Source organism: Tachyglossus aculeatus, chromosome X1 (assembly GCF_015852505.1).
Source record: "Tachyglossus aculeatus isolate mTacAcu1 chromosome X1, mTacAcu1.pri, whole genome shotgun sequence".
Classification (NCBI taxonomy): domain Eukaryota; kingdom Metazoa; phylum Chordata; class Mammalia; order Monotremata; family Tachyglossidae; genus Tachyglossus; species Tachyglossus aculeatus.
The window spans coordinates 15,753,132-15,897,310 of NC_052101.1; the positions used below are offsets into that span (position 1 = coordinate 15,753,132).

General features: G+C 44.7%; 3 protein-coding genes across 6 annotated transcripts in view; 1 reads left to right on the plus strand and 2 right to left on the minus strand.

The window, feature by feature from the left end:
* Positions 1-763: 763 nt before the first annotated feature.
* SLC30A6 (solute carrier family 30 member 6) lies at positions 764-41,670 on the minus strand. The gene is made up of 14 exons (XM_038740259.1): positions 41,600-41,670; positions 37,902-37,988; positions 35,573-35,657; positions 24,493-24,535; positions 24,167-24,232; positions 21,756-21,836; positions 19,674-19,709; positions 17,492-17,586; positions 14,972-15,020; positions 13,058-13,177; positions 10,741-10,843; positions 10,384-10,431; positions 7,711-7,779; positions 764-1,973 (listed from the first exon to the last, which is right to left on the minus strand). Exons 1-14 carry the CDS (start codon positions 41,600-41,602, stop codon positions 1,482-1,484), a joined length of 1,377 nt encoding a protein of 458 aa, XP_038596187.1. The 5' UTR covers positions 41,603-41,670; the 3' UTR covers positions 764-1,481.
* Positions 41,671-51,781: 10,111 nt separating this feature from the next.
* On the minus strand, positions 51,782-117,947 carry SPAST (spastin). 4 transcript variants are annotated; one of them, XM_038772420.1, is made up of 17 exons: positions 117,469-117,947; positions 93,861-93,944; positions 86,856-86,939; positions 81,099-81,194; positions 73,602-73,789; positions 71,999-72,132; positions 71,618-71,711; positions 68,936-69,010; positions 66,766-66,837; positions 64,583-64,658; positions 63,844-63,935; positions 63,564-63,643; positions 61,293-61,335; positions 59,627-59,706; positions 54,498-54,568; positions 52,874-52,914; positions 51,782-52,451 (listed from the first exon to the last, which is right to left on the minus strand). In XM_038772420.1, exons 1-17 carry the CDS (start codon positions 117,893-117,895, stop codon positions 52,329-52,331), a joined length of 1,860 nt encoding a protein of 619 aa, XP_038628348.1. In that variant the 5' UTR covers positions 117,896-117,947; the 3' UTR covers positions 51,782-52,328. The 4 variants fall into 4 exon arrangements, with proteins under 4 accessions (XP_038628348.1, XP_038628347.1, XP_038628350.1 ...); XM_038772419.1 differs by having other exon boundaries at positions 93,861-93,947; XM_038772422.1 differs by lacking the exon at positions 81,099-81,194.
* A 14,117-nt stretch (positions 117,948-132,064) lies between these two features.
* DPY30 (dpy-30 histone methyltransferase complex regulatory subunit) overlaps positions 132,065-144,179 on the plus strand; it is a 21,943-nt gene continuing 9,828 nt past the window's right edge. The window contains exons 1-3 of the mRNA XM_038739816.1: positions 132,065-132,083; positions 136,543-136,614; positions 138,948-138,995. Of these exons, the coding sequence (XP_038595744.1) occupies positions 136,579-136,614; positions 138,948-138,995 (84 nt within the window). The 5' untranslated portion in view covers positions 132,065-132,083; positions 136,543-136,578. The remainder of the gene's footprint in view (positions 132,084-136,542; positions 136,615-138,947; positions 138,996-144,179) is intronic.

Below are 144,179 nucleotides of genomic sequence, written 5' to 3' on the forward strand. Positions count from 1 at the left end.
CAGCTGGGAAGGCCACATAATAATAATAATAATGGTATTTTTTAAGCGCTTACTATGTACAAAGCACCGTTCTAAGCGCTGGGGAGGTTACAAGGTGATCAGGTTGTCCCACGGGGGGCTCACAGTTTTAATCCCCATTTTCCAGATGAGGTAACTGAGGCTCAGAGAAGTGAAGTGACTTGCCCAAAGTCACACAGCGGACAAGAGGGCGAGCCGGGATTTGAACCCGTGACCTCTGACTCCAAAGCCCGGGCTCTTTCCACTGAGCCACGCTGCTTCTCTATATACACATAAAGTGTATATACCTGACAGGGGACTGGGGATGGAACTTGCTATACCCTGAATATGGGATGATGGGCCACCATGGAAAGTGTTCCTAAATTTACCCATGGAAATTCATCAAAATAATCATCATCATCATCATCATCATCATCAATTGTATTTATTGAGCGCTTACTATGTGCAGAGCACTGTACTAAAATCCTCCATCTTTCCCCCAGCTTGGACAGTTCATTATTCTAGACAAAGTAGAGAAATCAGATTAGATTCTGCTTACAATGGACCTGAAAATAATGTACTCAGATCTCAAAATATTTATTTAAACTGGCGAATATTACAGAGTCCATGTGAGGAGGGTAATTTCCATAAGTAACTGTTCTGCAATATAAAAAAACCCGCCAAATTGAAGGACTTTAAATGACTGATACCACTGGGCAATATTTTGCCCTTTCTTTCCTTCACAAAAAAACCAAAAACTACAGTATAGAAAGTCCGTATTTTATTGCACTAGGAATTTTATAATTACCTAACAAAAAATATAACGAAGAGAGGGTAATACAGTAGCTACAAATACTGGTTACCGAAACCTCTAGTTGATATATGAATTTAAAAAACAAACAAAAAAAACCCGGTCTCAATTTCAGAATTTGAAGTCTTGCTGGGCAGTAAGACATGGAAACGTTTGGGAATAGAACAAAACACTTTTACTTCTTTAGGAAAAAAACGAACACTAAACTTTCAAACCCAAGGGCAGTCCCCACTCAATAAAATCATTCATTTGAGAAGTGCGGCTGAAGAGACTTTCTCGTCTCGGGAGGTTTCTCTCCTCCCTTGAAATGCTGCTCATTACTCAGAGACGGCAGATCAGAATACTCAACCGCTGTGGAAGAAACAAAAGGGATCCAAAGGGATTTCTCTCCTGGAACAGTCGCGCGATCGCAGAGTCGAACGCAAAAACCAAAGAGGAGAAGAAACATCTAGCGGAAACCTGTCTGGAGCTCCCAAGTTGGGGAAGAGTTTGGGAAAATGTAAATCTCACCGACTTGATTAAACTGGGGGCGGGGGGATGCAACACCATCGATCTCTAACCCTGACTGGTCTTCTGGTGATTCTTTTTCTTAAAAAGAAATGCCGTTCGGGAAAATAAACCAGCCGAGGAGGCGGAACGCCGACGACAATAAATAAAACGCAACGGGAGACTATCACGGTCTGGGCTGGCCTCTGGCGTGAGTTCCGAATCTGTTGGGAAGATTTGTAAAACCGGTCCTGGATCCCTGGGCGGCCCCCACTCCCGGTATTCCGAATCCCGGACTGAAGCCACCACCGTACGGTGCGGCTCCGTGGTTACCGCCCAGACCGTACGGCCTGCTTTGGGTGTTGAGGAGGACGACGGGGTTCACGTTTTTCCCCGGGGTGTTGAAAGAAAATTCCGGAGGAGGGCTACCGGGCTTCGCCGGAGTGGACGTGGCAGGGCTCGGCTCGTCGGTGACCCTCACGGGGGGCATCGGGATGATGTGATGATCGGAGAGCACGTTGGCCGCAACGGGCCCGGACACCAGGGCGGGCCTGATCCAGTCATCCTTGAAAATCTGAACGGTCAGCGTGGACACCAGAGTGTACAGTCGGTTGGTGACGTGAGCGAGGACCATCTGCTCGTTGGCATCTCTTCGAATCCGCACGTGCACCGATCCAGCCTGAAAGGGAACAACCGCTTGAGGAGCCCGGCAGAGGGACGGACTTCGCCTCGCTGCTTCGGGGAAGCAGCGGGCCCAGCGGACCCAGCCCGGGCCCGGGAGTCAGAAATAATGATAATAATAATAATGATGATGGCATTTATTAAGCGCTTACTATGTGCAAAGCACTGTTCGGATAATAATAATAATGATGGCATTTATTAAGCGCTTACTATGTGCAAGGCACTGTTCTAAGCGCTGGGGAGGTTACAAGGGCTCACAGTCTTCATCCCCATTTGACAGATGAGGGAACTGAGGCCCAGAGAAGTGAAGTGACTTGCCCAAAGTCACGCAGCTGACAAGTGGCGGGGCCGGGATTTGAACCCATGACCTCTGACTCCAAAGTCTGTGCTCTTTCCATTGAGCCACGCTGTTCTAAGCGCTAATAATAATAATAATGATGGCATTTATTAAGCACTTACTATGTGCAAGGCACTGTTCTAAGTGCTGGGGAGGTTACAAGGCGATCAAGTGGTCCCAAGGGGGCTCACAGTCTTCATCCCCGTTTTACAGATGAGGGAACTGAGGCCCAGAGAAGTGAAGTGATATGCCCAAAGTCATGCAGCTGACAAGTGGTGGAGCCGGGATTTGAACCCATGACCTCTGACTCCAAAGCCTGGGCTCTTTCCATTGAGCCACGCTGTTCTAAGCGCCGGGGAGGTTACAAGGTGATCAGGTTGTCCCACGCGGGGCTCACGGCCCCCATTTTCCAGAGGAGGTCACTGAGGCCCAGAGAAGTGAAGTGACTTGCCCGAAGTCACCCAGCTGACAAGTGGCGGGGCCGGGATTTGAACCCATGACCTCTGACTCCAAAGCCCGGGCTCTTTCCACTGAGCCACGCTGCTTCGAGAGACCTGGGTTCTCATCCCGGCTCTGCCACTGGGTTGCTGTGTGACCCTGTGCAAGTCATTTCCCTTCTGTGTGCTTCGGTTACCTCATCTGTGAAAGGGGGATTAAGACTGTGAGCCCCACGTGGGGCAGGGGATTATTGTGCCCACCCTGATCGGCTTCTATCTACCCCAGCACTTGGAAAAGTGCTTGACACCTAGTAAATGCCTAACAGATACCGTCGTTATTATTATTACTACTACTAATATTATTATTTATATTATATTAGTCATAATATAAGTTAATAATAATAATAATCATATTTATATTATATTAGTCATACGTTATGACCCTGGGCAAGGCTGGGAGTCCCCTGTGGGACAGGGAGTGTGTCCAATCCAATTTGCTTGTATCCACCCCAGAGCATAGTAATAATAATAATAATAATGGCATTTATTAAGCGCTTACTATGTGCAAAGCACTGTTCTAAGCGCTGGGGAGGTTACCAGGTGATCAGGTTGTCCCACGGGGGGCTCACAGTCTTCCTCTCCATTTTACAGATGAGGGAACTGAGGCCCAGAAAAGTGAAGTGACTTGCCCAAAGTCACACAGCTGACAATTGGTGGAGCCGGGATTTGAAACCATGACCTCTGACTCCAAAGCCCAGCTGTGTGACTTTGGGCAAGTCACTTAACTTCTCTGAGCCTCAGTTCCCTCATCTGTAAAATGGGGATTGAGACTGTGAGCCCCACATGGGACAACCTGATCACCTTGTACCCCCCCCCCAGCGCTTAGAACAGTGCTTTGCACATAGTAAGCGCTGAACAAATACCATCATTATTATCATTATTATTATTTCCACTGAGCCACGCCGCTTCTCTAGTACAGTGCCTGGCACATAATAAGCACTTCAATACTATTATTATTATTATTATTATTAATGAAGCTGAACATTTTAGAGAAGCAGCGTGGCTCAGTGGAAAGAGCCCGGGCTTTGGAGTCAGAGGTCGTGGATTCAAATCCGGACTCCGCCAATTGTCAGCTGTGTGACTTTGGGCAAGTCACTTCACTTCTCTGGGCCTCAGTTCCCTCTTCTGTAAAATGGGGATTAGGACTGGGAGCCCCCTGTGGAACAACCTGATCACCTTGTAACCTCCCCAGCGCTTAGAACAGTGCTTTGCACATGGTAAGCACTTAACAAATACCATCATTATTATTATTATTATTTCCACTGAGCCACGCCGCTCTCTAGTACAGTGCCTGGCACATAATAAGCACTTAATGCCATTATTATTATTATTATTATTAATGAAGCTGAACACTTTAGAGAAGCAGCATGGCTCAGTGGAAAGAGCATGGGCTTTGGAGTCAGAGGTCGTGGATTCAAATCCGGACTCCGCCAATTGTCAGCTGTGTGACTTTGGGCAAGTCACTTCACTTCTCTGGGCCTCAGTTCCCTCTTCTGTAAAATGGGGATTAGGACTGGGAGCCCCCTGTGGAACAACCTGATCACCTTGTAACCTCCCCAGCGCTTAGAACAGTGCTTTGCACATGGTAAGCACTTAACAAATACCATCATTATTATTATTATTATTTCCACTGCGCCACGCCGCTTCTCTAGTACAGTGCCTGGCACATAATAAGCACTTAACAAATACCATTATTATTATTATTATTAATGAAGCCGAACACTTTCTCAGCCTAGGCTGGAGAGCTCCTGAAGCCGTTTAGCAAAGCTCATCCCAAATCCGCGAGGGTGGAAATCGGGCAAGGTCCCCACTGTCTCTGAGAGCGAGTCCGACTTCCTCGGAAGAGGAAACCGAATGAAGGGCACCACCGGTTCTAGTCCGGTTCCAGAGCACGTGTGAATACAAAGAGGCGCTTCTGGATCGGTCGGGGGGTGTTGCTACCAGAAGCCGGACAGCAGCAGGGCGTCTACAGTCAGCTATAATAATGGTGGGACCTGTTAAGCGCTTACTACGTGCCAGGCACTGCACTAAGCACAGGTGTAGACACAGGCTAGTTCATTCATTCATTCAATCATATTTATTGAACACTTACCGTGTGCAGAGCACTGGACTAAGCGCTTGGGAAATACAAGTTGGCAACATCTAGAGCATCATCTAGAGCAACATCCCCACAGCACCTGTATATATGTATATATGGTTGTACATATTTATTACTCTATTTATTTATTTATTTGTTTTCCTTGTACATATCTATCCTATTTATTTTATTTTGTTGGTATGTCTGGTTTTGTTCTCTGTCTCCCCCTTTTAGACTGTGAGCCCACTGTTGGGTAGGGACTGTCTCTATGTGTTGCCAATTTGTACTTCCCAAGCGCTTAGTACAGTGCTCTGCACATAGTAAGCGCTCAATAAATACGAGTGATTGATTGATTGATTGATTGATTGAACTAGAGATGGGCCCTACCCAACAGTGGGCTCAGTCTAGAAGGGGGAGACAGAGAACAAAACCAAACATATTAACAAAAATAAAATAATAGAATAAATATGTACAAATAAAATAGAGTAAAAAATATGTACAAACATATATACAGGTGCTGTGGGGAGGGGAAGGAGGAAAGGCGGAGGGGATGGGGAGGGAGAGGAAGGGGAGAGGAAGGAGGGGGCTCAGTCTGGGAATGAATGAATGAATGAATATACACCAGACATAATAATAATAATAATAATAATGATGGTATTTGTTAAGCACTTACTATGTGCAAAGCACTGTTCTAAGCGCTGGGGAGATACAAGGTGATCAGGTTGTCCCACAGGGGGCTCACAGTCTTAATCCCCATTTTACAGATGAGGGAACTGAGGCCCAGAGAAGTGAAGTGACTTGCCCAAAGTCACCCAGCTGACAAGTGGCGGGGCCGGGATTTGAACCCATGACCTCTGACTCCAAAGCCCGGGCTCTTTCCACTGAGCCACGCCGCTTCTCATCATCTAATACTCAATGCATACTTGTAACTCCCTTGCTTAGCCTTTCGCCCCGGTTGAATTTCATCCTGTGTTTAATGGTTCATTTATCAAACTTGCAGATGAAGAAAGCACAGAGTCACACTCCACCCGAAACCTAAATCGAGGCAAATTTGCCCCTCACTGCTTCCAAGAAACTATTCACGTTGGATACAGTCCCTGCCCCGCATGGCGCTAACAGCCTCAATCCCCGTATTACGGATGAGGTGCCTCAGGCACAGAGAAGTGAACCCACTTGCCCAAGGTCACACAGCAGACAAGAACGCGTGGCTTCCTTATTCCCAGACCCGTGCTCTAGCCACTATTCCGTGTTGCTTCTCGGCGGGATGGCTCATCTGCTTGGATTTGACATCTGCTCTTGATGTAGAGAAGCACTGTGGCTCGGTGGAAATCAATCAATCGATCAATCAATCGTATTTATTGAGCGCTTACCGTGTGCAGAGCACTGTACTAAGCGCTTGGGAAGTACAAGTCGGCAACACATAGAGGCAGTCCCTACCCAACAGTGGGCTCACAGTCTAGAAGGGGGAGACAGAGAACAAAACCAAACATACCAACAAAATAAAATAGATAGGATAGATATGTACAAGTAAAACAAATAAATAAATAGAGTAATAAATATGTACAACCATATATACATCAATCAATCAATCGTATTTATTGAGCGCTTACTGTGTGCAGAGCACTGTACTAAGCGCTTGGGAAGTACAAGTCGGCAACACATAGAGACAGTCCCTACCCAACAGTGAGCTCACAGTCTAGAAGGGGGAGACAGAGAACAAAACCAAACATACTAACAAAATAAAATAAATAGAATAGATATGTAGATGTAAGATAAATAGAGTAATAAATATGTACAAACATATATACATACATACAGGTGCTGTGGGGAAGGGAAGGAGGTAAGATGGGGGGAAAAGAGCCTGGGCTTTGGAGTCAGAGGTCATGGGTTCAAATCCTGGCTCCGCCAACTGTCAGCTGTGTGGCTTGGGCAAGTCACTTCACTTCTCTGGGCCTCAGTTCCCTCATCTGTAAAACGGGGATTAAGACTGTGAGCCCTACGTGGGACAAACTGATCACCTTGTAACCTCCCCAGCGCTTAGAACAGTGCTCTGCCTATAGTAAGTGCTTAATAAATGCCGTTATTATTATTATTATTAGGCCCTAGATCAGGAGGGGATGTGGGCGGGTGAGAGACGGGAAGGGGAGAGAGTGAAAGCGTGTGCGTGTTTGTGAGTGAGTGGGTGAGAGAAAGAGAGAGACGAAGGGAGACAGAGAGAGACGGGCCTATCGCCATCCAAATTTCTACAAACGGCCCCCAGTTTGTATGCGCACCAACCCCGGCAAACGTATTTTTAGCCAATGTGGGTAGCTCTGGGATTCCTCTGCTCCTGGACTGACTTCACTAGCAGCAGGCCCATTTAGTAGCCAAACCATCCATCTCATTTCATATAGCTTTCGACAACACCACAGCACCTGTATATATGTATATATGGTTGTACATATTTATTACTCCATTTATTTTACTTGTACATATCTATCCTATTTATTTTATTTTGTTAGTATGTTTGGTTTTGTTCTCTGTCTCCCCCTTTTAGACTGTGAGCCCACTGTTGGGTAGGGACTGTCTCTATACGTTGCCAATTTGTACTTCCCAAGCGCTTAGTACAGTGCTCTGCACATAGTAAGCGCTCAATAAATACGATTGATGATGATGATGACAATAACTGTTTCCTACGAGTTCTCGGGTAAGAAAACCCCGACCGATTAGGTTGCCTAGGTAGAACCACAGGTCAGAAATGTTAAAAAACATGGTTTGAAAGAAGGTGGCAAAATCTTATTGAGGATGCAACGAAAGGCAAAGACAGTGGGCTAAAATTACCTACCAGCGAACCAAAACCCAGCGTCCAAAAGTGCTCATTTCGGACTTCCAAGACTCCATCCAAGGTTGAAACCTAATACAGATCCCCAAAATAGTTAATGAGCCATACGTTTCAATATCGTTATGTAGTTCTGAACTACTGACTCTATTTCACTGCATCCCCGATATTTTATTTTTAACGACTTTGGACCCATTTCTCCATTCAACAGCATCATGACACTTCTACCCCTTCAAGACGAGTTGTCCAGAAGCTGATTTCAGGCCTTGGCCTGAGGGGGTGGCTGACATAGAGCTCGGAGTGACTTTTGGCTTCATCACATTGCTGGGCAAGAACACGATAATAAATCATTCCAGGGGAGAGGAAGTCTCGGTAAGTGAAGATTCCTTTGCAATCATCATCTTTACTTATTTTTCTTATACTGCACTCTCCACTACTGTTTTAGGTGAATTCAATGTTTTCCTTCTGACATGCTGCGCTTTACTAATATGCAGTCAATCAATGGTATTCACTGAGTGCTTACTATGTGCTCAGCGCTGTACTAAGTGCTTAGGAGAATACAGTACAAAGAATTAGCAGATATGTTCCCTGCACATAAATGGGCTTACATCTAGAGAGGAAAATCGACATTATTATAATTTCCTGACTGAGCTCGCCTCTCCTCTTCTCCTACGCCCTTCTGCGCTGCTCATACTTGCTCCTTCATTCATCCTCTCTCCCTTCCCCACAGCATGTGTGTACATATCTATCTGTTATATTTATTTATTTATATTTAATGTCTGGCTCCTCCCCTAGACTGTTAGCTCACTGTGGGCAGGGAAAGTGTTTGATGTTATATTGTACTCTTCCAAGTGCTTGGCACAGTGCTTTACGTACAGTAAGTGCTCAATAAATGAGATTATTATTAATAATAATTATAATAAGTATTTATAATATTTATTGAACACTTCTGCGTGCAGAGCACTGTACTAAGTGCTTGCGAAAGCACAATATAACAATATCCAGCGCTTAGAACAGTGTACACAGTAGTGCACATAGTAAGCGTTTAACAAATGCCATCATCATCACCATCAATATAACAGAGTTGGTAGACACATTTCCTGCACACAATGAGCTTACGGATGAGGTTTTCTAACCTTTGCCTGGTCCCTTTTGTACACTATCTTTGTAAGCTGCTAAGTGCGATGCCATTATCACCACTGCCCCGGCTTCTGCACGCTTCATTCCCCTGGAACCGCCCTTGCAAAGGTTACTAATGATGTCCTTCTTGCCCTACCCAATGGCCTCTCCCATCCTAATCCTCCTTGACCTCTCAGTCGTCTTTGACACGTCTAACGTGTTGTTGGGTAGGGACCGTCTCTATCTGTTGCCGATCTGTACTTCTCAAGTACAGTGCTCTGCACACAGAAAGAGCTCAATAAATACGATTGAATGAATGACCACGGCCTTCTCCTGGAAACATTATCCAACCTCAGATTCGCGGACACTGTTCTCTCTTCGTTCTCCTCCTATCTCTCCGGCCACTCATTCTCAGACTCTTTTGCGGGCTCCTCCTCTGCCTCCCACCTCCTAACCGTGGGAGTCCCTCAAATCTCACTTCAGGGTCTCATTCTGTTCTCCTTCTCCATCCACTCCCTCAAATAATTCATTTGCGCCTGTGGCTTCAACTACCATCTCTACGCTGCTCTAATGCCGGCCCTACTCACCGGACCTCAATCTCGTCCATCTCGCCACCGACTTCTCGCCCACATCCTGCGATCTCTCTCTCTTCGGACGGTGACTCTTCCCACCTTCAAAGCCTTCCTGCAGGCACATCTCCTCCAAGAGGGCTTCCACGACTATGCTCTCGTTTCCTCTTTGCCCACTCCCTTTTGCGTTGTCCCTGTGCTTGGATCAGGCGATCCATCAGTCCCACGACACTGATGAACGTATTGGCAATTTATTTACTTATACTAATGTCTGCCTCTCCCTCTAGACTAAGCTTGTTGTGGGGAGGAAATATGTGTACCTACTCTTTTGTACTGTAGGCTCCCAAGTGCTTAGTACAGTGATCTGCATACAGTAAGTCTTCAACTGATACAACTGATCGATTGATTAGTTAAGCAATCGCATCTTCTAGACCGTCAGCCCACTGTTGGGTAGGGACCGTCTCTATATGTTGCCAACTTGTACTTCCCAAGCGCTTTGTACAGTTCTCTGCACACAGTAAGCGCTCAATAAATATGATTGATTGATTGAGCACCATACTGAGGGCTTGGGAGAGAACACTACGACCGAGTGGAAGTCTTCAACTGATTGACTGATTAGTTAAACAATCGTATTTTCTAGACTGTGAGCCCACTGTTGGGTAGGGACCATCTCTATATGTTATCTTACAGTGCTTACAGTGCTTATCTTACAGTGCTCTGCACATAGTAAGTGCTCAATAAATACGACTGATGATGTTGCCAACTTGTACTTCCCAAACTCTTAGTACAGTGCTCTGCACACAGTAAGTGCTCAATAAATACGATTCATTGATTGATTGATTGAGCACCATACTGAGGGCTTGGGAGAGACACGGTCCCTGCCCACAATGAGCTCACAGTCTAGCGGGGCGAGACACACGTCGATATAAATGCCTACAGGGCTTTAAGCGATTCCAAGATGCGGCTGATTTTCTGAGCGGTGCCCTCTTACCTCTCTGATGAGCTTATCCAGTTGACCGATTACGTGAGGTGGAGTGGTCTGGAAAAAAAACATTTGATGACGTTAACCTGAGGTCACACTACAACCGGGCAAACCTAAGAGGAAAGGACGGGGTGGTTAGAGACCGATGGACACGGCACTCGGGGCAACTGGGTTCTAGGACAAGCTGAGCTTTACCTCATGATTCTGGGGGCGGCAGCAATGCTGAATGTCCCCCGTAAGTGGCCGGGCAGGAAAGTTGCCCTGATTCACCCAGCAGGAATCAGCGTGGGAGCGCGTCCCGGCTCCCGAGGTAGTAGCTGACCCTGACAGCTCTCAAGACGTGGTGTTTAAGCTCCCCTCACTCACCTGGAGTAATACTTTTCCACTGTACACACTCATGGGGTACATAGTACCAAATGTCATCAGAGCAATAGCTATGGCTGAGGCGGTGTCTACAGCAAAGTAATTACTGAAACAAGAAGAAGATCATTCCAAGTGTAAATATTTGTCTCTCAGAACCTGCAGCCAAATCATCTTGGGCTATGATCGCATCAACTCTCAAGAAGAAAAATGGCATTCTGAAGACTGGCCAGTGTCTGGATGGGAGAGCGAAAGAGATCACAATGTTTTTTCCCCCCGAATAGGCCACTGGTCGAAGTGCACAACGCAAAACCAGATTCGTAAAAGACCGATTTGGAAGCCAATGCATTAATATGGACAGTCTTTCTGGCTACCCACTAAGCAACAAGAAATTGGGATAACTAGAGACATTTGCCTGGGCAGTCGCAAAACATTTGTTGCATCAAGCAAGAGTCAAAGCAGGGAGAGGGAGGGAAACAGAGAGGGACAGAGAAGAGAAAAAGAGAGCGCTAGAGCGAGCACTGCTATCTCCACATATTTAACCCTACTCAATCTCTTGGTTTTATTTTTACATATATTAAAATAAATATATTTATTTTTCATAAATATATTATACATCATATATTATATATATGCATATATACATATATGTATATATGTGTGTATACATATATGCATATATGTGTGTATATATACATATATGCATATGTGTGTATATATACATATATATACACACATATGCATATATATGTGTATATATACACACACATATATATACGTGCTTACTTTGTGCCAAGCACTGCACTAAGCAATGAAATAGATACAAGATCACCAGGATGTACACAGTCTATGTTCCACGTGGGGTTCAGTCTTAATCCCCATTTTACAGATGAGGTCACTGAGGCCCAGAGAAGCGAAGTGACTTGCCCAAGGTCACGCAGCAGACAAGTGGAGGAGCCGGGACTAGAATTTTTCTAGAAACAAGAATGCTTCTTGTGCTTAGAAACACACACCCATTTGTTCCTTAAAATAAAGTCCGATTTAAGTAGCTACTTGGTGGGGGGGTAAAGTAAGTTGGTCATATGAGAGTGTGGCTCAGTGGAAAGAGCCCAGGCTTTGGAGTCAGAGGTCATGGGTTCAAATCCCAGCTCTGCCAATTGTCAGCTGTGTGACTTTGGGCAAGGCACTTCACTTCTCCGGGCCTCAGTGACCTCATCTGTAAAATGGGGATTAAGACTGTGAGCCCCCCGTGGGACAACCTGATCAACTTGTAACCTCCCCAGCGCTTAGAACGGTGCTTGGCACATAGTAAGCACTTAATAAATGTCATTATTCATTAAAAATTTATAATTTAAAATGTAAAAATAAAAATTATCTATAAAAATGTCATTATTATTATATAAGGGCTGATGAAACTGACCGATGAATCTGTTAATCTGCTAGCAGACTAGCCATGTTTTCTTGGCCCTTTTGGCACATTCAGACCCCGCCTCCCACCCCCACCCAAGGGAATTTCCTCAGGACCTTCCTGGGGAAGATGGAGAAATGGCGTTTCTGTGGGAGCCCAAAATCCCACCTGTAGTTTGGGCCATTCAGAAAGCCCCGCTGGTCGGATCCATCAGAGCTGCAGAAGTACCATCCCCAGGATGCTTTTCCACTGGTCGGGGAACAGTCTATAATTGATCTCCGCCTGCTCCCACCTTGGGCTCACCCTTAATCCCTCCGCTGTGGAAGGGCCCTTTGGCCAAAAAAACCCAAAAACCCAGCCTGACTCAGGAACCGTCCAAGTGTAGAAACGGCATCAGTGTCACTGATCTCCCCCATCTAGATCGTGAACCCGTTGTTAGTTAGGGACTGTATATGTTGCCGACTGGTACTTCCCAAGCGTTTAGTCCAGTGCTCTGCACACAGTAAGCGCCCAATAAATACAACTGAATGGACGAATTCAGTCGAAACAGTCCATAAGCAACTGGTTTCCCTTCCACGTCACTGCCGCCTCCAGTCACTCACGTCTATATCACGTGGGGCTTTGGCAATCGGTGACCGAGGGTTTCAAAGCCAAACCCGACAGAGACACCCTTGTTTTCTTTGTCAGGGACTTAGCGCGGAAAGGACGCCTCTCGCCCTTGTGAGTAGGGCTGTTCGTCGTCATCATCATCATCATCAATCGTATTTATTGAGCGCTTACTGTGTGCAGAGCACTGTACTAAGCGCTTGGGAAGTACAGGTTTGCAACATATAGAGACAGTCCCTACCCAACAGTGGGCTCACAGTTGTCCCATCGTGGGGAAGGGGTGGAGCGTTCAACAAGAACGGTACTTACTTAATTTCGATTAGCATGTACGTAATGCAGAGGGCAAGCGCCCCGGCGAGATCAATCAAGACAAAGGGGTTCATTCGGGGCAGGAAGATACTGCTGAGCCCAGGAATGATGCCACATACGCTGGGAGAAAAGAAAGGCGAGGTTTCACTGGCACATGTCGGACATTCTCCTGACAGCCTACTTCATAAAAGCTGCATTTTAGCCATCCTCATCATCATCAATCGTATTTATTGAGCGCTTACTATGTGCAGAGCACTGTACTAAGCGCTTGGGAAGTACAAATTGGCAACATGTAGAGGCAGTCCCTACCCAACAGTGGGCTCACAGTCTACAAGGGGGAGACAGAGAACAAAACCAAACATACTAACAAAATAAAATAAATACAATAGATATGTACAAATAAAATAAATAAATAAATAGCCGGCACTGTCCCCCCGGCCCCGCCTCCAGCTATTCCACCATCAGCAGCTAGCCCGGTCCAAAGGGCAACTCCACCCACCCACGGGACCAGTGGCCACTCAGCTCTTCCTAGCTCGCCCCCCAAGTGGGAAAAATAATGATAATAATAAAAACTGTGGTATGTGTTAAGCGCTTAATATGCGCCAAGCACTGTACCAGAAGCATGAGAAGCAGCATGGCTCAGTGGAAGGAGCCCAGGCTTTGGAGTCAGAGGTCACGGGTTCAAATCCCGGCTTGCCCTCTTGTCAGCTGTGTGACTTTGGGTAAGTCACTTCACTTCTCTGCGCCTCAGTTCCCTCATCTGTAAAATGGGGATTAAGACTGTGAGCCCCCCATGGGCCAACCTGATCACCGTGTAACCTCCCCAGTGCTTTGCACTTAGTAAGCGCTTAATAAATGCTAATAATTATTATTAATAATAAATATGACTGACTGACCAACTTGCAGCTCTCCCAGCCCTGAAAGTTCCTGTATCACTCCGGCCCTGGGAGAAGTTCCGGGCCTTTTCATACTAGCCTCTCTCCCGATTCTATCGTTCCCGTTCCCTCATCCATCCTACCCCAGCTGTCTGATCACATTGGAAACGACCTCCTCGTGCCTAGAGAGTTTGTCTTCTGTCTCATTTGCAGTCTCCCATTCGCTCAGTACAGTGCCCTGCACACGGTAGGCGTTCAATAGACACCATCTAGAAGGGGAGGATGGAAAACTGCTCCACTGCTGGGTGTCAGTGCTGGAAGCAATGTAGCACTCGATCCCCAAATTTGCACTCATTTCCCGAAGCCGGGTAAGGGACACCTCCGAGCAACTGTACACTTTGGAGGTGTTGACTTCTGCTCGAAGGTAGACACACACTGAGGCCTACAAGTCGTCCATCAAGAGGAATGCCCCTCTCCATCCCCCCATCTTCCCTCCTTCCCTTCCCCACAGCACCTGTATATATGTATATATGGTTGTACATATTTATTACTCTATTTATTTATTTATTTATTTATTTTACTTGTACATTTCTATCCTATTTATTTTATTTTGTTGGTATGTCTGGTTCTGTTCTCTGTCTCCCCCTTTTAGACTGGGAGCCCACTGTTGGGTCGGGACTGTCTCTATGTGTTGCCAATTTGTACTTCCCAAGCGCTTAGTACAGTGCTCTGCACATAGTAAGCGCTCAATAAATACGATTGATTGATTGATTGATTGATTGAATGCGAATTCTTCGACTGGGGAGTGCGGGGCGTTGCGAGGGCCGGGGGACACCTGTCTTTCCAATCTCATCATGAGAACAGGTTATTCCTACAAACTCAACGAGGACAGGAAAGTTGGAATAAGACGTTCCTGTCCCTTCTGGCCCACTTAGTGACCCGCGGAATGACCCGATCAATGATTAAACTTAAGCTGCCGGGGACTCTCGAAGCGTTTCCTTTTCCAAGCTACGAGTCATTAAAGCTCAAAAAACCGTACCTCCTACTGAGATCCGCGACATGCTCTTGAAGCCAACTTGTACTAGCAGCTGCGGAAAAAAGATCCAGAGTTATTCAGCACCGACAGTCAGAGAGGAAAAAGAAGCCCCCGACGCTTTTCAAATGACTTAACTCTCCAATTTGCCGCCTCTCCTCCCGGGCAAATTATTCAGTGTGTGAGCTGAGAAAAGTCTGAAGACAGACGGGCTTACGACCGCCGCCTCAGCCGCCCTAAATGATAAACCGATGAGCTGAAAGAATTAAGCAAACTTCCTGAAACAGGAAACTAACTTCTGTGGTCTAGAGTTCCGCAGCCCCGAGGATCCTTGGAGGAACAAGAGATGGAAAAACCCACTGAACTGGGCACTGACTGGCAGGAAGGAACTGTGCCAAATATAGATCACGATAGAACTATCATCGTGGAAATTATTTTGATTAAACAATTAGTTACTGGACCTTTTGAAATGATCCCCGTCCAAGGAATAGTGAGATATTAACCGTATTTATTCTATTGTGAATATGGCTTATTTTGGTAAACGGAAATTGTCAAAAATAATTTATAAAAATAATTTGGCGAGAGCCAAACCCATCTGTGGTCAGGCCAGGCTCGGATAGCACCCACCTTCCTCCTGCTGCCCAAACTGCAGAGGAAGACACGAGGAGGAAAGGGAGGAAGTGAGACGGATGCCCATTTAAACGCGCTCCGGAGCCGGCTCGAAGGAGCGTGATGAAGTTGCCTTTTCTGCCGTGGGGCTCTGAAGACATTGGCGGCTGCTTAGTACAGTGCTCTGCACACAGTAAGCGCTCAATAAATACGATTGATGATGCTTAGGCAGTCTGTCGATCGCTGAAAGGGCAAACCTTTGAACGGCTTGCAGAGATGGAGGCCGTTTTCAGGCTTGGGCTCACCAGGGAAAGGGCCGAGTGGAGTCGGGCCCTGAAAATCCACCGTTATATAGATCTACCGTGATCTATATTTGGCCCAGTTCCGTCCTGCCAGTCAGTGCCCGGTTCAATGGGTTTTCCATCTCTTGTTCCTCCAAGGTTTCCAGAACATTAATAATAATGATGATGGCATTTGTTAAGCGCGCTTACTATGTGCATAGCATCATCATCAATCGCATTTATTGAGTGCTTACTGTGTGCAGAGCACTGTACTAAGCACTTGGGAAGTACAAGTTGGCAACATATAGAGACAGTCCCTACCCAACAGTGGGCTCACAGTCTAAAAGCACAGTCTAAAAGAACATAGCACTGTTCTAAGCGCTGGGGAGGATACAAGGTGATCAGGTTGTCCCACGGGGGGCTCACAGTCTTCATCCCCATTTGACAGATGAGGGAACTGAGGCCCAGAGAAGTGAAGTGACTTGCCCAAAGTCACACAGTTGACAAGTGGCGGAGCCGGGATTAGAACCCACGACCTCTCACTCCCAAGCCCGGGCTCTCGCCACTGAGCCACACTGCATCTCTACTTCCCAAGCGCTTACTGCAGTGCTCTGCACACGGTAAGCGCTCAGTAAATACGATGGAATGAATGAATTTTACAGGCTGAACATGAAGTGGTTCATCCATCTGGAATTTCATCTCTGTATTTCTATTGCGCTAGTTAGAACAGTGCTTTGCACATAGTGAGCGCTTAATAAATGCCATTATTATAGTTCCTCTCCTGAAGCTCCTGAGTAATTTAAGAAACATTCCAAGTGAGCCGTCAGATCCCTCAGCCCCTGCTCCCTCCTGCCTGCCCCTTTCTGGGCAGAATCAGCTCTTCCAGGAAAGGCTCTGCCTCCTGGCTCTTCCGCCTCTTCCGCTATTAATAATCATAATAGTAATTGTGGATTTATTAAGCGCTTACTATGTGCCCAGCGCTGTTCTAAGACTTGTGGTGGATTCAAGGTAATCAGGTTGGACACAGTCCCTGTCCCACACGGGGCTCCCAGTCTTCATCCCCATTTTACAGGTGGGGGAACTGAGGCACGCAGACATTAAGGGACGTGCTGAAAGTCACACAGCAGACACGTGGCAGAGCGGGATTAGAACCCACGTCATTTGACTCTCAGGCCCGTGCTCTTTCCACTAGGCCACACTGCTTCTCCTTCCACTGCCTCTACAGTGACATCGACTTTGGAGCCGGATAGTTCCAAAGTGTTTCTACGGCTCATTACTTATTGTGAAATCATAACGAAGCTCGGTGAAAAAATTGGTGACTCCCGCTCTAGGGCTTTCTCCACATTTCTAGACTGTGAGCCCGTTGTTGGGCAGGGACCGTCCCTATATGTTGCCAACTTGTACTTCCCAAGCGCTTTGTCCAGTGCTCTGCACACAGGAAGCGCTCAATAAACACGACTGGATGAATGAATGAATTAAAATCCCCTTTAGGCAAGACTGCCGGGGTGACTAGAAAGAATACTGGATTTCCTGTATTTTTCTCAAAGGAGCTAAATAGATCTGGATGACAACAGTTACTGTCTTCCTTGAATTTCCTTAGGTCTTTCGGTAGTTAAAAGTAAAAATAAATAAATACCTTCAGAGACATAAGCAAAGGGTTTATTCCGAACGGAAAGCATTGTAAACAAGTTGAAGGAGAGAGCCACAAAAGTACCGACTAACAATCGACCCCTGGAGAAAAGACAAAAAAGAAAACTTATCGGTATTTTCCCCTGACATCAATATATAATTTCACAGGACATGGAGAACTAGGGCCAAATAACAGGACTAAATGACAGAGCTCTACATGAATCACGACGGAAACAAATAGCCTACAGAGTCTCCCTTGTACAAAATCTACATATACAAATACATATACATATGTATACATATACATATGTATGTATACATATGTATACATGTATGTATATATGTATGCATGTATATATGTATACATATGTATACATATACATGTACAAAATCTACAAGAGCATTCGGTCATAAGCCACAAACTCGAGCCTGATTTTGCAGCAAGGTGATGTTACTTGGTCACGCGTAAATGCTGCCTGAAAACCTGTCTGATGGAAGAGTCCGAACGGGCTTATCTCTGTGAGATTCTAGTTTGATTTATTAAAACGTTTTATATTTTTATATTGCCTTCCTTCCAAGGAATTCATATCACTTGACAAATATCAACAACTCGCTAATCTTTGCTTTCCTCCGATACAGGTTAAGGGCGGGTAAGTGAAACTCGTTCCACAGAAGGGGGAACTGGGTCAGATAGGGAATGATTTGGATCAAGGTCATAGAGCGAGTTGCCAAGTCTGTAAACAGGTCATCTACCTCCATCCACAAAGCTCCTAGGTTTTTCCTTTCCAATTTTGTACCCTGAATTTACGGCCGGGAGTTCTTCAATCTATCAATCAATCAATCGTATTTATTGAGCGCTTACTATGTGCAGAGCACTGTACTAAGTGCTTGGGAAGTACAAATTGGCAACACATAGAGACAGTCCCTACCCAACAGTGGGCTCACAGTCTAAAAGGGGGAGACAGAGAACAGAACCAAACATACCAACAAAATAAAATAAATAGGATAGAAATGTACAAGTAAAATAAATAAATAAATAAATAAATAAAAATCCTTCTTCAGAAGGAAAACACCTGGAAGTGCGGGACTGGAAGATACTTTTGAAAATCTGTCGCCCCGATCTAAACACGTGTCCAAGATGCAACGGACGCTGCAGTCCCTAATATCATCAATCGTATTTATTGAGCGCTTACTGTGTGCAGAGCACTGTACTAAGCGCTTGGGAAGTCACTAATACCAAGCGGACGTCTCATTTCGTCACAAAATGAGACGAAAAGTAAACTGCCGGTTTCTGCAGTTATCAAAATTCAAGTCTTACGTGCGCGTTTCAGGCTGCTCCGCCAAAACAATCTCAAGTCTCACAGGCTATAACCCCGTTTCCAAATTATCCGCCAGTGGGGTTGCCCCACAATCGTAGATGGTGAATGCTGAATGGGGCAGCAATGGTTCCTCTCATCTCTCAGGCGATCAGGGTGGCTAGCAACCTCTTACAGCTTAGAGAAGCGCAGGACGGGGGAAATGGAATGACTTGTCCCCGAGCCCGAATCTGAACTCAGTTTCCAATTCCCGACACCGTGCTTTGACCACACTACAAACAGGAGCTTTCCAGAGCCGGCAGGGAAGAGAGGCAGGAGATGAGACTAAAACATCTCAGCGGGCACTAAAGATATTTCCCTAAGAGTGAATTTTGGCATCGCTTTTATCCCGCGTTTTTACGCTATTTACGACTGAGTAAATACACAAGTCAGGCTGGGTCACCCTGCCCTTCTTTCAGTAGGTGAGAGCACGGATCCAGCCGAAACGGTCAGCAGTTGCCTGGTGAGATTTACAGGCGCGATATTAAAAACACGATACTATTTTAAATTTTTCACGAGGTCATTTGGGTCTGGTAGCAGAGACTCGAGGGGCCAAGCAAGCTGAGCTGCTGGGAACTGGAATGTCTAGAAACGGGCTTTCTCTTGCAGCAGTGGGGAAAGAGGGGCTAGTCCACTCTGGTGGTCCTCTTTCCCCACTTTTGGAATCGTGCGCTTGAAGGGCCCTAGGAGTCAAGGAAAAATACATTTCGACACCTGAGAACTTTTAACAACAGCCACTGCGGTCGTTAACTCCAAGCAGATGTCTCATTAAGCCACAAAATGAGAAGGAAAATGAAATGCCAGATTCACCGGTTATCAAAATTCAAGACTTACGTATGTATCTCGGGCTGCTCCAAAAAGCGTTCGGCGCTAGAGAAATAAACGAGAAGTGTTTCGGTAAATAACTTTGAATTTCAAAGTTGATGGTGATGATGATGATGGCATTTAATAAGCACCTACTATGTGCAAAGCACTGTTCTAAGCGCTGGGGAGGTTATGAGGTGATCAGGTTGTCCCACGGGGGGCTCACAGTCTTCATCCCCATTTGACAGATGAGGTCACTGAGGCACAGAGAAGTGAAGTGACTTGCCCGAAGTCACACAGCTGACCGTTGGCAGAGCCGTGACTTGAACCACTGACCTCTGACTCCAAAGCCCGGGCTCTTTCCACTGAGCCACGCTGCTTCTTATTGTTGAAAAGAATTGTATTAAATACAGATATTCACTCAATCGTATTTATTGAGCACTTACTGTGTGCAAAGCATTGTAGTGAGCGCTTGGGAGAGTACAGTTCGACAACAAACAGACACAGTCCCTGCTCAGAACGAGCCTATGTGCACAGCACCGTACTGATTGGGAGAATTAGCAGAAATTAGCAAAAAACGTTCCTTACCCGCAACGAGCTTACATAACCATGAATTATAAATGCCTGGCTGCCTCTCCCAGCTCCCTTTCCCTACCCCTTTTCCTTCTCTGCCCCAAGGATGACAGGAGGGAATCAGAGAAAGCAATTTATAATAATAATAACGACGGCATTTATTAAGCGCTTACTATGTGCGAAGCACCATTCTAAGCGCTGGGGAGGTTACAAGGAGATCAGGTTGTCCCACGGGGGGCTCACAATCTTAATCCCCATTTTCCAGATGAGGGAACTGAGGCCCAGAGAAGTGAAGTGACTTGCCCAAAGTCCCACAGCTGACAATTGGCAGAGCTGGGATTCGAACCCATGACCCCTGACTCCAAAGCCCGGGCTGTTTCCACTTAGCCACGCTGCTCCTCTGGGGGAACACTGATTTTTATGAATTAATGTGGCCATGCACAGAGAAGCAACGTGGCCCAGTGGAAAGAGTCTGGGCTTGGGAGTCAGAGTCATGGGTTCTAATCCCGGCTCCGCCACTTATCGACTGTGTGACTTTGGGCAAGTCACTTCACTTCTCTGTGCCTCAGTTACCTCATCTGTAAAATAGGGATTAAAATTTGGGCCCCACGTGGGACAACCTGATCACCTTGTATCCCCCCAGCGTTTAGAACAGTGCTTGGCACATAGTAAGCGCTTAACAAATGCCATCATTATTATCATTATTAACATTGCTCTGAATGATTGAGTTACTCATTTAGAACCACTCTCTAAGATCAAGTTAATTCCCATAATTTTCAAAGGTTAGCTGCAGTCATGAAGCAGCGACGTCTTAAATTGTCTGTGCCTCAGTTCCCTCATCTGAAAAATGGGGATTAAGATTGTGGGCCCCAAGTGGGACAACCTGATCACCTTGTATCCCCCCAGCACTTAGAACAGTGCTTTGCACATAGTAAGCGCCTAATAAATGCCATCATTATTATAGGGCACAGGCTGGGACTCAGAAGGACCTGGGTCCTAATGCCGGCTCCACGACTAGTCTGTTGTGTGACCTTGGGCATGTCACTTCACTTCTCTGGGCCTCAGTTACCTCATCTATAAAATGAGGATTAAAACCGTGAATTCCACGGGGGACACGGCCTCTGTCCAACCTGACAACCTTTTACCTACCCTCGTGCTTAATTCAGTGCTTACCTGGCTCGTAGCCAGCGCTTAATACCATAAATCAATCAATCAATCAATCGCATTTATTGAGCGCTGTGTGCAGAGCACTGTACTAAGTGCTTCGGAAGTACAAGTTGGCAACATATAGAGACAGTCCCTACCCAACAGTGGGCTCATAAAAAGAGACGTGGTTATTGTAAAAAGAACAAGCATTAAATTCACAACAGCCTCCACAGATTCAGGATGGGTGATAACACAATTCCAGTCTTGGGTCATTTTGAAAACTCTCTCCCTGAAAGTTTAGGAAAAACGGATTTAGCTTCTCAAACAAGAAGAACCGTGCCCGCTAACTGGCCGGGAGAAAATGTGTGAAAAAGGACTCTGGTAAACTCTTACCTTTCTTTTAATATAAAGAGAGCTCCCAGCTGGGCCAGAACGGTAGAAGCAAATACTGCTAGGACTTCTAATCTCTCAAACCTGAAGTTAAAAAAAATTACACAGATTGCTCAATTCGTGATAATTTCTGTTTACCAAAATGAGCCACATTCATAGCAGAATAAATACGGTTAATATGTCACTATTCCTTGGACGGTGATCATTTCAACAGGTCCAGTAACTAATTATTCAATCAAAATAATTTCCTACCTGTCTTTGTTCGGTCTTTATTTTGCTATGATAAGAACAGGTCACTAAAATCAATGTCAAAGAACACAGCACTTGAGCACAAAACTTTATTCTGTTCTAAGGTGTATATCGTCCACAAATTAACACCATGTTTCCAGGCCATCCGGGCTTTGATACTAGGGAACGCCGGTATTAGTTAGTTCTGATTCAAATGACCAAAAGATATTAAGGTTAAATGGGAGAGGGAGAATGGCGATGAGAGAAGAAGGGACAGTTCACACGTCTCAAGGGCTCCTCTTTCCATCATCATCATCATCAATCGTATTTATTGAGCGCTTACCGTGTGCAGAGCACTGTACTAAGCGCTCGGGAGGTACAAATTGGCAACATATAGAGACAGTCCCTACCCAACAGTGGGCTCACAGTCTAAAAGGGGGAGACAGAGAACAAAACCAAACATACTAGGCCTTCAGGAACAAAATCCATCCTTTGACACTCTCCTCTCCCAGTGGCTCACGTCACTCATTTTCTCCCCTAAATCAGATTCCTCATTCTCAGTGCCTGGCTCCCTCAAAGAAATGTTCAGATTGTACGACAGAGAATTTCGTTGTCGCAACTTTTTAATTCTCAAGACCCGGGAATGCAAGAATCCCGTCACACGGTGCTGTCTGACTAGAAAGGTTCCAGGTACCATCTTGGAGGATATTCATTGGCCATAATAATAATAATGTTGGTATTTATTAAGTGCTTACTATGTGCCAAGCACTGTTCTAAGCGCTGGGGGGGGATACAAGGCAATCAAGGTTGTCCCACGTGGGGCTCACAGTCTTAATCCCCATTTTACAGATGAGGGAACTGAGGCACAGAGAAGTTAGGTGACTTGCCCAAAGTCACACAGCTGACAAGCGGCGGAAACGAGATTAGAACCCATGAATGAATTACTGTCACTAGATGAATTACTGTCACTAAAAGACGCAGCTACAAAGAGCATACGGAATGTGCATACATAGTGTGCACAATGTTATTACTGTGCTAAACTTTACTGTACAAGTAAATTTTTTTAAGCCATTTCTGGAGAATATTTTTCTATAAATCCACCCTGCTTCTCATCCTAGGATCCTCTGCACATTTCTTCTAGTTTTCAATACTATTTCACTATTCTGCATGTAGAAGCAGCCCGGCTCAGTGAATAGAGCCCGGGCCTGGGAGTCGGAAGGCCCTGAGTTCTAATCGCGCCTCCGCCGCAGCTCTGCTGTGTGACCTTGGGCAAATCACGTCACTTCTCTGTGCTTCAGTGACCTCATCTGTAAAAGAGCAAATGAAGACTGCGAGCCCCAGGAGGGACAGGGACTGTGCCCACCCTGATTAGCTTCTATAATGACAGCATTTACTAAGCGCTTACTATGTGCAAAGCACTGTTCTAAGCGCTAGCGAGGTTACAAGGTGATCAGGTTGTCCGATGGAGGGGCTCACAGTCATCATCCCCGTTTTACAGATGAGGGAACTGAGGCTCAGAGAAGTGAAGTGACTTGCCCAGAGTCACACAGCTGACAAGTGGTGGAGCTGGGATTCGAACCCATGACCTCTGACTCCAAAGCCCGGGCTGCTTCTCCACGCTGCTTCTTCTATCTACCCCAGCGCTTACAACAGTGCTTGACACATAGTAAGCACTTAACGTAAGTAAGCACTTGAGAAGCAGCGTGGCTCAGTGGAAAGAGCGCAGGCTTTGGAGTCTGAGGTCATGGGTTCAAATCCCGGCTCTGCCAACTGTCAGCTGTGTGACTTTGGGCAAATCACTTCACTTCTCTGGGCCTCAGTGACCTCATCTGGAAAATGGGGATGAAGACTGTGAGCCCCCTGAGGGACAACCTGATCACCTTGTAACCTCCCCAGCACTTAGAACAGTGCTTTGAACATAGTAAGCGCTTAATAAATGCCATCATTATAATCATTATTATTGAGTACCTTAACGGCGTGGTAATTCTTTCCGGAGACTAATCTGAGTTATTTACTTCCTGGGAAACGCCTCTACCGACTCTGTTCTATTATACTTTCCCGAGTGCTTAGAACAGTGCTCTGCACACAGTAAGTGGTCAATAAATTTGATCGACTGATTCCATAAGGCTTTTTCCCTTCATTTTAATGCCAACATTTTGACCTGAGATGAAGTTATTCTTACTTACCCAAATGAATATACTGGGCTCGGTTTCCTCATCATTACCCAGTAGCTTATCAGACATGTCATTAAACTACATAACAGCAAAGAAAACAAGACAATATTAGGAAGGACAAATGTAGCCAGTTTAAATTAAGCCAGGTGCTTTTTAGTTTTCACAAATCCCTGAGAAACGTGAGCAAAGACATGGAAAATGAAAAACCACTTTTACTAGAGATTTAGGCTCCATTCCGGGCGACCTGACAAAAAAACTGGCCTTTATATATATGCACACATACCTACATATGCAAACACATTTAATTAGAAGATAGGATTTAAAAGAAAAAAACGTACCTGAAGAGATCAAATATGGTCAGATACGTATATGCAGTTAGAGCTGCAAAACAAAAAATATTTTTTTAGGTATTTTAACAGGATGTTTACTGCATCCCCTGTAAAACGAAACTTCTTCTGGGATTTCTTTATTACCAAAAGATCCCAACACCTTTGGAAGAACTGTCTTCCTCCTGTGACTTAGCCTTCTAACTCTATGGTGCTTAACCACTGGTGGGGTATGCAGTGGATTTTCATTCCCTGAGGCGACATTCTCCAGGTTTCAGAAATGCCCTGTTGTCCTGTAGAAAGCCAATTTTAAGGGCTATCCACAGGCCAATAACCAAAAGTCTCCCTCCTTCGAACCTCAATCTGGGAATTACCTATGCCAATTTCTCTGGGCTTGCTAAAAATGAGATGGCCAACTAAAATAATCCTACAGTTTCATATTTATATGTTTTCTCTAATCATGAGTAATTTCAATATTATAAGCATTCCCATAGGGTCTGAACTTGCCAACCAACGGCACTGAGAAAGGGGCTACTGTGACTGGAGCAGGTTTTTTGTTGTTGTTGTTTTTTTTTTTTTTAATGGCATTTGTTAAGGACTTATCATAACTTGTGCTTCCCAAGCGCTTAGTACAGTGCTCTGCACACAGTAAGTGACTGAACGAATGAATATGCCAGACCCTGTACTAAGCACCGGGGTACAAACGGGTTAATAAAGACAGAAACAGTCCATGTCCCACACGGTGCTCACAGCTTTAACCTCCATTTAACAGAAGGAGTACCTGAGGTATAGAGAAGTTAGGTGACTTCCCTTCCCCACAGCACCTGGATATATGTATATATGTTTGTACATATTTATTACTCTATTTATTGATTTTACTTGTACATATCTATTCTACTTATTTTATTTTGTTAGTAATAATAATAATAATAATAATAATGGCATTTATTAAGCGCTTACTATGTGCAAAGCACTGTTCTAAGCGCTGGGGAGGTTACAAGGTGATCAGGTTGTCCCACGGGGGGTTCACAGTCTTCATCCCCATTTTACAGATGAGGGAACTGAGGCGCAGAGAAGTGCAGTGACTTGCCCAAAGTCACACAGCTGACAAGTGGCAGAGCTGGGATTTGAACCCATGACCTCTGACTCCAAAGCCCGGGCTCTTTCCACTGCGCCACGCTGCTTCTCTTGTAAGTATGTTTGGTTTTGTTCTCTGTCTCCCCCTCTTAGACTGTGAGCCCACTGTTGGGTAGGGACTGGCTCTCTATGTTGCAAACTTGGACTTCCCAAGCGCTTAGTCCGGTGCTCAGCACACAGTAAGCGCTCAATAAATACGATTGATGATGATGATGACTTCCCCAAGGTCACACAGCAGACAAGTGGCAAAGCCGGAATTAGAACCCAGGTCCTTCTTTCTCCCAGGCCTGTGTATATCCCCTCGCCCCCTCCTACCTCACCTCCCTTCTCTCCTTCTCCAGCCCAGTCCGCACCCTCCGCTCCTCCACCGCTAATCAATCAATCAATCAATCGTATTTATTGAGCGCTTACTATGTGCAGAGCACTGTACTAAGCGCTTGGGAAGTACAAATTGGCATCGCATAGAGACAGTCCCTACCCAGCAGTGGGCTCACAGTCTAAAAGGGGGAGACAGAGAACAGAACCAAACATACCAACAAAATAAAATAAGTAGGATAGAAATGTACAAGTAAAATAAATAGAGTAATAAATATGTACAACCATAAAATATGTACAACCATAAAATATGTACAGCTAATCTCCTCACCGTACCTCGTTCTCGCCTGTCCCGCCGTCGACCCCCGGCCCACGTCATCCCCCGGGCCTGGAATGCCCCCATTCCCTCTGCCCCTCCGCCAAGCTAGCTCTCTTCCTCCCTTCAAGGCCCTGCTGAGAGCTCACCTCCTCCAGGAGGCCTTCCCACACTGAGCCCCTTCCTTCCTCTCCCCCTCGTCCCCCTCTCCATCCCCCCATCTTACCTCCTTCCCTTCCCCACAGCACCTGTATATATGTATATATGGTTGTACATATTTATTACCCTATTTATTTATTTATTTATTTATTTTACTTGTACATTTCTATCCTATTTATTTTATTTTGTTGGTATGTTTGGTTCTGTTCCCTGCCTCCCCCTTTTAGACTGTGAGCCCACTGTTGGGTAGGGACTGTCTCTATGTGTTGCCAATTTGTACTTCCCAAGCGCTTCGTACAGTGCTCTGCACATAGTAAGCGCTCAATAAATACGATTGATTGATTGATTGATTGATTATTTCCACTAGTCCCCACTCCCTCTCTGTGGCTGTACTTAATAAGACACAGGTGAAGAATTCCAGTATTTTCCAGCACGGATCATTGACTGCCTGGAGCGGAGCTACTTTAGGATGGATAACACAGGGCTGGGCGCGAGGGATTACCAATCTGAAGGTCATTCTGGGCCTGCTTCTCCCCAACAGTGACGAGAGGCTCTTGGGGGGCACAGAACCGAAGTTTGGGAGGCTTATTCCCCGAAATACAGCAGGGGCTTGTAGTTCCGCTCTTTCGACGTCTCTGCCAGAGGACTGTGAGATACCATCATCATCATCAATCGTATTTATTGAGCGCTTACTATGTGCAGAGCACTGGACTAAGCGCTTGGGAAGTACAAATTGGCAACATCTAGAGACAGTCCCTACCCAACAGTGGGCTCACAAGGGGGGAGACAGAGAACAAAACCAAACATACTAACAAAATAAAATAAATAGAATAGATATGTACAAATTAAATAGAGTAAAAAAAATGCACAAACATATATCCATATATACAGGTGCTGTGGGGAAGGGAGGGAGGTAAGATGGGGGGACGGAGAGGGGGACGAGGGGGAGAGGAAGGAAGGGGTACCACTAAGTCTCGGACCACAAAATCCTAGTCCCGGCCCTGACCTTGGGCTCTGTCTACCTATTTTATGGTATTTGTTAAGCACTTACTATGTGAGCTACCTGATTAGCTTGAATAATAATAATAATAATGGCATTTATTAAGCGCTTACTATGTGCAAAGCACTGTTCTAAGCGCTGGGGGGATACAAGGTGATGAGGTTGTCCCACGTGGGGCTCACAGTCTTCATCCCCATTTTACAGATGAGGGAACTGAGGCACAGAGAAGTGAAGTGACTTGCCCAAAATCACCCAGCTGACAAGTGGCGCAGCTGGGATTTGAACCCATGACCTCTGACTCCAAAGCCCGGGCTCTTTCCCACTGAGCCACGCTGCTTCTCTGATCGAATCTACCCCAGTGTTTAGTATATAGCGTCTGCCACGTAGTATTCCAAATTCCCTGAGTAGATGGGAATGTTTACTTATGGAAGAGAAGACAGAAAGCCTCTTGAAAATGGATGTAAGTCAATGTTTGTGTGAGACCCGAGTAGAAAATATAATAATAATAATAATAATGATGATGGCATTTGTGCCATCTATGTGCGAAGCACTGTTCTAAGCGCTGGGGGGGATACAAGGTAATTAGGTTGCCCCACTAATTAAATCAATGTTTGTGTGAGACCTGAGTTGAAAATATAATAATAATAATAATAATAATAATAATAAAATGGCATTTGTGCCATCTATGTGTGAAGCACTGTTCTAAGCACTGGGGGGATACAAGGTAATTAGGTTGTCCCACTAATTAAATCAATGTTTGTGTGAGACCTGAGTTGAAAATATAATAATAATAATAATAATAATAATGATGGCATTTGTGCCATCTACGTGCGAACCACTGTTCTAAGCGCTGGGGGGGACACAAGGTAATTAGGTTGTCCCACTAATTAAATCAATGTTTGTGTGAGACCTGAGTTGAAAATATAATAATAATAATAATAATCATAATGATGGCATTTGTGCCATCTACGTGCGAACCACTGTTCTAAGTGCTGGGGGGGACACAAGGTAATTAGGTTGTCCCACTAATGAAATCAATGTTTGTGTGAGACCTGAGTTGAAAATATAATAATAATAACAATATAATAATAATAATGGCATTTGTGCCATCTATGTGTGAAGCACTGTTCTAAGCGCTGGGGGGGGGGGGGGGATACAAGGTAATTAGGTTGTCCCACTAATTAAATCAATGTTTGTGTGAGACCTGAGTTGAAAAAAAAAAAATAATAATAATAATAATAATAATGATGGCATTTGTGCCATCTATGTGCAAAGCACTGTTCTAAGCGCTGGGGGGGATACAAGGTAATTAGGCTGTCCCACTAATTAAATCAATGTTTGTGTGAGACCTGAGTTGAAAATACAATAATAATAATAATAATGATGATGATGGTATTTGTGCCATCTATGTGCGAAGCACTGTTCTAAGCACTGGGGGGATACAAGGTAATTAGGTTGTCCCAATAATTAAATCAACGTTTGTGTGAGACCTGAGTTGAAAATATAATAATAATAATAACAATAATAATGGCATTTGTGCCATCTACGTGCGAAGCACTGTTCTAAGCGCTCGGGGGGATACAAGGTAATTAGGTTGTCCCACTAATTAAATCAATGTTTGTGTGAGACCTGAGTTGAAAATACAATAATAATAATAATAATAATAATAATGATGATGGCATTTGTGCCATCTATGTGCGAAGCACTGTTCTAAGCACTGGGGGGACACAAGGTAATTAGGTTGTCCCACTAATGAAATCAATGTTTGTGTGAGACCTGAGTTGAAAATATAATAATAATAATAATAATAATAATGATGGCATTTGTGCCATCTACGTGCGAACCACTGTTCTAAGCGCTGGGGGGGACACAAGGTAATTAGGTTGTCCCACTAATGAAATCAATGTTTGTGTGAGACCTGAGTTGAAAATATAATAATAATAATAATAATAATAATGGCATTTGTGCCATCTATGTGTGAAGCACTGTTCTAAGCGCTGGGGGGGGATACAAGGTAATTAGGTTGTCCCACTAATGAAATCAATGTTTGTGTGAGACCTGAGTTGAAAATATAATAATAATAATAATAATAATGGCATTTGTGCCATCTATGTGTGAAGCACTGTTCTAAGCGCTGGGGGGGGATACAAGGTAATTAGGTTGTCCCACTAATGAAATCAATGTTTGTGTGAGACCCGAGTTGAAAATATAATAATAATAATAATAATAATAATGGCATTTGTGCCATCTATGTGTGAAGCACTGTTCTAAGTGCTGGGGGGGGGGATACAAGGTAATTAGGTTGTCCCACTAATTAAATCAATGTTTGTGTGAGACCTGAGTTGAAAATATAATAATAATAATAATAATGGCATTTGTGCCATCTATGTGCGAAGCACTGTTCTAAGCGCTGGGGGGGATACAAAGTAATTAGGTTGTCCCACTAATTAAATCAATGTTTGTGTGAGACCTGAGCTGAAAATATAATAATAATAATAATAATAATAATAATAATTATAATAATGGCATTTGTGCCATCTATGTGCGAAGCACTGTTCTAAGCGCTGGTGGGATACAAGGTAGTTAGGTTGTCCCACTAATTAAATCAATGTTTGTGTGAGACCTGAGTTGAAAATATAATAATAATAATAATAATGATAATAATAATAATAATAGCATTTGTGCCATCTATGTGTGAAGCACTGTTCTAAGCACCGGGGGGGATACAAGGTAATTAGGTTGTCTCACAGCCTTAATTCCCATTTTACAGATGAGGTAACTGAGGCCCAGAGAAGTGAAGTGACTTGCCCCAAATCACCCAGCTGACAAGTGGCAGGGCTGGGATTGGAACCCATGACCTCTGGCTCCCAAGCCCGGGCTCTTTCCACCGAGCCCCGCTGCTTCTCATCTATATTCAAGTACCTTATATCATCCCCGGTCTCCTTCTAGAGCAACAATTCACTAACGTTTATTTTTCCTAGTGCCAGGACGCTAGCCGAGAGGCGCAAACGAGGAGCTCAAAACTCCTTTCCTCCAGGAAGTCTTTCCGTATCACGGCCCCATTCCAGTTATTCCAATCATCCCAGGAATGTCCCGCTCTACAGTCCCCTGAAGGCGAGGTCACGACCCAGTGGGGCTCAGGTTTGAACCGGTTGCCACCATCAGCTACTAGGATGATGGTGGTGGGAGCCGAAAAGGAGCTCCCAATGTGCGAAGGTCAACCGAACAGGCCCACCAGGCAGAAGTCGACCCTGGCCCCTTCAGAAATGATAATAATAATAATAATAATAATAATAATAATAATGATGGCATTTGTTAATCAATCAATCAATCAATCAATCGTATTTATTGAGCGCTTACTATGTGCAGAGCACTGTACTAAGCGCTTGGGAAGTCCAAATTGGCATCACATAGAGACAGTCCCTACCCGACAGTGGGCTCACAGTCTAAAAGGGGGAGACAGAGAACAGAACCAAACATACCAACAAAATAAAATAAGTAGGATAGAAATGTACAAGCAAAATAAATAAATAAATAAATAAATAGAGTAATAAATATGTACAACCATATATACATCTATACAGGTGCTGTGGGGAAGGGAAGGAGGTAAGACGGGGGGATGGAGAGGGGGACGAGGGGGAGAGGAAAGAAGGGGCTCAGTCTGGGAAGGCCTCCTGGAGGAGGTGAGCTCTCAGCAGGGCCTTGAAGGGAATGCGCTTTGTTAAGTGCTTACTATGTGCAAAGCACTGTTCTAAGCGCTGGGGAGGTTACAAGGTGACCAGGTTGTCCCATGGGGGGGCTCACAGTTTCAATCCCCATTTTACAGATGAGGTAACTGAGGCACAGAGCAGTGAAGTGACTCGCCCGAAGTCCCCCAGCTGACAGTTGGTGGTGCTGGGATTTGAACCCACGACGTCCGACTCCAAAGCCCGGGCTCTTTCCACTGAGCCACGCTGCTTCACAGATAGGGAGGATCCCTGTATCCATCAATCAATCGATGATGATGATGATGGTATTTGTTAAGCGCTTACCGTGTGCCAAGCACTGTTCTAAGCGCTGGGGGGAGAGACAAGGTCATCAGGTTGTCCCACGTGGGGCTCGCAGTCTCACAATTCCCATTTTACTGAGGCCCAGAGAAGCGAGGTGACTCGCCCCAAGTCACACAGCTGACAATCAATCAATCAATCGTATTTATTGAGCGCTTACTATGTGCACAGCACTGTACTAAGCGCTTGGGAAGTACAGATTGGCAACACATAGAGACAGTCCCTACCCAACAGTGGGCTCACAGTCTAAAAAGCGGCGGGGCCGGGATTAGAACCCGCGACCTCTGACTCCCAAACCCGGGCTCTTTCCACTGAGCCGCGCGGCTTCGCGCTGGTATTTATTGAATGCTTACTGCGTGGACAGCACTGTACTAAGTGCCCGGGAGAGGACAATACGACAGAGCTGATCGACACCCTTACTGTCCCCAACAAGTTTACGGTCTAGAGGAGGAGATAGGCGTTAATATAAATAAATAAATGACAGAGAACATGCGTTAAGCGCTGTGGGACTGAGGATTGGGTGAATTCCAAGTGCCCAAATGGTGCAGATCCAATTTAGGTCCTTTAGGCCCAACCACGTTTTTGGTAGGTTACAAATTCCAATCTTAGGGCTGGGTTAGGCCCCAAGGTTTCAGCACGTCATTCATTCACTCACTCAATCGTATTTATTGAGCGCTTACTGTGTGCAGAGCACTGGACTAAGCGCTGGGGAAGTACAAGTTGGCAACATATATGTTTCTTAGGGCTGGGCTAGGCCCCAAGGTTTCAGCACATCATTCATTCATTCATTCAATCGTATTTATTGAGCACTTACTATGTGCAGAGCACTGGACTAAGCGCTGGGGAAGTACAAGTTGGCAACATATACGTTTCTTAGGGCTGGGTTAGGCCCCAAAGTTTCAACACGTCATTCATTCATTCATTCAATCGTATTTATTGAGCGCTTACTGTGTGCAGAGCACTGGACTAAGCGCTGGGGAAGTACAAGTTGGCAACATATATGTTTCTTAGGGCTGGGCTAGGCCCCAAGGTTTCAGCACATCATTCATTCATTCATTCAATCGTATTTATTGAGCGCTTACTGTGTGCAGAGCACTGGACTAAGCACTGGGGAAGTACAAGTTGGCAACATATATGTTTCTTAGGGCTGGGCTAGGCCTCAAGGTTTCAGCACATCATTCATTCATTCATTCAATCGTATTTATTGAGCGCTTACTATGTGCAGAGCACTGGATTAAGCGCTGGGGAAGTACAAGTTGGCAACATATATGTTTCTTAGGGCTGGGCTAGGCCCCAAGGTTTCAGCACATCATTCATTCACTCATTCAATCGTATTTGTTGAGCGCTTACTGTGTGCAGAGCACTGGACTAAGCGCTGGGGAAGTACAAGTTGGCAACATATATGTTTCTTAGGGCTGGGCTAGGCCTCAAGGTTTCAGCACATCATTCATTCATTCATTCAATCGTATTTATTGAGCGCTTACTGTGTGCAGAGCACTGGGCTAAGCGCTGGGGAAGTACAAGTTGGCAACATATATGTTTCTTAGGGCTGGGCTAGGCCCCAAGGTTTCAGCACATCATTCATTCATTCATTCATTCAATCGTATTTATTGAGCACTTACTATGTGCAGAGCACTGGACTAAGCGCTGGGGAAGTACAAGTTGGCAACATATACGTTTCTTAGGGCTGGGTTAGGCCCCAAAGTTTCAACACGTCATTCATTCATTCATTCAATCGTATTTATTGAGCGCTTACTGTGTGCAGAGCACTGGACTAAGCGCTGGGGAAGTACAAGTTGGCAACATATATGTTTCTTAGGGCTGGGCTAGGCCCCAAGGTTTCAGCACATCATTCATTCATTCATTCAATCGTATTTATTGAGCACTTACTATGTGCAGAGCACTGGACTAAGCGCTGGGGAAGTACAAGTTGGCAACATATACGTTTCTTAGGGCTGGGTTAGGCCCCAAAGTTTCAACACGTCATTCATTCATTCATTCAATCGTATTTATTGAGCGCTTACTGTGTGCAGAGCACTGGACTAAGCGCTGGGGAAGTACAAGTTGGCAACATATATGTTTCTTAGGGCTGGGCTAGGCCCCAAGGTTTCAGCACATCATTCATTCACTCATTCAATCGTATTTATTGAGCGCTTAATGTGTGCAGAGCACTGGACTAAGCGCTGGGGAAGTACAAGTTGGCAACCTATATGTTTCTTAGGGCTGGGCTAGGCCCCAAAGTTTCAACACATCATTCATTCATTCATTTAATCGTATTTATTGAGCGCTTACTGTGTGCAGAGCACTGGACTAAGCGCTGGGGAAGTACAAGTTGGCAACATATATGTTTCTTAGGGCTGGGCTAGGCCCCAAGGTTTCAACACATCATTCATTCATTCAATCGTATTTATTGAGCGCTTACTATGTGCAGAGCACTGGACTAAGCGCTGGGGAAGTACAAGTTGGCAACATATATGTTTCTTAGGGCTGGGCTAGGCCCCAAAGTTTCAGCACATCATTCATTCACTCATTCAATCGTATTTATTGAGCGCTTACTGTGTGCAGAGCTCTGGACTAAGCGCTGGGGAAGTACAAGTTGGCAACATATATGTTTCTTTTTGTGTGACTACCCCTTAGTAAAGTGTTTGGCACAAAGTGGGTACTTAGCAAATACCAATATTAGTATTATTAGGGTTCTTCCTTTCTTGTCCACCTCTCAATCTCTGTAGTTGTTTGCTTCTGTATTTCTTTCATATCAAACAACTTCCCAAGCGCCTAGTACAGTGCTCTGCACACAGTAAGCGCTCAATAAATACGACTGATTGATTGATCAACTGTATTTTATTGAGCACTTACTGCTGCACAGAGCACCATACTAAGCGCCCGGGAGAGTACAATACAACAATAAAATAGACACGTTCCCTGACCACAACGAGTTTACCGTCTAGAGGACTATATGCCCGTATATGTTTCTGCTGGGGAAGTACAAGTTGGCAACATATAAGTTTCTATTTGTGTGACTACCCCTTAGTAAAGTGTTTGGCACAAAGTGGGTACTTAGCAAATACCAATATTAGTATTATTAGGGTTCTTCCTTTCTTGTCCACCTCTCTGATAATCTCTCAATCTCTGTAGTTGTTTGCTTCTATATTTCTTTCATATCAAACAACTTCCCAAGCGCCTAGTACAGTGCTCTGCACACAGTAAGCGCTCAATAAATACGATTGATTGATCAACTGTATTTTATTGAGCACTTACTGCTGCACAGAGCACCATACTAAGCGCCCGGGAGAGTACAATACAACAATAAAATAGACACACGTTCCCTGATCACAACGAGTTTACCGTCTAGAGGACTATATGCCTGTATATATTTTGGTTCTAAATTCCCAATTAGGTAGGGAACGCCAGTAAGATTCTATCTTCCACTTCCTTTATAACTCCCCACAGCATTTCACACACAGCTGGGTGGTTTTAATCAATGATGGCCCCTGACAAAATGAAAATAACTTCAAATTCTATTAGAAAAAGCAAACTGCGTTTCCCCCACGGCAAACGGGCAGGGAAAATTTTTTAGGATTCATTCATTCAATCGTATTTATTAAGCGCTTACTGTGTGCATAGGATTCATTCATTCATTCAATCGTATTTACGGAGCGCTTACTGTGTGCAGAGCACTGCACTAAGCTCTTGGGAAGTACAAGTTGCCAACCAGTTGGATATTGAAATTATTTTTAAAAGACTGGTCTAGTCACAAGAAAATCCCATCCACCTTCCTTATTTACGGGACAAAATGGTGATGAAACGTTGCGAACTAACAAAATTGCAAAAAGATATTGAACGCTGTAATTGCCACGACATAAAAGAGAACACCTTCAAAAAAGCACCATTCCAGACCATATGTCCCGATCAAAAAAAAAACCATATTATTGTAAGTCATTTCCTTCTATTTCCTAAAAGTAACTTTCTAAATGAAAAAAAAAACAACCCCATCTAAAACACAATTCTAGATTAGGAAGATTAACCCAGATAAAATTCAGTGACTTCTTCTGGCATCCAGGATCAGAAAGCTAAAAGAGAGCAAAGAAGAGTCTTCTAGAAATCCAGGCCGTAACGTACCTATACTGTTTGTAGAACTGCACCACATCAGCAAGAATCCGGTGCATAGTAAATTTATGGCACCAAAGAGTAAAATCTTCCAGGACTGCAAATGAGAAAAACACATTTAGCTTGCAAAACTCTACAGACGCCGATGACATTTTTATTTTTCCGGCTGAATTAAACACGCAATAAACCCAGGCCGAGGGGTCACCTTTTCCTTTGGACCTTGAGGGCAAAGAGGAGACCTGGCTTCGGCAGGCAGGGCTAGGGAAAAATACGGCAGCGGGTCACACTGAATTAGGGCCAGTTTCTGATGGTAAATTCGTGGGAACAATCGGGGGTCCCCACAGAAACCTTCTAGGTCCGGGGGTTTAAATGGACATCCATATGACGTCGTCATTTGGAATAATAATAATAATAATGGCATGTGAGCCCCCCTGGGGGGACAACCTGATCACTCTGTAACCTCCCCAGCGCTTAGAACAGTGCTTGGCACATAGTGAGCCCACTGTTGGGTAGGGACTGTCTCTATATGTTGCCAATTTGTACTTCCCAAGCGCTTAGTACAGTGCTCTGCACACAGTAAGCGCTCAATAAATACGATTGATGATGATGATGATAATAAATGCCATCATTATTATTACACATTGTTGTAATAATAATGACATTATTATTGTTGTTATTATACAACAATAAAGAGTGACAATCCCTGCCCACAACTTGCCCTGAGGTACGATTGATGATGATGATGATAATAAACGCCATCATTATTATTGCACATTGTTGTAATAATAATGACATTATTATTACAACAATAAACACATTTATTGTTGTTATTATACAACAATAAAGAGTGACAATCCCTGCCCACAACTTGCCCTGAGGCTGGCCACGCCCATTCCCCTCTGCATCCAGGGTTAATAATAATAAATAATTATGGTACTTTTTAAGCGCTTACGCTGTGCCAAGCACGGTTCTAAGCACTGGGGAGGTTACAAGGGGATGAGGTTGTCCCACGGGGGGCTCACAGTCTTCATCCCCATTTTACAGATGAGGTAACTGAGACCCAGCGAAGTGATTTCATTCATTCATTCAATCGTGTTTATTGAGCGCTTACCGTGTGCAGGGCCCAAGGACGCCCGGAGCCGGGATTAGAACTCAGGTCCCCGTGCTCTACCCACTAAGCCACGCTGCTTCTTGTGGGTTGGGAAAAAGTTGGGGGGCCAAGTTAAAGGCCTTGCCTCCTCAAGTCCCGATTCCGAGGGACCAAAATCCTCGTCGTCCCCAAAGTTGGTGCCCCTTCACCCTGGTTCTCTTTAGAATAATTCTAAAGTGACATACTTTCCCACATCCTCACTAAATTCAGGGACAGTTCTGTGGGCCATTTTCCACAAAATTATGGCTACGGTATAGGGATCTAATAGGATTATCCCCTTAACTTTACTTACAAAGTACTTACTTTCAAGTGAAAAATGTTTCAAAAATACATAGGTCCCAACAAAAGATCAATATGTTTTCCTTTCTTAACTCATTTGGTCACTGAGATTAATTCGCGGAGAGAAAAACCTGAATTTCAAGGCATTTAAATCATCGAGTCTTTCAGATAAACGGATTTTTATCTGTTTAAGACTAAACACTTTGGCTTAAGACGCTAAAGACTACAATTTTAAAATACTTTACCACACTCTTTATGCACTATATTATTTTCTTTTACTTTTGTGAATTTTTTTTCCCTGACTTTGCCGGAACACAAATTATTTGTTATACGGGTCCGTGGTGAGACTTAATCCTACCAATAAAAGTGGAAAACTTGGGTGTTTAAAGCTAAAATACCTCCAGAAGAGATGGGCAGCAGGCCCTGGTATTCTTGTAGGTACTACATAATATATTGCATTGTATTACATTGAAAATGCCTATTGTATGCATATTGGAGAATACTATTATACTACTATAGTAGTTGTATTACATTGAAAATGCCTATTGTATGCATATTGGAGAATACTATTATACTACTATAGTAGTTGTAATGTATTACATTGAAAATGCCTATTGTATGCATATTGGAGAATACTATTATACTTCTATAGTAGTTGTAATGTATTACATTGAAAATGCCTATTGTATGCATATTGGAGAATACTATTATACTTCTATAGTAGTTGTAATGTATTACATTGAAAATGCCTATTGTATGCATATTGGAGAATACTATTATAATACTATAGTAGTTGTAATAATAGAAGGAGGAGAAAAATTGATTATGCTTTCAGGGAATTTCAGTTTTAGGTCAATTCCCGTTAGTCATATCCCACTTAAAATCAGGCCTTGATTAGAAAAATTAACTTACCCTTCTGTCAGCAGCAACGAGCCTAAATTCTTGCGATAGCTTGCCAATGAGAGATCTTTGTGTTTTGCGAAACAGATGTATTGTCCCCTTTAAAGACAAACAAAAGAGCCCAAATAAGTATTTCTTTCGCATCTACAAACGCCACGTAATTTCTAGAAAACCCTTTTCCCTTTTTTCATGGTATCGATCACTGCAGCAGACAGCCTCTTACAGCTAGAGTCTAAATAATAATAATAATAATGATGACATTTGTTAAGCGCTTACTATGTGCAAAGCACCGCTCTAAGCGCTGGGGGGGATACAACGTGATCAAGTCGTCCCACGTGGGGCTCACGGTCTTAATCCCCATTTTACAGATGAGGCAACCGAGGCTCCGAGAAGTGACTTGCCCAAGGTCACACAGCAGACACGTGGAGGAGCCGGAATTCGAACCCATGACTTCTGACTCCAAAGCCCGTGCTCTTTCCACTGAGCCACACCGCTTCTCTGAAGCTAACCACATAGAAGTCTGACATCCAAAAGATGAAAATGTGTTAAGATAAGGCCACCTGATGTGGCCGTAAAAATTCAAACCACCCCAAGATAGCTTAGAGAAGCAGCGTGACTCAGTGGAAAGAGCCCAGGCTTTGGAGTCAGAGGTCATGGGTTCAAATCCCGGCTCTGCCAATTGTCAGCTGTGTGACTTTGGGTAAATCACTTAACTTCTCTGGGCCTCATCTGTAAAATGGGGATTAAGACTGTGAGCCCCACGTGGGGCAACCTGATCACCTTGTAACCTCCCCAGCGCTTAGAACAGTGCTTTGCACATAGTAAGCGCTTAATAAATGCCATTATTATTATTATTATTATTATTCATCCATGTCTCTCACCACTTTTTATTATAATTAAGTGCCGTCGACTCGCTTCCGATTCAAAGCGACTCCGTGGATAGACTTTCCCCGGAGCGTCCTGTCCTCTGCCATAATCTGCAATCTTTCTAACGGTTCTTCCATTATATGGTCTCCATCTATCCATCGGTCGGCCTCTTCCACGTTTTCCCCGGACTTTTCCTAACATTAGTGTCTTCTCCAAAGAATTAACCCCCCTGATGATGTGTCCAAAATATGCTAATCTAAGTCGAGTCACCTGGCCTTCCACAGACCATTTTGGTTTAATTTGCCCTAAAATCCACCTGTTTGTCTTTCGGGCAGTCCGTGCTATCGGCCAGAGCTTTCTCCAACACTTCCCAAGCTCTAAACCCTATAACGTTTTAGATCAACTATCCTAAGTTGACCTAAACTTAGCAGCGTGGCTCAGTGGATAGAGCCCGGGCTTTGGAGTCAGAGGTCACGGGTTCAAATCCCGGCTCCGCCACTTGTCAGCTGTGTGACTTTGGGCAAGTCACTTCACTTCTCTGGGCCTCAGTTCCCTCATCTGGAAAATGGGGATGAAGACAGGGAGCCCCCCGTGGGACAACCTGATCACCTTGTAACCTCCCCGGCGCTTAGAACGGTGCTTTGCACATAGTAAGCGCTTAATAAATGCCGTTATTATTATTATAACGTGGCAGAGTCGGCTGGAGAGAAAGTGAACCCAGGGGGACTTTCAAAAAGGGCTTTGAAGATGAAGTCGGAATCAATCCACCTTTTTTATCGAGTGCTTACTGTGGGCTGTACTAAGCGTCCGGGAGGGTACAATCCGATAATCAATCAATCAATCGTATTTATTGAGCGCTTACTATGTGCAGAGCACTGTACTAAGCGCTTGATAACAGAGTTGGCCGACACAAGCAGCTCAGTGGAAAAGAGCCCGGGCTTTGGAGTCAGAGCTCATGGGTTCAAACCCCCGGCTCCGCCAATTGTCAGCTGTGTGACTTTGGGCAAGTCACTTCACTTCTCTGGGCCTCAGTGACCTCATCTGTAAAATGGGGATTAAGACTGTGAGCCCCCTGTGGGACAACCTGATCACCTTGTAACCTCCCCAGCGCTTAGAACAGTGCTTTGCACATAGTAAGTGCTTAATAAATGCCATTATTAGTATTATCGTATTTCCCCCAGTGCTTAGAACAGTGCTTTGAACATAGTAAGTGCTTAATAAATGCCATTATTATTATTATTGTTATTAGACTGTGAGCCCACTGTTGGGTAGGGACCGTCTCTAGATGCTGCCCACTTGTACTTCCCAAGCGCTTAGTCCAGTGCTCTGCACATAGTAAGCGCTCAATAAATACGACTGAGTGAATGAAAGGGGGAGACGGACAACAAAACAAACCATGTGGGCAGGTGCCAAATAAACAGAATAATGTTTGTCAGAATAAATGGAATTAGAGCTATATGCACGTTCGTTCATTCATTCAATCGTATTTATTGAGCGCTCACTGTGTGCAGAGCACTGGACTAAGCGCTTGGAAAGTACAAGTCGGCCACATATAGAGACGGTCCCTACCCAACAACGGGCTCCCAGGCTAGAAGGGGGAGACGGGCGACAAAACAAAACATGTGGGACGGGTGTCAAGTCGGCAGAACAAATAGAATTAAAGCTGTATGCACATCCTTAGCAAAATAAATAGAATAGTAAATATATACAGGTAAAACAGAGTAATAAATCTGTACAAATATATATATACAGGTACTGAGGGGAGGGGAAGGAGGTAGGGCGGGGGGGATGGGGAGGAGGAGAGGAAAAAGGGGGCTCAGTGTGGGAAGGCCTCCTGGAGGAGGTGAGCGCTCAGTAGGGCTTTGAAGGGAGGAAGAGAGATAGCTTGGCGGATGGGCAGAGGGAGGGCATATTCCCTAGTCCATACGGGGCTCACCAATGGGAGAATTTCACCGTAACTGGCATCTTCTTTGAGTACAAGATAATGTTGGTAATTGTTCAGCGCTTAGTATGTGCCAGGCTCTGTTCTAAGCGCTGGGGGAGATACGAGGTGATCAGGTTGTCCCACGTGGGGCTCCCAGCCTTCATCCCCATTTGACGGGACTGAGGCACAGAGAAGCTGACTTGATAATAATAATAATAGTAATAATGATACTAATGTTGGTCTTTGTTAAGCGCTTACTATGTGCCAAGTACTGTTGTAAGCGCTGGGGGAGACACAAGGTGATCAGGTTGTCCCACGTGGGGCTCCCAGCCTTCATCCCCATTTGACGGGAACTGAGGCACAGAGAAGCTGACTTGATAATAATAATAATAGTAATAATGATACTAATGTTGGTCATTGTTAAGCGCTTACTATGTGCCAAGCGCTGTTGTAAGCGCTGGGGCGGTTACAAGGTGATCAGGTTGTCCCATGGGGGACTCACAATCAATCCCCATTTTACAGATGAGGTCACTGAGGCCCAGAGAAGTGAAGTGACTTGCCCAAAGTCACACTGGGGAGGATGCAAGGTGATCAGGTTGTCCCACGGGGGGCTCCCAGGCTTCATCCCCATTTGACAGATGAGGGAACTGAGGCCCAGAGAAGTGACTTGCCCAAGGTCACACAGCTGACAAGTGATGGAGTCAGGATTTGAACCCATGACCTCTGACTCCCAAGCCCGGGCTCTTTCCACTGAGCCACGCTGCTCCTCACAGCAGAAGAAGAGGGACAAGGGGTGGGGGGGGGGAGGGGCGGGTCGATGTACTTCCGGGGGGGGTCACCGGGTTGACCCCGTGACCTTCCGGGGGGCGGGGGGGGGGTCCGGCCGCGGTCCCGGCGCCAGGCGGACGGGGGCACTCACCATGGTCCAGGGGCCGCGCCGCTCCGGGCGGAAGGGCGCCTGCGCGCCGCCCGGGCCCGGATTGGCCGCCCCGACGGCGAGGGGGCGGGGCCGGGCGGACCGGCGCGATCCTATTGGACCGGGACGCGGAAGGGGACACAACCCCGCCCCGCACACAACGGAGCCGGAAGTGTGGACGACTTCCGGGGCGGGGCTTTAGTGACGAAGCGTTGATTGACGGGAGGCGGAGCCTATCACGACGTAGGACGGGGAAGGGGGCGGGGCTGATCGCGGGCGAGGGCATTGGCGGGGGGGCGGAGCACCTTGCTGACGTAAGATTCGAAGGGGCGGAGCTTAGGGACGGAGCGCTGATTGACGGGAGCGGAGCCTGTTGCTGACGTACGACGGGGAAGGGGGCGGGGCTTATCGCGGGCGAGGAGATTGGCGGGGGCGGAGCTAAGGGCGGAAGCGTTGATTGACGGGGGCGGAGCCTATTGCCGACGTAGGACGGGGGAAGGGGGCGGGGCTTATCGCGGGCGAGGAGATTGGCAGGGGCGGAGCTTATATCAGAGGCGTTGATTGGCAGGAGCGGAGCTTAGTGCTGCAGCATTGATTGACGGGGGCGGAGCCTATTGCGGACGGGGAAGGGGCGGGGCTTATCACGGGCGAGGAGATTGGCGGGGGCGGAGCACATTGCCGACGTGTGATTGCCAGGGGGCGGAGCTTAGTGCTGAAGCGTTGATTGACGGGGATGGAGCCTATTGCTGACGTAGGATGGGGCGGGGTTTATCGCGGTCAAGGAGATTGACGGGGGCGGAGCACATTGCTGACGTGTGATTGGCGGAGTTTAGATCAGACGCGTTGATTGTCAGGGGGCGGAGCTTAGCTCTGAAGCGTTGATTGACGGGGGACGGAGCCTATTGCTGACGTAGTATGGGTAATGGGGCGGGGCTTATCGCGGGCGAGGAGCTTGGCGGGGGCGGAGCACATTGCTGACGTGTGATTGGCGGAGCTTAGACCAGGCGCGTTGATTGGCAGGGGGCGGAGCTTAGAGCTGATGCGTTGATTGACGGGTGGTGGAGCCTATTGCTGACGTAGGGCGGGGAGGGGCGGAGTTTATCTTGGGCGAGGAAGTGGGCGGGGACGGAGCACATTGCTGACGTATAATTGGCGGGGGGCGGAGCTTAGATAGGCGCGTTGATTGCCAGGGGGCGGAGCTTAGTGCTGAAGCGTTGATTGACGGGGAACGGAGCCTATTGCTGACGTAGGATGGGTAAGGGGGCGGGGCTTATCGCGGGCGAGGAGCTTGGCGGGGGCGGAGCACATTGCTGACGTGTGATTGGCGGAGCTTAGACCAGGCGCGTTGATTGACAGGGGGCGGAGCTTAGAGCTGAAGCGTTTATTGACGGGTGGCGGAGCCTATTGCCGACGTAGGGCGGGGAGGGGGCGGAGCTTATCGCGGGCGAGGCGATGGGCGGGGGCGGAGCACATTGCTGACGTGTGATTGGAAGGGGGCGGAGCTTAGATCAGGCGCGTTGATTGGCAGGGGTCGGAGCCTATTGCTGGCGCTCTGATTGGCAGGGGCGGAACCTATTGCTATCGCGTGTATTGGCAAGGGGCGGGGCTTATCGCGATCAATCAATCAATCAATCGTATTTATTGAGCGCTTACTATGTGCAGAGCACCGTACTAAGCGCTTGGGAAGTACAAACTGGCAACATCTAGAGACGGTCCCCACCCAACAGTGGGCTCACCGTCTAGAAGGGGGAGACAGAGAACAAAACCAAACATACTAACAAAATAAAATAAATAGGATAGATATGTACAAGTAAAATAAATAGAGTAATAAATATGTACAAACATATATGCATATATACAGGTGCAGTGGGGAAGGGAAGGAGGTAAGATGGGGGGGATGGAGAGGGGGACGAGGGGGAGAGGAAGGAAGGGGCTCAGTCTGGGAAGGCCTCCTGGAGGAGGTGAGCTCTCAGCAGGGCGATTGGGTTGATTGGCAGGGGGCGGAGCCACTGCTGACGCGCGGGTTGTCAGGGGGCGGAGCCTATTTACCAAACGTGGTTGCCAGGGGGCGGGGCCCGATGATTCCCTTCAATCAATCAATCAATCGTATTTATTGAGCGCTTACTATGTGCAGAGCACTGTACTAAGCGCTTGGGAAGTACAAATTGGAAACACATAGAGACGGTCCCTACCCAACAGTGGGCTCACAGTCTAAAAGGGGGAGGCAGGGAACAGAACCAAACATACCAACAAAATAAAATAAATAGGAAAGAAATGTACAAGTAAAATAGAGTAATAAATATGTACAGCCATATATACATATATACAGGTGCTGTGGGGAAGGGAAGGAGGTAAGATGGGGGGATGGAGAGGGGGACGAGGGGGAGAGGAAGGAAGGGGCTCAATCTGGGAAGGCCTCCTGGAGGAGGTGAGCTCTCAGCAGGGCCTTGAAGGGAGGAAGAGAGCGAGCTTGGCGGATGGGCAGAGGGAGGCCATTCCAGGCCCGGGGGAGGACGTGGGCCGGGGGTCGATGGCGGGACAGGCGAGAGCGAGGTACGGTGAGGAGATTAGCGGTGGAGGAGCGGAGGGTGCGGGCTGGGCTGGAGAAGGAGAGAAGGGAGGTGAGGTAGGAGGGGGCCAGGGGATGGATGGACAGCCTTGAAGCCCAGGGTGAGGAGTTTCTGCCTGATGCGCAGATTGATTGGTAGCCACTGGAGATTTTTGAGGAGGGGAGTAATATGCTCAGAGCGTTTCTGGACAAAGATAATCCGGGCAGCAGCATGAAGTATGGATTGAAGTGGAGAGAGACACGAGGATGGGAGATCGGAGAGAAGGCTGGTGCAGTAGTCCAGACGGGATAGGATGAGAGCTCGAATGAGCAGGGTAGCGGTTCGGATGGAGAGGAAAGGGCGGATCTTGGCAATGTTGCGGAGCTGAGACCGGCGGGTTTTGGTGACGGCTTGGATGTGAGGGGTGAATGAGAGAGCGGAGTCGAGGATGACACCAAGGTTGCGGGCTTGTGAGACGGGAAGGATGGTAGTGCCGTCAACAGAGATGGGAAAGTCAGGGAGAGGACAAGGTTTGGGAGGGAAGACAAGGAGCTCAGTCTTCGACATGTTGAGCTTTAGGTGGCGGGCGGACAAGCGCTCACCTCCTCCAGGAGGCCTTCCCACACTCAGCCCCCTCCTTCCTCTCCCCCTCATTCATTCAATCGTATTTATGAGCGCTTACCGTGTGCAGAGCACTGGACTAAGCGCTTGGGAAGGACAAGTCGGCAACATCTAGAGACGGTCCCCACCCAAGAGCGGGCTCACAGTCTAGAAGGGGGAGACAGACAACAAAACAAAACGTATTAACAAAATAAAAGAGTAAATAAATATAATATAAATATTCAGGACTCAAACACCCAGATTAGGGGCAGTTGGGGCTAAAATCCAAATTTCCCAGGAGAAATTTCATTGGAAATATATATATCACTTGTCAATAATTTTAATTATGAACGAAAAAACCCCCAGTAAATCTAAGAAGAAAAAAAACTAAGAAGAAATAAAATCCAAGTTAATACTGATTTTAAAATATAGTTACAGTCTAGAAGGGGGAGACAGGCAACAAAACTTGCGGACAGGTGTCAAAGTCGTCAGAACAAATAGAATTGAAGCTAGATGCACATCCTTAAGAAAATAAATAGAATAGTAAATCTGTACAAAATAGAGTAATAAATCTGTACAAATATATATACAAGTGCTGTGGGGAGGGGAAGGAGGTAGGGCGTCTCTCGGCAACCAAGCAGAAATTTGACGCCTGGTTTTAAAGCTCTCAAATCAGCTCTCTTTATTAATAATGATGGCATTTATTAAGCGCTTACTAAGTGCAAAGCACTGTTCTAAGCGCTGGGGAGGTTACAAGGTGATCAGGTTGTCCCACGGGGGGCTCCCAGTCTTCATCCCCATTTTACAGATGAGGGAACTGAGGCCCAGAGAAGTGAAGTGACTTGCCCAAAGTCTCTTTATTCCTTATTCACTCCCTTCTTCCACGATTCCTCGGCTGTCACGTTTTCATTCCTCTCAGATTACCCATTCCCGGTGCCTCTTTCTCATTTCCCCTTCCCCGATCCCAAGTATTGACCTTTTCCTCATAATAATTGTGGTATATGGTAGAGAAGCAGCCTGGCTCCGTGGAAAGAGCCCCGGTTTGGGAGTCAGAGGCCGTGGGTCCTAATCCCGGCTCTGCCGCTGGTCTGCTGTGTGACTCTGGGCAAGTCACTTCACTTCTCTGGGCCTCAGTGACCTCATCTGGAAAATGGGGAAGAAGACTGTGAGCCCCCCGTGGGACAACCTGATCACCTTGTTACCTCCCCAGCACTTAGAACAGTGCTTTGCACATAGTAAGCGCTTAATAAAGGCCATTATTATTATTATTATTATTATTATTCTCTGGGCCTCAGTTACCTCATCTGGAAAATGGGGAAGAAGACTGTGAGCCCCCCGTGGGGCAACCTGACACCTTGTGACCTCCCCAGCGCTTAGAACAGTGCTTTGCACATAGTAAGTGCTTAATAAAGGCCATTATTATTATTATTATTATTATTCTCTGGGCCTCAGTTACCTCATCTGGAAAATGGGGATGAAGACTGTGAGCCCCCCGTGGGACAACCTGACCACCTTGTTACCTCCCCAGCACTTAGAACAGTGCTTTGCACATAGTAAGTGCTTAATAAATGCCATTATTATTATTATTATTATTATTATTATTATTCTCTGGGCCTCAGTTACCTCATCTGGAAAATGGGGAAGAAGACTGTGAGCCCCCTGGGGGACAACCTGACCACCTTGTTACCTCCCCAGCGCTTAGAACACTGCTTTGCACATAGTAAGTGCTTAATAAAGGCCATTATTATTATAATTATTATTCTCTGGGCCTCAGTTACCTCACCTGGAAAATGGGGATGAAGACTGTGAGCCCCCCGTGGGACAACCTGACCACCTTGTTACCTCCCCAGCGCTTAGAACAGTGCTTTGCACATAGTAAGTGCTTAATAAATGCCATTATTATTATTCTCTGGGCCTCAGTTCTCTTCTGGAAAATGGGGATGAAGACTGGGAGCCCCACAGTGGGACAACCTGATTACCTTGTATCTACCCCAGTGCTTAGAAGAGTGCTCAGCACATAGTAAGCGCTTAACAAATGCCATCATTATAATTACCCCAGGGCTTAGAACAGTGCTCAGCACATAGTAAGCGCTTAACAAATGCCATCATTATTATTATTACCCCAGCACTTAGAAGAGTGCTCAGCACATAGTAAGCGCTTAACAAATGCCATCATTATTATTACCCCAGCGCTCAGAAGAGTGCTCAGCACATAGTAAGCGCTTAACAAATGCCATCATTATTATTATTACCCCAGCACTTAGAAGAGTGCTCAGCATATAGTAAGCGCTTAACAAATGCCATCATTATTTTACCCCAGCGCTTAGAACAGTGCTCAGTACATAGTAAGTGCTTAATGCCATCATTATTAGTATTACCCCAGCGCTTAGAACAGTGCTCAGCACATAGTAAGTGCTTAACAAATGCCATCATTATTACCCCAGCGCTTAGAACAGTGCTCAGCACATAGTAAGTCCTTAACAATTGCCATCATTACCCCAGCACTTAGAACAGTGCTCAGTACATAGTAAGCGCTTAACAAATGCCATTATTATTATTATTACCCCAGCACTTAGAACAGTGCTCAGCACAACAAATGCCATCATTATTATTACCCCAGCGCTTAGAACAGTGCTCAGCACATAGTAAGCACTTAACAAATGCCACCATTATTATTACCCCAGCGCTTAGAACAGTGCTCAGCACACAGTAAGCCCTTAACAAATGCCACCATTATTATTACCCCAGCACTTAGAACAGTGCTCAGTACATAGTAAGCGCTTAACAAATGCCATTATTATTATTATTATTATTACCCCAGCACTTAGAACAGTGCTCAGCACAACAAATGCCATCATTATTACCCCAGCGCTTAGAACAGTGCTCAGCACATAGTAAGCACTTCACAAATGCCACCATTATTATTACCCCAGCGCTTAGAACAGTGCTCAGCACATAGTAAGCCCTTAACAAATGCCACCATTATTATTACCCCAGCACTTAGAACGGTGCTCAGCACATAGTAAGCGCTTAACAAATGCCATCATTATTACTATTATTAAGTGCTTACTATATGCCAAGCACTGTACTAAGCACTGGGGTTGATGCAAAAGACAATCAGGTCCCGAATGGGGCTCCCAATCTAAGTAGGAGGGAAAACGGGTATTGCATCCCCACTTTGCAGATGAGGGAACTGAGGCACAGAGAGGTTAAGAGACTCGTCCAAGGTCACACAGCAGGAAAGCGGTTCTTTCCTCCCCAATCTCCAAAGCCCTTCGGAAATCAATTCCCCTCCAGAGGCCAATTAATCTCTAATCTCCACACCTCGGATTCCCCAATTTCCACATCAGCCCTTCCACGCCACTTTGGTATCGATCTCCCACATTAATCTCTGAACTTCGACTACGAGTGTTGAAGTTGGGAGAGTATTGTACTCTCCCCAGTGCTTAGTACAGTGCTCGCCACAAAGGAAGAGTTCAGGAAATACATGAAATAATGGAATATTTGAATAATGGAAAAATGGGAATGCCGTCGATTGATTCCAAGTGTTTTAACCCCACTCCCCCACCCCAATTCCAATCTTGGGCGCTCAGCTAAAGCCTCAGGTGGTGAAAGGATGGAGCCAGAAAATGCCTGGAATAAGGAGGGCAGCTGCTGTTTGGCGTCCCTACCATCTTCCTTAATGGTTACGAAGCAGCGTGGCTCAGTGGAAAGAGCCCGGGCTTGGGAGCCAGAGGTCATGGGTTCTAATCCTGGCTCAGCTGTGTGACTTTGGGCAAGTTACTTCTCTGTGCCTCAGTTCCCTCATCTGTAAAATGGGGATTAAGACTGTGAGCCCCACGTGGGACAACCTGATCACCTTGTATCTTCCCCCAGCACTTAGAACAGTTCATCGCCCCTATAATAATAATAATAATAATAATAGCATTTGTTAGGCGCTTACTATGTGCAAAGCACTGTTCTAAGCTCTGGGGAGGATACAAGGTGATCAGATTGTCCCACAGTCTTAATCCCCATTTTACAGATGAGGGAACTGAGGCACAGAGAAGCTAAGTGACTTGCCCAAGGTCCCACAGCTGACACTTGGCGGAGCGGGGATTTGAACCCATGACCTCTGACTCCAAAGCCCGGGCTCTTTCCATTGAGCCACGCTGCTTCCCCTAGTAAGCGCTTAACAAATGTCATCATTATTATCTCTATTATTACATAAGTACCTCAGTCCCGGTGGCTATTTTCTAACTAAACCTGAATTTAAAAAAGGGGTCTTACCCGCCAAGAGCCTTCTACTCCAGACGCCGGGGTCAGTGTAGGACATAAATTCGTGCGAAAAGAGCGAAGACCTTTTACAAGTTTCACATACGACTGAATAAAGAACAAAAAAAAAGACAAAGGCAGTGCTTTTATTTAGAAGAAATCGAAATTATGTAGCTAAAATCTTTGTGAATATTTCAAATTTTTACACAGTTTTCCCCTAAGTTATTAAGAAGCGACATATGACAGACATTTCAGAAACCACATAAATTACTGAAAAATTAAGTCACTTTCCTTTGAGCAGATTTAACCTTCACCAAGTTAGGGGAAAGTGGGGACGATGACTATCTGCCTAGTAAGGGGTTGCCTGTTACCTAATCCCATTGGAAAAGACTGCAACCTGTACCTCACTGAACCTTTAATCACAGGTCAAATACCTGTTTTCTAATCTTCCCGATACCGCATTTCCGGAGAAAGACGAAGGATGCTGCCCTACACCCTCAGATCTACAAAAATATCCCCTCAAATGAAAGAACATACGTCAAGAAGGAACTGTTCCAAAGGAAAGTTTTTCCACTTTCCTGGACGGAGACGGTTAGTTAGTAGCTTTCCACAAAGAAAAAAACATTGAATTATAATAGAAATACTTGGGTTTTTTTCCAATTCTTCCTGAGCTCAATGCCTATTTGCAACAAAGAAATGTGACTGTTGAAAAAAGGGGTGGTTTTTGAATTGAAAGCGACTTTTATCCTTAAAACCCCTGTAAAGCTGGTGATTTGTCTGGCCTTTCTCCAAAGCTTTTTAATGACAATTTTGAATTCATCTGACAAGATGGTCGGTGGTACGGAGCCCTATCAACAGTGTATCTTTTTAGACAAAACGAACTTTGGGCACGGTGGGAAGGTGGAAGGCCAGGTGAGTTCTCTTCAGACCCAATCTTAATATTACCACGACATTCAGAGGCTGGGACTACATCGCCCAAAAAAGAAAAAAGAAAAAATGGAAGTGAACAACTATCCGGTTGATCTGCATTCCACCCTGCAGAATATTCAAATGATATTTCAGACCAAAAAATAAAAATCCACTTTTGAGCCTGAATTATCCTTTTAGACTGCTGGCATTGAGCAAATCATCAGATAACTGTTTGATCTTTCACCATCCTCCAATAAGGGGAACAATGTTTTGACAATACTTAATGTTGGATGGTACTATGACTCTGTATAGAATATTTCTTTTTAACTAACTTTGGGAAGGTGGGAAATTTTTCTCAAGTATGGCTTGATTTAAGGTGCTTACCAATGATTTTACAGAACTGCACACTAAATTCATCTAAACTTCAAAACAACATTCTTCAGAGATAAATACAATAGTCTCAAAAGACAAAAAAAAATGGTTGGGAATGTGGTTAGAAAGTGTCCAAATGTTCACAAGATTTATCCAGAAATCAAAGTGCATAATTCTCTCTCGACTGGTACAATGAAAATATGTGAAAGCAAATTCAAGGTAAAGAAGCTAAAATGCTTTTAATTAGGGATTCGTCAGTTCCAGTTACTATGTACGCTCGTTCAGTAATAAGTTCGATGCAATCTTTTTAGAACTAGGTAAGGAAATTAAAGGAGATTTTTCTTTCCAAGTAATAAATAAAAAAGATCGGACTTTGAATTTATTTTTATTCCGGACAGAAGTGGAAGAGGGGAACTTCTGTTTGACTGGCAGCCCAGCAACTCCAATTCAGGAAAAAAATGTTATTTGTGAAAATACAAATTCTCGTCTTTTTTTAGCTCATGTGATCTTAAGTCCTGGCTAAAAAACGGCAGGTGATACTGAGAAATCACTTCTTCAGTTTAAGAAATTATAAGAGGAGAGGAGCAGGCTTTTAAAAATTAAAAAAAAATTGCGTTAAATTACCTCAAGTAGGGCACATTCTTGTACATACATAGAAATCACTGAAGACATGCTTTTTCTAAACTGAAGACAGTATTCCTTACTACAAAGCTATTCTTTTTCCATTCTTAATATACTCTATAACAACAATTCAGCACCACAGAAAATTCTGTAAACAAAATTTTAACCGGTAAACTAAGGGCAAATATCCGTTTCCCTTTATTACAATATTTAAAAGGCCATGATTTAAGAGTTCCTATTTACTACACATCCTTTAATAAAAATCCAGGCATATTTGTACAAACAAGAAATTAAGTTACTGTACCTAAAAAAAGGCAAATAAATCAAGTCTAAAGACTCTTAGTATACAAAGTGAGCACATGGAAGCTATAAAATGTTACTGTAGGTAATGTATAAAAATCCAATAACCTCTTATTTTAATGTCTGGTTGAAGATATTAACAATTAAGGATCAAGAACGGTCACTTCTCCGGCATTTAATCAAGAACAAACACCTCGAAAAGTAAAATACATTAGAAAATTTTAAATACAGAACTTTTCCCTTCCCCCCCCCCCCCACCAAGGCTTACAGCAGTTTAATATCAGTTCTGTCAATTAGTTTGGTTCGAAGCGGGAACAAAAACAACACAAACACAGAACCTACAACCTGATTCTTTACAACCACGTTGGCAGGAAATTCGGTAGGCCAAATGCAAATGATAAGATTCGGCGATTCAAAAGTCACCCCGTTATTTTCCCTGGATTTGCTTTTCTGATACCAAATGGCTTTAAAAACTGGTTGCAATGGAACCTCACAGAAGACAGAAAAACTCCCAAGCAAAAACAGACTGGCTGCTTAATGGATTAATGTACATTTAAAAAAGTCCCTTATACTTTTCTTATTCCTACAGGGAAAAGTTCCATTTGGCACCTGAATTGAACTTACCAAAAAGACCCAAACAAACTTCCAGCATTACAGTTATAGTTACAAGTATATATTAATGTAACAGTGGGACGAGGAGAGGGGTGAATATGCGTCACATGAAAAAAAACAAACAGGACAAAAACCAAGGCTAAGGGACTCTATGTCTTCGATTACTACTACTGGGACGCCTCTAACAAAATATACAGATTTTGGTTAGTGATGATGAAGTAGCTAGATTCTTTTTTCTTCCGGTTTTCATTGTGCTCCGACTGCAGTGCCCACTGAATAAACCCTGACTGTAAAGGCAAGGATGCCTTTGACACCAAAGAATTCTATTCGCACTGTACGCTCTATTTTAATTTCTTTTCCGGTGCTGCTTCAAGTTTTAGTGCACACAAATACCTGTGAGAATCTGAAAAGTCTCGTAAACCTAGGCAGAATTTTGGTAGCCTATACCAACTGCTGTTTGCTGGTACAATTTCTCCTCTCGGCAGTCACCCCATCTCCTCTCACAGTCTTCCGCTTCAAACCGTGGTGTCTCCGAAGTCCTTGTTCCACCGAATGTACGCTTCCAGCGTCTGGGGGCTCACGCTGCGCTTGATCTTTTTCAAGGATTCGGTGAAGTCCGACAGTCGAATATTTCTCATCTAGGGAGAAGGTAAAGAAAACGTGTTAGAGGGAGTTAATACGGCGAACGGCATCCTAATACCCCGCACATCCGTGACTACCGTTGTTCGTGCGGCCTTGTGCGGCAACGGAGTTCTAGGGTGTATTCGCACAACTGCAGATTTCAAGGATCGATCTGGATATTTCAGATGGCACATGGATGAGATGTACCCTATAAGCACTCTTACACTCAGTGCCAAACGAAACGCTTCTAAAATTAAGACGCCTCTTCTGAAGCTGAAACTAATGCGACTTTACGGGTCCCTGGTTTTAAGACTACCGATATTCTTCTAACAAGGTACATCTCTTGCTATTTAAAATCTTACACACTAAAAGTAATCCATACAGTAAACTGGATGTGAACTTTTAAAAAAAGACCCAAGGAAAACCGTTGTCAGGATACCTCACTGGCAGACATGTTCTTCACTTGTTCTGGTTTCAGTTCTGTCAATGGTAATAATAAAACAAAATCAGTGCCGGCCCATTAAAAGATAAGCATCTCTGTTGCCTAATAAAAAACACTGTGTTAAGAAAAATCTCAGAGTATGTGTGCAATATAAAAATACCACTCCTAAAACACCTGACAATTTGTAGTGCTTTACTGTATAAACCTGAAATGAAGTAGCTGTAGAATCTCTTCTAATGCTGTAAAAGTCAGCTGTTCTCTGGGCTGCGAAGGGGTATTGTTCTTTAAAGTGGCTTGCGCACTTTAAAGAGTAAGCGCTCGAAAAATCAAATGAATTTAAAGGAACGCAAAGATGATTCGGGGTTAAGAGTGACTCATTCATTCATTCATTCATTCAACTCAACTGTATTTATTGAGCGCTTACTGTGTGCACAGCACTGGACTCGCTTTTCCAGAAGCAATAATCAATCGATCTTACTTATTGAATGCTTACTGTGTGCAGAGCACCGCACTAAGCGTTGAGAAAGTACAATACAAAAGAGTCGGTAGACACATTTCCTGTCCACAACGAGCTTACAGTCTAATCTAGCAATAGCCAAAATTTCTTTAACACGTACACAAGTCGGTAATAAGAAAAATCAATCCAAGGTCCAAAACAAACCAGAAACTCACCATGGCTCTGCCTCATATCCACTACGGGTAGTACCTCTGGTGGTTCCAAGATTTTAATCTTTTAAGTACTCAGGAAAGCAGTTTTTTATTTTATCATTTGGAAATGAACTGCAAAGTTCCAATGAGAACTAATAAGGGAAAGCCTCAGTTGATTCCAGAAGAATACTAGCCCTATAGAGAAGCAGCGTGGCTCAGGGAAAGAGCCCGGGCTTTGGAGTCAGAGGTCATGGGTTCAAATCCCGGCTCCGCCAATCGTCACCTGTGTGACTCTGGGCAAGTCACTCCACTTCTCTGGGCCTCAGTGACCTCATCTGTAAAATGGGGATTAAGACTGTGAGCCCCCTGTGGGACAACCTGATCACCTTGTAACCTCCCCAGCGCTTACAACAGTGCCTTGCACATAGTAAGCGCTTAATAAATGCCATTATCATTATTATTATTATTATAGTAAATGCCTAACAAATGTCATTATTATTACTATTATTATTATTATTTTGCAACCTAGCCAGCCGGCAACCACTTTCAAAACGCCTAGGTATCTCCCGAGACCAAAGTAACTGTCCACCCTGGAGTAGATCCAAACCTCTGGGCTCCTCTAGATCCCAAATGACCTGGACTCCACTAGGTTCGGTTTTGCAATAGTGCATTTATTTCAAAACGGCGTTCTGGCAGTTTTCTCTACGCAAGCCAAAAGGTCCGTTAAAAAACATCCAGTGAACTCCAGACGGCCGAACATCGCCTTAATCCAACTGCGGGGTTTGATCTAAGCTCGATCTACTACTGAACAAGCGCTCCTTTTCCGCAAATCTCTTTCCGATAGTTAAAGGGGATTTATTTCATTTATAACTTAAGGCCCTGCTATCCTTGGACGGCGGCGGCTCTGGTTGGAAGTTGCCTAAAAAAGAACACGATATATTGTTTTAATTATTCAGGATCCAGGATCACTTACCTCGAATAGGACCCAGGGCGGCATCTTTTGCCAAAGCTGTTAAATCACTTCCTGAGTAGCCATCTGTCATTCTGGGAAAGAAGGGGAAAGGATCCTGCATGAATCATTCCAAATATTAAGTCTCAACAACTAAGAGCAAGAGAAAACTGCTCATCGCAATTTCACTTTCACAAAACATTTAAAAGCAACCACATCCTGTTATTCACTCCGGCCGAGGGGCAGCGTGGCTTACTGGAAGGAGCGTGAGCCTGGGTTCTAATTCTGGCTCTGCCGCAAACCCGCTGTGTGACCTTGGGCAAGTTCTTAACTTCTCTGTGCCCCCATTTCCTCCTCTGTAAAATGGGGATTAAAAACCCGTTCATCAGACGGAGAGCCCCGTGTGGGACAGGGATGCTGATTATGTCGCATCCACCCCAGCCTCTAGTACAGTGCTTGGCACATACAGAGTATGTAACAATTGCACAATTATGACGAGTATCATCGTTACACGGTTCTCGGACACTTTCTGCCTGCATCCCAAGTTCGCCACTCCAACTCGGACCTCTCTCTACCTTTTCGTGCCACCGCTTCACTCCTAAGACTAAATTCAGAGTTTTTCTTTCATCCCTCTCACAACTGTATGTTCAAAATGTGTTTTTTTTCTCCCCAGGGTAGCCAGTAACAGGCAAAGAGAAGAGAGCAGGCATTGTCTTAGTACAGTGCTCTGCACACAGTAAGCGCTCAATAAATACAATTGATTGATTGATTGATTGTCTTCTCTGGAATTTTGGTTGTCCAATTACTTGATGAAAAGAATGTAAGAATATCTAGGAGATTTCTCCCCACTTTGGCAGGTGCTCATCTAGTTTGCCTTAGGATTTGGTTGGAGGAACTATTCTCCACAATAGGCCTCACTGTTCCAAGCCCAAACTCCACGTGGTTATGGTACTTTATGGGCAATGATAATGACTGCTAGACTGTAAGCTTATTGTGGGAAGGGAATACATCTGTTTATTGCTGCATTGCATTCTCCCAAGAGCTTAGTACAGTGCTCAGCTTACAGTAAGTGCTCAATAAATTCATTCATTCAATCGTATTTATTGAGCGCTTATTATGTGCAGAGCACTGTACTAAGCCCTTGGAAAAAACCATTTGGCAACAGAGACAATCCCTGCCCGACAATGGGCTCATAGTCTAGAATGTGGATGAATAATGTTCACTGGCTTGCTTCTGTTAACAAAGTCTTCATTTCAACAAAACTTATTGGCAAGTAGGCAAAATTCTCATTCAAATAAGAATCAAGTATCCTACACTGCCTCATAAATGAGGATTGTTTTCAAAATGAAGCCAACGAATTGTTTTTATTAAACAGCCAGTGATAGTGCATTAAACTGAAACCTAATAAAAACACACGCCCTTGGTAATGTAGGACAAAGATCTGCCGCCCCCTTCATTCACTCATTCAATCGTATTTATTGAGCGCTTACTGGGTGCAGAGCACTGTACTAAGCGCTTGGGAAGTACAAACCTTCTCCAGGGTGAACAATATTATGGGGTTCACCAGTGCAGTGGGGGAACCAGGACAGTCAGAATCTCCAGAAGGGGAAGGAGATGGCAGGCAGGAGAACAGCACATTCCCGGGTTTTATATCAATCAATAGTAGTTACTGAACACCTTTGTACAGAGCTTTGGGCGAGGCCCACTAAGCACCTGTGAGAGTACAGCTGAATAAAAGACGCGGTCCCTGGTCTTAAGGAGCTTACAATCTAATGGGGAAGCTGCCAGTCACAAACCATTACTAAATAGTTGGAAAAGAAATAACACTTTTGCTGCTGAAATCAGAAGTATGTTTGGTTAAATAGATAAAACAACTAAGTTGAGAACAGGCAGGTATTCATCCTTCTGAACCAAAGCAACTGTTTGAGGAGCCACGTGGCCTGGTCGAAACAGCCCGAACTTGGGAGTCCGACACCTGGGTTCTAATTCCAACTCTGCTGTGTGTCTGCTGTATGACCTTGGGCAAGTCACGCCACTTCTCTGGGCCTCAATTCCCCCATCTGCAAAATGGGGGTTCGATACCTTCTTTCCCTCCTACTTAGACTCAGAGTCCATGTGGGACCTGATTATCATGTAGCTACCCCGTGCCTGGCACATAACAAATACCCTTCAAAGCCCTACTGAGAGCTCACCTCCTCCAGGAGACCTTCCCAGACTGAGCCCCCTCCTTCCTCTCCCCCTCCTCCCCCTCCCCATCTCCCCCACCTTACCTCCTTCCCCTCCCCACAGCACCTGTATATATGTTTGCACGTATTTATTACTCTATTTATTTGTACATATTTATTCTATTTATTTTATTTTGGTAATATGTTTTGTTTTGTTCTCTGTTTCCCCCTTCTAAACTGTGAGCCCACTGTTGGGTAGGGACCATCTCTATATGTTGCCAACCTGTACTTCCCAAGCGCTTAGTACAGTGCTCTGCACACAGTAAGTGCTCAATAAATACGATCGAATGAATGAATGAATGAATGAAATACCACAAGTATTATCATTAACTCTTTTGTCCCCTTCCTAATATGATGGGTCAATTTCTGGCTCCATACACTGTTCTGTCCACTTCCCCTAGGAGACCAAGTGAAGGAAACAATTCTCCATCACTCACCCAGGATAAAATTCTGGAAAGCACCCTTCTTTCAAAAAGTGTTTGTCATATGACCTATAAGTTTATACAGTTCATTCATTCAATCGTATTTATTGAGCGCTTACTGTGTGCAGAGCACTGTACTAAGCACTTGGGAAGTACAAGTTGGCAATATATAGAGATGGTCCCTACCCGTCAGCGGGCTCACAGTCTAGAAGGGGGAGACAGACAACAAAACATATTAACAAAATAAAATTAATAGAATAGTAAATATGTGCAAGTAAAATAGAGTAATGAATACGTACAAACATATATATATATATGTGTGTGTGTGTATGTATATATATATATACACACACACACACACATATATATATATATATATATATATATATATATAGCCAACTTTTTGCCCTTTCAAGGAATGATACTGAGGTCTTTTGATTTTCCTTTTTCTGTTCTTGCTTTCTGCCCATTTAACTTCCCATTACCACTTCCACAACAGGTGTACATATGAGTGAGCCCACTGTCGGGTAGGGACTGTCTCTATATGTTGCCAATTTGTACTTCCCAAGCGCTTAGTACAGTGCTCTGCACATAGTAAGCGCTCAATAAATATGATTGATTGATTGATTGAGTGAGAGAGAGAGAGAGAGTGTTTGTGTGTGTTGGGGGGGAGGGCTGAAATTTAAAGAAAGAAATTTACAACAGAAAATTCTTGTCTATGGGTTTCTGCCTCACTTTACCAGCGGGACTGTCTCTATATGTTGCCAATTTGTACTTCCCAAGCGCTTAGTACAGTGCTCTGCACATAGTAAGCGCTCAACAAATACGATTGATTGATTGAGTGAGTGAGTGAGAGGGAGAGAGAGTGTGTTTGTGTGTGTTGGGGGGGAGGAGGGCTGAAATTTAAAGAAAGAAATTTACAACAGAAAATTCTTGTCTATGGGTTTCTGCCTCACTTTACCAGTTCACCACCAGAGTAGTAGATGTTTCAGGGAAAACTCACCCCTGTCGGGTCATACCCAAGGCTCATTTCAACTTCCTCTCTCACTTCACGAGAGCAGCTAACCAGGGGTTGAATTTTGCTTGGTTGGTGATTTCACAAGCACATTCTTAAAATCACTGAGGTGGTGGAAAGGGGAAGGCCAGACACAAAACTGCCCGTACACGCCGGTAGCTGGAATATACTGCTCCAAGAAAGCTTCTTTTAGCGGTTGCTAGCTAACAGGCCAGTGCGTCACCCGAGAGACTAATTCTCGTTCCAACGCACACCCATTAGGAAGGTGCGTTCTCCGGCCCACGGTGACAATAGCTCTCGGTACACAGTCAAAGCTCCTTGTTCTGACAGAGACCGGAGCTCTTCTCATGCTGCGTGCCCCGTGTTTTAGAAGAATTGACCACTGAGGCGATAAGCGAAAACTGGCTACAAGGCAGACCCCTGAATAGCTTACGGTCAGGCTGATGAATAGAGAGCTGAACAAAACCTGCTCTCATTCCTCCCTAAAAGGCTTCAAGGAGACCACATTCGAACCAAGAGTTTAAACGTGGCTTTTCAATTTAATTTGCCCTATCCCTGTCCCACATCAAGGTAACTGAGTACCGGCATGGAGGGGTTCCAGTTGGCTTTATCTACTAATGCCCTCAAACTACCCTAGGAAGTGAAAAGGAAATGTGCCAAGCAGTGGGAGCAGTGCCCTCATTCAGACAGGGAATGAATGCAATTTACCCACTACTTAATTCAAACAATTCTGAATCACTCCTTCCCCTCAAGGTTATTCATTTGCAGGGTTTGTATCGAAAAGCAGTAATAGTCCAACCGCCTACATTATCTTGGGGGGAAATGTGCTTTTATATTTCAATCAGCACTGAAAAGTTGTACCAAAATTGCTAGAATCTAGAATGTACAGTTTTCAATATTCAAAATATGTATTTACTACTGCATTTAATAATAATAATGATGGCATTTATTAAGCGCTTACTATGTGCAAAGCACTGTTCTAAGCGCCGGGGAGGTTAGAAGGTGATCAGGCTGTCCCACAGGGGGCTCACAGTCCCCATTTTACAGATGAGGTCACTGAGGCCCAGAGAAGTGAAGTGACTTGCCCAAAGGCACACAGCTGACAATTGGCGGAGCCGGGATTTGAACCAATGACCTCTGACTTCAAAGCCCGTGCTCTTCTCCACTGAGCCACGCTGCTTCTCACTTCCACATTTACATATTACAAAAGAATATGTACTTACTGCTGAATATCAACTTACTGTCTTTAAAATCCTAAGCCTCAGTTAGAGACTCAGTCGTTGCTCTATAAAATGGTACTAAGGTGCTATGATACATTTACCCCCCCAAAGTTGAGGAGCAGATAAAGCAGAGGAGGAGGTAGGTCGAAAACCATTTGCTGAAGATTCATCTCTCTCTAGTCATACTTATCTTAAAAGGTGGTACTCTAAACCAAAACAAAAAAAAAATATTTACACAATCAGGCAAGATAAACCAAACCAAGCTACTCACCTGGCTAGCTGGGCTAGCTCTTTTTGGGTCAGTGGACTTCCTTGCTTGCTTAAGAGATTTTTTAGTAAAAGTAGTCTTGTCTGAAAAGAAGCATATATATGGTTTCAAATCCTCGATGACTGTCTCTACAAAATCTCGAACGTGCGAAGTTAATGAAGCTGAGAAGCAATGTGGCCTATTAGAAGAAGCATGGGCCTGCCCCTTGTCTGCTGTGTGACTCTGGGCAAGTCACTTACCTTCTCTGGGCTTCAGTTCCCTCATCTGTAAGATGGGGACTGAGACTCGGAGCCCCATGCGGGACATGGGCTGTATCCAACCTGATTAGCTTGTATCTACCCCAGCATTTAGTACAATGCCTGGCACGAAGTAAGAGCTTAACAAATACCACTTAAAAATAGTTATCAAATAACTTATTGATGATGATGATGGTATTTGTTAAGTGCTTACTATGTGCAAAGCACTGTTCTAAGCACTGGGGAGGTTACAAAGTGATCAGGTTGTCCCACGGGAGGCTTACAGTTTTAATCCCCATTTTACAGATAAGGTAACTGAGGCCCAGAGAAGTGAAGTGACTTGCCACAAAGTCACACAGCTGACAGTTGGCGGAGCTGGGATTTGAACCCATGACCTCTGACTCCAAAGCCTGTGCTCTTTCCACTGAGCCACGCTGCTTACTGCATTGTAATAGTGTTCTTTGCCATTTTGGAAAAAGAATTTGACCATTTTAAAAACTGGCACTGACATAAGCCCAGAGGGTGACACCCACAATCCATTTTCCAGGGTGCTGGTAAAACATGGGAAAGGATACTGCAATTTCTTCTCGGGGATTTTCCCCTACACCACTGTGGAGGGAATCTCTGGGAATTAATTTAATTGTGTGATGGTTGTATGCTCACTGTATGCCCCCTAACTTTGGGCATGCTCCCCCCCCACAAAAAAAGACACATCAGAAAAAGAAAAAGGGTAGGGAAGGCTTGTTCAATGAAAAGGGGAACAAGGAAATGGGCAAGAAGTCACAATGGTCAGATAACTCTCCCAACTGGGGATTAGTGACATGGCTATGAATCAGTCAAAAATGTTTACTGAGCACCTACTTTGCGTAGAATACTGTACTAAGTGCACTGGGGAGAATATTCCATGTTATATTTCATTGCTCTAACTCAAATTCTCTTCCAAGAGAACAACAGTGTAAAAGCCAAGTTGTCATTACAAAAACAGCTTATCATTAACACTTTGGATTAATAAAAAAAATACCCAAAAGCCCAAAAAACCCCCCATGTTTCAAATCGGATTACAAATGACAAAATATTTTCACTGCAATAATAAATTCTATATATTGTAGTTGGGCTTTCCGTAGACAGATTATATCCCAAAATGAAAATGAGGACACATGGATTCGATTAGAAAGCTGTAAACATTTTTCCCCCAAATGAAAATTGCTTGCTGAAACACACAAACTCACGCAAGTATGGAAACAAACTCTCGTGCTTGCATGCTGACTAAAATGGCTTCCCAAATAAACACAAAAATGTGATATTAACACTTTACTTCTGTATCATTCCTGATAGTATAAAAATGGTCAACTAAGTGAATACTATCATGCTTCTCATATAAAATATGCATCAGGTGAAAAAGAGAGACCTATATTAGCAAGATAAATTCGTACCTCCTCATTTGGTAAAGATACATATACCCGTTTGATGAACCGCCTAAAAAAAGTTAAGAAAATACATTTTAAACAAAATCTGTAAAAATAAAATTTGTTCATTCATTCAATCGTACTTATTGAGTGCTTACTGTGTGCAGAGCACTGTACTAAGCGCTTGGGAAGTACAAATCGGCAAAATATAGAGACGGTCCCTACCAGACAACGGGCTCACAGTCTTAATGGTCAAGAAACATGTAGGGTCTAGGGTGAAGACAGCTTACTGTGCTACTGAAGGAGAAAAGAAAAAATATTGTTTTGCACCTGTCCTTAAGATCGTGTTCATTTCTTAAATGTACATGATATCAACTTTGCTGCATAAGGACTATTTCGGGGGATAAGTGATTCTGAAAAATGTTTTCATATTCTTAGTGGAAAACAAACAGAGCAACTCAGCTCACAAAATAAGCCCAAAGGTTTTTATATGCACAGAATATGCCACTGAAATGATTTTTTGTTGGCTAGGATTCCAGCAAATAGAGGTAGAGCAGAATTCCTCCTGAGTCTCTATTAAACCCGCAACTTCTGGTCGTTCCTTTCCCCGCCATACCCATTCAGGAGGCCAGGACCAGAGGTTAGGAGAGTTCACACAATCCTTTTTCTAATCAGGGTGGACATTCAGATCGCCCAAAGCCTATCATCGTGGGCCCTCCCTGAACAAAGCAGCTTTATGGCAGAGGGAATGAGACAAAGAGAGGGCGAGGGAGTCAGAAAAATTTAAAAGAGGGGAGGAGGAGGGAAGGAGGAAGAGAAGGCGAGCAGGTGGAAAATGGAAAGCAGCAGCTAAAAAAAGGATAAGAGAAAAGGATAAGAAGAAAACAAAACGGGAGGAGGTAGGTATACTCAGAAAGAAAGACAAGAGGACAAGAAAATGCACAACAGTACAGGTAAAGGAATAGGATGATAGACTGCATAAAATGAATAAGAAGCAAATAATGGAAGAAAGGATGAGAAAAATACCAAGGGTAAGAAACAACATAATACAGAGTTTGGGAGAGGATGCATTAAATGTAAGCAAAAGGAAGTGATGGTGTGGTGGTTGGGTGATTAATGATTATCATCCACGCTGAGAAGCAGCGTGGCTCAGTGGAAAGAGCCCGGGCTTTGGAGTCAGAGGTCAGGGGTTCAAATCCCGGCTCCGCCAATTGTCAGCTGTGTGACTTTGGGCAAGTCACTTCACTTCCCTGTGCCTCAGTTACCTCATCTGTAAAATGGGGATTAAGACTGTGAGCCCCCTGTGGGACAACCTGATATCACCTTGTAACCTCCCCAGTGCTTAGAACAGTGCTTTGCACATAGTAAGCGCTTTATAAACGCTATTATTATTATTATAATAATAGCCATCGACCCCCGGCCCACATCATCCCCCGGGCCCGGAATGCCCTCCCTCTGCCCATCCGCCAAGCTAGCTCTCTTCCTCCCTTCAAGGCCCTACTGAGAGCTCACCTCCTCCAGGAGGCCTTCCCAGACTGAGCCCCTTCCTTCCTCTCCTCCTCGTCCCCCTCTCCATCCCCCACCTTACCTCCTTCCCTTCCCCACAGCACCTGTATATATGTATATATGGTTGTACACATTTATTACTCTATTTATTTATTTATTTATTTTGCTTGTGCATTTCTAAATATCCTATTTATTTTATTTTGTTGGTATGTTTGGTTTTGTTCTCTGTCTCCCCCTTTTAGACTGTGAGCCCACTGTTGGGTAGGGACTGTCTCTATGTATTGCCAATTTGTACTTCCCAAGCGCTTAGTACAGTGCTCTGCACATAGTAAGCGCTCAATAAATACGATTGATTTATTTATTATTATTATTATTATTGTTATTATTATTATTATTATTATTCCAGATTGTGAGCCCCTCAAGGGGCAGGGACCACGTCTAATTCTCACCTGTTTTCCTTCCCACTGCTTAGTTCAGTGTTTTGTACAAAGTGCCCAAAAATTCCATTACTATTACATGGAATATCGGTTCAGTTGAATTCCTGGATAGTATGTCAATGACACATGTTCTTCTGCAGATGACTGATGCTACTCTTTCCACAGACAAATATGTAACTCCTTGCAATAATGATTTAACACCCTTTTGTCTTCACATTTGTTTATCTTAAAAAACACTACGTTTTCAAAGTTTGGCTGTATTTCGAAACTAACACTTTCTGGAACCCCACCTGAGCCCTCTCGTTTTCAAAGAGGTTAGTCCCACCCTGAGAGATGAATGACTACATTTCTGTACCTGAGAACAGCTTCATCCAACTCCTGTGGCCTATTAGTTGCACCCATCACGAGAACTCTGTCATCTCCAGCGGACTGTACCTAAAAAAAGGAAAAATCCACATGAGTTTAGAAATCTAAAAGGGATACGAATGAAAAAAATTGCACTCTAGGCACCTAATGGGTTTTCTCTTACCATCGGTAAGTAATCTTTACGTTAACATTTGTGATTGAATAGGCATTGCGACTGATTAAAATACGGGAAAACAATCCTCGAAAATAGATTTACAAGACATACTTACACCGTCAAATTCTATTAAAAACTCCGTTTTTAAACGTCTACTGGCATCATGTTCTCCTTCTCGCCGTTCACACAGAAGGCTATCAACTTCATCTGAAAAAGGAAAAAAAAAAATTAGTTCCTTCACGAGCAGGCACAGACACAAAAAGTCATAGCACATCAAGCACTTCTGAAAAGAGAGGAGCACAAATAATCAATATTTATTTTCTCCTCAATGGGAAGAAGGAAAGAGTCTGGTACGAAGTCTAGTATTTTCTGTCAGAAGCTGTTAGATTATTACCATAAGATTCATTTCCACTTTCACTTTCAATTATGAACTAAGGATTTTCTATGCAATGCCAATGTGTAAACAGATATTTTGATTATTTTTTAAAGGAATATTTAAGGATTTCATTTTTAATTTTAAAATTTACAATTACGTGCTTGGTACGTAATGAGTGCTTAACAGATACCAATTCATTATTACTATTATCATGTCTTCTAATTCTTTCAACCCACCCAAGTACTTAGTAAAATGTTCCGCTTTACGCACTCAAGAAATGCCAGTGATTGACTAGCATACCTATAGCCATGTGAATAAAGCAACCTATTCTTTGAATGTTGTTTTTCTTTGCTAAAAGACTGGAAGCGTATGCAACCTGAACTAAGTGAACCATGGTCATTTATATTTCATTTTTGATGGAAAATTGGGCCAAAAAGTAATTACATGAACTTACAGCTTCATGGAAAAATAGTCTTACCTATAAAAATTATAGATGGCTGAAGTTCCCGAGCTACAGCGAAGAGAGCTCTCACCAATTTCTCTCCTTCTCCCACCTAGCATAATAAAAAGAATATATTCGTTTAGATAGATAAAATGTACTTATTTATCTAGTCATAGTAATGTTTGTCTTCACCTCTAGACTGCGAGCTCGTAGTGGGCAGGAATGTGTCTGTTGTTATACTGTACTCTCCCAAGGGCTTAATACCTTCTTCCCCTCGCCACAGCACCTGTATATATGTTTGTTTTATTCCTCTATTTTACTTGTACATATTTACTATTCTATTTATTTTGTTAATGATGTGCATCTAGCTTTAATTCTGTTTGTTCTGACGACTTGACACCCGTCCACATGTTTTGTTTTGTCGTCTCTCTCCCCCTTCTAGACTGTGAGCCCGCTGTTGGGTAGGGACCGTCTCTATATGCTGCCAACTTGTCACTTAACTTCTCTGTCCCTCAGTTCCCTCATCTGTAAAATGGGGATGAAGACTATGAGCCCTCTGTGGGACAACCTGATCACCTTGTTACCTCCCAAGTGCTTAGTACAGTGCTCTGCACACAGTAAGCGCTCAATAAATACGACTGAATGAATACAGTGCTTTGCACACAGTAAGCGCTCAATAAATCCGACTGAATGAATACAATTCACATTTATTCCATTCTTTTTCGTATGTTGCTCTGGTGATCGTTAAGGAACAAATATCTGATCTCTCTACACTGGTCCCCTAATACTCTTGCTTCAGCACCAAATTCTGGAGTAACTGAATTGGTTTTACTTATCTCAGGTTTACCGGCGAAGAAAAGAAAGCAAAACCAATCAGTGACGTTAAATGCAATCACGCAAATAAAACAATTTAGGATCCATCTGCCTGGGCACTTGGCATCAGGCTCAGTTTAAATTTCCCTGACCAGAAGAGAAGTAGGGATGTGATACAGAAGTGACCATTAGGACATGGCAAAATTACACAGACATAACAGCAGGCAAAAGGGAACCTCTTTTCCTTGTTCTTTTTATCGAATACTGCTATCTAGCTGGAAGGGGACGTGCTCAGAGCAGCAGGGATGGAGCGTGGGCTCAGGGATGGAGGAGGCTCAAGTGGGAAGGTTACGGAGTGATATGTACCCTTTCCATCTTCTTAAATACAAAGAACCAGGGTAAGCACATGCAGGGAGAAACTGGGAGAAGAAGGGAAGAGATGGGGAGATGGGGAATACGATCCCCTTTCTTTGGGTGTGTTGGATTTCACGATGGGCTACGTTCAGGAAAGGTAGGTTCACGTGTCTATTCTCCTTCCAAAATGCAAGGTGCCCAAATTCTCGTAATTATTTCACATTCACATTCTAGACTGCGAGCCCGTTGTTGGGTAGTAGGGACCATCTCTTTATGTTGCCCACCTGTACTTCCCGAGCGCTTAGTACAGTGCTCTGCACACAGTAAGCGCTCGATAAATGCGATTGAATGAATGAATGAATTCCACATGGAAAATAAGAGCTAACCAGGAAAACAATGTTTCTACCCAACAGAACTGGTTTTGTAAAACTAATAAAAAAAGTCCACAATTTCAAAATTCTCAGGAAGCCACTGTATTAGTGGATACCTTCATATTACCACACACCCAGAGTCATTTTTGCTTTAAAATAACAGAGGCACTCGCTAAAAAACCCCACTTTTAATCTTCAAAATTAGCTGTTTTAAAACTCCAATACCAGATGGTGCTCAAAAACCATGAGTGCTTCATTTCCTAGAGGGCATTTTAAAGCGAACAGAGAAGGGGCACCAGCCTTGGGCGGAAGGAAAAAAAATGCCAAGGTGACTCTGGAAGGGATATTTACTCAGGAAGGATCTAAGCACAAAATAAAAGTTGGGGCCCCCACAGACCCAAGGCTCCAGAGCTCTCATCCCGATTACTCTTCTAAATATGATGTTCCTTCCGAATCAAAAGAGAAAAAGGATCACCCCACAATTCAGTGTTGGCTTTAAGCAAGGGCAACAAATATGATCAGAGCAGTTACTCTGAAGACTATTTGTAGTTTTTTTAAATTCAGAAAGATCTAAGTTCGGGAAAAGGAATTAAAATAAAAAAAACCTTCCAATGCAGGTACTCCGTATATTAAATTGAAAATACAACTTAAAAGGTGACCACACGGACAATGATTACTCACATATTTTGAAGTTAAACTGGCGGCACTTATATTAAAGAAGGTGGCATTTGATTCTGCAGCTACAGCTTTAGCCTTTAGAAATAAAAAGTAAAAAATACAGGCAGTGATACAATAAAGATGGATCGCACCATTCTGATTAAACGGGATTTCAGTGAGGCATTGAAACGTGAGAAAAGAGTCTCTATGCCAGAAGGTACAACCCACTGTCACGAAAAACAAGGCAGCCTTTGTGTGAAGAAAGAGGAAAGGGTACTGACAAAAACGGTACTCCTTCTAGTCGTCTTTCCTTCACGAGGGGATGGTAGCCAAGTAAAGAAAGATGGACTGCTACTTTGTTTAACTTCTCCTTTGTGAAATGGCAGCGGGCAGGGACGGCAGAACCGAGAAGCCCAGAAAAGCAATGGTAGCTCGTCACTCGCTCTTTATTGGCAGAGGTAGATATGTACGGAAGCAAATTCGCAGATGACTAGTCGAAAATTACTGACATTGCTGGTAATCAAGTTTGTGGGTGAGGATATCTATCCTTCGGGGGTATTTAACAACACATCAAGGCAGAGAAAAACCACGAAGTTGCTTAACTCAGTAGATAACGTGGCTCAGTGGAAAGAGCCCGGGCTTTGGAGTCAAAGGCCATGGGTTCAAACCCCGGCTCTGCCACTTGTCAGCTGTGTGACTTTGGGAAAGTCACTTAACTTCTCTGTCCCTCAGTTCCCTCATCTGTAAAAGGGGGATGAAGACTATGAGCCCCCCATGGGACAACCTGATCACCTTGTTACCTCCCCAGCGCTTAGAACAGTGCTTTGCGCATAGTAAGCACTTAATAAATGCCATTATCATTATTATTACTATTAAAATATCCCATCCCAAGGCATGCAAACCCACCAGCACTTGCCAATACTTATGCGCTTATTTATATTCAATCTAAGTCCTTTTGCATCGATGGTATTCAACTGTGCCTTCGACTACTTCCTCTGATTGCTCCATTTGTGATATTTTCAAGTCTGTCACCCCCCCCCATTAGAATGTAAGCTCCCTGTGGGCAGGAAATGTGTCACTTACCTGGTTTGTACTTCCCAAGTACTTAGTGCGCTGTACCCCGTGGGGCCCCAATAAATACTATCATCACTACATTACCTAATAATTAAAATTCAATTCAATATGACCATAACAACCAGATACATATCTGGTAGTTTAAGATACATTTAAGGTTTCATCTCCTCCAAGAGGACTTCACCAATTAAGCCCTTTTTTCCCCGGCTCCCTCTCCCTTCTGCGTCGTCTATGCACTTGGATCTAAGACCTTTGGGCATTTGGAATTTGCCCCACTCTCAGCCCCACAGTGTTTATTGTACATAACTATCAATTATGAATTATAAATTATTTAACATAATAATAATAATGGCATTTGTTAAGCACTTACTATGCACAAAGCACTGTTGTAAGCGCTGGGGAGGATACAAGGTGATTAGGTTGTCCCACGGGGGGCTCACAGTCTTAATCCCTATTTTACAGATGAGGTAACTGAGGCCCCGAGAAGTAAAGTGACTTGCCCAAAGTCACACAGCTGACCATTGGCGGAGCCGGGATTTGAACCCATAACCTCTGACTCCCAAGCCTGGACTCTTTCTATGAAGCCACGCTGCTTCTCTTTCTCACATCTCATGCTCACATCTGTCTTTCCCTCTACTCTGTAAACTTATTGTGAGCCGGGAACGTGTCTACTAACCGTTGTACTGCACTCTTCTGAGTGCTTAGTTCAGTGCCCTGCAAATAGTAAGCGCTCAATAAATAACCACTGATTAACACTCATCATGGTTTAGCTTGAACTAGAAAAAATCCTGAAGGCCACGTATATATATATATATATATATATATATATATATATATATGTGTATACAGCCTCTAAGAGGAATGGCTAAAAAAAAATCCCTCACAAGCAACGAAAAATAGTGCTTCCACTCTTAATGAAATTACTTGATGCAATTCTTTCCCCCCGCCCCCAAACAAAAGAGTAATGTTAAGTGAGGGCTTCCAATATGCTTCGCCAACCTTAAAGTTGGTTTCAGAGGCACATAAAACTAGACAGACTGAGGATTTAGGAAAAAGAGAACATTTACAGTTTCCATATTCAGAGTCATCTGACAAACATATAATTGATTTAGTTTCTTACCAGCATAGTCTTCCCATTTCCAGGTGGACCAAACAGCAACAATCCACGGGCTGGAGCCCTAAGGCCTGTAAACAACTTCAAAGTGTATGTATATTTTAGTTTAGGACTCTTTTTTCCAGATTTAAATATTAAAGTCACCTAATAGGGACACGAAATCTGAAAAACTTAGGGCTGATCTGGACTCCACGTGGAACAAACTGGTGAAAATCAGTTCAGTGTTCAAGAGCATAAAGTCTAAATGAAAACCAATTCAGTCTTCTCTTTTGATTCACGAAAGACAAATATATTTATCAGGTCCAGGAAGATGTCGGTAAGTCAAGTATGTAAACCAATCGTAGCTAAAATGGGAATAATAGCTTTCATCTCATCTGTACACTTGCTTGAGTGTTGGTGTTGCAGGGTGAGGGGCTGAATATGCAATTTATGCTAAAGAAAAATTGGGACAGAGTAAAGAAGTTAGAAATAAAAAGGCAATAGGGCTTTGGAGTCAAAGGTCATGGGTTCAAACCCCGGCTCCACCAATTGTCAGCTGTGTGACAATGAAGCTATGAGACATGGAATAAAGTGAAAAGGCAGATGATTTATCTGTCCCCTTTTGCAAACCACTCATATTCTAGACTGTGAGCCCGATGTAGGGGCTGTCTCTATATGTTGCCAACTTGTACTTCCCAAGTGCTTAGTACAGTGCTCTGCACACTGTAAGCGCTCAATAAATACCATTGATTGATTGATTCACAAATGCCATAAAACAACCCCCCCAAAAAAACTTCTTGCCTCCCTCCTCATTATTAAGATCCTTTCTAAACCCTCCCTACTGTTAGGTATATTTCCAGAAAGGGGCTTCCCCATTTTATCGTGTAACCAATTCAACCACGGTAAAGCTGATTCATTTTGAGAGTTGGGGAAGGTTGTGTGAACCTAGCCTGGTGTGTGCGTTTGACATGATGCTGCCCCAGTTTTATAGGTTTATAGATACAGAGCTGATCGAAGCTCTTGCAAGACTCTAACATGATATGAAAAAGCACTGATATAGGAGATGTGCCTTCAGTAAGGCTTTGAAGCGGGCTGTGGGGAGAGTAATTGTCTTGTGGAGTAATTTAAGGCCATTTCAATTTATCATTACACAGCGCTCCAGTATGTTAGAACATGGTATTTTTTTTGGTGAGTATATATGAAAGCTATGTCAAAATCTGTATTTTTATATACATACACACACACACACAGCTACTTGATCATGTAACTATACGGTGTTTACCACTTTAATATATATTGTTTTGGTCTATTTTTTGGCTCCTGGCAATGCATTATTTTGCTTTAAGTTACTTCCTATGGGAAACTCCACTTCATTTTAGCACTTTTGCTTGACACTCCATTTTCATGGAACCAATTAAAAGTGTTAATTCCCTTGCTGTCTTCCAAGTGTATTTCTAACTGGGTGGCCTGAAGTCATGTAGCACTCAAAAGACTAACGGTAGCATAAGACAGCTTCACATAGGGTACAGCAATAAGGCAGTAGTGTCTCTCAAGAGCTGGGCCCTCAAGCAGTCCCAAAGTCGGAGGTCCACAGCGGAGTCTGGGAGGAAGGAGTAGGGAGAAGAGAGAGAAGGGGGATGTGGGAAGACAATCGTAGTTATTGAGCACTTATTGTGTGCGGAACACTGTACTAAGTGCTTGGAGAGTACTTTATAACAATAAGCAGGCACATTCCCTGCCCATGATGAGCTTACGGTCTAGAGAGAAAGGTAGGGCGGCTGCACAATCAACTCTACAACGTGGAGGTTGTGTTCCTGAACACCTCCGTGTTACTGCATTTACTGCTCAACCGCCGCCAACAATGCATCATACTGGATCCAGGCAAATGTGCACTGGGGGAAGAATAGTCCTGAATTGGACGGCACTCCATTCAAATTGCTTAATGAAAGCACACACTGCAGAAGAGCTGACTGTATTAGCCTCAGAAAGCCCTCCATTTCATTATTCAAGCACATGCTCCTTTGATCAAGTGAGTAGTAGTGTTAACCTTCTCACTCTGCCTCCATCTCGCCTATCTCACTGCTGGCTCCTGGGCCGCATCCTGCCTCTGGCGTGGAACGCCCTCCCTCCTCAAATCCCACAATTACTCTACCCCGATTTCAAAGCCTTATTGAAGGCACATCTCCTCCACGAAGCCTACCCAGACTAAGCCCCACCTTTCCTCATCTCCCAGTCCCTTCTGCATCCCCCTGACTTGCTCCCTTTGGTCCTTCCCCCCTCCCCAGCCCCACAGCACTTATGTATATATCTGTCATTTTATTTATTGGTACTGATGTCTGTCTGCCCCCCCTCTAGACTGTAAACTCAATGTGGGCACGGAATGTGTCTGTTCATTGTTGTATTGTACTCTCCCAAGCGTTTACTACAGTGCTCTGCACACAGTAAGTGCTCAAAAATACAACTGAATGACTAAAGTGCAATGTGGTGTTACAAAAAGGTGACTGTGCCCGTGTGCATAACATAACCTCGGACACCTTAAGTACTGTGAGCAAGTGTTTCCTTAATAGGGTGAGGGGTTTTTTTGCAAGAATGCAGTCTTGCTTTATGGGAGAAACGGGTGGATTGGAGAGCTCTTCCTCCTTTTTGTGAGCCTCAGTGTCCAACGAGGGTTGCTAAAGCAGACTTGGCCCAGAACGATGAAGTGCTTACCTCAGGTCTAAGGGAAGGAAGAATAACAATTTCTTGTAGTGCCTGCTTTGCCAACTCTTGTCCGGCTATATCATCAAATTTGACCGCTGTTCCGCTAAGAAATGGAACATCAATTAGCTTCAAAGTCAGATTCTGTTCTGTTTTTCCAAACTAAAGTCAACTAATTGAACACTCTACGGAGCTTAGTCGCTTTAATGTGAACTAATTTAAACGAGAATTCTTACTTTCATTAACAGGGCAAATCGTTTCATCATTTTATTCATTCAAACCATCACGAAAAAAAGGAATGCATGGAAGAAATTATGCATTTCCCAACTACAAAAATGTCTTCATTTACAAAATTAAAATTAAATTATTCGAAAGCTCGAGATCAGAACTTACTTGTCTACGATTTCATTCATTATAAGATTCGCAAGATTACTGTCCACATTCCTAAAATTTTTCAAGTCCTTCTTTTTTCGGGCAGCAGGTGTAGGAGTAGAAGGTTTATTTGTTCTATTAGGTTTCGGAGTACCCTTTAAAAACAAAATTTTTAGAGCTGTCAGACAGTCCAACATCCCCACTCTCCCCAGTTACTTTTATATATCTGTATACATATATATATATACACATACATATGTATGTACACTTACACACACACGCATATGTAAAATTAATGCTGAAGACCCAAACACATTTCCATTAGTTTTACTACTGAATCACATTCTAAAATCAAATACTCTTCACCAAATCCGTTTTTTATAATTACACGATTTGTAAATTACATAATGGAAGTAGTAGGAATCATTCTTCTCACAAAACAGGTATGTTCTGGGTATAAGAGTTAAGATTTTGCTAAAATCCACCCTTTCCTCTCCAAACTGTTAGTACGCTAATCCAACCACTTCCCCTATCCCGCCTTGACTACATTCATTCAATTGTATTTATTGAGTGCTTACTTCATTCATTCATTCAATGGTATTTACTGTGTGCAGAGCGCTGTACTAAGTGCCTGCACTGTATTACAGCATCTGCCTCCTTGCAGACCTCCCTACCTTCTGTTTCCCCACTCCAGTCTACACTTCACTCTGCTGCCCGGATTATTTTTCTTAAAAAAAAACACTGAGCGCAGATCTCCCTACTCCTCAAAAACCTCCAGTGTTTGCCCATCCATCTCCACATCAAATGGAAACTCTTGACCACCGGTCAAGCACTCAGTCTGTCCCCTCCTGCCTTACCTCACCCATCTCCTCCTAAGCCCAACCCGCACATTTCATTCCTCTAGTGCCAGCTTGCTCGCTGTGCCTTGATTTCACGGATCTGTCCCCTTTAAGCACTTGATATTCAGCCCACCCTCAGCCCCACAGCACTTATACACATATCCATAATTTACTTATTTACATTAATGTCTGTCTCCCACCTCTAAACCCTAAGCTCACTGTGGGCAGGTAAAGTGTCTGCCAACTCTGTTACTAGACTCTCCCAAGTGCTTAGTACAGTGCTCTGCACACAATTATGTGATCATTAAATACCACTGATTGATTTGCACGTTCTAAGTAGTTAATTCAGATGTTACCATCTAGCATCCATAGCTTGCACACTTGTAAGTCATTATGAACGTCTGGTCCTTGAATTTACCATCAACCTGTATCTCAGAATAGAATATTAAAACCAAGTAAACAAGCTGAAATCACAAGATGGAGGCTGTTTTGGAATTGCCCAGAAAAAAAAATACTATTGGCAACCCAAATTCTGCCTTCCCCGATCTACCTATCCATTTGCAACCTTCTATTTTCTGCCTAAGCTTGGCTTCTTCACCGCTAGTTTCCCTTCCCATCGCTCTCACAGCCGCTCTGAACCTCCCCGCTCCATGTTTTGCTCTGGATTTTGCACTTGAAGCGCATAGGAGAAGCGAACTTTCTTTTCCTCCCAGCTCTCAACCTTGCCTAAGGACAGCTAAGGTACCGGGTTATCTTCTGGGCGTTCGTGATAGTGACGACCATACCTTATGAGCCGAAGTTGCAGGAGCAGCTCCTTGTCTACCCGTAGAAAACATTGACAGCCCACTGCAACTGGGCGCTCTCTGATGGCCTGAAAGGCCTGTGGATCCAGTTTTTGCAACTGCTTTTGAACGAGGAAGGGAGTTGCTAGTGTGTGTTAATGGGTCCTTCTTTTTGGGAACGGCTCCGCTTTCTAGAAAGGTAACGGTGAAATCATCAGCATGAGGACGTTACAAGAGAAAAAACAGAAGCCCTGCAAGTTCACAAAAGGAAAAGTCTAATCGTGAGTCAAATCTAATTCCGCATACCACAACACATCTCTAAGTAGAATGAGATAGAATATTTTAAATAGCTACATGACTGATAAATTTGGAAGTTTGGAGATTCTAATTCAAGCTCTGCTATCAAATTGCTCCAAGGACTCTAGAAGGTAATTAGAAAAACAGACAAGTGCTCTGTAAACACTTCCTCTTTTCTTCCTATCTGTACCTCTCTGAAAGTATGTCTAATTAGCAGAAGGTAGATTTCATCCCTCCCCTTATGTTTTCAAAGGCTAGGTGTTTCCCCCTCTGGCTGTGACAGCTCACATTTTTTGGATTCTTATTGTATGGTTTTCAAATTCCCCTTTTCAAATTCCCTTATCCATTACTAGAGGATCTGGAAAACAAAAGCCTCACTTTCAGAATATATTATGGAAAAAGTTTGCCTTTGATACTTTGGCAGTTCATTTAGTGATCTACTGACTTCGAACACAACATTAACAGCAGTGACCCACACAACAAAGTACGGGGACAAAGTATTAAAATGCTTTCTTTTGAAAAAAAAAAACCATTAAAGCACATAAGCAATATTTCTCAGGATAATCCATGGATAAGTCACCGGGGATCAATTTCAAAGCATGTAATAGGAGATATAGTTTTCTTATTTCTATTGAAATGGATTTCCACTCTGTATAAACACATCTGATACGAATGACTCCAGAAAACTCTATGAAACAAATATACACAAGCAGCGTGGCTCGGTGGAAAGAGCCCGGGCTTTGGAGTCAGAGGTCATGGGTTCAAATCCTGACTCCGCCAATTGTCAGCTGTGTGACTTTGGGAAAGTCACTTAACTTCTCTGTGGCTCAGTTCCTGCATCTGTAAAATGGGGATTAAGACTGTGAGCCCCATGTGGGACAACCTGATCACCTTGTATCCCCCCCCGCGCTTAGAACAGTGCTTTGCACATAGTAAAGCGCTTAATAATAATAATAATAATAATAATAATAATAATGGTATTAACAAATACCATCATTATTATTATATGTCAGAGCACACAATAAAAAAAATTACCGTTAGAGCATGAAAACTGCAATTCACTAAAGTTTAGTTTACCGTATAAAAATTGCATAGGATGATTCCCAAAATAACTTCAACATCCACTCATCCAGTAAAAGACAAGTGCCTGATTTATACTGTAGCTAAATTCTGAAATTGAGTACCTACCCCTAAGCATATGAGAGAGATAATACAAGAGAAACATTTCAATCTCCAGAGAATTGAAGTTTTATTATCGATGCCAAATACTCACTGAAAACCATTCTTCTTTCTATGAATTCTGAATAAGCATGAAATTCTGAATAATAGATTGGAGTTTCTTTTATGATTCTAAAGCAGTCTAGCTAAAGAATCTTTCAACTTGCAAAGTGAATCAGAATGTCCCATCTAAGTCCATCCAGGAAATAATCTGAGTGTATTGTCTGAGAATGAGCTTCTTTAATTGGCTCATCAAGTCTATTTGATGCCTGAGTAACCTGTACATACCCCAGTGCTTACAACGGTGCTTGACAAAAAACATACTTCCTTAAACAGTACAATACGCTTATCTGCGTGGCTCAATGGAAAGAGCCCGGGCTTTGGAGTCAGAGGTCATGGGTTCGAATCCCGGCTCCTCCACATGTCTGCTGTGTGACCTTGGGAAAGCCACTTAACTTCTCTGAGCCTCAGTGACCTCGTCTGTAAAATGGGGATGAAGACTGTGAGCCCCACCTGGGACAACCTGATCACCTTGTATCCCCCCGCAGCACTTAGAACAGTGCTTTGCACATAGTAAGCACTTAACAAATGCCATTATTATTATTATCTGAACTCCTCTGATCAGCATGTTACATTTATCATGACATTTTCAAAATCATTTATATATGAAGATAAATTAATGACAGTGACTATCAATGTGCACAAATGTGGCTGAAGACCACTGAATATGTGATAACCCTTTCCAAACTATGTTCCTGTTAAGACTGCCCTTCTTGCATTATTACACTTGCTGCCTAGAGAAGCAGTGTGGCTCAGTGGAAAGAGTCCGGGCTTTGGAGTCAGAGATCATGGGTTCAAATCCTGCTCCGCCACATGTCAGCTGTGGGACTTTGGGGAAGTCACTTAACTTCTCTGTGCCTCAGTTACCTCATCTGTAAAATGGGGATGAAGACTTTGAGCCCCCGTGGGACAACCTGATCAGCTTGTAACATCCCCAGAGCTTAGAACAGTGCTTTGCACACAATAAATGCCATTATTATTATTATTATTGTTATTACTACCTACAGCCTCTGGCACCATTTCATTTCTCCCTCTTTATCCCACACTCTTCCCAACGTCTCCCTCCTTTTCTAATTACTGTACATCACCCTAATTTACATCATTATTATTTACATCATTAACTTACTAAAATTACTGAACTCCCCAGAGAAGTTAGCAAAGATCCTGGGATTGCTCCACCCCTCTATAGCTAGCTGGCCGGGTCCAAATTGGAAAATCTTTTTCGGATCCTTTCCCTAACTACCAAATTGAATTATGTAATTAATGTAATGTAATTAATTGTGCGATTAATTATTAATATTTATGTAATAATTATGATATAAATATTTACAAGATACATCAGCTGTACCCTCCCACTCGCCCACAGCCTTTGCCACATCACTGGAAGTTTTGCTTCACTGAGTCTTTAAAATGCTTCCTCTCGTCACCTTTTTTATGGAAGCTTACTTCTGGTCACTACATTCATTCATTCAGTCGTACTTATTGAGCGCTTACTGTGTGCAGAGCACTGGACTAAGCGCTTGGGAAGTCCAAGTTGGCAACATATACAGACGGTCCCTACCCAACAACGGGCTCACAGTCTAGAAGGGGGAGACAGACAATAAAACAAAGCATGTGGACAGGTGTCAAGTCATCACAATAAATAGAAATAAAGCTAGATGCACATCTAGCGTCTCCTACATGGTAGGAGAACCTACTGTCAGTCCTATCCGCTTCCCGTCCTCCTGCCCAGCAAAGGTGAGAGGTGACCAGCACTGCTTTGATGCTGCCGGTCTGGTGTTCCAGGGCCTCGGTGTTCAGTCGTCCAGTCATCGGATCTTAAATATGCCCCGTAAGTGAGAGGCAGTATGGCCTAGCGGACAGAGCATGAACCTGGGAGTCAAAGGACCTGGGTTCTAATCCTGACTCTGCCACCTGTCTGCTGTGTGACCACGGGCAAGTCACTTAGCCGCTCTGTTTCCGTTACCTCGTCTGCAAAATGGTGATTAAAGCTGTGAGTCCCATGTGGGGCAGCGACTGTGTCCAACTTGATTATCTTGTCTCTACTACAGCACTCAGTTCAGCGCGCGGCACACAGTAAGAGCTTAAATATCTTTAAAAAAAAAAAACCAACAAAAAACCCCACAAGTGTCATTGGTAGAATGGTCCTAAGCCAAATTGGGCTTTTATGCTCGGTACACAGTAAGCGCTCAATAAATACGACAATGAATATAGAAGACTGGACAGTACAATTACTCCGCATACCATCAGTCTGGTCAATCTGAATGTCAATTTGGTGCCACAATTTCACTCAGCTCTCTTGATTTGCCTTTCTACCTCCTCTCTATTCTAGCAACTCCAAACAGTGTGTCACCTAAGTGGCAGAATTCAGTGGCAGCATTCATTCATTCAATCGTATTTATTGAGCGCTTACTGTGTGCGGAGCACTGGACTAGGTGCTTAAGCTCATTCAGCTCTGTGTCACCAATGGAGCTCCTTGGCTGAGAGTATCATTTGCCAGGTGAGGGCCAGGGCAGAAGTTTGGCCTCCAGGATTGTCAGGTCACAGCAATTTGTTGATTTTGCAAAGTGGTTCACGATTTGCCTATCTTCTTCTACGTGTGTATATTTGTACAACTAGTACAAACTCATCAGTGTACAAGAGTTCCCGTAGTAAAGACTTTTAACGATGCTCTCAGCCTAACCTGACAGTTTACTATACTGATCTTCTAGGATTCTAGCACTGGCGTTTAGATTTCTAGTTCCATCCTTACACAAGTCTGTACAAAATAGACTGAACAAGGCTACACCTAGCGCATACTGTTCTGCTTTATTCAGTTTGGTAGTTAGGGAAAGGATCCGAAAAAGACTTTCCAATTTGGACCCAGCCAGCTATAGAGGGGTGGAGCAATCTCAGGATCTTTGCTAACTTCTCAGGGCAGTTCAATAATTTTAGCAATTGCCAGGTCTACTGATGTCAATGCTTTTGTAAGGTATATTGGCACTGTGTATAAGTACTAATTTTGTTCCCAGTATTTCTATTATATTTGGGCCACTGTGTTCTTAGGCCCCTTGTTAACCATGCCCTCCCAAAACCTCACGGTTTGCTCACAGTCATTCCAGGATGAATCTGACCAGACTCTTGACAGCAACTGAAAGCAGGAGTAGCCACAATCCTCTCTCTCCCCTATCTTCTTGAAGAGGCAATAATGATACACCTGACCATTCTGTGACACTGCCTCACAATTTCACAAGTTGAGGAAGCAGCCCATCTCCCCACCTCTGGATCTCTTCTGGAATTCCATTACATCCAAGAGCTTTGCCATATTTCACGGCTCTAACGGTTGTGGTGACTTCCGTAACCGTTGGCTGAAGACTACCGGGTCAAACATGTTAGATGGCTTCATGGAGTGTCCTCCTCAACGGTGAAAGTGGAGTTAAGATTTTGGATGTTGGAATCTCCTCTGTGGTAAGGTGTGTGTGGGCCCAAATCCACTCTTCAGGGACACAGAGGAGCCTCTGGCTCGGTTTCTGCCTGTGGATGCTTGTTCTTTTCGGCCTTTGTACTCATATTTCTTAAATTTATTCTGTATCCCTCAACCTAGGAATAGGTAAATAGCCCTCCGGTCAGAGTCGTGAAGATCTGCGAGGGGTTGATAATGATTTGTTTTGTGGTGAGAAGCTATTTGATCTTCTAGACAGTCACAGTCTTCTAGACTGTGAGCCCACTGCTGGGTAGGGACCGTCTCTATATGTTGCCTACTTGTACTTCCCAAGCACTTAGTACAGTGCTCTGCACACAGTAAGTGCTCAATAAATACGACAATGAATGAATGAATCTCCAAGTCATTATCACCAGCTCTTGGTGAGAATCCTATACAGACACTTAAAGAGCTGGTCAATTATGCAGAGGCAGATAAGGTTTCACCCTCCACTTGGATGTTGCAGCAAACTTCCCTGTATTCCTCTTCATTCCCGGGAGTTTGAAATTCGGCTGCTTGGATGGTCTGTGTGCCTCAATCAATCAATGGTATTTACTGAGCGCTACATGCAGAGCACTATGCTAAGCACTCGGGAGAGGACGATACAACGGAATCAGTGGCCTCTTTGTGATACCTTCGGCTTTAGCAATAGGACAGTTTGGTACATCATCAGGTGATAACAGGACTTACACCGCACATACTGTGTGCGTATCTTACATAGAGGCAATAATATGATCAATCGCGTATCAGAGAAGCAGTACTAACGCATTTAAAAAGCTGTAGTAAAAACTCACCAATTCCCTCCCTTTTGTTACAGTACTGACAGCACGGCTCAGTTTTCCTCAAGTCTCTACTCATAATAATATAATAATGATGATGATATTTGTTAAGCGCTTACTATGTGCCAAGCACTGTTCTAAGCACTGTGGGAGGGGGATAAAAGGTAATAAGGTTGTCCCACATCAGGCTCACAGTCTCAATCCCCATTTTACAGATGAGGTAACTGACGCACAGAGAAGTTAAGTGACTTGCTCATCAGACCCACTGTATTTTTAAACCTGCCTAAATACTGGACGCCACTTTTGGTCTACCTCTTCCCCTGAGTTCCTCACTACTGAATTCAGACACTTTTAACCATAGTGAGGAACCATCTCTTCCTATTTTAAAATCACTACCTTACTTCCTTTGCTCAGAGCAGGAAAGAGGGGAAACAGAGAATAAGTATCATATCAGAATTAAAACTTGCAGTGCTTTAACTATATTTGGTGTTCTTTGAAAAAGCCCTGAATTTGTAGACGCTGGAAAAAAATCACTTATTTTCGCATCAAATCTCAGAGACAAAGGACGTCACCCAGTTCTTTTTCTTGCTTCTAAGATCGCAATTAAACCACTCCAGGAAGATGCTGCAACTTCTTTCAAATAAATGCTACATGTTTCAATGCAGAGAAGCAGCTTGGTTCAGTGGAAAGAACACAGGCTTTGGAGTCAGAGGTCATGGGTTCAAATCCCGGCTCCGCCAATTGTCAGCTGTGTGACTTTGGGCAAGTCACTTCACTTCTCTGTGCCTCAGTTACCTCATCCGTAAAATGGGGATTAAGACTGTGAGCCCCCCGTGGGACAACCTGATCACCTTGTAACCCCCCAGTGCTTAGAACAGTGCTTTGCACATAGTAAGCGCTTAATAAATGCCATTAAAAAAAAACAACAAAAACAAAAAAAACCTTTAAGCGTCGGGTAGTTCTTCATAACTAACTTAAATTCTCCCTGCTGTAGTAGGAAGACCCCGTATAAGCACTGAACAGAAGGGAGGAGGAGGAAGAGGAGGTCGGTCATCTCAACAAATTATCTTAGGCAGATGATTTATGCTTAACTGGCACAATGCAACATGTTCACAACATTGTTAAGACGCTGAAAATGTTTTCTTTTTTTTCTTTAATATGTAGATTGAAGAGATATGATACATTAGAAAAGTACACCACGCGACCACCTATTTATGTGTGCAAGGAGGCCAGGATTGTGGTTTCCGCATTGGCCTTTACTAACCACACATACACTGATTGTGAAATTCTCCTTTCGGGGTGTCTTCTACAAAAGACAACTACATATAGTTGAAGAAGTTACTAGAGTGCAGAAGTCTGAAAAATTGCAGGAAAAAAGGCTTAGGATTATATCCTTTCCCAAAGAACTAGAAAGGTCAGGTAGAAAAGCACATTTTAAGTGAATCGCATCCTCACAAGCGTGTTAAAATAAAACAGGGCATGATACGTATACAGTGAAGCTTCACTTCAAATCTTTTCTGGTGTTCTTGATTTCTCCTAAACACAATTTGATGAAGAAGGCACACTTTCTGTAACTTAGTCGAACCTTAGCCGAGAATCAGCACTATGGGGTTATGCACAGACATTACAGTATTACAAAAGTTGCACGATCCCGGTTTCATTAGGTGCCAGTGAACCCAAACCCACCTGACTGGAGATGTCCATTGCGGCATGTCAGATTAGTACTGTCATTATAGACGTCCGTTTGCGACTTGGAAAATTGCAAAACTGGTTGCAGCTTCTCTATGCAACAGAGCGGGGGGGGGAGGGGAAGGACAAAATAAACATAAAAATAAAAGAATCCAAACAAATGACCCAACTGCATGATCACGAGTAGACTTCAGAGGGTTATTTTAACGAGCAGGCGTTTTTCGCAATCCAGCTAAGCGTAAAAGGACGATTAGTATGAAACTGACGGAGACATGAAAATAGTAGGAATGAATAGTTTTAAAAAATCACAAATAAGGAAAATATTAAACTGTTAAGGTATGAGGGCTGGAGCAGTTCCTTGCCATTACTAACCTATACTAATTCGTGTAGGAACAGATTTTACAGTGTGATACCTTCAACGGAAATATGGAATAAGGAAATTTCCCAACTAAAATTTTGACATTATGATAAAATGAAGCTATTACCATGGCTTAGAATAAAACATATGCTGTATTAAAAAGTACTAGTCAAATTAATTCGGAGCTTTCTTCCCCAGACACGGCTGGCCCATCCTACGAAAGGATAAGGCTAGAACAGTGAACCGATAACTCTCTTTTCTTAACGAAGGCTTGCAATTAGGCCTGTGGTAAATATGCTTCAGAATAGCTCAAAACAATTTCTCCCCTTCCTCTCTGTATATACTATTTCTACTTTGTATGCATAATCTTTTCGAAGTGCAAATCATAGAGTACCTGTTCTAAATTGCATCCTGTTCCAAAATATAACACAAACTATGCTCATTACTTGAATCGCATAACCTTTACTGTGACATGGGAGAGAAGGGAGGACTGTTCTAAATAAACTACGTGTGCCCCCTAAAATCTGATGCAAAACAGTCTATTTAAAAATTCTGTTTATGGAATTCTTCTTTCCTAAGCCAACTTTAAGACCCTCTTGCCTTAAGTTAATTTTTTGTTACAGTGTAAAACTGGAAAGGGGAGCTCCATCTGTGGAGTTCTGGTGCCTTGAGCACATACTTTGTCATTGTCGTGAACTGTTGCTGAATTGTACTTTACAAGAGCTTAGTACAGTGCTCTGCACACAGGAAGTGCTCAGTAAATATGATTGATTGAATGAATGAATGAACTGGCTGCAGTGTCTCAGGACATTGTTGGTGATCTTTGCTACAGTTCTACAGCAGGACTGCCAATGCAAGAAGCAGCGTGGCTCAATGGAAAGAGCATGGGCTTTGGAGTCAGAGGTCATGAGTTCAAATCCCGGCTCCGCCAATTGTCATCTGTGTGACTTTGGGCAAGTCACTTCACTTCTCTGGGCCTCAGTTCCCTCATCTATAAAATGGGGGTGAAGACTGTGAGCCACCTGTGGGACAACCTGATCACCTTGTAACCTCCCCAGCGCTTAGAACAGTGCTTTGCACATAGTAAGCGCTTAATAAATGCCATTATTATTATTACCTAAGATCCCCACTCAATATGTTGTTTGATGTTGAGTATGTCTTGCAGGGGATGCTGTTCTAATTCCTTTACAAACCAGATATGCTTTCTGTACTAGATCTGGGTCTCACAGCCAAATCAAAGGTCAAACATCACAACAGCCTTATTTGTTCTGTCGTACAGTACTCTTCCAAGCGCTCAGTACAGTGCTCTGCACATAGTAAGCTCATTCGCTTACTAAACTCCTTCACTCCCACGACTTCAACAATCACCTCTACGCTGATGACACCCAAATCTACAACTCCACCCCTGCTCTCTCTCCCTCCAGGCTCGTATCTCCTCCTGCTTTCAGGACATCTCCATCTGGATGTCTGCCCGCCATCTAAATATCAATATGTCCAAGACTGAACTCTTTATCTTCCCTCCCAAACCCCGTCCTCTCCCTGACTTTCCTGTCAGTGTAGACGGCACTACCATCCTTCCCGTCTCAGAAGCCCACAACCTTGGTGTCATCCTCGACTCCACTCTCTCATTTGCCCCACACTTCCAATCCGTCACCGAAACCTGCCGGTCACACCTCCACAACATCGCCAAGATGCGCCCTTTCCTCTCCATCCAAACCGCTACCTTGCTGGTTCAATCTCTTATCCTATCCCGACTGGATTACTGCATCGGCCTCCTCTCTGATCTCCCATCCTCCTGTCTCTCCCCGCTTCAGTCTATACTTCACTCTTCTGCCCAGATTATCTTTGTGCAGAAACGCTCTGGGCATGTTACTCCCCTCCTCAAAAATCTCCAGTGGCTACCTGTCAACCTACGAATCAAGGAAACTCCTCACTCTCGGCTTCGAGGCTCTCCATCACCCCGCCTCCTTCTCCAGCCCAGCCCGCACCCTCCGCTCCTCTGCCACCGCTCACCTCCTCACTGGGCCTCATTCTCACCTGTCCCGCCCTCCGGACATTCTCTCAACTTTTCATTCTATCAGGATAGAAGAAAAATGGCCCATGCCAAAGACTTGACTCTCGAACCCCAGCCCACGTCCTTCCCCTGGCACGGAATGCCCTCCCTCTGCCCATCCGCCAAGCTAGCTCTCTTCCTCCCTTCAAAGCCCTACTGAGAGCTCACCTCCTCCAAGAGGCCTTCCAAGACTGAGCCCCCTTTTTCCTCTCCTCCTCCCCACCCCCCCCGCCCTACCTCCTTCCCCTCCCCACAGCCCCTGTATATATATGTGTAAAGATTTATCACTCTATTTTACTTGTACATATTTACTATTCTATTTTTGTTAATGATGTACATTTAGCTTTAATTCTATTTATTCTGATGACTTGACACCTGTCCACTAGTTTTGTTTTGTTGTCTGTCTCCCCCTTCAAGACTGCGAGCCCACTGTTGGGTAGGGACCATCTCTAAGTGTTGCCAACTTGTACTTCCCAAGCGCTTAATAGTACAGTGCTCTGCACACAATAAGCACTCAATAAATATGATTGAATGAATGAATGACCATGGGAGATGGGAAGAGGTGGTTGAGACACCACTTCCATCCTCCCACATTACAGAGCCAGAGAAAATACAAAAGAGCTGGGGCCCAGAGGTCTCTTCTAGGCTTTCTCTTCCACCGTTAGACGGACAGACAGGAACCACGCTATTTGAGATGCAACATGCCCGTGTCTCTAGAAGGGGCTGAATAGTACCTACACCTTTCTTGGCGCGGGCACAAAGCACTACAGAGTTTCTCGGCAGGAAACTCCAAGGGGCACTGGATCAGCTAAAAGGTAGGTCAGCTGATCTTTCTCAGTGATAATACTCTTTAAAGCAACAGATTCTTAGGCAGGAACTACCTTTGTTGGTGAAAGGCACTGCATGGCCCAAAGCAAACGACGATTTGTAAATTCCAGCTTCGTCAGTTGACATTACATCTAATCGCGCCAGATACTAACAGGGCCTAAGCACTTTTGCACCTGGGGTACAGCCCTAATTTTAGCAAAATTGTGCCCAGGCACTGAAGTGGCTATTCAGAACTGGAAGAAAACAGTATGCCTTCTCCGTGCAAGAGCCCGGGCTTTGGAGTCAGAGGTCACGGGTTCAAATCCTGGCTCCGCCACTTGTCAGCTGTGGGACTTTGGGCAAGTCACTTCACTTCTCTGGGCCTCAGTTACCTCATCTGCAAAATGGGGATGAAGACTGTGAGTCCCCCGTGGGACAACCTGATCACCTTGTAACCTCCCCGGTGCTTAGAACAGTGCTTTGCACATAGTAAGCCCTTGATAAATGCCATTATTATTATTATTATTATACTTTCTAAACCTCACCTGTCCTCTGTGCACCCGGGCAACGGTGGCATATTCAAGTGCCCAATAACAAGGGGGGGCAGTAAGAGCTGACCACGGCAGGAACCTGTGCCTCCATCCCCAAGGGAATGCACACCTTTCTTCCTTTCCATCGGGTCTGTCCTCTCTTGCCAAAGAAAAACGGTTGAAAAGTAGGGCCAACGCTGGCACGGCAATAAGGCATTCGACAGACTTGCCGGATCACGGTCGGCGCTCCGGAAGCTAACACGCAGTAGCTATTCCCAAAGAAAAAGCCACGGGGAAACAGCGTGTGAATGCCTGGCATCAAACCCAGGGCAGCTACTGACATCATGGAGCATATCGAACACCCCTCTGCCGACCCGTTTGCAACAGATGTCAATACACCCACTGCACGACGGATGCATCCTAACGGCATTAAGGTCTCACAAATACGTTCTGGGAGGCGGTCATGGATCCCTGATCCCTCCCTTGCTCCAAAGCCGTGGGTCTCAGCTGCAGGAGCTGAAGCAGAGGGAGGTTGGATGTTTCCAAATAAAAATACCAGGCACAAAGACTACTGGTGCTGTACCAGAGGGGACAGATGGACCAGTTGAAATATCAAACTGTCTGGTATAAAACTTAATGAATGGCCACCCTACTCAGACACTATGAGTACTACAGCCTAAATCTTCCAAGAACTCAACCTCCAAGTTTTTATGAGAAGCAGTGCGGCCTTGTGGACAGAGCAGGGGCAAGGAAGCCCGAGGGATCTGGGTTCTAATCCCGGCTCTGCCACTTGTCTGCTGTGTGACCTTGGGCAAGTCGCTTAGTTTCTCTGGGCCTCAGTTACCTCATCTGTAAAATGGGGATGAAGACTGTGAGCCCCATGTGGGACACGGACTACGTCCAACCTGAATAACTTGTATCTACTCCAGTGCCCGGCATACAGTACGCCTTAAATGCTGCTTATAAAATAAAAAGAAGAAAAAATGCTGGGGGATTTACAGGTAATTTTCCCTCGCACCTCCAAAGTTTTTCTTACTGAATAAAGGAACTGACCATTTGCTACTTTTATCAACTAGAAACAAATAACAAGCCTCTTTGCAAGGGAGAAAGAATCTCAGAGGAAAACCTCTGGGAGTTACTTTCTCCATTACACATCCATCCCTTATACAAAGCTACAGAAAAAACGTTAAATTCCCCCAATTCTGATTTTTTTTTTGTTTTTCATTTACACAATGTGTTAGAACTTTACAAAGTTAAAGGCATCGCAATCACTACCTTTCTCAAACACCCCAAGAGATATTATTACTAATAGAGCGTGGTATAATAAATGAAGTTTATTCTGTGAACTATCATGACTATCACGGTTTTATTAGCGTTGCTAAATGATTGTACAGAATTTAACCAGTTTTGAAATGCTAATGTTAATGGGATCTCTGTGTAACCACGACTGGGAAAGCTTGTTCTAAGTAAGGCATGAAGCTTCTTTAATGGATTCCTAGAAATTGAGTGCTACCAGGTTGTGTTGTGTGGGAATTATAACAAACTAAAATTCAAGGTTTAATTCTGATACTTATAGGGATAAAGTAAGAATTTATCAAGGATGCTTTTTTTTCCCCTAAAACATACTCAGAGGGTTAAATATTTGCTGCAATGCACATATAACACCCTGTCATTCCTGGAATTAATCACCTAAGGATCAGGATTAATGCTGTTGGATGCAGGCATTTCACCTTATAGCCAATCTACCCAACTGAAGTCTCCAGAATAACTTTTAATTTCAGAAGTCTGTTGATGTAATGGGCCAAGTTTGTCTTTCCTAATCGCTCCTCCTACTTAGAGTAGGGGACTAGGATTTAGACAGCTGAATGGACAAGCCGGTTGTGTGTGCATGCACTTTGAAATGTACTAAATTATAAGAGTTCTTGTTTTCTTTGTTCATGCAAAACCACACACTCTACACAGCTCCACAAGCGATTACACACTGATCATAAAACACTAACTGGTACCTAGAAGTTGCAAACGATCCTTGGCCATAACCAGGTTAGTCATCATTTTAGCTTGAAGACGTCTAGCTCTGTCACACTGTTCACCTGAGGGAAGAAAAAAAAAATTACAATAAGTTTTACTAAAATACCTCCATTTCCAGGACTTTTATTCAGTCTCTAGTTTTATGCCCAAATATCAGTTCATCAATGTTCCTAAAGATTTTCCTGCACTTTATGGAGAAATTAAGCAGGGTAAATGTCTGGATTAAATTGATAATCCCCAAATTATAAAGGTACAGTATTATTCATTTCTCTCGGAAGTGACAACCTATTTTATCGCTTATCTTATTCCTTACAATTAACACGGACTAGGGAAACTTTAACGCTAGGCAAAACAGACAAATTTTGTGGTTCTTTTCTCCCATATGAGCTACTGCAATCCTGAGTGATCTCGGCTTTGAAATTAACTGACGCGCTCTGGCTGATCCCGCTTTGCTCTTCCAAGATGCAATGTGGTCTAGCGGAAACAGCACGGATCTGGGACAGAACCTGAGTTCAAAACCCAGCTCTGCCACTTGTCTGCTGTGTGACCTTGGGCAAGTCACTTAACTTCTCCATGCCTCAATTACCTCACCTGTAAAAATGAGATACAAGGGTGTGAGCCCGTGTGGAACAAGGACGGTGACCAGTCTGATTAGCTTGTACCTATTCCGGCATTTAGTACAGTGTTTGGCACACAGTAAGTGCTTAACAAATACCATTACAAAAAAGGGCAGGAAGAGGAGAAGGCGGCCAACTAGTAAGGCACGGGCACCTAGGAGAGTTTTCCGCCTATTCTGCTGAGCTTCAGTGTTTATTCCACTAAAGATCCATCCAGAGAAACCACACAGGGCCGGTTACACAATATGCCTAGGCTTTGTTTTTGGTTTCTGAGGGTGAGGGAGAAGAGGGCCAAGAAGGGGAAGAGAAAGTTGGAGAGAAAAAAAAAAAGCCAGCTTAGTTCTAATTCTTTCAGCTGGCTCATCTCTCTTTCCAAACTTAATACTTAAATATAGTACTGATGCTCACTGGCTTCAGTTTCAGCCACGTGGTAGAGGCAGGATCTGTGAAAAAAACTCAATTAGTTGGGTAGCTGGGAATCTCCTGTAACTGAATCCACATCCTAGTTTATTTTTTCACAGTTACAAACCCTGACCTGTCAAAGCTGAGAAAAGCAGATAATAATAATAATAATAGTATCTGTTAAGTGCTTACTATGTGCCAAGCACTGTTCTAAGCACTGGGGTAGATACAAGGTAATCAGGTTGTCCCACGTGGGGCTCACAGTCTTAAGCCCCATTTTACAGATGAGATAACTGAAGCACAGAAAAGTTAAGTGACTTGCCCAAAGTCACACATTCGACCAAAATATAGTTCAGAGTGGGTTGGTTGGAAAAAAAGAAAAAGTAACAGTTGTCTTTTTTGAGTTTGGGAATTCCCCTTTTTATTATAAGAAAAAAAGAGCTATAGATGTTGAATCACCTACTGTTTAGAAATCTTACTAATACATTTGCTCAGTCTAAATATTTAAGGGGCCAATTTCTTTAAAAACAAAAAAAAGCTCATGAAATGAGGGCTACTTAAAAAGTATATTAATCCATCTATCCGTATTTAGTCTCCATGTATATTGGAAAATATCATCTTCCTAGGAAAAAGCCAAGTAGGCCTGATTGCAGAATGACGAATCACAGAATAAGGTGGAAGGCCGCTGTCCACCTGGTGTCCTCCAAGAAGAAATGCAAAGTTTGCATGCCCCAAAGTCGCCTACTTTTGTCTTAACTTCCTATAAAGAAAGCATCCACATCTCCACTGTGCTACGCCTAGAATTCACCCCATGTAAAACATAAATATTCACCAGTTTTAAGAAAATAAACTAACGACAATGAACAAAGTCAAGGTCCTTAAAGTTCTGCACATCTTCAATAAAGACCATTAAGAAAATGTGGAAAGCCTAAAATGGGTAATTTCAAGCTTCAGTTTTATGAATATAAAAATTTGAGGGCACTCACAAAATTGGCCCTATCTAATAGTTCTTATTTATGAGGCTCTGAAAACTCAACATTCTTGATTCCTATAAAAAGCCCCAAGAATGAATAGTAATTAAAAGATGTAGAGTACTATAGACACAGAAGTAACACTTTAACTCCTCTTCTGTGCACCTTAAAGTTTTGTTCCTGAATTTACTTTTGTTATAATAACTACACAAACTACACACTGTTCGGCCAGAATGCAGATTTTCATGCACATTTTGGCTACTCGCTATGGCAGAATTAGGAAATGTTCTGCCAATAAAGCAAGACATCTAAGCGCCATACAATGCTGGAAGAAATGGTTGTACTCATAGGTAAACTCACAGTGGACAGAGTGAATACCAGAATGTGAGTTTTCCTTAACGTGAGATTTGATTATAACACAACCCCTGTGTTACAGAAGACCTGGATATAATGCTAAGTGGGGAAAGTGTGGATTTTTGTGTCAGCCTTAGCAGAACCTATCCTAGGCAAAATAAGATGCAATGGAAAACAACCAAAGGGACCAACTACACAACTTGTGTTTCAGTAATATAGAAAACGGAATCAATCTAGGCAATTAAAGTATTGCCTCTGGCCCACAAAAGACTCAAAGTCTACATGCTTAGGACAGATTGAGAACAAAACACATTTAAAAATTGGACTCAAAAATATAAACAGTATTTCTAAGAATTCATCAGAGGCAATCTTGGGGCCTCTCACCTCTTTGGGTGAAGGGAGGAGGGAGAGGGAGAAGGAGAGGGAAATGCCTAGTTGTTGTGTTTTGTTGTCTGTCTCCCCCTTCTAGACTGCGAACCCGTCTCTATCTGTTGCCAAATTGTACTTTCCAAGCGCTCAGTCCAGTGCTCCGCACACAGTAAGCGGCCAATAAATATGAATGTATGAATGAATGAATGGGAGAGGGAGGGGGACCAAGAAAGAAATACTCAAAATAATGGCAAGAAGGATTTTCAAGGGCAACCTGCAATTTTTTATAAGGATATTAAGAGTTCAGAAAGAAGCTGAAGAGTGGCAACAAAAATGAAGTGCAGCCTGAAAAAGCTTAAGAAAATTAAGACAAACAGAATATTCAAATAGAGAAGCAGTGTGGCTCAGTGGAAAGAGTATGGGCTTTGGAGGCAGAGGTCATGGGTTCAAATCCCAGCTCCGCCAATTGTCAGCTGTGTGACTTTGGGCAAGTCACTTCACTTTTCTGTGCCTCAGTTACCAATCAGCTGTAAAATGGGGATGAAGACTGTGAGCCCCCCGTGGGACAACCTGATCACCTTGTAGCCTCCCCAGTGTTTAGAACAATGCTTTGCACATAGTAAGCGCTTAATAAAATGCCATTATTATTATTACTGACAGAGAAAATTCAGATGGCATCGAACAAAATCACAAGAGGTGCGATACACCCCAAATTCTACAAGTTCTACTAATCTGAAGAGAGAGCTTTCATATTCAGTGAAGAGCGAGCTTTGTACTCCATCCGAAATTTGGAAAGAAAGTACAGCATTCGTGATGTGAAATGTGAGAAGAACTACACATGGAATACCTCAGAGCAAAATGCATCTCTTCGGGCTCGGCACAATAACTCAATGCCTACATCGTGACCCTTGTAGACTGTGAGCCCGCTGCTGGGTAGGGACCGTCTCTATATGTTGCCAACTTGTACTTCCCAAGCGCTTAGTACAATGCTCTGCACACAGGAAGCGCTCAATAAATACGACTGAATGAATGAATGAATGACCTCATGGGAAAAAACCTAAAAGCAATAGTTAATTGAACACTTTCAAGAGTACTAAGCGCTTAGTACAGTGCTCTGCACATAGTAAGCGCTCAATAAATACGATTGATGATGATACTATTGAATAAATCTTTTTCCAGACATGTACGAGGAGGTCATCAGTCCAATTTAACTATTTCAAGAATGAAACCCTAACCGCAGTGTGGCCTATGGATAGAGGCCGGGACCGGGAGTCGGGAGGACCCGGGTTCTAATCTTAGCTCCGCCACTTGTCTGCTGTTTGACTTTGGGTAAGTCACCTAGCTTCTCTGTGCCTCGGTGACCTCATCTCTAAAATGGGGATTATGACTGTATGCGCCATTTGGAATGGACTGTCTCCAACCTGATTAGCTTGCACTTACCCCAGCGCTTAGGACAGTACCCGGTACCTAGCGAGCGCTTAAATACCATTTAAAAAAAAATAAAAGAGAACAGGCCGGATTCCGCTCCGGTTGCTCAACTATTGACCATCTCTACTCCATTCTCTAAGTAACTGGAAACAAAGAAATTCCAGTAAACTTCCTTTTTACTGGTCACGAGAGAGCGTTGACTTGGCAAAAACATCAAGCTGAATATAGGACTGAGCTGCCTCCCCACTGGAGCTGCGGAGCCTGCAAGGGTTATCTGATGGCCAAAACCGTTCTCTCCTCCATCACAGGAGGTCATAGTGGCGGAACTATGATTAGAACCCAGGGCCTTCCAACTCCCAAGCCCGGCCTCTAACCATTAGGCCATTCTGCAATTAAGGTTTCATTCTTGTAGTAGTTAAGAACGACTGCTGACCTCCTCATATGTAGACTTCAGCTCTACTCCGTCCCTCTCCACCTCCCAAGAGTCTCCACTGAGCAGCAGTCCGCCTCCACATTTACAATGTTGGGGGAGTTTCTGGCCTGAAAAAGTGAGATGCCCCAAGGTTGCCCCTGATGAATTCTTACAAATCTTGCTCGTATTTTTGAGTCAAATCTTTCAATCGGTTTTCTCTTTTTCTCGGTCTGTCCTAACCATTTAGACTTTGAGTCTTTTGTGGGACAAAGACAATACTTCCAATAAATTTCATGTAATCATCTTAACGCTTAATTCCGGGCACTGCACCTTGTAAGCGCTTATTAAATATTGGTATTAATTCAAAGCAGTTTTCAATGCACATAAAAGTGAAAGAGGCTCATCCTGTATTGTGTAAGCTCATTCATCCAATCGTATTTATTGAGCACTTACTGGGTGCAGAGCACTGAACTAAGCGCTTGGGATGTACAAGTCGGCAACATATAGAGACCGTCCCTACCCAACAGTGGGCTTACAGTCTAGAAGACTCATTGTGGGCTGAGAGCGTGTCTGCCAACTCTGTTGTACTGTACCCTCCCAAGCACTTAGCACAATGCTCTGCACATGGTAAGCACTCAATACATATCATTAATTAAGTTTTATAGATTTCCTAGAGAAGACGAGCTACAGTTCCATTACAAAAATGATAATATTCAGGAGCCTAAATTGTATAAGTCTGCCCAGAGATAGGAAGGGAACAGAATTTTGCCAAAGCAGGTTATAGTTATTGTGGAGTCCCTTCCTAAAGTCAACAGACAACTGGGCAACACTGGAAAACTGACAAATTTCTTATATTCCAAAAGTTGCAGCTGAACTGGGAAGGAAAATGTGGGATTTACAGATTTAATTACAGGGAGTTGGGCCAGAGATGGAACTCTTGAAGACAAAAATGGTTGAAACACAGAAGACTACCCAGAAGCATCTGCATGGGTGGAAATTATAACTGTGGAAAGCTACATTTACCTCAACAAGGAAAGAGACAAGACCGCCTCATTTCACAACCAACATGGGAGGAGGAAAGCAGATTAACTCTATTCCAATAAAAGCAGAACTGTCATTGTTAGCCAATGAGCGGTCCCCAAAGAAAAGATATAGCTTCAATTTCCCTGTGATGCCAGCCACAAAACACATATTGGACTGATGATGGGCTGAAGAGAAAATGGATGTAACCCAATGAAGAATGGAGTGAGATATATGTAAAGTCTCCTTAAGAACACAGTCCAAAGGAAGACCCTTGCAAGTATACCAGCGATAAGGTATATAAAGCAGAACAAAGACTGGCAATCACACAGCTTAGAACTGGGACAAAAGAGAAAGATTAGACTCGGCCTAACAAATTAGACTGAAAGGAGCAGAATACTCGAAGGACTGAGAAAGTGATGGGGAATTTTCATGACAAAACTTTGGCTCAAAATGGATAGCGTGTGCCTAATAAAGTCGTGTAACTGATCCAAATCATGGAGGGGCGAACAAGAATGAACTGAACCAAAGGACGAGACAAGGTACTGAAGGCCAAAAAAAATCCACAAATCCTTAGGACCATAGGGGTTCACTCCATGGGGGCACTGGGTACAATGTCTCCCAAGGCTGCCTGAGGAGGACTCCCAGCCTTGCTCATCCCAGGTCACAGAAAACACTTGGGACTTTCCAATCAGGACAGAAAAGACCCAGAATGGCTGCTTTCTGGGGGGTATTTGCTCTTGAAGGCGGTCATTCTCATTCCTTAGAAATCTCGACCTGCTTTCCGCCCCTGGGCTCAAAATGAAATGTTGGTACCTATACTTGGAACTAACGAGGTAAAGATTCTTGAAGATTTTGGATGAATGGGTCACAGATTGTAGTCTGAATATTCTATCATCAAAACAGTGAATTTTATATATCTGATACAGGTTCTATATGTTCTCTGTGCATATTACATGCAAATACATAGATAGACGGCATAAAACAGACTGACATTCTGGATGTAAGTTGGTGAAACTTGCTTTAAATGCAAAAAAGTGCTGGAGTTACATGTCCACACTAGACTCGTTTTAGCTGTAAGGATTTTAGATCCACTGTACTAAAAATAACAGCTCAGGCTACTTTTTAGTCATTTATACTAATAGTAAAAGTATACTTCCTAAGACTCTTCACTTTGGTATCATTTTAGATCTTTAGCAAAGGGCAAACAATATTCCTCAGAGTGAAATGAAACGATATCAAGGTACAACACTTTAAAATCATGCTCTAACAAGTTAAAAAACTAAGTCTAGAGTCTTTCCTTCAGACAAGGGATCAGGGATCACCTTATCTTTCAAAAGAAAAAAAAAATCTAATAAACATCACACATAATTTTTGGTGCAAAAGCAGGAAGCAAAAAGAAGCGTTCACCTTGTCCTGTGATCAAGACCGCTATTCCTTTTTCTAGTTCTTCAATTCCTTTCTTATACCATTCCACGGCTTGTTCCTTCTGACCTGCTTAAAATGGAAGTAATATATTAAACATATGCTGTACATCAACAATTTACAGAACTATAAAGACAGGGAAAAGCAAAGTAAATTACTCTCTCACAAAATATTTGAAAAACTATGAGTGGGTAATTCAAACATTAAATTATTTTTAATTATAGTAATTGCAGGTAATAACAGCCTTTGTGAAGCACTTACTGTATGCTAAGCACTGTACTATGTGAGGAGGTTTATACCAGATAGGCAAGCTTGACAGTCCCTAACCCACATGGGGGTCACAGTCTAAGTGAGAGGGTGAACATGTACTGAAATCCTAGTTTAGAGATGAGGAAGGTGAGGGTCAGAGAAATGAAGTGACTTGCCCAAGTTCACACAGCAGGCAGTGGCAGAGCCAGGATTAGAACTCAAGTCCTTTAATGCCCAGGCCTACGCTCCTTCCACTGAGCCACACTGCTTCCCCAAATAATCTGAGTGCTGTTCTTTAAAAGGATATATTCCATAAAATTGTAAACTCAATGATAGGGATCTTTTCTTTTACTTCTGTTGTATATTTACAAGTGCCTAGTACCCATTAAGCACTCAAAAGACAATGACAAGAACTATATATAGCACAGCATGAACCAAAGATTTAAGAAACTCTCACCTCAGATGTTTCTTGAGTGGCAAACTCATAAGAGGGAGATCCAAAGAACTAATACACAATAGGTACTTCAGGAAATATATTTTAATTATTATTGATAATTATAGTAATTCTATCACAAGCATATAACTGCCTCATATAGGGGCCCAATATAAACATAAACAAATTGGGTGGGCCAAATTAATATTAACTAGACAGTAAGCTAGTCTCTAGACTGTAAGCTTGGTGTGGGCAGGGAGCACACCTGCTACTTCTGTTATACTGTACTCTCCCAAGCACTTAGTACACTGCTCTCTCTGCCCATAAAAAGTGCTCAATAAATAATCATCGATTAGTTGATTAACTAAAACGACCAATCAATGGCATTAAGAGTAAACCTACTGAGTGCATTGTATGAGGTGCTTAGGAAAGGGACATTTTTTTTTTATGGTATTTAAGTATACTATGTTCATTCATTCATTCAATTGTATTTATTGAGCACTTACTGTGTGCAAAGCACTGTATTAAGCCCTTGGGAAGTACAAGTTGGCAACCTATAGAGACGGTCCCTACCCAACACCGGGCTCACAGTCTAGAAGGGGGAAACAGACAACAAAACAAAACATGTAGACAGGTGTCAAAACCGTCAGAACAAATGGAATTATAGCTATATTCATTCAATTGCATTTACTGAGCGTTTACTGTGTGCAAAGCACTGTACTAAGCACTTGGGAAATCCAAGTTGGCAACATATAGAGACAGTCCCTACCCAACAGCAGGCTCACAGTTTAGAAGGGGGAGACAGACAACAAAACAAAACATATTAACAAAATAAAATAAATAGAATAAATATGTACAAATAAAATAAAGAAATAAATAGAGTAATTAATCTGTACAAACATATACACATATATACAGGTGCTGTGGGGAGGGGAAGGAGGTAAGGTGCGGGGAGGGGGAGAGGAAGGAGGGAGCTCAGTCTGGGCAGGCCATACACACAATACAGCAGTAAATATGTACAAGTAAAATAGAGTAATAAATATGTGCAAATATATATAAAAGCTGTGGGGAAGGGAAGGAGATAGGACAGGGGGGCGATGGGAAGGAGGAGAGGAAAAAGGGGGCTCAGTCTGGGAAGGCCTCCTGGAGGAGGTGAGCTTTCCTATGTGCTAGGCACTGTACTAAGCACTGGGTAAGGTATGAGATAATCATGTCGGACACAGTCCGTATCCCACATGGGGCTTCCAGTCAATTCCTATTTTACTGATGAGAGAACTGAGGCACAGAGAAGTCCAGTGACTTGCCCAAGGTCACACAGCAGACAAGTGGCGGAGCCAGAATTAGAACCCAGCTTCTCTGACTCCTAGACCTGGGCTTTTCCCACTGGGCCACATTGTTCCTCACTATGAATAAAGCAACAGGAAAAGAATGAAAGCCACGTCATTTTAGCAAATTTCCTAACTGCCCTAATCCTGACAGTCTTAAAACCGATCACTTGTGTATAATTAATTGGAATTTAAAACCACATCCCCTGAAACCAGGTTAGTCAGGGGTCATGGGTTCAAATCTCCGCTCCCCCAATTGTCAGATGTGTGACTTTGGGCAAGTCACTTCACTTCTCTGGGCCTCAGTTGCCTCATCTGGAAAATGGGGATCAAGACTGTGAGCCCCCAGTGGGACAACCTGATCAACTTGTAACCTCCTCTGCGCTTAGAACAGTGCTTTGCACATAGTAAGTGCTTAACAAATGCTATCATTATTATTATTATTATTATTATTATTATTATTATTATTATTATTCTGAGGCCATCCACCTCTGCTGCTCCACTCAGCAGGCAGACACTCTGCTCTTGTTAGCAAGAAAGCCAAATGGTCACAGAGTGTGTCTCCAGCCATGCTGCCATACCATGGCTGATGTCCTCAGCTTTGCCCCCACAGCTTTTGGGGGCAGGTAGGGTAACCATGGCCCAGAGGACAGAGCACAGGCTTGGGAGTCAGAGGACCTGAGTTCTAATTCCCACTCCGCCACTTGTCTATTATGTGACCTTGGGCAAGTCACTTCACTTCTCTGAGCCTCAGTTCCCTCACCAGTAAAATGGGGATTAAGACTGTAAGCCCCAAGTGGGACATGGACTGTGTCTAACCTAATTACCCTGTATCTACCCCAGAGTTTATTATAGTGCCCAGGACAAAGTGCTATGTGTTTACCTTATTTTTTAAAATATATACTATTTAAAAAAACACACAATCAGAAAAAAACTTGTCCCACCCCTCAGAACTGAAAAAGAGAGTGGGGCCATAATGGCAGCTCTGCTCCTTGCTCTCTCCTGGCAAGACAAGGTCACCAAACTAGCCCGGGGACCTGAACTGCTTACTACAGTGCACAATTAATACCATTCATCGATGGACTGTAGCATTCTCATGAGACTGTTCATGAGAAACAGTTTGGGTTAGCGGAAAGAGCCCGGGCTTGGGAGACAGAGGTCGTGGGTTCTAATCCCAGCTCCGCCGCTTGTCAGCTGTGTGACTTTGGGCAGGTCACTTAACTTCTCTGTGCCTCAATTACCTCATCTGTAAAATGGGGATTAAAGACTGTGAGCCCCGCATGGGACAACCTGATTGCCTTGCATCTTCCCCAGTGCTTGGCACATAGTAAGCACTTAAAAAATACCACTTTTATAAGAGAAGCAGTGTGGTTCAGTGGAAAGAGCCCGGGCTTAGGAGTCAGAGGTCATGGGTTCGAATCCCAGCTCTGCCATTTGTCAGCTGTGTGACAAAACAACATGTTTTGTTGTCTGTCTCCCCCCTCTAGACTGTGAGCCCACTGCTGGGTACGGACCGTCTCTATATGTTGCCGACTTGTACTTCCCAAGCGCTTAGTACAGTGCTCTGCACAGAGTAAGTGCTCAGTAAATATGACTGAATGAATGACCTTGGGCAAGTCACTTAACTTCTCAGTGCCTCAATTCCCTCATCTGTAAAATGGGGATGAAGACCGTGGGCCCCACATGGGACAAACTGATCACCTTGTATCCCCCCAGCACTTAGAACGGTGCTTCGCACACAGTAGGCACTTAACAAATACCATTATTATTATTCTTATTATTATCGCCAAGTGAGAGACGCTTTCGCCGGTAACTTCGCTGCCTCACGGAAGCAAGCCCTCCCCTTCCCTAGCACCCAAGGGGGCACGCCGCCTGCTCAGCTCATCACCACCTGCTGTAGCCATTAGCTAGCAGCAACGGCACTGAGTCAGGGCTACTGCCTGGGCTGGGGAGGGCAGAAGTGGCTCCCTGACCGGCATGGAACATGTTAACCGCACAGAAGATCGTGAAGCTGGGGAAGTCAAGCTGGAGGCAGCAGGCCCCAGTGGCAAGAACTCCGGTTCTACTCCTACTTCATCACTTATCTGCTGTTCCCACATCTGTAAAATGGGGATAAAATACATTCTCCCTCCTCCCCCTTACACTGTGAGTACCAGGAGGGTGGGACTGTGTATCTGATTATTTTGCACCTATCGTTCACTCCTCCCCACCAAAAATAAAAAGGATTTAAGGGCTTACTAGGCGCCAGGCATTCTTGTAAGTGCTGTGGGACATGCATGGTAATCAGGTTAGACACAGTCCATGGGGTTCACAGTCTGAATCCCCATTTTAAAGATGAGGTGACTGAGGCCCAGAGTAGGGAAGGGACTTGCCCAAGGTCACAGAGCAGACAAGTGGCAGAGCCAGGATTAGAACCCAGATCCTTCTGAATCTCAGGCCCGTGCTCTATCCACTAGACCATGGTACCTCTCAGGCAACTAGCACAGTTCCATAAAAAAATTACAGAAACAACTTTTCATCCACAAGTTTTACTTCTACCCAGTTCAAGCCAAAGTTGTCACGACTCCTTCCCTAAATATTGAGCACAGAAAAATACACTCCCATCTCCTCTCCACCAAGCAAGTCATTTCACTTCTCTGCCTCAGTTCCCTCACTGAGAGCCCCATGTGGGACAGGGACTGTGTCCAACCTGATCAGCTTGCATCTTCCTCAGCGCTTTAGAACAGTGCCTGCACATAGTAAGCACTTACCAAATACCATAAACAAAAGAAAACAACCGAGGCATACCCATGGTCATGAAAATAAAGATCCTGGTGACTTGGGGAACTAAATTAACCCCAACTCTGCCTCTGCACCATTCTCATTTCTGGGCCCCCTGTTCTAACAAGTCTGGTCACCCTAAGAGACCCATCAATTGCGACCTATTTGCTAGGTGCCACTGAGTAAATGTAATTTTCAGGTCTGCATTAGCCAACCAAATTATTTGCTGGAGCAGATAGTTTGCAGTTTAGCTAGGCCAAGGTAATCAGGTCTTTGAAAAGGAAAGGCTGGGCTACAGAAATTAAGCAATTTTTGAAATTAAACTGTGATGTTGTGATTGTAGAGTCTCCTGCCCTAAATGACAGGTGAGCCAAGGGATTAAAAAAAAAGAAAGGAAATTTTGGGTTCCTGAGTAAGGTGGAGTGAGTCAGAGGATTATAGTCATAACATGAAAGACTAAAGAAGCTAAGTTTACAAGTATAGGGTGTGTCCCAGTTTTAGGATCAACTCAGTACAGATTAAGTGCACATTTTCACAATAAACAGAATGTCTAAGTTAGTTCTTATATGTCATCAGAAATCTGGCACCAAAGGAAGCACAGGATCTTGGAATCTTTTTGATAGATAATCAAGCAAGGTAAATTCTGTACTCTCCCAGGTGACTGGGGGAAAGGCAAGACTTTAAGGAATTTCTAATAGATAGGGCTATCTGGAGCGATAGTACATTATAAAAAAGGCTCCTGCAGGAAACAGATCAAATGCTGTATGTAATTTTGGATGAGTTTTAAGACAATCAGGTAGAAAACAGATTCTTAAAAACATTAGAAATGACTTCATTATTGAAATGAGATGTTTTCCCAAAAGTCCCCAACTAAATGCAGAATTGGGGACAAGAGAAATATGAAAGTGACCCTCCTACTCCTTTTACAGGGGGGAAAAAAATGAATTCAACATTCCAATCACTATAAAGAAAGTCCCTGCCCGTATGACAACTGGCTTCTGAAAACTACATCCATTATCAAGTGGAAACATAAATCAGAACCAACTTCATTCATTCATTCAATCGTATTTACTGAAAACTACATCCATTATCAAGTGGAAACATAAATCAGAACCAACTTCATTCATTCATTCATTGTCGTATTGATTGAGCGTTTACTGTGTGCAGATCACTGTACTAAGCACTTGGGAAGGACAAGTCGGCAACATACAGAGACGGTCCCTACCCAACAACGGGCTCACAGTCTAGAAGGGGGAGACAGACAACAAAACATGTAGACAGGTGTCAAAATCGTCAGAACAAATAGAATTAAAGCTGTATGCACATCATTAACAAAATTAATAGAAGAGTAAATATGTACAAGTAAAATAGAGTAATAAATCTGTACAAATATATGCAAGTGCTGTAGGGGGGGAAGGAGGTAGGGCGGGGGTGGGGAGGAGGAGAGGTAAAAGGGATCTCAGTCTGGGAAGGCCTCCTGGAGGAGGTGAGCTCTCAGTAGGGCTTTGAAGGGAGGAAGAGAGCTAGCTTGGTGGATGTGTGGAGGGAGGGCATTCCGGGACAGGGGGAGGACGTGGGCCGGGAGTCGACAGTGGGACAGGCGAGAACGAGGCCCAGTGAGGAGGTGAGCGGCGGCAGAGGAGCGGAGGGTGTGGGCTGGGCTGGAGAAGGACAGAAGAGAGGTGAGGTAGGAGGGGGCGAGGGGATGGACAGCCTTGAAGCCCAGGGTGAGGAGTTTTTGCTTGATGCGCAGGTTGACGGGCAGCCACTGGAGATTTTTGAGGAGGGGAGTAACATGCCCGGAGCGTTTCTGTACAAAGATGATCCGGGCAGCAGAGTGAACTATAGACTGAAGTGGGAGAGGCAGGAGGATGGGAGATCAGAGAGGAGGCCGATGCAGTAATCCAGTTGGGATAGGATGAGAGATTAAAAGAACAATATTATAAATGGGGGATGGATTTTCCTAAAATGAACCAGAATTGTTGCGATTCAAACAAATGGAGATCAATAAGCTAATTACACCTATACTGAGTTTGAGAGGTTTCCCAATAGGGTTGCTGATTTGTTACTGGAAGTAAAATGGACATGTCAACCCTGCCTACCGATTTCGCCTGATAATAGGCAAACACCCCAGCCCCCGGACACGGCCTCACTTTCTCTCACCTCCCCTCGTCAAACTTTCTCCCCATAACCTGGCTTTTAAAATCATTCCTTCATTTCCCCATCACTTCCAGCCACCCCTCTTCCTACTGCCACTGCAACTGGTAGGAGAAGCAGCGTGGCTCAGTGGAAAGAGCCCAGGCTTTGGAGTCAAAGTTCATGGGTTCAAATCCCGGCTCCGACAATTGTCAGCTGTGTGACTTTGGGTAAGTCACTTCACTTCTCTGGGCCTCAGTTACCTCATCTGTAAAATGGGGATGAAGACTGTGAGCTCCCCGTGGGACAACCTGATCACCTTGTAACCTCCCCAGCACTTAGAATAGTGTTTTGCACATAGTAAGTGCTTAATAAATGCCATCATTATTAGTAGTAGTAGTAGAATAGTCAAAACCTATGTGCTATGTAGCTGAACCTCTAGACTGTGAGCTCCTTTTGGGCAGGGAATATGTCTACCAACTCTGTTACGCAGTAAGCACCCATTAAATACCATTGATTGATCGAACCACGGTGTAAATTTTAGAAGCACTGTAAGTGCTGTTCATCTTAACTTCTTAAATTGAAGACTTCTGTATCTGAATGCCAGATTTTAAAGCAGTTTCTGAAGCTAAAAATCCTCAGACTAAGCTCTCCTTTAATGCAGAGAACTACTTCTTGACAAACTGCATTAAGGAAAACTTGTATCATTGTACTCACCCCAGCAACTGAACCTGTGTGCATGTGCACAACCATTTCTTCCTGACAAACTCTGCATTAAGGAAAACTTGTATCATTGTACTCACCCCTGCAACTGAACCTGTGTGCATGTGCACAACCATTTCTTCCGACCTGGCACAGCATTCTATCTGGACAGACGTGCCTTGTCTGAAAAAATTCCCAAATTCCCCAAAAGCGCTCTATCCATATTGTGTATTATGAGAAGCAGTGTGGCTCAGTGGAAAGAGCCCGGTTTTGGGAGTCAGCGGTCATGGGTCCTAATCCTGGCTCCGCCACTTGTCAGCTGTGTGACTTTGGGCAAGTCACTTCACTTCTCTGGGCCTCGGTTCCCTCATCTGTAAAATGGGGATGAAGACTGTGAGTCCACTGTTGGGTAGGGACTATCTCTATATGTTGCCAACTTGTACTTCCCAAGCGCTTAGTACAGTGCTCTGCACACAGTAAGTGCTCAATACATACGACTGATTGATTGACAACCTTGATTACCTTGTATTCCTCCAGCACTTAGAACAGTGCTTGGCACCTAGAAGCATGTAACAAATACCAACATTATTATTATTATTATTATTAAAAACACACGTTTTGGAAAGAACTGAGTGTAAGCAGTCTATTTAATAATGGTATTTGTTAAATGCTTACTGTGTTCCAATCACTGTCCTATTTCTGATGCTCTATTTAGGACATCAAATAGATGAAGAGAGGACAAACCAAAACCAGGAAGAGATCTGTTCTTTGGGGCACACATCTGCCTAGGGGCACATAAGAAAAGGAATTGATGGGGAGAACCCCCATTCACCCTCCTAAAAGCCCGAGCCCAGAACCCCCCGGAGCGGGGACGGAAGGGATGGGAGAGTTTCGCCTCAGGCTGGAGTCCGGCTCAGGCAGGCTACCTTTTGAGGAGACAGCGAGCCCAATCTGGTGGCCCTGGTCCTGATCCTGATCCTTCAAGTTCATACCCAAGACTCTTTCAAGAACAGACTGGCAAGCCAAGTGGTATTTAGTATGTGGGACACTGAACTAAGCACTTGGGAGAGTACAATCCAACAGAGTTGATACATGCACTCCCTGCCCACCAGGAGCTTACAATCCGGAGGGGAAGACAGACATTAAAATAAAATACGGCTAGGTACACAGGTATTGCGGGGCTGAGGGTAGGCTGTGAATATCAACTGCTTAAGGGTACCGATGCAAGTGCATTCATTCATTCATTCAATCGTATTTATCGAGCACTTACTGTGTGCAGAGCACTGTACTAAGCGCTGAGGCGGCGCAGGAGGGAGTAGGAGTATATACCACTTGTCTGCTGTGTGACCTTGGGCAAATCACTTAACTTCTCTGTGCCTCAGTTACCTCATCTGTAAAACGGGGACTGAGACTGTTAGCCCCATTTAGGACAAGAGACTGTGTCCACCCTGATTTGCTGGTATCCACCCCAATAATAATAATAATAATAATAACAATGGCATTTGCTAAGCGCTTACTATGTGCAAAGCACTGTTCTAAGCGCTGGAGGGGGATACAAGGTGATCAGGTTGTCCCACGTGGGCTCACAGTCTTAAACCCCATTTTACAGATGAGGTAACAGGCTCAGAGAAGTTAAGTGACTTGCCCAAGGTCACACAGCAGACATGGGGCAGAGCCGGGATTAGAACCCATGACCTCTGACTCCCAAGCCCATGCTCTTTCCACTGAGCCACGCTGCAACCCAGCGCCGGGCACATAGTAAGCGCTGAACAAATACCATATTAATAATAATAATAATAATAAGATATTGCATTTACACTGTCTGGAGGCCTGGCAAGGAATGAGCACTGGATTAAAAATGGAAAGATTAAGGACGGAAAACCTGAATCCTGTTTGTTCTGACACTAATTCAATGGGTTACCTTCAGCATGATTTCTAATTCTTTCATTTCCATAGGCATTAACACAAGACTCATACTGCTACTTGAAGAAGTCTTGAGGATCGTGATTATTTTGCTGAAGAAACTGGAATTTCAAAGGGAAGAATCCATGCATTATGGTATATTCCTGCAGTTCCCAAACATTACCAAAATTCATTTTGAGTAGCCTCTTAACTTATCGTCATTAATGCAGAGAACTGTACAAAGTGCTTGGAAATGTACCATACAACAGAGTGGGCAAATACACTCCTTGCCCACAATGAGCTTAAATGATATCCAAGTTTCCTCCACTTCTCAAATGAAAAATTTCAGCCCTGGTTCCTTTTACTTAAAAATATTCCCTCTATTTCAAAATCTTAATCTCCTAAATCCGTTCTGTCCATAGCAGCGTCATTGGCCTGTAAGCGCTTTTTCTATGGGACAGAATCTTAGAGCTCACTTGGAAAAAAGACCTATTCTTCTTTCACTGATAAAAACACCAGGTACCTTAAAGAGGAAGAGGGGAAATGAGGGAAAGCATAGGAAAAAGTAGTTGATATGGTATAGTTTCACCCTTCATTTATTGATATTTTAGAGTCCGCACAAAAGTGCCTACTTTTTTAAATAGGTGTCAAGCATTTAGAAGGACTGATGCAGCGTGGCTCAGTGGAAAAAGCCCGGGCTTTGGGGTCAGAGGTCATGGGTTCAAATCCCAGCTCCGCCAACTGTTGGCTGTGTGACTTTGGGCAAGTCACTTCACGTCCCTGTGCCTCAGTTACCTCATCTGTAAAATGGGGACGAAGACTGTGAGCCCCCCGTGGGACAACCTGATCACCTTGTAACCTCCCCAGCGCTTAGAACAGTGCTTAGCACGTAGTAAGCGCTTAATAAATGCCATTATTATTATTATTATTATCATCTTTAGGCTTTTTCAAATTGAAAGAGTTTGCATTGGCAGTGTATTTCTCTATCCTAGACTTTTAACTTCAGTACAGTTGGCGACTTCTTTGAAATTTTAATACAGGCCAAAGCAATATAAGCGTTGCAAGAGACGGCGATCAAAATCAGCCGTCCCTTTTGTCTCAGGAAAATAAATAGCCAATTCATTGATAGCAGGGGCAATCGGGCCAAGAGATATATAAAGGCAAATAATAAAGACAGTCAGGGAACTTGTTTTTTTTCTTTTCCTAATGACTGCAAATCCAACTGAAATGATCGGCCCTCTTTATTTCCCCAAATAACGCCCTCTCAATTGATCATTTTGCTGCAAGTATTCTCTCCTTTATTAACCAGGATTAGGGAGGGGCGGGTTTCCTTTGAGGGAATTACATCACTTATTGAAAACCTGCCTGAGGGTCCCTATGCGGTCATTGTCAGGACCACTGTCACCGCTCTGCCATAACACAAAGGAGGAGGGGAGGGGAAAAGAGGGGAGGGGCCCTCAGGGGCGTCGATCACAGCTGTCAAGGCAGCAGCCCGGTGGCTGGGCTGGCATCTCTGCCGTTCAACTGATACTTTCGTGAAGCAATGCGGTGGTACCCAGGAAACCACTTTTTTTTAAAGGTAGCTAAGCGCTCACGCCTGCTCAGGCACTAGGATAGATAAAAATAATAATGATGGTATTTGTTAAGCGCTTAAAGCACTGTTCTAAGCGCTGGAGAGGATACAAGGGGATCAGGTTGTCCCACGGGGGGCTCACAGTCGTCATACCCATTTTACAGATGAGGCCCGGAGAAGTAAAGTGACCTGCCCACAGTCACACAGCTGACAAGCGGCGGAGCCGGAATTAGAACCCATGATCTCTGACTCCCAAGCCCGGGCTCTTTCCATTAAGCCACACTTCTTCCCATTAGATATAAACTAACCAGGTGGGACACAGTCCATGTCCCACATGGGGGCTCCAGGTCTTCACCCCCATTTTACAGATGATGGAAACTGAGGGGCAGAGAAATTCAATGGCTTGTCCGAGGTCATTCTACTCATTCTCTGGGTGAGGGAAAACAGATGAGGAGGAAGGGGAATGGGAAAGAGAAAGGAGGAGGGAATTTGGGGTTGTGTCCCGTAGGCTGGAAGCGGTCCCTACCTGGAGAGGGATGTGCTGGGGGAGAAGGGAAGGGAAGGTGAGGGTGCCTCCATAACCTCTACGGAAGCAGGTGGGAGAAGGGTCCATGTCTGTCTGTCAGTCAGTCAATCGTATTTACTGAGCGCTTCCTGGGTGCAGAGCACTGTACTACGCGCTTGGGAGAGTACCAACTCTGTTGCACTGTACTCTCCCAGGCGGTTAAAACAGTGCTCTGCACTCAGACAGCGCTCAGCAAATAATCTGTGGTGACTCCTGACCCACGTCCTCCCCCTGGCCTGGAATGCCCTCCCTTCTCACATACGCCAAGCTAGTCTCTTCCTCCCTTCAAAGCCCTACTGAGAGCTCACCTCCTCCAGGAGGCCTTCCCAGGTTGGCCCCCTCCCCTTTTCCTCTGCTCCTCCCCTCCCCATCACCCCTACTTTCTCCCTCTGCTCTACCCCCTTCCCCTCCCCACAGCACTTGTGTACAAAGGTACACATTTATTACTCTATTTTATTAATGATGTGCATATAGCCATAATTCTATTTATTCTGATGGTACTGCCACCGATCTACTTGTTTTGTTCTGTTGTCTATCTCCCCCTTCTAGACTGTGAGCCCACTGAGAAGCAGCGTGGCTCAGTGGAAAGAACCCGGGCTTTGGAGTCAGAGATCGTGGGTTCAAATCCCGGCTCCACCAATTGTCAGCTGTGTGACTTTGGGCAAGTCCCTTCACTTCTCTGGGCCTCAGTTCCCTCATCTGTAAAATGGGGATTAAGACTGTGAGCCCCCTGTGGGACAACCTGATCACCTTGTAACCTTCCCAGCGCTTAGAACAGTGCTTTGCACATAGTAAGCGCTTAATAAATGCCATTATTATTATTGTTGGGTAGGGATGGTCTCTGCCCCTACCCAAGAGAAGCAGCATGGCATAGTGGACAGAGCCCAGGACTGGGAGTCAGAAGATCATGGGTTCTAATCCCGGCTCCGCCCCTTATCTGCTGTGTGACCTTGGGCAGGTCACTTCACTTCTCTGGTCCTCAGTTCCCTCATCTGTAAAATGGGAATTGAGACTGTGAGCCCCATGGGGGACAGGGACTGTGTTCAACCTGATTTGCTTGCATCCACCGCAGTGCTTAGTAATACTACTACTACTACTAATAATGATGATGGTATTTGTTAAGCGCTTACTATGTGCCAAGCACTGTTCTAAGCACTGGGGGAGATACAAGGTATTTAGGTTGTCCCACATGGGGCTCACAGTCTTAATCCCCATTTTACAGATGAGGGAACTGAGGCCCAGAGACGTGAACTGACTTGCCCAAGGTCACACAGCAGACAAATGGCGGAGCGGGGTTAGAACCCATGACCTCTGACTCCCAAGCCTGGGCTCTTTCCACTGAGCCACGCTGCTTCTCAGTGCCTGGCACATATTAAGAGCTTAACAAATACAATTAATATTATCTGTTACCGAATTGTAGTTTCCAAGCGCTTAGTCCAGTGCTCTGCACCCAGTAAGAGCTCAATAAATATGACTGAATGAACGAATCTATAATTCTATTGATCTATTTTGATGGTATTGATGCCTGTCTACTTGTTTTGTTGTCAGTCTCCCCCTTCTAAACTGTGAGCCCGTTGTGGTGTAGGGACTGTCTCTCTCTGTTGCCAAATTGTCTTTATTGCTGAATTGTACTTTCCAAACGCTCAGTTCAGTGCTCCGAACCCAGTAAGCGCTGGATAAATACGATTGAATGACTGAATCTATAATTCTATTGATCTATTCTGATGGTATTGATGTCTGTCTACTCGTTTTACTGTCTGTTTCCCCCTTCTAGCCTGGGAGCCCATTGTGGGGCACGGACTGTTTCTTTTTGTTGCCGAATTGTCCTCTCCCAAGTGCTTAGTCCAGTGCTCCACACACAGTAAGCGCTCAATAAATACAACTGAATGAATAAATATTAATGATGTGTATATATCTATAATTCTATTAATCTATTTTGATGGCACTGACGCCTGTCTACTTGTTTTGTTGTCTGTCTCCCCCTTCTAGACTGTGAGCCCGTTGTGGTGTAGGGACCGTCTCTGTTGCCAAATTGTCTTTATTGCTGAACTGTACTTTCTAAGCGCTTAGTCCAGCGCTCCGCACACAGTAAATATATATGTATATATGTATATGTTTGTACATATTTATAACTCTATTTATTTAATTTGTACATATCTATTCTATTTATTTTATTTTGTTAGTACGTTTGGTTTTGTTCTCTGTCTCCCCCTTTTAGACTGTGAGCCCACTGTTGGGTAGGGACTGTCTCTATATGTTGCCAATTTGTACTTCCCAAGCGCTTAATACAGTGCTCTGCACATAGTAAGCGCTCAATAAATACGATTGATGATGATGATGAGTAAATGCTCGATAAATACGATTGAATGAATCTATAATTGTATTGATCTGTTCTGATGGTATTGACACCTATTTGTTTTGTTGTTGGTCTCCCCCTTCTAAACTGCGAGCCTAGTGTGGGGCAGGGACCGTCTCTATATGTTGCCGACTTGTACTTCCCAAGAGCTTAGTCCAGTGCTCTGCACACAGTAGCCGCTCAATAAATACGACCGAATGAATGAATATTAACGATGTCTATGTATCTATAATTCTACTGATCTATTTTGATGGTATTGACGCCTACTTGTGCTTTGCTGTCTGTCTCCCCCTTCTAGACTGTGAGCCCGTTGAGGTGTAGGGACCATCTTTATATGTTGCCAAATTGCCTTTATTGCTGAATTGTACTTTCCAAGCGCTTAGTCCAGGGCTCCGCACCCAGTAACCGTTCAATAAATACGACTACAGGAAGGACTGAATGCAGGAAGGAAAGAAGGGATGTTGTAGAAGGGATGTTACAGAAGCAGTGTGGCTCAGTGGAAAGAGCCCGGGCTTTGGAGTCAGAGGTCATGGGTTCTAATCCCGGCTCTGCCAACTGTCAGGTGTGTGACTTTGGGCAAGTCACTTCACTGGGCCTTAGTTCCCTCATCTGTAAAATGGGGACTGAGACTGTGAGTCCCACGTGGGAAAACCTGATCACCTTGTATCCCCCCCAGCGCTTAGAACAAATGCTATTCTATTTATTTTGTTAATGATGTGCATATAGCTTCAATTGTCAGCTGTGTGACTTTGGGCAAGTCACTTCACTTCTCTGGGCCTCAGTACCCTCATCTGTAAAATGGGGATTAAGACTGTGAGCCCCCCATGGGACAACCTGATCACCTTGTAAACTCCCCAGTGCTTAGAACAGTGCTTTGCACATAGTAAGCGCTTAATAAATGCCATTAAAAAAAAATTATATTTGTTCTGACGATTTTGACACCTGTCTCCATTTTTGGTTTTGTTGAGTGCCTCCCCCTTCTAGCCTGTGAGACCGTTGTTGGGTAGGGACGGTCTCTATATGGTGCCGACTTGCGCTTCCCAAGCGCTTAGTCCAGTGCTCTGCACACAGTAAGCACTCAATAAATACGATTGAATGAATGAATTCTATTTGTTCTGATGGTTTTGACCCCTGTCTGCTTGTTGTGTTTTGTTGTCTGTCTCCCCCTTCTAGCCTGTGAGCCCGTTGTTGGGTAGGGACCGTCTCTATATGTTCATTCAGTCATTCAATAGTATTTATTGAGCGCTTACTGTGTGCAGAGCACTGGACTAAGCGCTTGGGAAGTACAAGTTGGCAACATATAGAGACGGTCCCTACCCAACAACGGGCTCACAGTCTCGAAGTCCAGAAGTCATAGCCTATATGTTGCCAACTTGTCCTTCCCAAGCGCTTAGTCCAGTGCTCTGCACACAGGAAGCGCTCAATAATAATAATAATAATAATGGAATTTATTAAGCGCTTACTATGTGCAAAGCACTGTTCTAAGCACTGGGGAGGTTACAAGGTGATCAGGCTGTCCCCTGGGAGGCTCATAGTCTTCATCCCCATTTTAAAGATGAAGGAACTGAGGCACAGAGAAGTTAACTGACTTGCCCAAAGTCACAGCATGGCTCAGTGGAAAGAGCCCGGGCTTTGGAGTCAGAGGTCATGGGTTCAAATCCCGGATCCGCCAATTGTTAGTTGTGTGACTTCGGGCAAGTCACTTCACTTCTCTGGGCCTCAGTTCCCTCATCTGTAAAATGGGGATGAAGACTGTGAGCCCCGCGTGGGACAACCTGATCACCTTGTCACCTCCCCAGCACTTAGAACAGTGCTTTGCACATAGTATGCGCTTAATAAATGCCATTATCATTATTGTTGGTGCAGAGGGTGGTCTTGTACATATTTACTATTCTATTTATTTTATTTTGTTAATACGTTTTGTTCTGTTGTCTGTTTCCCCCTTCTAGACCGAGCCCGCTGTTGGGTAGAGACCATCTCTATCTGTTGCCGACTTGTCCTTCCCAAGCACTTAGTCCAGTGCTCTGCACATAGGAAGCGCTCAATAAATACGATTGAATGAATGAATTCTATTTGTTCTGATGGTTTTGACCCCTGTCTACTTCTTGTGTTTTGTTGTCTGTCTCCCCTTTCCAGCCAGCGAGCCCGCTGTGGAGTAGGGACCGTCTCTATTTAGTTATCAACTTGTCCTTCATTCATTCAATCATATTTATTGAGCGCTTACTGTGTGCAGAGCACTGTACTATGCACTTGGGAAGTACAAGTTGGCAACATATAGAGACGGTCCCTACCCAACAGTGGGCTCACAGTCTAGAAGGGGGAGACAGAGAACAAAACAAAACATATTAACAAAATAAAATAAGTTGAATAAATATGTACAAGTAAAATAGAGTAATAAGTACGTACAAACATATATACATACATACAGGTGCTGTGGGGATGGGAAGGAGGTAATGTGGGGGGATGGAGAGGGGGAGGAGGGGGAGTAGTCCAGTACTCTGCACACAGGAAGCGCTCAATAAATACGATTGAATGAATGAATTCTATTTGTTCTGACAGTTTTGACCTCTGTCTACTCATGTTTTGTTGCCTGTCTCCCCCTTCTAGCCTGCGAACCCGCTGTTGGGTAGGGACTGTCTATAGAGTTGCCAACTTGTCCTTCCCAAGGGTTAGTCCCGTGCTCTGCGCACAGGAAGCGCTCAATAAATACGATTGAATGAATGAATTCTATTTGTTCTGATGGTTTTGACCCCTGTCTACTTATTGTGTTTTGTTGTCCGTCTCCCCCTTCTAGCCTGCTAGCCCGCTGTGGGGTAGGGACCGGCTCTATAGAGTGGCCGACTTGTCTTTCCCAAGCCCTTAGTCCAGTGCTCTGCGCACAGGAAGCGCTCAATAAATACGACTGAATGAATTCTATTTCATTCATTCAATCGTATTTATTGAGTGCTTATTGTGTGTTCTGACGGTTTTGACCCCTGTCTGCTTGTTGAGTTTTGTTGTCTGTCTCCCCTTTCTAGACTGTGAGCCTGCTGTAGGGTAGGGACCATCTCTATATAGTTGCCAACTTGTCCTTCCCAAGCGCTTAGTACAGTGCTCTGCACACAGTCAGCGCTCAATAAATACAATTGAATGAATGAATGTGCATATATCTCTAATTCTATTTATTCTGACGAATATTATTCTATTTATTTGACCCCTGTCTACATGTTTTGTTTTGTCGTCTGTCTCCCCCTTCTCGCCTGTGAGCCCGCTGTCAGGTAGGGACCGTCTCTATATAGTTGCCAACTTGTCCTTTCATCATCATCATCAATCGTATTTATTGAGCGCTTACTGTGTGCAGAGCACTGTACTAAGCGCTTGGGAAGTACAAGTTGGCAACATATAGAGACAGTCCCTACCCAACAGTAGGCTCACAGTCTAAAAGGGGGGAGACAGAGAACAAAACCAAACATACTAACAAAATAAAATAAATAGAATAGATATGTACAAGTAAAATAAATAAATAAATAAATAAATAAATAAATGAATGAATGAATAAAGAGTAATAAATATGTACAAGCATATATACATATATACAGGTGCTGTGGGGAAGGGAAGGAGGTAAGATGGGGGGGGATGGAGAGGACTTTAAGAAGTCCTGGCCGACGACTATTTCTGCATCAGATTTCCCTGGTCTTGAATGAGGTTTGTGTGAGTCTTGACTTCTTTCACCTGACACCCCATGTTCGAGCCGGGGACTCATGCAGATAGGACAAAAGTATGTCTTACCTTACTTATTACTCTATTTATTTATTTATTCGGCCCACGTCCTCCCCGGGCCTGGAATGCCCTCCCTCTGCCCATCCGCCAAGCTCGCTCTCTTCCTCCCTTCAAGGCCCTACTGAGAGCTCACCTCCTCCAGGAGGCCTTCCCACACTGAGCCCCTTCCTTCCTCTCCCCCTCGTCCCCCTCTCCATCCCACCTCCTTCCCTTCCCCACAGCACCTGTATATATGTATGTATGTTTGTACATATTTATTACTCTATTTATTTTCCTTGTACATATCTATTCTATTTATTTTATTTTGTTAGCATGTTTGGTTTTGTTCTCTGTCTCCCCCTTTTAGACTGTGAGCCCACTGTTGGGTAGGGACTGTCTCTAGATGTTGCCAACTTGTACTTCCCAAGCGCTTAGTACAGTGCTCTGCACACAGTAAGCTCAATAAGTACGATTGATTGATTGATTGAGAGCCCGCTGTTGGGTAGGGACTGTCTCTAGATGTTGCCAACCTGTACTTCCCAAGCGCTTAGCACGGTGCTCTGCACACAGTAAGCGCTCAATAAATACGATTGATTGATTGATTGAGAGCCCGCTGTTGGGTAGGGACTGTCTCTAGATGTTGCCAACTTGTACTTCCCAAGCGCTTAGTACGGCGCTCTGCACACAGTAAGCGCTCAATACAATTGATTGATTGATTGATTGAGAGCCCACTGTTGGGTAGGGACCATCTCTAGACGTTGCCAACTTAGAGATGCAGCGTGGCTCAGTGGAAAGAGCCCGGGCTTTGGAGTCAGAGGTCACGGGTTCAAATCCTGACTCGGCCCCTTATCAGCTGTGTGACTTTGGGCAAGTCACTCAACTTCTCTGTGCCTCAGTGACCTCATCTGCAAAATGGGGATGAACTGAGAGCCCCCCGTGGGACAACCCGATCGCCTTGTAACCTCCCCAGCGCTTAGAACAGTGCTTTGCACACCGTAAGCGCTTAATAAATGTCATTAAAAAAAAAACTTGTACTTCCCAAGCGCTTAGTCTGGCACTCCGCACACAGTAAGCGCTCAATAAATACGATTGATTGATTGATTGAGAGCCCACTGCTGGGTAGGGACTGTCTCTAGATGTTGCCGACTTGTACTTTCCAAGCGCTTAGTACAGTGCTCTGCACAGAGTAAGCGCGCAATAAATATGATTGACTGAGAGCCCACTGTTGGGTAGGGACTGTCTCTCTATGTTGGCAACTTGTACTTCCCAAGCGCTTAGTACGGTGCTCTGCACACAGTAGACGATCAATAAATACGACTGACTGATTGATTGAGAGCCCACTGCTGGGTAGGGACTGTCTCTAGATGTTGCCGACTTGTACTTTCCAAGCGCTTAGCACGGTGCTCCGCACACAGTAAGCGCTCAATAAATATGATTGATTGATTGAGAGCCCACTGTTGGGTAGGGACTGTCTCTAGATGTTGCCAACTTAGAGAAGCAGCGTGGCTCAGTGGAAAGAGCCCGGGCTTTGGAGTCAGAGGTCACGGGTTCAAATCCCGGCTCGGCCACTTATCAGCTGTGTGACTTTGGGCAAGTCACTCAACTTCTCTGTGCCTCCGTTACCTCATCTGCAAAATGGGGATCAAGACTGTGAGCCCCCCCGTGGGACAACCTGATCGCCTTGTAACCTCCCCAGCACTTAGAACAGTGCTTTGCACACAGTAAGCGCTTAATAAATGCCATTAAAAAAAAAACTTGTACTTCCCGAGCGCTTAGTACAGTGCTCTGCACACTGTAAGCGCTCAATAAATATGATTGATTGATTGATTGAGAGCCCACTGCTGGGTAGGGACCGTCTCTAGATGTTGCCAACTTAGAGAAGCAGCATGGCTCAGTGGAAAGAGCCCGGGCTTTGGAGCCAGAGGTCACGGGTTCAAATCCCGGCTCGGCCACTTATCAGCTGTGTAACTTTGGACAAGTCACTCAGCTTCTCTGTGCCTCCGTTCCCTCATCTGTAAAATGGGAATGAAGACTGTGAGCCCCCTGTGGGACAACCTGATCGCCTTGTATCCTCCCCAGCACTTAGAACAGTGCTTTGCACACAGTAAGCGCTTAATAAATGCCATTAAAAAAAAACTTGTACTTCCCAAGTGCTTAGTCCAGTGCTCCGCACACAGTAAGCGCTCGATAAATACGATTGATTGATTGATTGATTGAGAGCCCATTGCTGGGTAGGGACTGTCTCTAGATGTTGCCAACTTGTACTTTCCAAGTGCTTAGCACGGTGCTCTGCACACAGTAAGCGCTCAATAAATACGATTGATTGATTGTGAGCCCACTGCTGGGTAGGGACTGTCTCTAGATGTTGCCAACTTGTACTTCCCAAGCGCTTAGTACGGTGCTCTGCACACAGTAAGCGCGCAATAAATACGATTGACTGATTGAGAGCCCACTGTTGGGTAGGGACTGTCTCTCTATGTTGGCAACTTGTACTTCCCAAGCGCTTAGTACGGTGCTCTGCACACAGTAGACGATCAATAAATACGATTGATTGATTGATTGAGAGCCCACTGTTGGGTAGGGACCATCTCTATATGTTGCCAACTTGTACTTCCCAAGCGCTTAGTACGGTGCTCTGCACACAGTAGGCGCTCAATAAATATGATTGATTGACTTATTGAGAGCTCACTGTGAGGTAGGGACTGTCTCTAGATGTTACCAATTTGTACTTCCCAAGTGCTTAGTACGGTCCTCTGCACACAGTAAGCGATCAATAAATACGATTGATTGATTGAGAGCCCACTGTTGGGTAGGGACTGTCTCTATATGTTGCCAACTTGTACTTCCGAAGCGCTTAGTACAGTGCTCTGCACACAGTAAGCGCTCAATAAATACGATTGATTGATTGATTGGTTGAGAGCCCACTGTTGGGTAGGGACTGTCTCTAGTTGTTGCCAGCTTGTCCTTCCCAAGCGCTTAGTGCGGTGCCCTGCACATAGTAAGCGCTCAATAAATACGATTGATTGACTGATTGATTGAGAGCCCACTGTTGGGTAGGGACTGTCTCTAGATGTTGCCAACTTGGACTTCCCAAGCGCTTAGTATGGTGCTCTGCACACAGTAAGCGCTCAATAAATACGATTGATTGATTGAGAGCCCGCTACTGGATACGGACCATCTCTAGATGTTGCCAACCTGGACTTCCGAAGCGCTTAGTACGGTGCTCTGACACAGTAAGCGCTCAATAAATACGATTGATTGATTGACTGATTGAGAGCCCACTGTTGGGTAGGGACCGTCTCTAGATGTTGCCAACCTATACTTCCCAAGCGCTTAGCAGGGTGCTCTGCACACAGCAGGCGCTCAATGAATATGATTGATTGACTGATTGAGAGCCCACTGTTGGGTAGGGACTGTCTCTAGATATTGACAATTTGTACTTCCCAAGCGCTTAGTCCAGTGCTCTGCACACAGTAAGCGCTCAATAAATACGATTGATTGATTGAGAGCCCACTGTTGGGTAGGGACTGTCTCTAGATGTTGCCAACCTGGACTTCCCAAGCGCTTAGTACGGTGCTCTGCACACAGTAGGCGCTCAATAAATATGATTGATTGACTGATTGAGAGCCCACTGTTGGGTAGGGACTGTCTCTAGATGTTGCCAACTTGTACTTCCCAAGCGCTTAGTCCGGTGCTCTGCACACAGTAAGCGCTCGATAAATACGATTGATGATGATGTTGCCGACTTGTACTTCCCAAGCGCTTAGTACGGTGCTCTGCACACAGTAGGCGCTCAATAAATACGATTGATTGATTGATTGAGAGCCCACTGTGGGGTAGGGACTGTCTCTAGATGTTGCCAACTTGTACTTCCCAAGCGCTTAGTACGGTGCTCTGCACACAGTAAGCGCTCAATAAATACGATTGATGATGATTGATGATGTTGCCGACTTGTACTTTCCAAGCGCTCCGCACACAGTAAGCGCTCAATAAATACGATCGATTGATTGATTGGGGGGGGGGGGGGAGGAAGGAAGGGGCTCCGCCTGGGGGGCGCTCAGTACATTAACTTCCATCTTCAACCGCTCACTCTCCACTGGTTCCTTCCCCTCTGCCTTCAAACATGCCCATGTCTCTCCCATCCTAAAAAAAACCCTCTCTTGACCCCACCTCACCTTCTAGTTATCGTCCCATATCCCTCCTACCATTCCTTTCCAAACTCCTTGAACGAGTTGTCTACACGCGCTGCCTAGAATTCCTCAACAACAACTCTCTCCTCGACCCCCTCCAGTCTGGCTTCCGTCCCCTTCATTCCACGGAAACTGCCCTCTCAAAGGTCACCAATGACCTCCTGCTTGCCAAATCCAACGGCTCATACTCTGTCCTAATCCTCCTCGACCTCTCAGCTGCCTTTGACACTGTGGACCACCCCCTTCTCCTCAACACGTTATCTGACCTTAGCTTCACAGACTCCGTCCTCTCCTGGTTCTCCTCTTATCTCTCCGGTCGTTCTTTCTCAGTCTCTTTTGCAGGCTCCTCCTCCCCCTCCCATCCTCTTACTGTGGGGGGTCCCCAAGGTTCAGTGCTTGGTCCCCTTCTGTTCTCAATCTACACTCACTCCCTTGGTGACCTCATTCGCTCCCACGGCTTCAACTATCATCTCTACGCTGATGACACCCAGATCTCCATCTCTGCCCCCGCTCTCTCCCCCTCCCTCCAGGCTCGCATCTCCTCCTGCCTTCAGGACATCTCCATCTGGATGTCCGCCCGCCACCTAAAGCTCAACATGTCGAAGACTGAGCTCCTTGTCTTCCCTCCCAAACCTTGTCCTCTCCCTGACTTTCCCATCTCTGTTGACGGCACTACCATCCTTCCCGTCTCACAAGCCCGCAACCTTGGTGTCATCCTCGACTCCGCTCTCTCATTCACCCCTCACATCCAAGCCGTCACCAAAACCTGCCGGTCTCAGCTCCGCAACATTGCCAAGATCCGCCCTTTCCTCTCCAACCAAACCGCTACCCTGCTAATTCAAGCTCTCATCCTATCCCGTCTGGACTACTGCACCAGCCTTCTCTCTGATCTCCCATCCTCGTGTCTCTCTCCACTTCAATCCATACTTCATGCTGCTGCCCGGATTATCTTTGTCCAGAAACGCTCTGGACATATTACTCCCCTCCTCAAAAACCTCCAATGGCTACCGATCAATCTGCGCATCAAGCAGAAACTCCTCACCCTGGGCTTCAAGGCTGTCCATCACCTCGCCCCCTCCTACCTCACCTCCCTTCTCTCCTTCTACTGCCCAGCCCGCACCCTCCGCTCCTCCACCGCTAATCTCCTCACCGTACCTCGCTCTCGCCTGTCCCGCCATCGACCCCCGGCCCACGTCATCCCCCGGGCCTGGAATGCCCCCATTCCCTCTGCCCATCCGCCAAGCTAGCTCTCTTCCTCCCTTCAAGGCCCTGCTGAGAGCTCACCTCCTCCAGGAGGCCTTCCCAGACTGAGCCCCTTCTTTCCTCTCCCCCTCGTCCCCCTCTCCATCCTCCCGTCTTACCTCCTTCCCTTCCCCACAGCACCTGTATATATGTATATATGGTTGTACATATTTATTACTCTATTTATCTATTTATTTATTTATTTTACTTGTACATTTCTATCCTACTTATTTTATTTTGTTGGTATGTTTGGTTCTGTTCTCTGTCTCCCCCTTTTAGACTGTGAGCCCACTGTTGGGTAGGGACTGTCTCTATGTGATGCCAATTTGTACTTCCCAAGCGCTTAGTACAGTGCTCTGCACATAGTAAGCGCTCAATAAATACGATTGATTGATAGGAGGGCCGGGGGGGGCGGCGTTTACCTTTGTCGTCCTCGTCGATGCGGAGGGCGACGGAGATGTGGTCGAAGGCCTGCTTGTGGAAGGCGCGGACCCGTTCGGCCTCCTCCCCCGCGCCTGAGGAGAAGGCGGAGGCTGAGGAGGAAGGGGAGGCTGCTGAGGCGGAGGGGGAGGCCCGGGCCTCCTCCCGGGCGCGGCCTCCCCTGTTGGCGGCCATGAGGAGCCGGGCGAGCCGCCGGCACAGCCAGCCGACCAGCAGCCCCACACGGAGGGCCACGAACCGCAGCAGGGCGAGGGCGATGGCGGCGGCGGCGGCGGCGGGGGGCCACCGGCCCGGACTCCTCCGCTTAGGCGGCGGGGGCGGCGGCGGCGGCGGCGGCGTTGGGGCGTCCGTCGGCCCTCCGCACCCTTTCTTCTTCTTCTTCCCCCCTCGTCCGCCCGGGGAATTCATTCACCGGCCCCGACGCCGCGGTCACCGCCGCCATAACCCGCCCCCTCCGACCGGCTGAGGAGAGAGGCTGAGGCGACGGGCCGCCCCCTCCTCACGAGCCGCCGCTAGCTCCTCCCTTCTCGCCCCGCCCACCGCGCGGCCTCGCGCGGGGCGCGCGCACGTCCTCCCGGCCGCGCGGCGCATGCGCGCACGTCGGGGTACCCGTGGCGCAAGCGCGCGCGCGCCCTCCCCTCCGCGCGGCGCATGCGCGCACGTCCTGTCGCCCGCGGCGCACGCGCGCGCACGCCCTCCCTTCCGCGCGGCGCATGCGCGCACCTCGGGGAGCCCGCGGCGCGCACGCGCACGTCCTGTCGCCCGCGGCGCTCGCCCTCCCTTCCGCGCGGCGCATGCGCGCACCTCGGGGAGCCCGCGGCGCGCACGCGCACGTCCTGTCGCCCGCGGCGCTCGCCCTCCCTCCCGCGCGGCGCATGCGCACACGTCGTGGTGCCCGCGGCGCGCACGCGCACGTCCTGTCGCCCGCGGCGCTCGCCCTCCCTTCCTCGCGGCGCATGCGTACACGTCGTGGTGCCCGCGGCGCGCACGCGCGCGTCCTGTCGCCCGCGGCGCTCGCCCTCCCTTCCGCGCGGCGCATGCGCACACGTCGTGGTGCCCGCGGCGCGCACGCGCACGTCCTGTCGCCCGCGGCGCTCGCCCTCCCTTCCGCGCGGCGCATGCGCACACGTCGGGGAGCCCGCGGCGCGCGCGCGCACGTCCCGTCGCCCGCGGCGCACGCGCACGCCCTCCCTCCCGCGCGGCGCATGCGCGCACGTCGTGGTGCCCGCGGCGCACGCGCGCATCCCAGGCTGAGCCACCTCCCGCTTCTCCCCCACTCCCCCTCATTCATTCATTCATTCACTCATTCCTTCGTTCGTTCGTTACCAGATGAGGTAACTGAGGCCCAGAGACGTTAAGTGACTCGCCCAAAGTCACACAGCTGACAATTGGCAGAGCTGGGATTTGAACCCATGACCTTCCTCCCTTCACGGCCCTACTGAGAGCTCACCTCCTCCAGGAGGCCTTCCCAGACTGAGCTCCTTCAATCAATCAATCAATCAATCGTATTTATTGAGCACTTACTATGTGCAGGGCACTGTACTAAGCGCTTGGGAAGTACAAATTGGCAACATATAGAGACAGTCCCTACCCAACAGTGGGCTCACAGTCTAAAAGGGGGAGACAGAGAACAAAACCAAACATACTAACAAAATAAAATAAATAGAATAGATATGTACAAATAAAATAAATAAATAAATAGAGTAAAAAATATGTACAAACATATATACGTATATACAGCCCCTTCCCTCCTCTCCCCCTCGTCCCCCCTCTCCATCCCCCCATCTTACCTCCTTCCCTTCCCCGCAGCACCTGTATATATGGATATATGCTTGTACATTTTTATTACTTTATATGTTGCGAACTTGTACTTCCCAAGCGCTTAGTACAGTGCTCTGCACATAGTAAGCGCTCAATAAATACGATTGATGATGATGATATTTATTTATTTATTTATTTTACTTGTACATATCTCTTCTATTTATTTTATTTTGTTAGTATGTTTGGTTTTGTTCTCCGTCTCCCCCTTTTAGACTGTGAGCCCACTGTTGGGTAGGGACTGTCTCTATATGTTGCCAACTTGGGCTTCCCAAGCGCTTAGTACCGTGCTCTGCACACAGTAAGCGCTCAATAAATACGATTGATGATGATATCTACTTGTATACAGGTGCAGTGGGGAAGGGAAGGAGGTAAGATGGGGGGGATGGAGAGGGGGAGAGGAGGGAAGGGGCTCAGTCTGGGAAGGCCTCCTGGAGGAGGTGAGCTCTCAGCAGGGCCTTGAAGGGAGGAAGAGAGCTAGCTTGGCGGATGGGCAGAGGGAGGCCATTCCAGGCCCGGGGGAGGACGTGGGCCGGGGGTCGATGGCGGGACAGGCGAGAACGAGGTACGGTTCTCTCCCCCTCCCCATCCCCCCCGCCTTACCTCCTTCCCCTCCCCACAGTACCTGTATATATGTTTGTACGTATTCATTACTCTACTTACTTATTTTACTTGTACAGATTCTATTTATTTTATTTTGTTAATATGGCTGGTTGTGTTGTCTCTCTCCCCCTTCTAGACTGTGAGCCCCCCGTGGGACAACCTCATCACCTTGTAACCTCCCCGGCGCTTAGAACAGTGCGCTTAATAAAATCAATCAATCAATCGTATTTATTGAGCGCTTACTGTGTGCACAGCACCGTACTAAGCGCTTGGGAGGTACAAGTCGGCAACACATAGAGACAGTCCCTACGCAACAGCGGGCTCATAGTCTAGAAGGGGGAGACAGAGAACAAAACCAAACATACTAACAAAATAAATAGAATAGAGATGTACAAGTAAAATAAATAAGTAAATAAATAGAGTAATAAATATGTACAAACACACGTACATCTATACAGGTGCTGTGGAGAAGGGAAGAAGTTAAGATGGGGGGCTATCAAAAAATAAAAAGTGACTTGCCCAAAGTCACCCAGCCGACGATTGGTGGCTAGATACACATGAACAAAATAGAGTAGTAAATGTGTACAAACAAAATAGAGTAATGAATATATAGAAATACAGACAAGTGATGTGGGGAGGGGAGGGGAGGGGAGGAGGAGAGGAAAAAGGTGAGGCCTTTGTTGACAGGAATCCGGGCCCCTTTCCGCCCTTTCAGCCTGCGGACTACAATTCCCAGCATTCAGTGCGGCCGTTCGGCCAACCTTACTCCCCCAAAAGGGAGCGTTGCCCTCTGGGAGTTGTAGTCCATCGGCCTGCCCCACTTCGCTGAGGGTCAGGACTTGTCTGTCCAGGAGTTAAGCTTGACGTGGGGGCAGTTAGTATCTAGTTTTTTTTAATTTTGATTTTATTCAGGTGCGAAGCCTGAATACCAGAGCGCACCCCTGTAAGTTTCTGACAAGTACCAGCGAAACTAGTAGAGTTTAGAGGAGGTTTGTGAGTTGAGGAAGAGCGAAGTATGAATCGAGTCATTGTTTTAGACTCTTTATTTGTAAGTTCTCTTAAGAGTCTTCTTCCAACTAATCGAGCCCTACCTTTTTCAAATCCTAACTTGCTTTCCGATTCAACCTCTGTATTGCTCAACCGCTTTCCATACACCACAGCTTCAAAAATCAATCCCTTCCCCACAGCACCTGTATATATGTATATATGTTTGTACATATTTGTTACTCTATTTATTTATTTTACTTGTACATATCTATTCTATTTATTTTATTTTGTTAGTACGTTTGGTTTTGTTCTCTGTCTCCCCCTTTTAGACTGTGAGCCCACTGTTGGGTAGGGACTGTCTCTATATGTTGCCAATTTGTACTTCCCAAGCGCTTAGTACAGTGCTCTGCACATAGTAAGCGCTCAATAAATACGATTGATGATGATGATGTTGGGTAGGGACTGTCTCTATATGTTGCCAATTTGTACTTCCCAAGTGCTTAGTACAGTGCTCTGCACATAGTAAGCGCTCAATAAATATGATTGATGATGATGAAGTGGAGCAAACGAGATGGCAGATCGGGGAAGCAGCGTGGCTCAGTGTGAAACGGTGTAATAATAATAAAAATAACGATGGCATTTATTAAGTGCTTACTCTGTGCAAAGCACTGTTCTAGGCGCTGGGGAGTTTACAAGGTGATCAGGTTGTCCCACATGGGGCTTACAGTCTTAATCCCCATTTTTCCCACGTGGGGCTCACAGTCTTCATCCCCATTTTACAGATGAGGGAACTGAGGCACAGAGAAGTTAAGTGACTTGTCCAAAGTCACACGGCTGACAAGTGGCGGAGTCGGGATTTGAACCCATGACCTCAGACTCCAAAGCCCGGGCTCTTTCCACAGTGCCACGCTGCTTCCCCGATCTGTCATCTATTTTATTTTGTTAATATGTTTGGTTTGGTTCTCTTGTCTCCCCCTTCTAGACTGTGAGCCCACTGTTGGGTAGGGACTGCCCCTATATGTCGCCAACTTGTACTTCCCAAGCGCTTAGTACAGTGCTCTGCACACGGTAAGCGCTCAATAAATACGATTGATTGATCTAGTTTGCTCCACTTGATTTTTCAAGCTGTGATGTATGGAAAGTGGTTGAGCAATACAGAGATTGAATTGGAAATTAGGATTTGAAGAAGGTATGGTTCTATTAGTTGGAAGAAGATTATATGAGAATTTACAAATAAGATGCAGTCTATCCCTCTGAATATCAGAGCTCACCTCTGTAAGTATCGGGTCACATTACTACCAGTTTCTGCAAATTCTGGGGTTTAGGATACGTTTGACTTCACCTGCTGGAGATGCTCCTTTTTTTCTGGAATTCAGGAATAGAAGTGAGGTAGGATATGTTTGACTTCACCTGCTGGAGATGCTCCTCTTTTTCTGGAATTCAGGAATGGAAGTGAGGTCTACTTTAGGTAGTATGGTAAATCAGGATGGGAACCTCATGAAAGGCAATTAGTTATAACCCATTGCATCCAGACCAATGCCAAATAAAGAATAATTGAGCCTTTATGATGAGTAGTGGCAATTAGCAGCATCTGGGGCCCTCTTTTGCTGTAATTTTTTTTTCTAATAACAGTAGGAGACATGCGGGAGGCAGGAAGCAAAAAGAATGTATTTTGGAGGATTTAATTAAATTGCGGGGGGGGTGGGGGGGAGGCAGGAGATTTACAGCATGAGATTGTAAATTCCTTGGGGATAGGGATCATGTTTATTCTTTTGTTCTCTACAAACACTCAGTTCACTGCTCTCCACAAAGTAGGTGCTAGATAAATATAATTGATTGAGGATAAGTACTGGAAAACTTATTTGTAAAAATCGGTTTTCTGTATGATTTATCTTACGTTAAGCCGCCGATAAGGTTTGGCAAGATGGATTCTGGCAAGTACCAGAGAAACTAGTAGAGTTTAGAGGAGGTTTGTTAGTTTAGGAAGAGTGAAGTATGAATCGAGCCATTGTTTTAGACTCACAGTGAGTGTGACACGGGGTGTAATTCGTCATCTGGCTTGTTCAACTTGATTTTTGAATCCGTGATGTATGGAAAGTGGTTGAGCGATGCAGAGATTGAATTAGAAAGCAAGTTAGGATTTGAAGAAGGTACGGTGCTGTTAGTTGAAAGAGGATTATATGAGAATTTGCCAATAGGATGTGATTAGAGAATTCTCCCCTTTTTAGACTGTGAGCCCACTGTTGGGTAGGGACTGTCTCTATATGTTGCCAATTTGTACTTCCCAAGCGCTTCGTACAGTGCTCTGCACATAGTAAGCGCTCAATAAATACGATTGATGATGATGATGATGATTAGAGAAGCAGCGTGGCTCAGTGGAATGAGCATGGGCTTGGGATTCAAAGGTCGTGGGTTCTAATCCAGGCTCCGCCACTTACCAGCTGTGTGACTATGGGCAAGTCACTTAACGTCTCTGAGCCTCAGTGACCTCATCTGTAAAATGAGGATGAAGACTGTGAGCCCCCCATGGGACAACCTGATTACCCTGTATCTCCCCCAGTGCTTAGATCAGTGCTTGGCACATAGTAAGCGCTTAACAAATACCAACATTATTATTATTATCTATCCCTCTAGAATGTAAGGTCGTTGTGGGCAGGGAATATATCAGCTAACTCTGTTGCGCTGTACTGTCCCAAATGCTTAGTACAGTGCTCTGCACTCAATAGACGCCACTGATTGATTGGTGTGTGGTATTTGTAACAGATCTTCAGATCAGAAACTCCTGGAGGGCAGAGACCTTACTTTCCTTTGAAACTTCTTACAGCACTAAACCACATAGCGTGCATTCTTAACTACCTAAATAATGTTGACTACAAGTAAAGGGAAAGCTGGAAAAGGTTCAGGGAAGAGTGACTGAAATAGTGAAAGGGTTGGAATAGGTCCTAAGAAGAAAGGTTGCAGGAATTTGAATTATACAGCCTGAAGAAGAGAGGGTTAAGGAATGACTTGTAGAAGAATACTTATCCATTGTTCTCCATGCTGACGGCTGAAAAAGAGGAATTATGCATAAATTACAGCAGAAGAGATTTCATGTGGACAAAGGAAGAACTTTTTGATTGTCATGATCCTAAAATCCTGGAAAAGACTAGCAAGGAAGTCTCCATCCTTGGAGATCTACTAGGTAACCATTAATTTGTCCTAAAATCCTGGAAAAGACTAGCAAGGAAGTCTCCATCCTTGGAGATCTACTAGGTAACCATTAATTTGTCCTGGGTGGTATAGTTATTCATCCCCTTCGGACCCCAGCGTCATAATAATAGTGATGGCATTTATTATGCGCTTACTATGTGCCAGGCACTGTTCTAATCGCTGAGGCGGTACAAGGTAATCGGGTGGTCCCACGTGGGGTTCACACTTTTAATCCCCATTTGACAGATGAGGTAACTGAGGCAAAGAGTCCCTCAAGGTCCTTTCCAGTTCTCACATCACCAGCGGAACTGATTATCTTGTATTTGCCCCAGCTCTTGGCATAGTGTTTGGCACATAGTAAGTGCTTAGTAAACACAATAACACATCAACTCACATGTACGGCGATATGAAAAAGGAAATGGAACTGAAAAATCAATTATTATGGGTTTGCCGTGTACGGAGCACTGTACTAAGCACTTGGGAGAGTACAATAAAGTACAGACAATCCCTGACCTCTAAAGGTTTACAATCTATGGCGGGGGAGACGGACATTAACATCAATTACAGGTAGAAGAAGGGTCCCCTCAAGGCCGCACCTGGAGAGTTTCCAGTAGAGAAGCAGCGTGGCTCAGTGGAAAGAGCCCGGGCTTTGGAGTCAGAGGTCATGGGTTCGAATCCCGACTCCGCCAACTGTCAGCTGTGTGGCTTTGGGCAAGTCACTTCACTTCTCTGGGCCTCAGTGACCTCATCTGCAAAATGGGGATGAAGACTGTGAGCCCCCCGTGGGACAACCTGATCACCCTGTATCCTCCCCAGCGCTTAGAACAGTGCTTTGCACATAGTAAGCGCTTAACAAATGCCAATTATTATTATTATTATTAGAGAAGGAGCATGGCTCAGTGGAAAGAGCCCGGGCTTTGGAGTCAGAGGTCATGGGTTCAAATCCCGGCTCCGCCAACTGTCAGCTGTGTGGCTTTGGGCAAGTCCCTTCACTCCTCTGCGCCTCAGTTCCCTCATCTGTAAAATGGGGGTGAAGACTGTGAGCCCCCCGTGGGACAACCTGATCACCTGATCACCCCCCAGTGCTTAGAACAGTGCTTTGCATATAGTAAGTGCTTAACAAATGCCAATTATTATTATTATTATTATTAGAGAAGAAGCATGGCTCAGTGGAAAGAGCCCGGGCTTTGGAGTCAGAGGTCATGGGTTCGAATCGTGGCTCCGCCAACTGTCAGCTGTGTGGCTTTGGGCAAGTCACTTCACTCCTCTGGGCCTCAGTGACCTCATCTGTAAAATGGGGATGAAGACTGTGAGCCCCCCGTGGGACAACCTGATCATCTTGTAACCCCCCAGCGCTTAGAACAGTGCTTTGCACATAGTAAGCGCTTAATAAATGCTATCATTATTATTATTATTATTACTCTACCAGTTTCGACTACGCGAGGGAGAGTCAAGTAGATGCCTATCCATTCCATTCCTAGCTTGGGCAGTAACTAAGCGAACAGAAAACAATCTGCTACAAGTCAAAATTTACCTGTGCTGGGCAGCAGCGGCTTGAGAGAGAGTCAAGGGCGGAGACTCATATTTATTGCGCCGAAGGAGACAATGGTAAAACACTTCTGTATTTTTCCCAAGAAAACTCAGTGGATCCAATAATAGAGCAGCAGCGTGGCTCGGTGGAAATAGCCCGGGCTTTGGAGTCAGAGGTCAAGGGTTCAAATCCACTTGTCAGCTGTGTGACTCTGGGCAAGTCACTTCACTTCTCTGGGCCTCAGTTATCTCATCTGTAAAATGGGGATTAAGACTGTGAGCCCCACGTGGGACAACCTGATCACCTTGTGTCCTCCCCAGCGCTTAGAACAGTGCTTTGCACATAGTAAGCGCTTAATAAATGCCATTTAAAAAAAAAAGTAAGCGCTTAACAAATACCATCATCATCATCATCATCATTACTATTGTTATTATTATTATTATTTTAGAACAGTGCCCAGCGCTTAGAATGGTGCTTGGCACCTAGTAACCGATAGTACAGTGCTCTGCACACAGGAAGCGCTCAATAAATATGACTGAATGAATTATTATTATTATTCTAGAACAGTGCTTGGCACCTATCAAGCGCTTAACAAATACTGTTATTATTATTATTCTAGAACAATGCCCAGCGCTTAGAACAGTGCTTGGCACCTAGTAAGCACTTAGCAAATACTATTATTATTATTCTTATTCTAGAACAGTGCCTAGCACTTAGTACAGTGCTTGGCACCTATCAAGCGCTTAACAAATATTCTTATTCTTACTAATCTAGAACAGTGTTCAGTGCTTAGAACAGCGCTTGGCACCTATCAAACGCTTAACAAATATTCTTATTCTTATTAATCTAGAACAGTGTTCAGCGCTTAGAACAGCGCTTGGCACCTATCAAACGCTTAACAAATATTCTTATTCTTATTATTATTAATCTAGAACAGTGCCTAGCGCTTAGAAGAGTGCTTGGCACCTATCAAGCACTTAACAAACATTCTTGTTACAAATTTATTCTTATTAATCTAGAACAGTGCTCAGCACTTAGAACAGCGCTTGGCACCTATTAAACGCTTAACAAATATTCTTATTCTCATTGATTTAGAACAGTGCCTAGCGCTTAGAAGAGTGCTTGGCACTTATCAAGCACTTAACAAACATTCTTGTTACAAATTTATTCTTACTAATCTAGAACAGTGCTCAGTGCTTAGAACAGTGCTTGGCACCTATCAAACGCTTAACAAATATTCTTATTCTTATCAATCTAGAACAGTGCCTAGTGCTTAGAACGGTGCTTGGCACCTATCAAGGGCTTAACAAATATTCTCATTCTTATTAATCTAGAAGAGCGTTCAGCACTTAGAACAGCACTTGACACCTATCAAACGCTTAACAAATATTCTCATTCTTCTTATTATTAATCTATAACAGTGCCTAGCGCTTAGAAGAGTGCTTGGCACCTATAAAGCACTTAACATTCTTGTTACAAATTTATTCTTATTAATCTAGAACAGTGCTCAGTGCTTAGTACAGTGCTTGGCACCTATCAAACGCTTAACAAATATTCTTATTCTTATTAATCTAGAACAGTGCTCAGTGCTTAGTACAGTGCTTGGCACCTATCAAACGCTTAACAAATATTCTAATTCATCTTATTATTAATCTAGAACAGTGCCTAGCGCTTAGAACAGTGCTTGGCACCTATCAAGCACTTAACAAACATTCTTGTTACAAATTTATTCTTATTAATCTAGAACAGTGCTCAGGGCTTAGAACAGTGCTTGGCACCTATCAAACGGTTAACAAATATTCTTATTCTTATTAATCTAGAACAGTGCCTAGCACTTAGAACAGTGCTTGGCACCTATCAAGCGCTTAACAAACATTCTTGTTACAAATTTATTCTTATTAATCTAGAACAGTGCTCAGCGCTTAGAACAATGCTTGGCACCTATCAAACGTTTAACAAATATTCTCATTCTTATTATTATTAATCTAGAACAGTGCCTAGTGCTTAGAACAGTGCTTGGCACCTATCAAGTGCTTAACAAATATTCTTATTAATCTAGAACAGTGCTCAGCGCTTAGAACAGTGCTTGGCACCTATCAAACGCTTAGCAAATATTCGTATTCTTATCAATCTAGAACAGTGCCTAGTGCTTAGGACAGTGCATGGCACCTATCAAGGGCTTAACAAATATTCTTATTCTTATTAATCTAGAACAGCGTTCAGCACTTAGAACAGCACTTGACACCTATCAAAGGCTTAACAAATATTCTCATTCTTCTTATTATTAATCTAGAACAGTGCCTAGCGCTTAGAAGAGTGCTTGGCACCTATAAAGCACTTAACATTCTTGTTACAAATTTATTCTTATTAATCTAGAACAGTGCTCAGTGCTTAGTACAGTGCTTGGCACCTATCAAACGCTTAACAAATATTCTAATTCATTTTATTATTAATCTAGAACAGTGCCTAGTGCTTAGAACAGTGCTTGGCACCTATCAAGCACTCAACAAACATTCTTGTTACAAATTTATTCTTATTAATCTAGAACAGTGCTTAGTGCTTAGAACAGTGCTTGGCACCTATCAAACGTTTAACAAATATTCTCATTATTATTATTATTAATCTAGAACAGTGCCTAGCGCTTCGAACAGTGCTTGGCACCTATCAAGCACTTAACAAACATTCTTGTTACAAATTTATCCTTATTAATCTAGAACAGTGCTCAGCGCTTAGAACAGTGCTTGGCACCTATCAAACGCTTAACAAATATTCTTATTAATCTAGAACAGTGCCTAGCGCTTAGAACAGTGCTTGGCACCTATCAAGCACTTAACATTCTTGTTACAAATTTCTTCATATTAATCTAGAACAGTGCTCAGCGCTTAGAACAGTGCTTGGCACCTATTAAACGCTTAACAAATATTCTCATTCTTATTAATCTAGAACAGTGCCTAGTGCTTAGAACAGTGCTTGGCACCTATCAAGCACTTAACATTCTTGTTACAAATTTATTCTTATTAATCTAGAACAGTGCTCAGCGCTTAGAACAGCGCTTGGCACCTATCAAACGCTTAACAAATATTCTCATTCTTCTTATTATTAATCTAGAGCAGTGCCTAGCGCTTAGAAGAGTGCTTGGCACCTATAAAGCACTTAACATTCTTGTTACAAATTTATTCTTATTAATCTAGAACAGTGCTCAGCGCTTAGAACAGCGCTTGGCACCTATCAAACGCTTAACAAATATTCTCATTCTTCTTATTATTAATCTAGAGCAGTGCCTAGCGCTTAGAAGAGTGCTTGGCACCTATAAAGCACTTAACATTCTTGTTACAAATTTATTCTTATTAATCTAGAACAGTGCTCAGCGCTTAGAACAGCGCTTGGCACCTATCAAACGCTTAACAAATATTCTCATTCTTCTTATTATTAATCTAGAGCAGTGCCTAGCGCTTAGAAGAGTGCTTGGCACCTATAAAGCACTTAACATTCTTGTTACAAATTTATTCTTATTAATATAGAACAGTGCTCAGTGCTTAGAACAGCGCTTGGCACCTATCAAACGCTTAACAAATATTCTCATTCTTCTTATTAATCTAGAACAGTGCCTAGCGCTTAGAACAGTGCTTGGCACCTATCAAGCACTTAACAAACATTCTTGTTACAAATTTATTCTTATTAATCTAGAACAGTGCTCAGCGCTTAGAACAGCGCTTGGCACCTATCAAACGCTTAACAAATATTCTCATTCTTCTTCTTCTTAATCTAGAACAGGGCCTAGCGCTTAGAACAGTGCTTGGTACCTATCAAGCACTTAACAAATATTCTTATTACAAATATTCTTATTCTTATTAATCTAGAATAGTGTTCAGGGCTTAGAACAGTGCATGACACCTATCAAATGCTTAACAAATATTCTCATTCTTCTTATTGTTAATCTAGACCAGTGCCTAGCGCTTTGAAGAGTGCTTGGCACTTATCAAGCACTTAACAAACATTCTTGTTACAAATTTATTCTTATTAATCTAGAACAGTGCTCAGCGCTTAGAACAGTGCTTGGCACCTATCAAATGCTTAACAAATATTCTTATTAATCTAGAACAGTGCCTAGCACTTGGAACAGTGCTTGGCACCTATCAAGCGCTTAACAAATATTCTTATTCTTACTAATCTAGAACAGTATTCAGTGCTTAGAACAGCACTTGACACCTATCAAACGCTTAACAAATATTCTCATTCTTCTTATAATTAATCTAGAACAGTGCCTAGCGCTTAGAAGAGTGCTTGGCACCTATAAAGCACTTAACATTCTTGTTACAAATTTATTCTTATTAATCTAGAACAGTGCTCAGTGCTTAGTACAGTGCTTGGCACCTATCAAACGCTTAACAAATATTCTAATTCATCTTATTATTAATCTAGAACAGTGCCTAGCGCTTAGAACAGTGCTTGGCACCTATCAAGCACTCAACAAACATTGTTGTTACAAATTTATTCTTATTAATCTAGAACAGTGCTCAGTGCTTAGAACAGTGCTTGGCACCTATCAAACGTTTAACAAATATTCTCATTATTATTATTATTAATCTAGAACAGTGCCTAGCGCTTCGAACAGTGCTTGGCACCTATCAAGCACTTAACAAACATTCTTGTTACAAATTTATCCTTATTAATCTAGAACAGTGCTCAGCGCTTAGAACAGTGCTTGGCACCTATCAAACGCTTAACAAATATTCTTATTAATCTAGAACAGTGCCTAGCGCTTAGAACAGTGCTTGGCACCTATCAAGCACTTAACATTCTTGTTACAAATTTCTTCTTATTAATCTAGAACAGTGCTCAGCGCTTAGAACAGTGCTTGGCACCTATTAAACGCTTAACAAATATTCTCATTCTTATTAATCTAGAACAGTGCCTAGTGCTTAGAACAGTGCTTGGCACCTATCAAGCACTTAACATTCTTGTTACAAATTTATTCTTATTAATCTAGAACAGTGTTCAGCACTTAGAACAGCGCTTGGCACCTATCAAACGCTTAACAAATATTCTCATTCTTCTGATTATTAATCTAGAACAGTGCCTAGTGCTTAGAACAGTGCTTGGCACCTATCAAGCACTTAACATTCTTGTTACAAATTTATTCTTATTAATCTAGAACAGTGCTCAGCGCTTATAACAGCGCTTGACACCTATTAAACGCTTAACAAATATTCTTATTCTCATTGATTTAGAACAGTGCCTAGCGCTTAGAACAGTGCTTGGCACCTACCAAGTACTTAACAAATATTCTTATTTCAAATATTCTTATTCTTACTAATCTAGCACAGTGCTCAGCGTTTAGAACAGTGCTTGGCACCTATCAAACGCTTAACAAATATTCTCATTCTTCTTATTATTAATCTAGAACAGTGCCTAGCGCTTAGAACAGTGCTTGGCACCTATCAAGCACTTAACAAACATTCTTATTACAAATTTATTCTTATTAATCTAGAACAGTGCTCAGCGCTTAGAACAGCGCTTGGCACCTATCAAACGCGTAACAAATATTCTCATTCTTCTTCTTATTAATCTAGAACAGTGCCTAGCACTTAGAACAGTGCTTGGCACCTATCAAGCACTTAACAAATATTCTTATTACAAATATTCTTATTATTAATCTAGAACAGTGTTCAGCGCTTAGAACATAGCTTGGCACCTATCAAACGTTTAACAAATATTCTCAGTCTTATTATTAATCTAGAACAGTGCCTAGCGCTTAGAACAGTGCTTGGCACCTATCAAGCACTTAACAAATATTCTTATTATTCTTATTATTAATCTAGAACAGTGCTCAGCGCTCAGAACGGTGCCTGGCACGTAGTAAACGCTTAACAAATACTGTTATCATTGTTATTATTATTGTTATTGTTGTTGTTTATTTTGTTAGTATGTTTGGTCTTGTTCTCTGTCTCCCCCTTCTAGAGTGTGAGCCCACTGTTGGGTAGGGACTGTCTCTATGTGTTGCCAACTTGGACTTCCCAAGCGCTTAGTACAGTGCTCTGCACACTGTAGCGTTCAATAAATACGATTGATTGATTAATTGATTGTTGTGGTTGTTATTGTTACCTCCCTCCTCTCCGGCCCCGCCCCCCCCGGCCCGTTGGGCCCTGTGCGCAGGCGCAGGTGTCGTGCGGATCAGTGCGCAGGCGCTGGAGTCGAGTTGCTCCATGCGCAGGCGCAGGTGTCGAGCTGCTCCGTGCGCAGGCGCAGGTGTCGTGCGGCTCAGTGCGCAGGCGCAGGTGTCGTGCGGCTCAGTGCGCAGGCGCTGGAGTCGAGGGGCTCCATGCGCAGGCGCAGGTGTGGAGCGGCTCCGTGCGCAGGCGCAGGTGTCGTGCGGCTTCCTTCATTTACGGCCGCCTGGTCGCGCGGGGCCGCAGTGACTTACGGCTTCGGGCCCGGGGAGGGGGGCCGGGCAGGACGGCCAGCGCGGTAAGAGCCCCTTCTCCCATCCCCGCACCTCACCCCGTATTGTTTTTAAAGTTATTAAAAACAATTAAATTAACAATTATTTACAATCAACAACAATTAAAAACATTTATTAAGCGCTTACTACGTGCAAAGCACCGTTCTAAGCGCTGGGGAGGTGACAAGGTGATCAGGTTGTCCCACGAGGGGCTCACAGTCTTCATCCCCATTTTACAGATGAGGTCACTGAGGCCCAGAGAAGTGAAGTGACTCGCCCAAAGTCACCCAGCTGACAATTGGCAGGGCCGGGATTTGAACCCAGGACCTCTGACTCCAAAGTCCGGGCTCTGTCCATTGAGCCACGATGCTTCCCTATCAGAATAAATAATAACAATAATAAAGGCATTTATTAAGCGCTTACTATGTGCAGAGCACTGTTGTAAGCGCTGTGGAAGTCACAAGGTGATGAGGTTGTCCCACGGGGGGTTCATAGTCTTCATCCCCATTTTACAGATGAGGTCACTGAGGCACAGAGGAGTGAAGTGACTTGCCCAAAGTCACCCAGCTGACAGTTGGCGGAGTCGGGACTTGAACCCATGACCTCTGACTCCAAAGCCCGGGCTCTTTCCACTGAACCACACTGTTTCTCTATCAGAATAAATAATAGCAATAATAATGGTATTTATTAAGCGCTTACTATGTGCAAAGCACTGTTCTAAGCGCTGAGGAGGTCACAAGGTGATCAGGTTGTCCCACGGGGGGCTCACAGTCTTAATCCCCATTTTACAGATGAGGTAACTGAGGCACAGAGAAGTGAAGTGACTTGCCCAAAGTCACACAGCTGACAGTTGGCGGAGTCGGGACTTGAACCCATGACCTCTGACTCCAAAGCCCGGGCTCTTTCCACTGAACCACACTGTTTCTCTATCAGAATAAATAATAGCAATAATAATGGTATTTATTAAGCGCTTACTATGTGCAAAGCACTGTTCTAAGCGCTGAGGAGGTCACAAGGTGATCAGGTTGTCCCACGGGGGGCTCGCAGTCTTAATCCCCATTTTACAGATGAGGTAACTGAGGCACAGAGAAGTGAAGTGACTTGCCCAAAGTCACACAGCTGACAGTTGGCAGAGTCGGGACTTGAACGCATGACCTCTGACTCCAAAGCCCGGGCTCTTTCCACTGAGCCACACTGCTTCATCTATCAGAGTAAATAATAGCAATAATAATGGTATTTATTAAGCGCTTACTATGTGCAAAGCACTGTTCTAAGCGCCGGGGAGGTCACAAGGTGATCAGGTTGTCCCACGGGGGGCTCACAGTCTTCATCCCCATTTTACAGATGAGGTCACTGAGGCCCAGAGAAGTGAAGTGACTCGCCCAAAGTCACCCAGCTGACAATTGGCAGAGCCGGGATTTGAACCCAGGACCTCTGACTCCAAAGTCCGGGCTCTGTCCATTGAGCCACGATGCTTCCCTATCAGAATAAATAATAACAATAATAATGGTATTTATTAAGCGCTTACTCTGTGCAAAGCACTGTTCTAAGCGCCGGGGAGGTCACAAGGTGATCAGGTTGTCCCACGGGGGGTTCACAGTCTTCTTCCCCATTTTACAGATGAGGTCACTGAGGCGCAGAGGAGTGAAGTGACTTGTCCAAAGTCACACAGCTGACAAGTGGCGGAGCCGGGATTTGAACCCATGACCTCTGACTCCAAAGCCCAGGCTCTGTCCACTGAGCCACAATACTTCTCTATGAATCAGAATAAATAATAACAATAGTATTTATTAAGCGCTTACTATGTGCAAAGCACTGCGCTAAGCGATGGGGAGGTCACTAGGTGATGAGGTTGTCCCACGGGGGGTTCACAGTCTTCATCCCCATTTTACAGATGAGGTCACTGAGGCGCAGAGAAGTGAAGTGACTTGCCCAAAGTCACACAGCTGACAATTGGCGGAGCCGGGATTTGAACCCAGGACCTCTGACTCCAAAGTCCGGGCTCTGTCCACTGAGCCACGATGCTTCTCTATCAGAATAAATAATAACAATAATAAAGGCATTTATTAAGCGCTTACTATGTGCAAAGCACTGTTCTAAGCGCCGGGGAGGTCACAAGGTGATCAGGTTGTCCCACGGGGGGCTCACAGTCTTCATCCCCATTTTCCAGATGAGGTCACTGAGGCCCAGAGAAGTGAAGTGACTCGCCCAAAGTCACCCAGCTGACAATTGGCAGAGCCGGGATTTGAACCCAGGACCTCTGACTCCAAAGTCCAGGCTCTGTCCATTGAGCCACGATGCTTCCCTATCAGAATAAATAATAACAATAATAATGGTATTTATTAAGCGCTTACTCTGTGCAAAGCACTGTTCTAAGCGCCGGGGAGGTCACAAGGTGATGAGGTTGTCCCACGGGGGGCTCACAGTCTTCTTCCCCATTTTACAGATGAGGTCACTGAGGCGCAGAGGAGTGAAGTGACTTGTCTAAAGTCACACAGCTGACAAGTGGCGGAGCCGGGATTTGAACCCATGACCTCTGACTCCAAAGCCCAGGCTCTGTCCACTGAGCCACAATACTTCTCTATCAGAATAAATAATAACAATAGTATTTATTAAGCGCTTACTATGTGCAAAGCACTGTTCTAACCGCTGGGGAGGTCACAAGGTGATCAGGTTGTCCCACGGGGGGCTCACGGTCTTAATCCCCATTTTACAGATGAGGGAACTGAGGCTCAGAGGAGTGAAGTGACTTGTCCAAAGTCACACAGCTAAGTGGCGGAGCTAGGATTTGAACCCATGACCTCTGACTCCAAAGCCCGGGCTTCTTCCACTGAGCCACGCTGCTTCTCTATCAGAATAAATAATAACAATAATAACGTCATTTATTAAGCGCTTACTACGTGCAAAGCACTGTTCTAAGCGCCGGGGAGGTCACAAGGTGATCAGGTTGTCCCACGGGGGGCTCACAGTCTTCACCCCCATTTTACAGATGAGGTCACTGAGGCCCAGAGAAGTGAAGTGACTTGTCCAAAGTCACACAGCTGACAAGTGCTTCAGAGACCTCATCTGTAAAATGGGTATAATGGTGGCATTTATTAAGTGCTTACTATGTGCAAAGCACTGTTCTAAGCGCCGGGGAGGTCACAAGGTGATGAGGTTGTCCCACAGGGGGCTCACAGTCTTCACCCCCATTTTACAGATGAGGTCACTGAGGCCCAGAGAAGTGAAGTGACTTGTCCAAAGTCACACAGCTGACAAGTGCTTCAGAGACCTCATCTGTAAAATGGGTATAATGGTGGCATTTATTAAGTGCTTACTATGTGCAAAGCACTGTTCTAAGCGCTGGGGAGGTCACAAGGTGATGAGGTTGTCCCACAGGGGGCTTGCAGTCTTCACCCCCATTTTACAGATGAGATCACTGAGGCGCAGAGGAGTGAAGTGACTTGCCCAAAGTCGCACAGCTTAGTGGCGGAGCCGGGATTTGAACCCATGACCTCTGACTTGAAAGCCCAGGCTCTGTCCACTGAGCCATGCTACTTCTCTATCAGAGTAAATAACAATAGTAATAATGGCATTTATTAAGCGCTTACTATGTGCCAAGCACTGCTCTAAGCGATGGGGAGGTGACAAGGTGATCAGGTTGCCCCAGGGGGGGCTCAGTCTTAATCCTCATTTCACAGATGAGGTCACTGAGGTGCAGAGGAGTGAAGTGACTTGTCCCAAGTCACACAGCTGAGTGGCGGAGCCGGGATTTGAACCCGTGACCTCTGACTCCAAAGCCCAGGCTTCTTGCACCGAGCCATGCTGCTTCTCTATCAGAATAAATAATAACAATAATAAAGGCATTTATTAAGCGCTTACTATGTGCAAAGCACGGTTCTAAGCGATGGGGAGGTGACAAGGTGATCAGGTTGTCCCACGGGGGGCTCACAGTCTTAATCCCCATTTTACAGATGAGGTAACTGGGGCCCAGAGAAGTTAAGTGACTTGCCCAAAGTCACACAGCTGACAATTGACAGAGCTGGGATTTGAACCCATGACCTCTGTTTCCAAAGCCACTGAGCCACGCTGCTTCTCTGCGGTGCTCTGCACACAGTAGGTGCTCAATAAATACGATTGAATGAATGAATGAATGAATGGGTTCAGTCTGTGACGTGGGACGGCCTGTTGTCCTTGTATCTACCTCAATGCTTAGAACAGCGCTTGGCACCTAGCAAATGCTTAACCAATACCATTATTATTATTATTATCGCATTTTCCAGATGAGGTAACTGAGGCCCATCGTTATTATCCCATTTTCCAGATGAGGTAACAGGCCCAGAGAAGTGAAGCGACTTGCCCCAAGTCACACAGCTGACAAGTGGCGGAATTAGAACCCGCGACCTCCGACTTCTAAGCCCCGCTGGATGTGACGGGGGCCGGGGAGAGCAGGCAGGATAGTTCCGCGGATTTAGCTGGTTTTCGGTAATTTTTTCCCTCCCCAAGGCTTGTGTCCGGAGGCCGGGACTCGGGGGCCACATCATGGAGCCTGAGCAACTGTTGGAGGGGCAGACGCAGGTACCGGACCCCCCCAGACGAAACCCCATTTTTCCTCCTCTCCCATTCCCTTCTGCATCGCCCTCTCCCCCTTTGCTCTTCCCGCCCCGTCCTCGCAGCATTTATCTCTATATCTGTCATTTTATTTAGTTATATTGGTGTCTGTTTACTTGTATTGTTATCAGTCTCCCCCCCTTCTAATAATAATGATGGCGGCATTTGTTAAGCACTTACTATGTGCCAAGTACTGTTCTAAGCACTAGTATAGATACGATAATAATAATAACGATGGCATTTGTTAAGCACTTACTAGGTGCCAAGCACTGTTCTAAGCCCTAGGATAGATACAATAATAATAATAATGATGGCATTTGTTAAGCACTTACTATGTGCCAAGCACTGTTCTAAGCACTAGGATAGATACAATAATAATAATAATAACGATGGCATTTGTTAAGCACCTACTATGTGCCAAGCACTGTTCTAAGCACTAGGATAGATACAATAATAATAATAATGGCGGCATTTGTTAAGCACTTACTGTGTGCCAAGCACGGTTCTAAGCACTAGGATAGATACAATAATAATAATAATGATGGCATTTGTTAAGCACTTACTATATGCCAAGCACTGTTCTAAGCACTAGGATAGATACAATAATAAAAATAACGAGGCATTTGTTAAGCACTTACTATGTGCCAAGCACTGTTCTAAGCACTAGGATAGATGCAATAATAATAATAATGATGGCATTTGTTAAGCACTTACTATGTGCCAAGCACTGCTCTAAGCGCAGGAGGAGATACAAGGTAATCAGCTTGTCCCACATGGGGCTCACCCTCTTAATCTCCATTTTACAGACGGGGTAACTGAGGCACAGACAAGTTACTCTATTTATTTTAATAATAATAATAATGATGGCATTTATTAAGCGCTTACTATGTGCAAAGCACTGTTCTAAGCGCTGGGGGGATGCAAGGTGATCAGGTTGTCCCACGTGGGGCTCACAGTCTTCATCCACACTTTACAGATGAGGGAACTGAGGCCCAGAGAAGTGAAGTGACTTGCCCAAAGTCACACAGCTGACAAGTGGTGGAGCCGGGATTTGAACCCATGACCTCTGACTCCAAAGTCCGGGCTCTTTCCCACAGAGCCACGCTGCTTACTTGTACATATCTATTCTATTTATTTTATTTTGTTTTGTTTTCTGTCTCCCCCTTCTAGACTGTGAGCCCGCTGTAGGGTAGGGACCGTCTCTATATGTTGCCAACTTGGACTTCCCAAGCGCTTAGTACAGTGCTCTGCACACAGTAAGCGCTTAATAAATACGATTGATTGATTGATATCTATTCTATTTATTTTATTTTGTTAATCTGTTTTGTTTTGTTCTCTGTCTCCCCCTTCTAGACTGTGAGCCTGCTGTAGGGTAGGGACCGTCTCTATATGTTGCCAACTTGGACTTCCCAAGCGCTTAGTACAGTGCTCTGCACACAGTAAGCGCTTAATAAATACGATTGATATCTATTCTATTTATTTTATTTTGTTAATATGTTTTGTTTTGTTCTCTGTCTCCCCCTTCTAGACTGTGAGCCCGCTGTAGGGTAGGGACCGTCTCTACATGTTGCCGACTTGTACTTCCCAAGCGCTTAGTACAGTGCTCTGCACACAGTCAGCGCTCAATAAATACGATCGATTGATGGATTGATTAAGTGACTTGCCCAAAGTCACACAGCCGACGTGGGGGAGCTGGGATTCGAACCCACGACCTCCGACTCCCAAGCCTGTGCTCTTTCCACCGAGCCACGCTGCTTCTAGACTGTGAGCTCGTTGTGGGCAGGGCTTGCCTCTCCTTATTGCTGTACTTTCTGCTTCCCTGTTGCTGTCCTATTGTTCGTACTTTCCGATTGCTGTACTTTCCCAAGCGCTCAGCACAGTGCTGTGCACACGGTAGGCGCTCAGTAAATACGACCGAATGGGCGGCAGACGGGGGAGAGTGGCGCGGGCCCCGGGGGGATGGTGGCAGGAGAGTCAATCAATCAATCGCATTTATTGAGCGCTTACTGTGTGCAGAGCACTGTACTAAGCGCTTGGGAAGTACAAGTTGGAAACATATAGAGACGGTCCCTACCCGACAGTGGGCTCACAGTCTAAAAGGGGGAGACATCAATCGTATTTATTGAGCGCTTACTATGTGCAGAGCACTGTACTAAGCGCTTGACAGAGAGCAAAACCAAACATACTAACAAAATAAAATAAATAGAATAGACGTGTACGAGTAAAATAAATAAATAGAGTAATAGAGTCGAGTCCAGGGGCTGTCTTCGGTGGCGTCTGACCCCTGTTGTGTTTTGCAGGTTTCGGAAAATCCTCATTCGGAATTCGGCCTCACGGAAAACGTCGAGGTAACGTCCTCAGCTTCTTTGCTCGGGTTTAGCCAGTGCGCTGCCCCGATGGAGACACGAGCTCGGTTTTGCCAGGGATAAGATTCAGTCCCCTTATCGTTTGTATTTTTTAAATGGTTTTAGTTATACGAAGGGCGAAGCATCGATAAAAAATCCCTCTCCACCCCCAAGTGTTTTTTTTCGTTAGCTGAGTGTAATTTGCCCCATCATCATCGCGCTTCGTTATACCAAGGAAATCTGGCTTTTGGAGTGTTTGATTTCTAAAAAGTTTAATACCCTCCGGCCTAAATCCACATAGAAGTTGTCTCTTTGTGATGAGTAGTACCGAGTGCTGGGCTCCGTAGTAGAACGTAGTGTTGTCTTAGGCTTTCGAGTCATCGCTGACACATCTCTCCCAGAGTGCTCCATCATCATCATCATCATCAATCGTATTTATTGAGCGCTTACTATGTGCAGAGCACTGTACTAAGCGCTTGGGAAGTACAAATTGGCAACATCTAGAGACAGTCCCTACCCAACAGTGGGCTCACAGTCTAAAAGGGGGAGACAGAGAACAAAACCAAACATACTAACAAAATAAAAGAAATAGAATAGATATGTACAAATAAAATAAATAAATAAATAAATAGAGTAAAAAAATATGTACAAACATATATACATATAAACAGGTGCTGTGGGGAAGGGAAGGAGGTAAGATTGGGGGGATGGAGAGGGGGACGAGGGGGAGAGGAAGGAAGGGGCTCAGTGTGGGAAGGCCTCCTGGAGGAGGTGAGCTCTCAGCAGGGCCTTGAAGGGAGGAAGAGAGCCAGCTTGGCGGGTGGGCAGAGGGAGGCCATTCCAGGCCCGGGGGATGACGTGGGCCGGGGGTCGATGGCGGGACAGGCGAAAGCAAGGTACGGTGAGGCAATCGCGCTTAGTACAGTGCTCTGCACACAGTAAGCGCTCAATAAATACGATTGATGATGATGGTAGCGTAGCCGTAGAGTTTTCTTGGTAAAAATTACAGAAGCGGTTTGCCATCGCCTCCTTCCGCGCAGTAAACTTGAGTCTCCGCCCTCGACACTCCTGTGCTGCCGCTGCCCAGTACAGGTGAGTTTAGATTTATTGCAGATCACCTACCACTCGCTAGCCACTGCCCAAGGTAGGAGTGGAATGGACAGGCCTCCGCTTGACTCTCCCTCCCGTAGTCGAGACTGGTAGAGGACTGGAAACTCCGGGTGTGAGTCTGAGAGGGGAGAAGGTAATAATAATAATAATAACAATGGCATTTATTAAGCGCTTACTATGTGCAAAACACCGTTCTAAGCGCTGGGGAGGTTGCAGGGTGATCAGGTTGTCCCACGGGGGGCTCCCAGTCTTCATCCCCATTTTCCAGATGAGGCCCAGAGAAGTGAAGTGACTGCCCAAAGTCAGCTGACAGTTGGCGGAGCCGGGATTTGAACCCATGACCTCCGACTCCAAAGCCCGGGCTCTTTCCACTGAGCCACGCTGCCTCTCCAGTGTTCCTGACTAGGAAAATCCCTCGAAGTATTTGAGCACCTACTGTGTTCAGAGCACTGAGCCAAGTGACCGAGCTCGTAGTACGGTAGAATTAGTAGATATGGTCCCTGCCTCCAAGGAGTTTATGATCTTAGGGGAGACAGACACGAAAATAAATATATTACAGATAGGAGGAAGTTATCGGACATAAATATAAGTGCTTTCTGCAGGGCTTGTTTTAAGGAAGATTCATTCATTCAGTCGTATTTATTGAGCGCTTACTGTGTGCAGAGCACTGGACTAAGCGCTTGGGAAGTCCAAGTTGGCAACATATAGAGACGGGCCCTACCCAACAGCGGGCTCACAGGCTAAAAAGGGGAGACAGACAACAAAACAAAACGTATTAACAAAATAAAATAAATAGAATAAGTATGTACAAATAAAATAGAGTAATAAATCTGTACAAGCATATATACAGGTGCTGTGGGGAGGGGAAGGAGGAAAAAGTGATTTCATTTGATTTGATCTGATTTGATCTTTTAGACTGTGAGCCCGTTGTTGGGTAGGGACTGTCTCTATACGTTACCAACTTGTACTTCCCAAGCGCTTAGTCCAGTGCTCTGCACACAGTAAGTGCTCAATAAATACGACTGATGGTGATGATTTCACACGGTCACTCCGCTCTGGGTGACAGGTAAGGAACTTTTGAAACCAACTGGAAGTCAGGACAGGCTATTCCAGCCTCCTCTTAGCAGTACTGTCTTTTATTCCGATGACCCCTGTCCACGTGTTTTGTTCTGTTGTGTGTCTCCCCCCTTCTAGAACAGAAGATGTTCTGTTCCCGCACCATGCACACATCCCAGTTAGAGAACGCAGTGATGCCCCTTCCTGAAGTGTGTTTCTCCGTGAAGCGTTGATCCCAGTTAATAATATATAATATATATATATATATATAATATAACTCTCAGGGTCGTGGCTGGAGAGTTTCCAGGACTCTTCCCAGCCACGACTACAGGAGGGAGAGTCAAGAAGAGGCCTTCCCATTCCGTCGATCAGGGGCTAGTGAGCGGAAGGTGGTCTCCTACAAGTCAAAACTCCCTCGTGCTGGGGGCGAAGACTCGTTTATTGCACAGAAGGAGTCAATGGCAAATCACTTGTGGATTTTTACCAAGAAAACTATAGATACGCTACCGGCATGATTGCAGGTGGAAGTGGGGCGTTCTGAGAGAAATATGGCATCTCTGTGGGTCAGACGCGACTCAAAAGCTTAAGACAACAACAACGAGCACCGTCCCGAGCCCTGGGGCGGATTGAAAACGATCAGTTTGGACGCCGTGGGTCCTTGTCCCGCGGGAGGCTCCGAGTGTCAGTAAACCATGTGAACTTCAGTCAGCGTGAGGTTGTTGGAAATAGGTACTGAAATAGGTTTTAGAGCGCAGCCCCGTTGCGTTGACGATGCTGAATGTGCCTTTCACAACTGCCTACAGTTTTTCTTTTGGTTTCCTGGATTGGTTAGGTGATTTTTCAGTGGTTCAAGCCGGAGGGAAAGCCGGTTAACTCCTCTTTCGGAAACAAATTCACGAGAGAGAGGTGTTTGCTTTTGCTGAGGTCAGAGGCCAACTTGGCGACACAGCAAGGCGTCTAAAACATCCTTCTCGGTGGTTCTGAACAGATAGCTTTGGAGTCAGAGGTCATGGGTTCAAATCCCGGCCCCGCCACCGGTCTGCTGTGTGACCTTGGGCAAGTCACGTCACTTCTCTGAGCCTCAGCTACCTCATCTGTAAAATGGGGATGAAGACTGGGAGCCCCATGTGCTTTTAGACTGGGAGCCCCTTTTAGACTGTGAGCCCACTGTTGGGTAAGGACTGTCTCTATATGTTGCCAATTTGTACTTCCCAAGCGCTTAGTACGGTGCTCTGCACACAGTTAAGACGATTGATGATGATGATGACAACCTGATCACCTTGTATCCCCCTCAGCGCTTAGAACAGTGCTTGGCACATAGTAAGCGCTTAACAAATGCCATCGTTGTTATTATAGCGTAGGTAACAGATAACAGGAAGCGCTTGGATTCTTCTCAAGTTGTAGTGGTAGTAAGAAAATTCCATTCCAGGCGTTCTAGAAACCCACTTCTATTTTACTTTAGACCAAGTTTTCTTGTAAAATGGTGTTTTGGGGGGCGGAGGGAGATCGGGAAGCAGAAGGAGGGCTAGGAGAAGCCGCAAGGGGAAATAGGGACAAAAGCAGTTTTAAAGGGACATCTTGGGCCAGTGGAAGTAGATATTCATTCAGTCGTACTTATTGAGCGCTTACTGTGTGCAGCGTACCGTACTAAGGGCTTGGATGTTTCAGTGAGATCCTAACCTGGCGTAATAGATCACCCCCCCCACCCAAGTCATCATCATCATCAATCGTATTTATTGAGCGCTTACCATGTGCAGAGCACTGTACTAAGCGCTTGGGAAGTACAAATTGGCAACATAGAGAGACAGTCCCTACCCAACAGTGGGCTCACAGTCTAAAAGTCGTGCCGCCGTTGTCTCCTTTAAAGTCTCCAGGGTCACCTCTCTGATTTTTTTTCAGTGGGAGGGAGAGAATGAAACTCCTGAAGCCTGCGCGCGAGTTTCTAATGCTGCACGAACGTTTTTTGCAGGACGGAGAAAATGACTCAGATGTCACCGTGGCTAACGTCAAAACCATTTTGGTTTGCACTTCGGAGAGGAGAGCCGAGAGATTTTTCTCTGCAGGCTTAAATAGTCAGGGAATCGCGAGCGGGCCCCGACTGAGGCTGGGTTTTCCGGGTAGACGAGGGAGAGGCGGCTTAGTTATTCGGTGATTTTAGTGGCAGTGATGCATCCATGAGGAACCTCTGGGTCAAGTCTGACTGGATTGCCGTTGGGTCCACGAGGGACCTCGCTGATCGGTGCCAAAACATCATCATCATCAATCGTATTTATTGAGCGCTTACTATGTGCAGAGCACTGTACTAAGCGCTTGGGAAGTACAAATTGGCAACAAATAGAGACAGTCCCAGCCCAATAGCCCATCTCCCACCCCGAAATTCCTCTCGTCTTCCCGGTGCTTTTTATTACATGCTCTTTCAGTTCTCCTTTTTCTTCTCCCCTTAACTAGGGACCCAGGGCCTGCCCGAAGGATAAAGAAGAAAGCACATGGGGCGAGTTCTGTTGGTGGGATTTCTGGGAAGTGGTCCTTATTAATCAGTCAATCGATGGTATTTATTGAGTGCTTACTCTGTACTAAGTGCTCGGGAGGGTACTGTGAGCCCACTGTTGGGTAGGGACTGTCTCTATGTGTTGCCAACTTGTACTTCCCAAGCGCTTAGTACAGTGCTCTGCACACAGTAAGCGCTCAATAAATACGATTGATTGATTGCAGTACAACAGAACTAGTAGACATGTTCCTTGCCCTTAGTCTAGAGGGGGAGACAGACGTTACTATAAATCAATTTATAATATTTATAATAGAGAAGCAGCGTGGCTCAGTGGAAAAGAGCCCGGGCTTTGGAGTCAGAGGTCATGGGTTCAAATCCCGGCCCTGCCAATTGTCAGCCGTGTGAATTTGGGCAAGTCACTTCACTTCTCTGGGCCTCAGTTCCCTCATCTGTAAAATGGGGATGAAAGACTGTGAGCCCCCCCGTGGGACAACCTGATCACCTTGTAACCTCCCCAGCGCTTAGAACAGTGC

Excerpts from the sequence above, each read along its gene's own strand:
- SLC30A6 (XM_038740259.1), bottom strand. Across the intron at positions 35,658-37,901 it reads TCGTTGCTGCTGACAGAAGG|TCCTGGAAGATTTTACTCTT; the intron begins GTAAGTTAATTT and ends TCTCATTTGCAG. Across the intron at positions 21,837-24,166 it reads AGCCCAGTATATTCATTTGG|GTTTGAGAGATTAGAAGTCC; the intron begins GTAAGTAAGAAT and ends TTTTAACTTCAG.
- SPAST (XM_038772419.1), bottom strand. The coding sequence starts at position 117,895 with ATGAATTCCCCGGGCGGACGAGGGGGGAAGAAGAAGAAGAAAGGGTGC. Across the intron at positions 93,948-117,468 it reads CATCGACGAGGACGACAAAG|CAGGTCAGAAGGAACAAGCC; the intron begins GTAAACGCCGCC and ends TTCCATTTTAAG. Across the intron at positions 73,790-81,098 it reads CAATGGACATCTCCAGTCAG|AAAGCGGAGCCGTTCCCAAA; the intron begins GTGGGTTTGGGT and ends TTACCTTTCTAG.